This window comes from Gymnoscopelus braueri (genome assembly GCF_963280865.1).
Source record: "Gymnoscopelus braueri genome assembly, chromosome: 20".
In the NCBI taxonomy this organism is placed as follows: domain Eukaryota; kingdom Metazoa; phylum Chordata; class Actinopteri; order Myctophiformes; family Myctophidae; genus Gymnoscopelus; species Gymnoscopelus braueri.
In genome coordinates, this window is record NC_137622.1 from 43522067 (window position 1) to 43666245 (window position 144179).

The following is a 144179-nucleotide window of genomic DNA, read 5'->3' on the forward strand; positions in this document are numbered from 1 at the left end:
CAGCTTTCAATACAATACAGTCTGATATTCTGGTGTCAAAGATGGTACAGTTGGAACTGAATCCATACTTAATTCACTGGTATGCTTCCTTCCTTACTAACAGAGTACAGAGGGTGAAAGTGAACAGAACCCTCTCCGCAGCATTAACTACTAATGTTGGTGCTCCCCAGGGTTGTGTAAGCTCAGCTGTACTTTTCACCCTTTATACTGACAGCTGTCGTACTGAGGAATGTCTGTCTGAATGTCGCACTGACAAACCAGACCAATACATTCTAAAGTACTCTGATGATACAGTTTTGATTTCTCTTTTGGATAGTTGCAGTGATCCCGGACTGCACCAACACAGAGTAAATAAGGTGGTGGAGTGGAGTGATAACAACGCTCTTATCATTAACACAAAAAAGACAGAGGAGATTGTTTTTGGTGCCCCACTAGAGATACACAGATCCCCCATTACTATTCATAGTGAACAGATCAACCAGGTATGTTCGTATACATACCTAGGAGTAGTAATTGACCACCTTCTGTCGTGGAAAGACCAGATTGAATCAGTGGGTAAGAAGACAAAGCAAAGAGTCTATTTCCTTCGCCGCCTGAGATCTTTTGGTGCTAGTAGACAGATTCTTCTTTTGTTTTTCACTTCTGTTATTATGAGTGTTCTTCAGTACTGTAGTACCACCTGGTATGGATGTCTGTCTGTAGCCTTAAAGTCACAACTGCTGCAGCAACTGAACATTTGTTCAAAGATTGTTGGACAACCACTTCAGAGGCTCTATACATCTACGTATAATGACAGTATGATAAGGTTGGCAAGGAATATCACTTCAAACACAAGCCATGCTTTGTATGGAGAATATAGGTTGCTGCCTTCAGGAAGGAGATACAGTGTTCCTACATACAATAAGGTCAAACTGAAGAGGTCCTTTGTCCATCAGACGACATTGAGGCTTAATCAGGAGTTGTAGGCTTGGGGTAGGCTGAGAGGTGGACATTGCTCTTGTCTTTGTATGTCTTTATGTATGTATTTTGTTTTGTTTTCTTATGTCATGTCAAATGTGTGTACTGTTTATTGTTGCATACATGGCTGCTGGGTCGCAAGACAAATTTCAGTGTGAACTGACAATAAAGTATTATCGTATCGTATCGTATCGTTTTTCCAGTTATTCCTTTTATTATAGGATTTTAGGCGATTTAGTGTGCTCTCTTCTAACCATTGATCAACCGTAAGTCCACCAAATAAGTCAAAATTAACATCATAGTCCATTTTGCGTAGCTGTTTGTTCTCCGGTGGCGGCGGTGGGTACTGTCTGGTTAAATAAAGGTTTATACCCGTTGGGTACCAGCCTACTGGTTAAATAAAGGTTTATGCCCGTGGGGTATCAGCATACTGGTTAAATAAAGGTTTATACCCGTGGGGTACCAGCCTACTGGTTAAATAAAGGTTTATACCCGTTGGGTACCAGCCTACTGGTTAAATAAAGGTTTATGCCCGTTGGGTACCAGTCTACTGGTTAAATAAAGGTTTATACCCGTTGGGTACCAGCCTACTGGTTAAATAAAGGTTTAACCCAGTGATCCCTTTTGGAAACAATTATATTTTATAAAGAAAGATGTTTAAATATTTTTTTTTCTGTTATTTTTTCACCTCTAAATCCTCATTGGGTCCTATTGTTTAGTCTTACAATGCCATTGGTCAGGATATTTGCATATAAATACCCCCCACAGAGCGGGGAATCATCACAACTTGAAAAATCTCTGTTGGAACAGCATCTCTTTTTTCTCTGGAAGATATTCCTCACAAAAACATAAGTAATATGCCTGTAATATTTGTTTTGGTGAACATTACAATGTCTAGAACATGTACATATGTTATTATTGTGAAATATATGTCCCAAATTTAAATTAGAGCATGATTCATACTTGTTTGTAGAGAGAGAGAGAGAGAGAGAGAGAGAGAGAGAGAGAGAGAGAGAGAGAGAGAGAGAGAGAGAGAGAGAGAGAGAGAGAGAGAGAGAAACAGTGAGAGAGAGTAGGCTAAATGTGCATTTTTACTTTAATTTCCAATGATATTTGTAACCATTGTTTTAACAGTCAGAACCATACAAGCTGGTTCCTTTGTTCACAAAAACTGAATTGTTTGCTTTGAGCAGTAAGCCTCAGAATATGTCCACCCAAACTTTCTCTCTCCCCCTAAACAATACATATTCAACCATAGTTTAACCAATATATTCCCTTGTTATTTCTCAGTATGTTTAATTTGCTTTCAATACTACAAGGACAGTGGGACCACTGTGGTACTTGTTGGGGGTTGTGGGGGTTGTTCATTATTATTCATTATTCATTCAAGGTGTGGTGGGTACTTAGGGGCAATGGAATGATGCCGGGGCAATCATCATCACACAATAGGTTTGCCAGACAGTATTGTATGACTTGTGAAATGTTGTTTCAACATCACTGCAGTAAGCAGTGATGTGTAAGCACTACTAAATGTACTAATGGTGTGGTATGTCTATCTCAGACTTGTATCCTGATGAATCTTTGATGTGTATATTAATTTATTCTGTTCTAATCAGGTGGACACTGTCAGAACGCCAAAGAGGGGACGGCCATCTTCAGCTCAGAAGAGACAACTGGAAGAGAGTCCGAGCCACACTCCATACAAGGTGGCACGACCGCATCAGCCATCAGATGTTTGCAAAGACCAAGTTGGACACTTCCCAATGAAGACACAGAAAGGGCGCTGCAGGAATACTGGTTGTTCAAGTTACACCAGTATGAGCTGCAACAAGTGTGATGTCCGCCTGTGCATTGCAGGAGAGAAAAACTGTTTCTGGGACTATCACAACTGAAAAGAAAGTGATTGGGGGTGCCATGTGTCATTTTGCAGAGCAGGTGTGAATTGTCAGGAATGTGCAGGGTCATATTGGGTGGAGATCAGTTTGCATCCTTTTATCAATGCAAATCAGTGAGTTGGCCAGACAGTATTGTGTGACCACTGACAATGGTTTAGGTTATTAGGTTTCTTTACTACATATATTGTACAGATTTTTATTTTGTTGTTCTTTTAATAAAATTGATTTTAAAATATGGCTTATTGGTGTTATTATTCATAATGTATACTGTTCTGAGGCCAAATATTATTCATAATTGATCTGAGGCCAAATAATAAACCATATAAATGAATCCTTAAGTTGTTTTAGTGAAGTAATTACACATTTGCCATGTTATCCTTAAAAATGGAAATTTTGCTACCTGATGGACCCAACGTTTCCATATGGAAACATTTGCATAAAAACTTACCAAAACATAAAAAATAAAAAAACATTATATTTTCCTCTCCTAAGTACTCCTACAAGACCATCTGAAAGGTTAAAAAAAAATTGTTTGCGTTTTTCAGAGTACCCTTTATAACCGTCTGTCTGTCTGTGTGCCTGTGGCCCTTTAACATATACATTTCTAATAATAAACATAAAATGTTTATTAAGAGAATGCTGACATGGTTGTATGTGTAAACTGTTTGTATGGTGAACTTCATGATTCAAATGTAACACTGTATAACCCTGGTTCTGTTGTCTGCAATGATCTGTCCACGCCCCACCGTAACCTTGGTAATGACCCTGAGTAGTGGTCCTCAGCACCTGAGCTTAGACAAATACACTGCTTTTATATGCTAGATCAGCTGTGTGCCACCCTATAGCACTGACAAAGGTCCTAGGACTGAAACGTTTGCTTTTTTAAATCACTTTGAGCACCATGCACACCATGAGCATTTAAAATAAAGAAAATATATATTTCTTAAGGTCTGTCTAAGGAGTTTTCCTTTAAGTTTTTATGCAGTGAGCACATCTTTTTCTACTAGTTTAGATTATTATTTAAACAAATACATTAACCATTTCAGCCTTATATACCGCATACTTTAGTTAGAAAATAGCTGATGTACAAACTCAGCTTGTAGTTCAGCTTATTTCGTTTTTTATACATTTAGGAAAATGGTGATATGGGACATTTTCGGCTGAATAATAATTTCTAGTATTGTTCTCTAAATTTCGGCCTCTTGGCTGGTTCACACTTGAATAAGTGACTAAAGTTGTCTCAATGTGATTTTACTGATTAAATAAAGGTTTATACCCGTTGGGTACCAGCCTACTGAGCTTGTATATCTACTATTTTTGAGATCCACTGTTCTAAACCACTGATCAAAATCTTAACGATGCAAATAGGAAATTACATGCCGTTTTCAGAGTACCCTTTGTAACCGTCCGTCCGTCCGTCCGTCCGTCCGTCCGTCCGTCCGTCCGTCTAACAGTGCCCCGATGGGTCGTAACAGTGACCCTTTTGTGCCAACATATGGAGATATAGATGTATCTGTCTGTCCTTGTCTCTTTTATGCCCATATATGGACATCTCTGATGTCATAGGTTATATGTCATGGGTCATGCCATATAACCTTGGAACTGGCTGAAGCATCTAACTTTGACATCAGGGATCCATATTGGGCATGGCTAACCTGTTGGGAGGCCATATATGGATATACTGTAGCTCAACGGGATGTCATAAGCAAACTAGCCAGCAGGATAAAATGCACTGCATTCTCAGAGAGAGTCCAGATTAAATCGACGTTTCCCAAGCATCTCCAACAGATCCCGTTCTCCAAGACTCAACTCCTTACCACATAATCTCTTCAAGACTGTTATCTTCAAGACTCTTTTGACCAAGATTCTAAAACAGCTCTAGAATCTAGCAGTACTTATTTGGCTCTTTTATGTGGCTCTTGAGCTCTTCATTCTTCTACAGAGCAGGAAACCAACAGGTTTCTACTTCAATTCACCGTTAACTGTCGTGTTCAAAATGTTTTCTTGGACGTTGCATCAGAAAGGATCGCCAAAGAAAGATGATCATGTTGCTGTAGCGGTGAGACACAAGCTGTACTACTTTGGAAGGAACAGGGACGAGAGCAACAAAGATCAGATTGATGTTCAGGTCTTCAACACAGTGTCTTTACGCTGGATTAAGTTGTCCCCAGTGACACCAGGAAGAGGAGAACGACCCCCTGAGGTTCCCTCTATTCGTGGGGATACAGCTGTGCTGATAGAAGATATCATCTACATCTGGGGAGGGTTTAACTACGATAAAAGTGAGCACTGCAACCTGCTTCATGCTTTTGATGTCGACACTCATAGATGGTTCAAACCACAGGTTTCTGGGACTGTTCCAGAGGCGAGTTGCGGCCACTCAGCTTGTGTCTTGGGGAAGGTCATGTATGTCTATGGAGGATTTAAAGCTCTTACTGGACGGACTAATAAACCGACTAATGACATCTACAAGTTGGACACCACCACAATGATCTGGTCTTTAATTAACACCAGAGGCACTCAGCCACCTGCTTCATACTGGAACTCTGCCACTGTCATCGGGACAAAGATGTTTGTATTTGGGGGCTGGGGGCGGGGGGGGACGGACGACTACGACAGCATCACAGTGTTTGACACAGAGACCAACAGCTGGCTGAACACACCTTCTGCACAGCTTCTTCCAGAAAAACGCTGGGGTCATTCTCTGCCTTTGCCTACAATGGAGAACTGTATATATTTGGTGGTTTTGGCATTGACCTAGACCTCAATTGTCTGTGGAAATTCAGTCCAGAGAGCTTCTTCTGGAATGAGTTTAAGCCCAAGGGAAAGGACCGTCTCCGACGTTGAGGTTTAGGATGTGCTGTTGCATGGTGGGAGATCGTATCTTCCTCTTTGGAGGAATAAAAGTCATTCAGTACGGTGTGGAGCAGTCTGAACTCCCACACAACATCAGGTGGGAACTGGCAGCCATGACTACCAACAACTGAATAGACAAAGAGAAACACAAAAAACTGCAAGCCCAAAATAAAACAAAAAACAAAACAAAAACTAAGCGTGTGATCTGGCAGTGATGACTACCATCCATCCACAATAGAATGAACAATAAGTAAATACATAAATAAATAGACTAAGGATATTGCACTGTAGTTAAATACAATTGTTATAACGCGATGCATTTATGTAACTTTGTTATAATGCACAGATACAGTATGACAAGAGATGCAGTAAAAATAGCCGCTTTGGACAAACAAAATAAGTCTGGACACCCCTGACGTAAACCCTTACAGTATTAGGGTTGGGATCTGGAAACGGAGGAGCCGGGAGGAACCGGATCCAAGATTGAGGAACCGGAATTGGTTTCATGACATTTGGAACCGTTTCAGGAACCGGTTTTTTCTACACTGTCAGAGCTGGTCTTCTGTCACGTCTGCTTTACAATTAAAATAGCGGTGGTTCTCAAACTTTTACATTCCATGGACCACAATAACTCTGAGAGCGTACAAATGGAACCAAATGGACCAAGTACTGAGGGTTTAAGTGGTTAATGTGAGCATTGGGGGCATTGAGAGCATTGTGGACATTGAGGGCAATGAGGGCAATGAGGGCAGAGCTGGGCATTGTGGGCATTGAAGGCATTGAGGGCATTGAGAGCATTGAGGGCATTGAGGGCATTGAGAGCATTGAGGGTATTGAAGGCATAGAGGGCATTGAAGGCATTGAGGGCATTGAGGGCATTGAGGGCATAGAGGGTATTGAAGGCATTGAGGGCATTGAGGGCATAGAGGGTATTGAAGGCATTGAGGGCAGGGCATTGAAGGCATTGAGGGCATTGAGGGCAGAGCCCCTTTGACTATCTTGAAAACCAATCCCATTTATAATTGCTTAACCCTGTCTTCTACCCGGAGCCATCCCAGCCAGACTGGAGAAGTATCTGTCACTGATGAGTGGCAGATACCACGTCCCGGAGTCCTTTGCATGTTGACTCAGTTAATAATAATAATAATAATAATCCTCATATAATTCTACAATGCTCTGTCTGTCTGTCCCCAAATCTCTTCTCTTCTTATTGGCTTCCCTAGACAAACTTGCGGGGTGAGGCTCCACTCCACTACATTTCAAAGACAAATATTGTACTTTTGACTCCACTACATTTCTAGGAAGGGGGAAAAAAGTGCATTATGAATTAACCACTTATGCCGCATTTCAAATATAGTGAAAATAGCAGATCTACAAGCTCACAACGCTCTACAATGCATTCTGGGCTTACATTTGGATGTTGTTGGATGTTTTTTTAAAAGCAAGTACTCCACTACTTTTCTCCAGTACTTTAACTCAAGTACAAATTTGACAGAGCAACTTTCACTTGTAATTGAGTAATATTTGACCAGGAGTATCTATACTTTGACTCAAGTACTGCGCTTGAGTATTTTGTCCACCACTGAATGTAGTCCTGCCCACAAAGGCTCACGACGAGTGAATAAATAAGAAGCAAATAGCGATGTAAGGGTCTGGAACAGCCTGCACATTGGAAGAAATAGATTACAATATGTATTCATGTGGAAATATATTTGTTTTCCTTTTTTTTTTACGCTTGGGGAGGTGGAAAGGTTTGTGTATTGATAAAAGATAAATGTGACAACAAACAAAAAAGTGCAATGGAATCAGATTCTGCTGATCAATAAATGATGATGTACAGGTGGTTAAACGTGTGTGTGTGTGTGTGTGTGTGTGTGTGTGTGTGTGTGTGTGTGTGTGTGTGTGCGAGTGCGTGTGCGCGTGTGCGTGCGTGCGTGCGTGTGTGTGTGTGTGTGCGTGTGTGTGTGTGTGTCAATTGCTTAGAGCGCTTATTGTCGCTGTCGGGCAGAAACCTTGTATCTCCACACAATTCATCTCTGGAAAGGTATTTCACCTCTCTGTACTTCATTCTTTCTCTAGATAATATGTATGGCCTCTACAGAAACATGTCACATTGAATTGGTCATTATTTAATTTTCCCTATGAGAGCAGAGAAAATATGTGACACACACACACACACACACGCACACACACACACACACACACACACACACACACACACACACACACACACACGTGTGGGTGTCCTTATTTCAATAATTCAGAGGTTTCCATTTCTGCAGCTGTGTGTGTGTGTGTGTGTGTAGTATAATAAGTGATGTGACATAGACAATCATTGAAAGATAAATACAGAGAGAGAGAGAGAGAGAGAGAGAGAGAGAGAGAGAGAGAGAGATCCCTGCTGTAACTCTCTCTATGACAGAGTGGACTCCAGGGACGTGTTTACAGGCTACAACAGTAAAACACCATCACTGAGAGCTGATGTGAATACTGCATGATAAAAGCTAGTGTATGAGCTTGTAGATCTGTTACTTTGGGTGAATGTCCCCCCCCCCACACAGAAAAGGCATGCTACACATGGGGTTCAAGTGGTTAAAGCATTCAGACTATAGAGTTATATATAAACATAATAGAGAGGGCACAGGAAATCCCCGTCCATCCACTTGTATGGAGTTGTTCACGCATGCAGCGCATTCTCCCTTTTCACCCCTTCTTCCAGGCTGGGAAATGTGATGGGCGGGGCCTATTTGGGGACTCTGTGACGTGTTTTGCGCAACCCCCGTGCGCATGCTTGTGCGCAAGCTTGTGAGTCCAGCCCATTGGTCGAAACCGTTTTCGCTCATTCATGTGTCTGGCCCCAGCCGTAATAAGCTGCAGTACCTATGAACGGCCACCATGTCCAATGCGCTTCACTGCAGAGTCCTGCACGGGTCAAATTTTGAGAACCCGCGCCCGCCCCCCCGTCAATAATCAGATCCGTAGACCGACCCGTCACCCGTGATTATTTCAAAATACGAACCAGAACCGCCCCGCCCGTCAAATAATGGACCCGTTGTCCGCCCGTTTACCCGTGAATACATGCAGAATAAAATGTAAATAGCTAACAGACAGTCACTCAATTTAAAAGTGTGTTGAAATGTGTTGAAAAAGATAGCAGCCTTCAACAGTAGCGCTACATTCAGTGGTCAGGTTCGTTCAGAAATCAAGTGAAGACGGAGGAGAGAGCTTTAGCCACACTACTCATGTGTCATTGTTTACATTGTCAGATGGTTTTAATTTGAAGGTTTAACAGGATGTTCAATGTGTTTTTGTGAGTTAAGACAACCGACCGGCGTGCTCCATGTGTTAAGTTACACAAGTGACGTTGTTTGGGCGGAAACAGTGCTCTCTGATTTTCACGACAAAATGTTACCCACCCGCATTTAGTTCAGTGCCGCCCGCCCGTGAACTTATAAAAGTATATTTTTCACCCGTTGCAGGACTCTGCTTCACTCCCTCTGGGTTCTGGAGGCCTTGGTACAGACACAATAAGCCACTCAGTGAAAAGAGTGACAATGACCTCCAGGCAACAGTATAGAGGTGGAAGCAGAGCGTTGTGTCACTATACCTGGCTCTGACACTCAATTCATCCTGGGGGACATGAGCTCTGTGAGGGAACAGCTGGCTGGACAGGCTGGCTCTGGATGGAGAGAGAGAGAGGGAGGGAGGGAGGGAAAGGGAGGGGGGGGATAGGTAATCTGGACTTGAACCAGATGGTCTTTGATCCCCTTGTTCCTCTTTAAACACAAGGACAAGCCTCTATTTAAAAGTGATCTCTGATAGTCTGCTATTTTAACCCATTAAGACCAGCTGAGGCCCATTCTACAAATGTCTTCTAACTCCTAACAGTTTTCTGAAACACTTCTGTTGCTCTGATATCAGTGGTTCTACAAAAGTCTTCATGTCAGAGACCACCTATAATGATATGTTTTTGTCCGCGGACCCACATCTAAACATATTTAGTTCCAGCAGGGACCCCCCCAGAAGCAAAGATTTGAGTTACAAATGTTTGCTTAATATATTCAAAGATTTGCACCCGTTTTCTTTCTTTCTCCCTCTCTCTCTCTCTCTCTCTCTCTCTCTCTCTCTCTCTCTCTCTCTCTCTCTCTCTCTCTCTCTCTCTCTCTCTCTCCTTTATCTCTCTACCTCTCCCCCTCTCTCTCTCTCTCTCTCTCTCTCTCTCTCTCTCTCTCTCTATGCCAGACTCAACACAAATATATTTAAAAAAAAAAAGCTAAACAATACACAAACTTACTACCCTACAAGTACAACCCACACTCAATGCAAATACAATACATACTTTTTTATTTATTGTGATATTTATATTCACAATACACACATGTACTACTACCCTACAATCCGCAACCTACATACAATCATTTATACATATACAATACATATACATATACAGTAGTGATGTGAGGGTCAGGTTTTATCATAACATCTCTCTCGTGTGTGTGTGTGTGTGTGTGTGTGTGTGTGTGTGTGTGTGTGTGTGTGTGTGTGTGTGTGTGTGTGTGTGTGTGTGTGTGTGTGTGCGTGCTCTCGGGCTGGCTCTGGGTAGCTGCAGTTGCTGTGACAAGAAATCCATCACGTTTTGCCTCCATGGGGTTGTTTCAGACTGATGCTGTTCAAACTGTGTGTGGGTCAAACTGTGGGTCATGGCCCATAAGTGGGTCACAGCAGGGATGCACGTGAGATGGCCAAAATAAACTTTTTCTTCTTAAACAAATGTTGAGAAAACTGTCATTTTGGACAGTTGTGTGGGGTGCTAGTGTAACAATAGTGTGTGTAACAGTTGTGTGTGTAACAGTTATGTGTGGTGCTAGTGTAACATTTGTGTGTGTAACAGTTGTGTGTGGTGCTAGTGTAACAGTTGTGTGTGTAACAGTTGTGTGTGGTGCTAGTGTAACAGTTGTGTGTGTAACAGTGGTGTGTGTAACAGTTGTGTGTGTAACAGTTGTGTGTGGTGCTAGTGTAACAGTTGTGTGTGTAACAGTTGTGTGTGGTGCTAGTGTAACAGTTGTGTGTGTAACAGTTGTGTGTGGTGCTAGTGTAACAGTTGTGTGTGTAACAGTTGTGTGTGGTGCTAGTGTAACAGTTGTGTGTGTAACAGTTGTGTGTGGTGCTAGTGTAACAGTTGTGTGTGTAACAGTTGTGTGTGGTGCTAGTGTAACAGTTGTGTGTGTAACAGTTGTGTGTGGTGCTAGTGTAACAGTTGTGTGTGTAACAGTTGTGTGTGGTGCTAGTGTAACAGTTGTGTGTGTAACAGTTGTGTGTGGTGCTAGTGTAACAGTAGTGGCTCAGGGGTGACACACTAAAGCCTATACCGCTTGTGCTATAACCACGGCCCGCTTCTGTGACCAACGAGGGAAGTACCTCTCGTCTGCAACAACTCCGGGCAATTCTTTGGGCCGAAAAAAGTGTAGTTTTTGACCGCGACATCTCAAGCCAACTTGAGTCACGAGAGGCACCACTGAGCGAGCCGAACGTGCGAAGTTCGCTTTAGCCAACTCAGCGCCGTTCGAGTTATGCACCGATAAGCACAGAATCGTAAATCATGTTTTGGCGAAAGCGTTTGCCCCACCTGCCACTATAAAAGTGACTATACTGGCCGATCACAGCGCATCCTTGCACAAGCGGTATAGGTTTTGGGAGCACGTGGCTCAGAGCCATTGCCTGATGTCCAAAAGCCTGTTATCTCCCCTGGTCAACGGCAACGGGGAATCCCCTCTTTAGGGCTAGTGGTTAAGATGTTGGCTTTGCACGCGGTAGACCTGCCTGATGGCACCGTTATTCACATACATGAGCTGTAGACGTGTTGAAAAGAGGATTGTCAAAAGAAAAGATGGAGAATGAACTAATGCTGGTGGAAGATGGGAAAGCGGTGCGGGGATGAATGGATGGGGTGACACATTTGGATGAGTTGAAATTTGGTGGAAAACATGTTAAGTGTGTACGCATGGGTGCGTGCGTGCGTGGGTGCGTGCGTGAAAATGAAACAAAAGTAAATGATTTCTGAACGCAGAGAGAGAAAGATGGAACTAGTCATTTTAATGTGATTGAGATCACCTAAAAAATAATCTACATTTTGCATAAAGAGAGAGTAGGAAGGGAGACGGCCAGAGGCGGGCGGGCGGACGGACGGACGGACGGACGGACGGACGGACGGACAGACAGACAGAGGTCACTATCATTATGTTCTGTATGTCGGTGTCAAATATCAATGGTTCTGACATGTTGGTTCTGATGGTGGACATGTAAGGCCCTTTCTTGCCTCTCTACAAGCTGACAACATGTTGATGTAGATCGGATACTTACACTAGTTTAAAGTACTTTTTTCAAAATAGTAAAAGAAAAATGCCTAAAACATTTAGGCATAATAAGGGCTGCACCAAAGATTAGGTCCCTACAACTAAACTGTTCTATCCATAAAACAGCCTTGACTTGCATTTGCTTTAGTCTCTCTCTCTCTCTCTCTCTCTCTCTCTCTCTCTCTCTCTCTCTCTCTCTCTCTCTCTCTCTCTCTCTCTCTCTCTCTCTCTGTGGTGCTGTCCAGGGTGCTGAAACCTCCTCTCCTGACTTGCCACTCCACAGCATATAATTAAAGTGGATCTCTCTCACACACACAGAGTGGTAATTAGTTTGGCACCAGAACAATGGTCTCCTGCGTATTCTTGCAGAGTTGTTTAATTTCTGCAGAGTGTATTTTATCAGCCTCAGCCTGCTGCAGCGACAGAGGAAGGGATGCATGAGTTAACTAGAAAAAGTGCTCCTCGGAGCACAGGTCTCCGCCAGGTCAGGTAGGATAGTGTGGGGCAGCAATGTTGGGAATTCGCCAATCAGGATGGAATATGAAAAATCAGGCGGATCGGACGGATCCGTCTTGATCAGTTGACTATAGAGATCATGTGTACCGATTTGCGTGATGTTTGGATATAAAAAAGTAATATAAAAAATATATACGTTTTATGTAAGTTGGCCTCCTTGTGGTGCTATAATAGGGCAATGTTGAAAGGGTGGCATTTGTTCGTCAACGTAGTGCAAATGTGCACGCTAAGTTTCACCGCAATCGGACGCTGCATTCATGATTTGCTACATTTTGTTCAAAACGGGCCACTCCTGCAAACTTTAGATGTCAATCTTAGCCAATCAGGATGGAATATGAAAAATCTAACAGATCCGTCTTGATCACATGACTATAGAGATCATGTCTACCGATTTGCGTGACATTTGGATAAAATGTGAAGGAGTAATATTTTTTAAAAAAAAATAGCCTCCTGGTGGCGCTATAAAAGGCAGTTGTGAAAAATGCAGGGCAAAGGTTTTTCCCTGACCTCTAGGGAGTGCACATACAAAGTTTTACACATATCGGTGCAGTTATAGGTAAAAACAGTAATCGGCATGTTATAGCGCCACCATGAGGCTGATTTGAAAATGTTCAAGTGGCATTTCTTCCTCTGCATAGTGGGAATGTGCGTGCAAAATTTCACGGAAATTGCATGCTGTGTTCATGATTTGAGGCATTTTGGTCAAAACGGAGCACTCCTGCAAACTTTGGAAGCCGTTTTTAGCCAATCAGGATGAAATATGAAAAATCTGATAGACCAGTTTTGAGTAATGACTATAGAGATACTGTGTACCGATTTGCGTGACATTTGGGCAAAATCTGTAGGAGTACTGTCCAAAAATGTGTTTTGCAAAAATCGGCCTCCTGGTGGCGCTATAACAGGCCCATGTGATACATTTGGGGCAAAGGTTCTGAATTGGCATCCAGGGAGTGTGTGTGCACAGTTTCACTGTGATCAAGCCAAGGGTGCCGGAGATTACCTGTTCACAGACGGACACACGGACGGACGGACGGCATGCCTTTCGGCCTGGCGGAGACAATGAATGAATCAATGAAGGGATGCATGAGTTAATGAATGAATCAATGAAGGGATGAAGGCCATGAAAGGTAGAAGAGACAAGTAACAGACAGATGTGATTGTAGAAATATTGTTTGGAAATGCGTTCTACTATGTGTCCACCATAATGTAGAATGTCCTACCAAAATAACTTAAAGAGCTACAATCCCTGGTATTATGAATGCCCTACCAACAGACATTAAGGATATACACTCCCTACTGCCTGGTATTATGAATGACCAACAGACATTAAAGATCTACACTCCCTACTCCCTGGTATTACGCATTTACAGGTTATTCGGCTTTTTAGACCAGGTGGATAACTAAGTGTCCTCACATGTTTGGCTTAGGAATACGACAAAAATAAACAAATAATCTCCATTAATTCAAGGGTGTGTGTAATTGATAGAAAATAACAAATGTGTTGGTTGAAGTACTCCTTGCATGGATCCAACATATTAACTAATTTCCTGCCATACACGCATAAAGTCGTTCTATTAAATAGCGCACTTGGCCGCCAACTCGCATAAATGCGTTCTATTAAAAAAATTAGCCACGCTGTTTTAGGCACCGTAACACAGCTCTGGGATGATCCATCGTCAATCACAGAAGAAGTATGTGGATGTGAGATCATTCCAAAAAACGTCACTTCCGCCCGCCCTGGCGACGGGATTTTCAGAAAAACAGCTGTAACACAGTTGCTGTTTTTTGCATTGAAAACCACTGTTTTCAGCGAGGCCCAGCCCCAAAATGGATCGTGGTTGGAATGTTGTGGTTCCTATGGATACACAGATCCCTCCGCTTACCCCTTCCCTCCGCCTTTTTTTTTTTTTTTTGGAATACAATTTCGCCTCCACAGCGTTTCAAATATCATCGGATGAAGGTAATTACGCTGGTAAGGGGATAACAAACGATGTTTAATACCGTGGCGTAATACCATGTGTAAACAAACAAAAAAACATGAATTTACACAACACTGATGCTATCTATGAAATCTATGAAAGAAGCTTAATGTGCAACACAATTTTATTTTACACAAATGTAGTGCTTTTCATCTCTCTCTCAGCTAGAGGGTCCTTGGGCTCCAAAACAAGACCCCAGTCAGAGCATCTGTACAATGTCAATGTCTGAGTCACTGTAGACACTGTACTGTAAGTCATTGGTTCTCAAAGTGGGGTCCGGGGACCCCCAGGGGTCCTTGACGGACTTCCAGGGGGTCCCCAGCTGAATTACGGATAGTTAGGAATCAAATGGACCTTTATGGGTCTGTAACTCTGAGAGTGTACAAATGGAACCAAATGAACCCTAATGGGTCCATTTGGTTCCATTTGTACACTCTCAGAGTTAAACTAACATTGATTTTACAATATAAATTGGGGTCCCAGAGATAGAGATTCCATTAAATGGGGGTCCGTGGCCTTATGCATGTGTTTGAAATTAAAATGGTTGAGAATCACTGCTGGAGCCATAACAATCTGGCATATCTTTTCAAATGGGGGTCCGTGGGCTAATAAGTGTCAATTTGGGGGTCCTTGACATGAAAAAGTTTGAGAACTGCTGTAAGTGAACAAAGGAGTATATGTGAAGGACGTGAGTCCTCCTCCTCTCAGTCTCAGTGTGTGAATCCAGAGAGATGTATGACAGGAACACTTGAAGCTCTTTGTGAAGATGACTGGGACTCGTATTACAACAAAAAAACATAAATCCACCGATCGCTTTAACCCATTAAGACCTGAAGCCGATTCTACAAATGTCTCCTAAATCCCAACAGTATTCTGAAAACGTTCTATATCAGTGGTGCTCAAACTTTTTCATGTCAAGGACCCCCAAAATTATATGTATTTGGCCGCCGACCCCCATCTCAAAATATATTGTTCCAGGGGGTCCCAGAGTCAAAGATTTGAGTTAAAAATGTTCGCTTTTAAAATATATCTATTCAAAGTTTTACACACATTTTCACGATTTTTCAAAACATAGCAGATCTACAAGCTCATAGCGCGGCACTCGGTGCTTTTTAGCTCAAATCAAAAAGTGACACAAATGCGTTCCAGGTCTTAATGGGTTAAAAGACGTAGCTGAGTCTCGTAGAATCGGGGGGGGGGGGGGGGGGGGGGTTTCTTTGGCTATTCAAAAATAGCAGATCTACACCGAGTGCCTGTAGGAGAGCACTCCTGTCCAATAGTTCAGTGAAGTAAACTAATATTTAGTGTGTTTCCCACCTGAAGTGTGAGCTGTACACACGTGCTTACAGTTGTTTGTACATTAAAGGACGACTTCACCCGTCTACCAGTGACATCATCGTTAGGCAGGGTTTAGTTTTTTTCTTTTCTTTCAAACAATATTTCATTGTTTTCTTCTACAAGCTCACAACACAGCTTTGTGACCTTATATGCTAGTTTTGAAAACTAAATAAAAATCATACCCAGTGTGAAGTGAGCGGTGTGGTCATCACAGTGGTCATCACAGTGGTCATCACAGTGATATTAATTTCATCATGTGTCTCGCTAGCCAATCACAGTGCTGAATAGAGTCAGCCAATAGACTCAGCCAATCACAGTACAGCTAGGGGTGTACTAATGTAGAGGGGTGTACTATTATGAGCCAATCAGAGTACAGCGAAGGGTGTACTAATGAGGTGTACCAACCCCACTTATAGGGGCGGCTACACCGCCCAAAAATCAGCCCATAAACGACATGATACACAAAGCGGGGACTTCAGGGTTAACGTGTTTAACGACATGCTGACATTCTGTTGACATCGTCCAGACGACAGTCAGTTGGAGTAACGTCATTGGGTAATTCTATGTGATGACATCAGCACTGAACAACATCACAATGTCGTCATCACAACCATGTTCCTTAAACAGAATCGTCAAATAAACAAGATGTAATTTAGCAACGTTTACCACCGAATCCATCTGCCAGGAGGAACTTACCCTGTAAATGATGTGTCATTTACAGGGTACACAGAGCTGAGCCTTTGTCCAATAGCTGCCTGGGCGGGCATTGTACCAGTGATCAGTTTTCTTAACCTGGAATCCAGACTGATTCACTCCGTTTTTTTTCTATCACTTGCCTTCTTTGATTTTATTAGACGTTATACAGGAAAACAAGACATGACTCAGTCATATATACCAGCTTGCTATCTGTTTTCTCTGATTTGTCTCGCAGAATCTGGCAACCCTACTAGTGGCTCCCCATTGGCTTAGACTGGTTGCTTATTTCTCTCGCAGAATCTGGCAACACTGCCATAGAGGCGAGAGGCGTGTCTAGTACCATAGCTTGGGAGTGCAGAGCATGGGAAAGTATCCCCATTGGCTTAAAGGACAGCCAATGATGAAAAAGTGTCTAGAAAGTTTTGACTAGACTCAGTCTCTTCTTAGACCAGCGTGCTTTGCAAGCTGGTAAAAACTAGGCCTGTCCCCGACTAAGGATTTGTTTAGTCGAATCTAATTGGCGACTAATTGCCGACTAATATATATATTTTTTTCTTTTCTTTTTATGGCCAAAATACATTTTATTTCAAAGGGCCAAGTCTACACAGTTTGTTTTGTCTCCAGCAGAGTTTCTAGTGTCTCTATCTCTCTCTGGAAGAGGTTGCACATGAACTCTGCAGCCGCACTGAGGCGCTCCAACACAAACAATGCCAATACAAAGACGAGGAATAAGAAGAATAAAGTTGAAGTTACGTGTGGTTGCAGGTGTAGACTTGGCCAAAAAACAATTAAAAACATTTTTGGCCCTTAAAAAGAATTTTTTTTTTTTTTTTTTTTGACTAGATTCGACTAAGGGACACGCAGTCGACTCGGACCCCCCGCGACTAACCAGTCGACTAGTCGACTTAGTCGAGGTCAGGCCTAGTAAAAATCATGTTCATGTTACATCATGTTCATCGTAGAAACGTCAAGGATAGACACATACAAGTATTGCGACTTATTTTCATTCTCAGCCTGGTTGTCTCCAGAACAACTCTCCGGTTTCCTTTAACGGTGTGATTCCTTTAAGCGTTCTCTTTCAGAATCAGAAGACCTTATTGCCATGACATGTAGACACGTTAGGAATTTGGTTTGATGCAGTGGAGCGCAGTTTACAACAGGACAGTGCAAACCACATCATAGTATAAAAACACACAAAACAACACTCCACAACACCACAGCAGCCATGGGCGGCGCCATCTTGGATCAGACCAGAGTAGCCGATCCTTTGACGATTCCTAGAGGGTTCCAAATGGACCCTAACAGGTCTGTAACTCAGAGAGTGTACACAATGGAACCAAATGGACCCGTTATGGTGGTCCAGGGAATTTGTGAGAACCACCGGTATTGTAATTGCATAGCAGACGTGAAGACCAGCTCTGACAGTGTAGATAAAACCGGTTCCTCAATCTTGGATCCAGTTCCTCCCGATTCCTCCGGTTCCAGATATCCTAATACTGTAAGGGTTTTGACTGCATCTCCTGTCATACTGTATCTTTGCATTATAACAAAGTCACACAAATGCATTGCAATATAACCATTTTTGTTTAACTACAGTACAATATCCGTTGTGGTTTTTTTTTTATGTTTTTTTTTTTTCATTAGTTTTTTTGTTTCTCTTTGTTTATTCAGTTGTTGGTAGTCATGGCTGCCAGTTCCCACCTGATGTTGTGTGGGAGTTCAGACTGCTCCACACCGTACTGAATGACCGCTAGCTTGCATAACGTCTTAAGACTAGGACTAAAGTCTAGGACATACAGGTCATTGGCTGTTTGTATTCCTCCAAAGAGGAAGTTACGATCTCCCACCATGCAACAGCACATCCTATACATATTAGACGGTCCTTTCCCCTTGGGCTCAACCTTCTTCCAGGAGAAGCTCTCTGGACTGAATTTCCACAAATCATTGAGGCGTCTACTATCATCTACACCACACAATATGTACACCTCTCCATTGTAGGCAAAGGCAGAATGAACGTAGCGTGTTTCTGAAAGAAGCTGTGCAGAAGGTGTGTTCAGCCAGCTGTTGGTCTCTGTGTCAAACACTCTGATGGTGTTATAGTAGTTGTCCTCCCCCAACCCCCAGCCCCCAAATACAAACATCTTTGTCCCGACAATGGTGGCAGAGTGACATGATGAAGCAGGTGGCTGAGTACCTGTGGTGTTAATTAAAGACCAGACCAGTGTAGTGGCGTCCAACTTGTACATGTCATTAGTCCGTCCAATCAGCTGGGTGTACCCTCCATGGATAAACATGACCTTCCCCAAGACACAGGCTGAGTGGTCATACCTCCCCTCTGGAACAGCCCCAGAAACCTGTGGTTTGAACCATCTATGGGTGTCGACATCAAAAGCATGAAGCAGGTTGCAGTAATCACTTCTACCGTATTTAACCCCTCCCCAGATGTAGATGATATATTCTATCAGGACAGCTGTACCCTGACGAATAGAGGGAACCTCAGGGGGTCGTTCTCCTCTTCCTGGTGTCACTGGGGACAACTTCATCCAGCATAAAGACACTGTGTTGAAAACCTGAACATCAATCTGATCTTTGTTGCTCTCGTCACTGTTCCTTCCAAAGTAGTACAGCTTGTGTCTCACCGCTACAGAAACATGATCATCTTCTTTTGGTGATCCTTTCTGATGCAACCTCCAAGAAAACATTTTGAATTGAATTGAAGTCGAAACCTGTTGGTTTCCTGCTCTGTAGAAGAATGAAGAGCCAAATAAGTACTTCTAGATTCTAGAGCCGTTTTAGAATCTTGGTGGAAAGAGTCGTGAAGATAAGAGTCTTGAAGAGATTATGTGGTAAAGAGTTGAGTCCTGGAGAACGGGATCTGTCGGAGATGCTTGGGATGCGTCAATTTGATATGAACTCTCTCTGAGGTTGCAGTGCTTTTTATCCTGCTGTCTAGTTTGCTTATGTCATCCCGTTGAGCTACGGTATATCCATATATGAGACAAGGACAGACATATATATTTCCATATGTGGGCATAAAAACTCAGATACTGTAGACAGACAGATACATAGATCTCCATATATGGGCACAAAAGGGTCACAGACAGACAGACAGACAGACAGACAGACAGACAGGCGGTTACAAAGGGTACTCTGACAATGGCATGTAATTCCCTATTTGCATCGTTAGATGTACAAGCTCAGTAGACTGGTACCCAACGGGTATAAACCTTTAATTAACCAGTAGGCTGGTACCCAACGGGTATACACCTTTATTTAACCAGTACAATCACATTGAGACAACTTTAGTCTCTTATTCAAGTGTGAACCGGCCAAGAGGCAAAAATTACAGAAAAATTATTATTCAGCCACAATTGTCCCATATCACAATGTTTAAAAATGTATACAAACAAATCATTTGACAATAGCTGAACTACAAGCTCACAACCCAATGCGTTGTGAGCTTGTACATCAGCTTATTTCTACTAGCTTTAAGTACACGTATATAGGGCTGAAGTGGTTAACGTATATTTTGACATTATAATCCAACATCTACAAAGTAACTTGTAACTAAAAGTTTTCAAATAATTGTAGTCGAGTAAAAAGTACAATATTTGCCTCTGAAGATGTAGTGGAGTAGAAGTAAAAATGGAAACATTTGAAATAATCCAGGAAAAGTAAAAAATACCTCTAAATTCTACTTGAGTAAAGTACTTGGGTACTTTACTCAAGTACATGAGCGACATACCATGGGCGATGGACTGTGGGCGACCGGGCCTTCTGCTCGGCCGCCCCCGAACTGTGGTACCGCCCCCTGTCCACCTGAGAGCACCACAGTTGGTTGACTCCTTTAAGAGAGGACTAAAGACCTACCTTTTGAACAAAGCATTTATTTTAGCTACACTGGTTTTACCTCTAGGCTTTATGCCCTCATGTTTTAATTGTTTTGTTTCAGTTCCTCAGATGTTTTTATTGGTGTGATGTTTCTTTTTACGCAACTGCCTATTGTAGCATTTTGAGATTTTTACAAATATAAAGTGCATTTTAAATAAAATCCATTATTATTATTTATTATTGAGTACATGTACTTAGTTATTTTCCACCACTGGTTAGGATGATGACAGCCAATGTTGTCAGCAGAGAACAAAACTCCTAAGATACTGTCTGTTTTGTGAACTTTGTGAAATTGAAAATGAGGTTTGTTTTTTGTTTTCTTTTATTATTTTATTGGAGAAGAGTCTAGGTCGTGTGGAGCGTTGTCCAGGGTGTTTTAGGGAAGGGAAAAGAGTCTAGGACGTGTGTAGCGTTGTCCAGGGTGTTTCAGGGAAGGGAAAAGAGTCTGGGACGTGTGTAGAGTTGTCCAGGGTGTTTTAGAGAAGCGAGAAGAGTCTATGATGTGTGGAGCGTTGTGTCCAGGGTGTTTTAGGGAAGGGAAAAGAGTCTGGGACGTGTGGAGCGTTGTCCAGGGTGTTTTAGGGAAGGGAAAAGAGTCTAGGACGTGTGTAGCGTTGTCCAGGGTGTTTTAGAAAAGGGAGAAGAGTCTAGGACGTGTGGAGCGTTGTCTGGAGTGTTTTAGAGAAGGGAGAAGAGTCTATGATGTGCGGAGCGTTGTCCAGGGTGTTTTAGAAAAGGGAGAAGAGTCTAGGACGTGTGGAGCGTTGTCTGGAATGTTTTAGAGAAGGGAGAAGAGTCTATGACGTGCGGAGCGTTGTCCAGGGTGTTTTAGAAAAGGGAGAAGAGTCTAGGACGTGTGGAGCGTTGTCATTTTTGGAACGAAATGCCTCAAATCATGAATGCAGTGTCCGATTGCCGAATCAGAAGAAATGCCACCCTTTTTTTACACTGGCCTATTATAGCGCCACCAGGAGGCCACAATAACCCACCTTATTTTTTTCAGTTACTGAAAATCTCCCTCTGGTGGGAGCAGGAGGAAACATCTTTTTGAAATCATATCAAAGTGTTTTTAATTCATGTATCAAAGTCTGGCAATAACGTTCATTTTCTCTTAATTAGAGTCAAAACTACCCCGCCAGCGGCTACTTGTTGAAGCTCTTCCTTTATTTAAACTTCAGCCTGACGTCTGTTTGTTCTTGAAATAAACCAGAGAATGCAGAACAATGAACTAAGCTGTGTGTGGTGCTGCTGGCAAAGACAGGTCTCTCTCGCTCTCGCTCTCGCTCTCTCACACACACACACACACACACACACACACACACACACACACACACACTCACACACAGGTGTTTATTACTATACTTGTGAGGACGTCATCATTTTTAGGCGATTTTCTGAATGCCATTACTTTATAAACCTAACCTTCTAAGTGCGTAACCTTAACCTTAACCCCCAACCTGAATATTTAACGTATCTCTAATAATAAAGAAAAAAGAAAATATTTTGCTTTAATCATGACCATAAAACATTTAATTCTGTGAAAAATAAATAAATATGATGACTATATTTACTTCTTTATTTTCTTTATTTTCCTCACAAAATCAAAGGTTTTATGGTCATGGTTATCAAGCCCACAATCAAGCCTGGATGGCTTGATTCTTAGGCTTGACCCATTCAAACCGGGAACGCATCTGTGTAACCACATTTTATACTTTGGCTATTCAAAAATAGCAGATCTACAAGCTCATAGCGCGGCACCGAGTGCCGCGCTATGAGCTTGTAGATCTGCTATTTTTGAAATATCGTGAAATTTTGTGCAAATCTTTGAATATATATATTTTCAAAGCGAAAATGTTTGACTAAAACCTTTGCTTCTGGGGGATCCCCTGGAACAACATATTTTGAGATGGGGGGTCCGTGGCCAAATTCATGTATTTGTGTGCGTCCTTGACATGAAGCTCACACGGGGCTGTGTTGAGTTTCGCGGCCCCGTGTGAGTCTTGGGCGTGACGTTAAACTGCCTCCGACGGTGGGGGTCTGGACCTAGGGGACAGAATGAGGGTACCCCTAACCACTGTTATACCTCCGGGGCGGCCTTTGGCAAAGGCTCAGTACCTGACAGCCCCCCAAACCAGGGTTACGGTGAAGTTTTAAGTAAAACATTTGAGTACTTTTTCCACCACTGCATACAGCGTCCTTGAATGTTTCAGTGTTTGTGTCTTTGCTAGGTCTAACAGTAGCATTATACTGTTGGCCATTGCTTACAAAGAACGATAGAATGCTAAAAAATACAGGTTACCACCATGTCATGTGGTTAATAAACTATTTTGTTTGTTTGTTTTCTAGTCTAGGCCATATGCTCAAAAGAATAACATTGAATGGACTTAATTAAAGGTATAACTCTGCGAGGCTCTGGCTGCGTTCAAAGGAGACGTCAAGGAGTGTATACCGGTGCAAGGGAACCAGACATACGGCAGCCGACTTTAAGTTCAAACAGGAGAAATGTCATGCATGTGGTAAAGTGGGGCACATATCCAGGGCGTGCCTGAGCAAAAATGAAAATGACCAAGGGGGCAAAAGACCAACAGGGGGAGAAAAGAGACAGAGTGCCAGTTAACGCTCACACAAAGTGCATGAAAATCAGGAGGAGGGCGAGAGTAACAGCTCGGAAGACGACACATTCTTACTAAGCTGCATGACATTCAGACTCGGGCGCATGAGTGAAGTGCACCTGAGAAAAGTAGACCCTTACATGGTGGGGATGAAGCTGAACGGGAAAGACGTTATCTTGGAAATAGATACAGGCTGCAGTCTTACCGCGATGAACGAAAATCAGTTGGATTGGAGTGAAAACAAAAGGCAGAGTGTAAAGCCTGTCAGAGTCAAGTTGGAAACTTACACAGGGGACCCCGTTGGAGTGATAGGGGTCGCCCATGTCAAGGTTGCATACAAGCAGCAAATAGAGAAACTGCCCCTCGTTGTGGTGGAGAGGGGGAGGGCCCCAGCTTGTTGGGACGTGGCTGGCTGGAGGAGATACACCTAAGCCGGAAGGAAATAAAGGCCAGACCCGGAGCACGAACAGCAGTGCAAAACAGTGTGTTGAGCCAACATGAGGAAGTGTTCAAGGAGGAGTTGGGCACCCTTACAGGTACTAAAGCCACCATCCATGTGAAAACGGAGGCTAGTCCAAGATTCTTCCGTCCGAGGCCTGTTCCCCATGCTGTGCGCGCAAAAGTAGATGAGGAAATAGACAGACTGTTGAAAGGAAATATTATCACATGATTATTATACCCCGAGTAGAAGACCTGTTGGCAGCCCTGTCCGGAGGACAGCGGTTCTCCAAATTGGATATGAGTCATGCTTATCAGCAGATCCTCATGGATGAAGAGTCAAAGAAGTATCTGACAGACAACACACATAGAGGGCTGTTCACATACAACAGGCTGCCGTTCGGGGTGGCGTCAGCACCAGCCATATTTCAGCGGACTATGGAAAGTCTGTTGAGAGGAGTCCCATTTGTGGCTGTATACTTGGACGACATCTTGGTCAGCGGCAAACAATGAGGCTGACCGCCTTGCAAACCTTGACACTGTGTTGACCAGGTTGAAAGAGGCCGGGTGTGGTTATTCACAGTCACGATATAACATATAGATTGCTGTTTTACTGTTAAGTGAGAAAACAATGTTACGCATTAAGATGATCAGTAAAATCTACCGACTGACCTGCAGTCATTAATGGATCCCCGTCGTTGGTTCGGAGCTGTCTCCATGGGCAACCATTGATTGTTCAGTCAAATTAAGAAATCAGAAAGAGGGTTATCTATGCTGGAAGTACACATAACGTGTTCCAACTGCCCTCTAGTGGATGAATAGGTATATAACCTCTTGGCTCGGAATCAACGTACGTGTTGCAGGAGACGCTTATAACAACCTGCCAAATTAGGGTTAGATCTGTGCTTCTCAAACGTTTTCATGTCAAGGACCCCCAAATCAATATGCATTTAGCCGCGGACCCCCATCTAGCCGCTTGCCCCCGCCCCCTTAGAAGATTTGTGTTGTTAAAATGTTTGAAAAAATATTTATATATATAACATTTTTTTTTCAAATACCAATTGTGTATCTGGGTTTAAATAGATTTTGATGCTATATTAACTAATTTTGCTGGGGACCGCCTGGAACCCCCTAAAGCCGCCCTGGGGGTCCCCGGACCCCACTTTGAGAACCACTGGGTTAAATTACTAATCGATTATCTTAGAAAACAAGACCAGGAGACCTGGTTCTGCCAGACCCAGAATAAGTACTTTATAAGATCAGAGCACTACGTCACGGCTAAGCCGGACTTCACATGACGTGTCAGCCTGTGTCTATGCCCATGTATGGACGAAAGGGGGACAAAAGATGGACAGACATTTATCCCCATATATGGACGAAATAGGGACAAAGCCTCATGTAGGCCGACCCTCTGGGTCTGGCAATTACAGTTCGATTAAGTTGATTTGTTAGATCATCTGTTGCACCCATGATCCAATGGAATACTGATGACATCACTGTCATAATGTCACACACTGATGACATCATTAAACAACGCAGGATCCATCTACAAGTTAACAGCAGTTAGTAGTCTATAGATCAGTTCTTTTAGACAGGCGACGTGACGCCCACACCTGCGGGCAACTTGCAGATCTGTCGGACAGCGCTCATTAACTTCAAAAAACACTTTGAGGCTTCAAATAACCTCCACAATGGGCTTCCTGAGACAACTGGAAGTGGAGAACTTCAAGTCGTGGCGAGGGAAGCAGGTCATCGGACCGTTCATGAAGTTCAACTGCATCATCGGCACCAACGGCTCCGGTAAGTCCAACGTGATGGACGCGCTGAGCTTTGTCATGGGCGAGCGGGCCTCCTCCCTGCGGGTCAAACACGTCCGGGACCTGATCCATGGCGCCCACGTGGGACGGCCCGTCTCCAACACGGCCCGGGTCACCATGCGGTACCGCCACGGCGACGACGGACACGGGCAGGAGCTGGACTTCTGCCGGAGCATCTCCGGCGACGGCACCGCGTACCACGTCAATGGAGCGTCCGTGACGCCGGCCCGGTACAAGGAGGACCTGGAGAAGATCGGCATCGTCACCAAGACCAGAAACTGCCTGGTGTTCCAGGGAGCCGTGGAGTCCGTGGCCATGATGAACCCCAAGGAGAGGACCAAGGTGTTCGAGAGGATCAGCCAGTCCGGCGAGCTGCAGGACCGGTACGACAGGACAAAGGAGACCATGCTGGAAGCAAAGGAACAAACCCAGTTCCATTTGAGCCGGAAGAAGTCCGCCATCGCCACCAAGAAACAGCTGTCCCACGACAAGGAGAAGGCCCAGAAGTACCAGATTCTATTGGATGATCTGAACCGTAGCAGCCTGCAGCTGGTCCTCTTCGAGCTCTACTGCAACGACCGGGAGGTTGAGACCCTCAATGTGACGCTGGCGGAGAGGCGGCAGGCCGTCAGCGACCAGAGACTCAACCTGGACAACTGGGAGCAGCGCTTCAACACTGTCAGGAAGGAGCACGAGCGACACGGCGGGGAGCTGCAGCTCGTCGACAAGGCGATCCGCTCCGAGGATCAGGCGCTGTTGCTGCACACCTCCCACTACACCAAGACCCAGGTCAACGCCTCCCATCACCTGAAGAAGGCTGGGGAGGCGCGCCAGGCCCTGCAGGAGGTGCGCAAGCAGAAGAGCAAGAAGCAGCACGAGCTGAAGCGAGGAAGGAAGGATGCGGCGGAGTTGGAACGAGCGTGGAGGAGCCACGAGGAGCAGCTCCAGAGGGAGAGAGCCCAGGAACGAGACATTGAGCTGGAGGAGGAGCAGCTGGAGAGATACAAACGGCTGAGGGAGGCGTCCAGGAGGAAGGGGGCGGCACTCGCTCAGCAGGCCGACAAGCTGCAGTGGGACCTGAAGTCCGACCAGGAGAAGATCTCCTTCAACCGGCGCAGGAAGGAGGAACTGGTGGTCAGCATCCAGGCCGGGCAGGGCCGGCTGGAGGTCCTGACCGGGGATGCAGAGAAGCTGGAGGAATATACCCAGACCTGCCACGCCTCCCTGGAGGAGTTCCGTGGCCAGGAGGAGAGCTTCGGGCAGGAGCTGCAGCGCGGCCACCAGAGGAGAGAGGAGCTGAACGAGGAGCTGGGACGGGTACTGGCGGAGCTTAGGGACGCCGGCGTGGAAAGCCAGGAGAGCCGAAGACAGCAGCGGCGCAAAGAGGTTCTGGAGAGCCTCCGTCGGCTGTACCCTGACGCCGTGCTGGGCCGTCTGCTGGAGCTCTGCAGTCCCGTTCAGAAGAAGTACCAGCTGGCCGTCACCAGGGTGTTCGGGTGCTACATGAACGCCATCGTGGTGAAAACAGAGAGAACAGCCCGGGACTGCATTCACTTCATCAAGACAGAGAGGGGAGAGCCCGAAACCTTCCTGCCCATCGACTACCTGGAAGTTTCTCCCATTAACCAGCGTCTGAGGGACATCCAGGGAGCCAAGATGGTGTTGGACGTGGTGCAGTGTCTCCCCGGTCCCACGGCCTCCCAGCTGAAGAGGGCGCTGCAGTTTGTCTGTGGCAACGCGGTGGTGTGCGAGACCATCGGAGACGCCCGGAGCGTGGCGTTCGATGGCCCGCAGCGCGTTAAGACGGTGTCGCTGGACGGAACCATGTTCTCCCCGTCGGGGCTGATCAGCGGAGGCTCCAGCGACCTGCGGAGCAAAGCTAAGCGCTGGGAGGAGAAGGAGCTGGACCAGCTGAAGGAACGCAAGGAGCAGCTGACGGCCGAGCTGCGTGGACTGATGAAGATGAGGAGGAAGGAGGCTGAGCTCAAACAGCTCCAGCTTCAGGCCCAGGGGGCTCAGACCCGACTGGAATGCTCCAACGCTGAACTGGAAAACCTCCGCAAAACCAAGATCCCTGAATGCCAACAGGAGACGACCCGCCTGGAGGGTCTACTGGCCACCCTGAAGGCAGACGTCCAGAGGCAGCGGGAGAACCTGGAGGTGAAGGAAGCTGCGTTGAATATCGCCAGAGACAGAATGAACCAGCTGGAAGACACTGTGTTCGCCGACTTCTGTGCCGAGATTGGCGTAGACAACATCAGGCAGTACGACCAGGAGCACTGCAAAGAGCAAGAAGAGCTGGAGCAGAAACGGTCGGAGTTTGACAGGCAGATTTTACAACTGAACGCGCAGGTGGAGTACGTCCAACAGCAGGTGGAGCAGCAGGAGAAGAGGCAGAGGATCCTGGAGGAGACAATCGCCAAGGAGGACAGAGCGACGGAGCAGCAGAGGGTGGAGGAGGAGAAGCTGCTGGAGGCGGTGGAGGAAAGTCAGAACAAACTGCAGGATCTCCACAACCGCCAGCAAGCCAAGAAAACCCAGGTGGCTGATGCCAAGAACCAGTTGGACAAAATCACCAAGAACCTCCGCGAAATGGGAAGAGAGCTGGTGAAGCTGCAGAAGCTGCAGACGTCCACGGAGACGTCCGTGGACCAGAAGCGTGCGGTCAGACACAACTTGCTGATGGACTGTAAGATCCATGGGGTGGAGCTTCCTCTGACCTCTGGGAGCCTGGACGACATCTCCGACGTTCAGCTCGACGAGGAATCATCGGGGAGTGACGCCCGAGGCGGCGGCGAGATGTACGTGCAGGAGGCGCGACTTGTCGTCGATTTCTCCGACCTGCCGGCCGCGCTCGCTGCGGCCGAGGGAGAGGAGGAGGTGGAGGCTCAGTTGGAGAACCTGAGAGAGGCCAAGTCCTCCGTAGAGTCCGTTCTCAGGAGAACCACGACCCCCGACCTCAGAGCGCTGGTTGACACGAGCCAAGTCAAAGGCAAGTTCAGGGAGGCTCAGGAGGCGTTGGACGAAAGCACCGCGGAGGCCCGGGCGAGCGCCGCAGAGTTCGACCGCGTCAAGTCGCAGCGCTGTGAGCTGTTCAACAAATGTTTCGAACACGTGGCCGTGGTCATCGACAAGATTTACAAAAGACTGTGCAAGAACGACGGCGCGCAGGCCATCCTGAGCGCGGACAACGCGGCGGAGCCGTATTTGGACGGCATCAGCTACAGCTGCGTGGCTCCGGGGAAGCGTTTCATGCCCATGGACAGCCTGTCGGGAGGAGAGAAGACCATGGCCTCGCTGGCGCTGCTCTTCGCTCTGCACAGCTTCCGTCCCGCTCCCTTCTTCGTCCTGGACGAGGTGGACGCCTCGCTGGACAACACCAACATCCGCAAGGTGACGGACTTCGTCCGGGAGGAGTCCAGGCGGGACGTGCAGATCATCGTCATCTCCCTCAAAGAGGAGTTCTACAGCAGATCCGACGCGCTGCTGGGAATCTACTCCGACTATGACGAGTGCATCGTCAGCCGGATGCTGACCGTGGACCTGACGCCGTACCCTCTGGATGATCAGGATGACCACGATGGTGAGGAGGATGTCACAGAGACGGAGCAGGGCCAGGTAGCACTGGATGTGTTGGAGGCTGTGTCTGAGGTCTCGTAAATATACCACTGTTTCTTTCTCAGTAGTCTTGCGTAGCCTGAGAACTATTCCACAATCTCTGAATGCTACATAGAGTCTGGAACTACACCTCCCGAAATATTTTTATTTCCATTTCTGCCAAGCAGCATGTTATAAATACATGCTTAGAATTTGTTCAATTGTGAAGACAAAACGGAAATGGGGAAGAGGCGTCACATCCACTTTATCGCATGATCATTTTCAGAGCCTCCGTAGCTCCAGACTGTATGACGGAGGCATTTGAAAATTGTTTGAGGCAACAGTCTGGCCACGCAAGACGACTTTCTTAGTAAAACTGAAAGGGCAGTGGGTCTCAAAGTGTGGTCCAAGGCCCCCCAGGGGTTCCTTGACTGGGTTCTAGGGGGGTCCCCAGCTAAATCAGTTTAACTACTTTAACCCCAATATGCATCGGCTATTTGAAAAAACAAGATAAAAAAACAAAACAAAATATGATGAGGATGAGGACGATGTCACACAGAGAGAACAGGACGGATGTGTTCACCAGTTCACCTGTTATCACCACGATGATGTCCAACCTGGCCTCATCGGGTCTAACCTGGGCTCAAGAGGAATTTCCACACAGAGAATAGCCTGGTTTTCCTTCCAAACGGACTGGTATGATCTGGTATATAAGCCACGCCTACGCTAGATGCCTTGTGATGTATCCTTTTCAAACATAAGTTCCATAATAAGTAATCATATTCCATTCTGTGGCAGTTAGCAGTGTCGGGGGTGGAAAAGTATCCAGGACTGATCGAAAGTAATATTGTTATTTAACATAGGTTAATAACAAGATGAGATTGTCAGGGGGGGCTGTGACCTTTGGATTTAACAGGGTGAGAAGGCAGTTACTAATACCCAGGTAACCCCCTTCAATTTGAATTTGCTATTGATGTGTTGATCAGTCAACCCTTTAAGATCCTGGTCTTTGTCCTGGAAAAGGAGCTCCCAGCTTTAAGTGAGAACCAAAACAAGTCTCTGAGCCAAGCCTTTTGTTACCAAGCGGCTGATTACAATACTATTGTCTTTATGCAAGGGAGATGGCTAAGGTGAATGCATCTGTTCTATCTCTCTCTCTCCAGGAAATCTCTGTCCCTAGGAAGTCATGCAGACTCAAATTGAATTATTGTAATTATTCTTATTTCACAGTAAAAGCTTATTTTGTAGTAAGTACACAAGAATGAACATTGGTGAAATGTGGTTGGAGAAGAAACCAGCTAATTGTGTGTAACTTTTCTTCTTGAATCTAAGGAATAATGTCAGGCTATTTAAATCATCTCTTTTTGTCTAAATCACTCATACAAGGTGGAATACATATATGTGTGGTCTTATATTGAAGCTAATAAGATGTTAAACAATGATTTCATAATATGAGTTTGTGCAAAAGTAAAGTTTGATAATTGGACATAATACAAGTTGGTACATTGTGAAGACATGCAAATGTATTTCGATAGTGTTGCGGGGGCTCGGCCACGACCCCTAGTATCATGTATTGTGTGTTAGGATTGGCTGACAAAGGGAGTAAGGGCGGGACTTAACTCTTTGGCCCTCCCATGTGAACCTGATTTGAAACTGGTATAAAGTAATGTGCTTGACTTGAATGCGGAGTGCTGCTAATCAGACCCACCTGGCAGTGGCCAGTCGGGCGTTAATAAAACTATGCCTGACTTCAAATCCTTGGACTGGATCTTCCCTTCTTAAACCTTTCTCCAGGAAACTGATACAGCCACTCTTGGGATCATGAACATCACTTGAAAGTGGTTTCCGGTTGCATGGCGCCACTTAGTTTTTGTTCCCCCACGTGGATGCCAAATCCAGTAGCTAGTCTATAGTCAGGCCAGTGGCACTAAGAGTTGAAATAAAAGATGAAATAGTCAGGGAAGTACATAAAAAAAGTCATCATTCAATTCAATTCTATTCAATTTTATTAAAGTCAAAACACAACAAGTTGTTTCAAGACACTTTACATTACAAATCATTAAAGTAAATGTGTAGAGTCCATCCAGGGCCCTTTCCTGTTGTGCTTTGAGGGTCCATGTCTCAGCCCCATACAGCAGTACTGACTCCACTGTGAGGGTCCATGTCTCAGCCCCATACAGCAGTACTGACTCCACTGTGAGGGTCCATGTCTCAGTCCCATACAGCAGTACTGACTCCACTGTGAGGGTCCATGTCTCAGCCCCATACAGCAGTACTGACTCCACACACACACACACACACACACACACACATTTTAACCATTTATTTATGTCCACATAAAGGATAATACATACAGGGACACAAATATTATAGGTGCAGTAGGGTTACATTCACAAAATCATGGCATATGTTTTCATGATACAATAGGCATGTCACTCAGTACTCTACGGGTATAAGTAACAGCGTCTCCGCCATATATGGCGACTGCCAATTATAGCAGAGATAGCACAATACTTTGCCAGCCTTTTTGCCTCCTTTTTGGGCATCCTAAGTTGTTGAAGCCCTCTAACAACTAGTCTGTGGGTATGTCCCAGGCTGCCGAATATAAAAACAAATAGTCTGCACCTATAACCTAGCTCTGAGATGGTATGTAGGAGTGGTTGGTATTTAATGACCTTGGTCATAAAGGCCTCCTCTAGGCTAAGGTCAAAGGTGCATGCTATCTCTAACACAGACACTTCCCTGGACTCTTCATTCACCACAACAACATCTGGTGTATTAGCTGTCAAAGATGTAAAGATGTCTGGGTTATCACAGAGATGGAACATAGATGAAATGACACGGGAATGTTTGTACATTCTCACACACACACACACACACACACACACACCACCCAACGACTTTGAATGGTTGTTATAACAAGATAAAGATATTAAATATTTGTGCACTAACTGGCAGCACCACCAGACACCAACTTACTTTGATGTTATCATTATTACCTTGAAAATTCTTCAACCAAGAAGTATGAGAAAAATAATGAAGAATCAATCTAGATGGGTTTATTTGTCACTCACTTAGTACAATACATGAAATATTGACGGGACATTGTTCAGCAAAAACAGTGATAACACAACAATACAATATAACAACTAGGTGTACTGAAATTAAACCATAATACCATTATATAAAACGAAACAATAGCCAATAAGTTCCAATAAGGTATGCTAAACCTACAGGTATGGTTTCTATAGCAGCAATCAGGAATATAAAAGTCAGAAGGCATACATGTATAAAGCAATGTGTACTAACTGGCACCAGAAACCACCTTACCTGTGCAGTGTTATCACACTAATGTCCAAACATCCATAACTGCTATGCTAATATACATGTAATAGGTTATAACAGCTCAACAGACTTAATAAACAACTGCTTAAAAGAAAAACAATGGGTCATCATGATGCATGTTTCTGATCCATTGACCAAATTAGGATTTCTCTCCAGTGTGAATTCTCTGGTGTCTCTCCAGGTTGGCCGTTCGAGAGAAGTGTTGTCCACACTGACCACATCCATAGGGTTTCTCTCCAGTGTGAATCATTCGGTGTGTTTTAAGGTTGGACATTTGAGAGAAGTGTTGTCCACACTGATCACAGCTATAGGGTTTCTCTCCAGTGTGAATTCTCTGGTGAGTTTTAAGGTGGGCCATTAGAGAGAAGTGTTGTCCACATTGTTCACATCCATAGGGTTTCTCTCCAGTGTGAAATTGCTGGTGTCTTTTAAGGTGGGCCATTCTAGAGAAGTGTTGTCCACACTGTTCACACCCATAGGGTTTCTCCCCAGTGTGACTTCTCTGGTGAGTTTTAAGGTTGGACATATCAGAGAAGTGTTGTCCACACAGGTCACATCCATAGGGTTTCTCTCCAGTGTGAATTCTCTGGTGAGTTTTAAGGTGGGCCATTCTAGGGAAGTGTTGTCCACACTGGTCACAGCCATAGGGTTTCTCTCCAGTGTGAATTCTCTGGTGTGTTTTAAGGTTGGACATCAAAGAGAAGTGTTGTCCACACTGATCACATGCATAGGGTTTCTTTCCTGTGTGAATTCTCTGGTGTGTTTTAAGGTTGGACATCACAGAGAAGTGGTGTCCACACTGTTCACAGCTATAGGGTTTATCTCCAGTGTGAATTCTCTGGTGTCTTATAAGTTTGGACATGCAACTGAAGCGTTGTCCACACTGATCACAGCTGTGTTGTTTAGGTTTAGCCAAGCTTCTTTGTTCATTCGCTGACGGTAGCACAGGGAAGCCAGACTGATGATGCAACACTGGATTGCAGAAAGACAACGGAAATATGGTTGAGAGGTGGGAATAGAGTACAAATGTACAACTTAATTATATGAAGCTGTTCCATATAATGAATATATAGATATAGATATAGCAAACAAGCAACAAGCTGAGACAACAAAGGAGACACAGCAAAAATAAAGAGAAATACTCTACTCTTAAAATGAAACACACTACTGTGTGTTTAATTTTAACCTCTCATTGAGACAGAAAGTGTGACACAAAGATTGAGACAAGTATTGAGACTGCCCAATTTAAAACTTGAAAATTAAAGTAATAAAACATTTCAACGACAGAGCAGGAAAAATAAAAGTAGAAAGGAGGTAGAGAAAGTAACATACCATTTTCGTTGGGTCCCTCCTGTTCAGCAGAACTGTCCCTGGTTGGGTTGAGAGAGTTCATCTTCCACTGAATGCTGGAGTCCACAGTCAGGTCTGATCAGAAATGATTGATATCCTGGAGGAGTTGTGGATAAATTACAACGACACACTCTTCTTATACTAGAGAGCCTGGGGTGGAGCCAGTAACTGCTTTGAAGGATTGGACAAAGAGAACAATACAACCATCTCTCCACCAATCACAACCTAACATACTTCTACATGCCCCTCCCTCCTCCCCAGACATGCTCCATCCATGCAACCTTCTAGAAACTGTTGACTTTCTGTTACAAGAGAACCAAGAGCATCCATTTGTGGATGAATTGATTTGTAATCTTCATGCAATTCAAATATGTCTTAATTCCTATAAGATTCATTATGAAATATCTGAATATGACACCCTGTATATATAAATCCATAACATGTGCGTGTACAGTAAACAGACAATCAGTATCTTCAGACAATGTTGTATTTGTCATGTTCTAAACCCTGGTGGTGGTGGGCTGCTTTGTGAATGTAATGTGATGAATTAAGTTACCATAAACACATAAATAGTTAAACTCAAACTATCTCTGATATGAAAAGTAATATATACATCTGATTTCACCTTGTACAATCTGAGAGCTCCATGCTCAAAGTTAAATGTATATAGGCCAGTAGTTCTCAAATAAACCAAATGGATCACTAAGAGGTGTGTAACTCCAAGAGTGTATAAGCTGTGGACAACATTTTTATTGTGTTTCATCAAGTTTCTATAGACTTGACAGCTGACTGATAGGTGTCAATGGGGGGGGGGGGTGATTAGAGGAGTTGCTAGGAATTGAATAAATTACCCATTGTTCACCCCCATTACTAGGAGCTGAGGGGTGCTAATTCTTTAGAAGGGATTTTCTCAGTTTGGACTATTATAGTTGGACAAGATTTAAATGAGCATATCTTCTTCAAATATTTTCCATGGTTACTTGTGTCTCAAACCACTGTGCTTGGTCACAGATGTATCCAGAATGTATTATTTAAAAGTAATGAACTAGACTAACTTTACTTCTAAATTGTGTATCAACATCAGTTTTTGGACTCTTTAGGAGCAACAAGGTACCACTGCAACTTGGTTTACTCACAACCAACACACATAAACACACTGTTGTTAGGGTTAAGTTCAGAACAGAACATGTATTTGACAGTAACACAAACACTAAATCATAATGTAGAAGTTTTTGTCATAACACAGTTTTTGTCATAACACAAGGTTGTATTTATTAGGCTACTATGCAAGTAAATGAACCAGTGATTCTCTGATGGAATTCAATAACTCCAACTCCTCTATAATGCAATGTTATTCACTTTCACTTAATTTATATTTTACTTAGTTGTTATTCAGGTTATCTGGGAAATTAAAGCCTCAGAGTGGCAAGAGTTTCCTTTATTTAGTGTTTACATGTCAAAAGAAAAAAAACGGTGTTCTTTTGACATGTAAAATTAAAAGAGTATAATTAAAAGTACTAAAAGTGGAAATACTCCAGTAGAGTAAAAAAAAACAAACTCACACACAGTACTTGAGTAAATGTGCTTAGTTAGTCTGTTCACCAGTTGCATTGTGGGTGAACACAAGTGGACATCTCTTAATACAGATGTAAATGCACTCAACAATCACCTCCCCTCTCAGAGGGGGAAAGAAGGTCTTAATACAGATGTAAATGCACTCAAAGAGGACAACATTATGTGTAAGACTGTACAACTCTGTCTCTCACGTAACAAACATTGCAGGTCTAAACCCTAGTGGCGGTGGGCTACTAGAGAATGACACATGATTGCTGAAGTTACCATACATAGGTCACCTCAAACTCTCTCGGATTTGAAAAGTAACATGTAAACCAAATTGAGAACCATTGAAATATATTGCTTGTGATATTGTGTGTGTCCTTGTACATAGCATCTTAGTTTATTTGGCAATACATATTGTGTTCTGTATAAGTACAAGGTGTGTTATTGCCTCCCTAACAAAAAAAAGACATGGGTTTCCGAGGCTATTGCCTCCCTAACACCAAGTGTCTTTCATGTGTTTACATTAAATTGCCAGAAACACAGTAAACCAACACAATGAGACCTGCACCTTGACTTTAAATGTTTATTACAACCAAGTCAAAAGACACATCCTACATAAATAGTCCATTTTGAGTGTATATAGGGTCCACTGTTATAGTTTACTCTATAGAGTAAACACCCAGAGTCTTGCTCAGGGTCACTCTGACCCACCCCCCAACTGAGCACTCACCAAAAAGACATCTGAGCAAGACATCTGCTGGGTGAACAATACAATACCCCCCCCTGCTCCCACACTGAACCTGTCTGTCTGTCTGTAAATGGTAAAAATGGTAAATGGTGCATTTATATAGCGCTTTTATCCAAAGTGCTTTACATAGATTGTGCATTACATTGAAATATCTGAATATGACACCCTGTATATATAAATCCATAACATGTGCATGTACAGTAAACAGACAATCAGTATCTTCAGACAATGTTGTATTTGTCATGTTCTAAACCCTGGTGGTGGTGGGCTGCTTTGTGAATGTAATATGATTAATTAAGTTACCATAAAAACATAAGTAGTTCAACTCAAACTATCTCTGATATGAAAAGTAATATATACATCTGATTTCACCTTGTACAATCTGAGAGATCCATGCTCAAAGTTAAATGTATATAGGCCAGTAGTTCTCAAATAAACCAAATGGATCACTAAGAGGTGTGTAACTCCAAGAGTGTATAAGCTGTGGACAACATTTTTATTGTGTTTCATCAAGTTTCTATAGACTTGACAGCTGACTGATAGGTGTCAATGGGGGGGGGTGATTAGAGGAGTTGCTAGGAATTGAATAAATTACCCATTGTTCACCCCCATTACTAGGAGCTGAGGGGTGCTAATTCTTTAGAAGGGATTTTCTCAGTTTGGACTATTATAGTTGGACAAGATTTAAAGCATATCTTTTTCAAATATTTTCCATGGCTATACTTGTTTCTCAAACCACTGTGCTTGGTCACAGATGTATCCAGAAAGTATTATTTAAAAGTAATGAACTAGACTAACTTTACTTCTAAATTGTGTATCAACATCAGTTTTTGGACTCTTTTGGAGCAACAAGGTACCACTGCAACTTGGTTTACTCACAACCAACACACATAAACACACTGTTGTTAGGGTTAAGTTCAGAACACGTATTTGACAGTAACACAAACACTAAATCATAATGTAGAAGTAGTTGTAGTGTATTATCAAGAGTTTTTGTCATAACACAAGGTTGTATTTATTAGGCTACTATGCAAGTAAATGAACCAGTGATTCTCTGATGGAATTCAATAACTCCAACTCCTCTATAATGCAATGTTATTCACTTTCACTTAATTTATATTTTACTTAGTTGTTATTCAGGTTATCTGGGAAATTAAAGCCTCAGAGTGGCAAGAGTTTCCTTTTTTTAGTGTTTACATGTCAAATAAAAATAATAATTATATTATAATAAATAATAAAAACAGTGTTCTTTTGACATGTAAAATTAAAAGAGTATAATTAAAAGTACTAAAAGTGGAAATACTCCAGTAGAGTAAAAAAACAACAACTCACACACAGTACTTGAGTAAATGTGCTTAGTTAGTCTGTTCACCAGTTGCATTGTGGGTGATCACAAGTGGACATCTCTTAATACAGATGTAAATGCACTCAAAGAGGACAACAATCACCTCCCCTCTCAGAGGGGGAAAGAAGGTATTAATACAGATGTAAATGCACTCAAAGAGGACAACATTATGTGTAAGACTGTACAACTCTGTCTCTCACATAACAAATAACAGGTCTAAACCCTAGTGGCGGTGGGCTACTAAAGAATGACACATGATTGCTGAAGTTACCATACATAGTTCACCTCAAACTCTCTCGGATTTGAAAAGTAACATGTAAACCAAATTGAGAACCATTGAAATATATTGCTTGTGATATTGTGTGTGTCCTTGTACATAGCATCTTAGTTTATTTGGCAATACATATTGTGTTCTGTTGCCTCCCTAACACCAAGTGTCTTTCATGTGATTACATTAAATTGCCAGAAACACAGTAAACCAACACAATGAGACCTGCACCTTTACTTTAAATGTGCATTACAAACAAGTCAAAAGACACATCCTACATAAATAGTCAATTTTGAGTGTATATAGGGTCCACTGTTATAGTTTACTCTATAGAGTAAACTATAACACCCAGAGTCTTGCTCAGGGTCACTCTGACCCACCCCCAACTGAGCACATACCAAAAAGACATCTGAGCAAGACATCTGCTGGGTGAACAATACAATACAATACCCCCCCCCCCCCCCCCTGCTCCCACACTGAACCTGTCTGTCTGTCTGTAAATGGTAAACATGGTAAATGGTGCATTTATATAGCGCTTTTATCCAAAGCGCTTTACATAGATTGTGCATTACATTCACACATCGATGGAGGAGGAAACCATGCAAGGCACCAACCTGTTCATCAGGAGCAATTAGGGGTTCAGTGTCTTCCTCTATAGAGGAAACAGTTCATGGTCAGGTTCTTGGCCACAGCAATTAAGGCACACTGTGTATTTGACAAATTATCCAGAATGTGTTATTTAAAAGTAATAAACTAGACTAACATTACTTCTAAAATTGAACAAAATGCCTCAAATCATGAATGCAGTGTCCGATTGCCGTGCAAGGTCTAAGAAGAAATGGCAACCTTTTCACATTGGCCTATTATAGCGCCAACAGGGGGCCACAATAACCTACCTGACCTGGCGGAGACCTGTGCTCCGAGGAGCACTTTTTCTTGTTATTATTATTACCTTGAAGATTATTCTTACAAGAATAAAGGAGGACGATCAAAAGTAAAACAAAAAAAAGGGTTTATTTGTCACTCACATAGTACAATAAGTGAAATATTTATGTTCAGCAAAGATAGTGATAACACGACAATGCAATATACCTAGGTGTGTAAATTTAAACATACCATTATATATGTAAGGAAACAATAGTCAATACGTAGAGTTACAAAGCAGGTATGTTAAACCTATTTAAGACAGGTATGGTATCTATAGCAGCAATCAGGAATATACAAGAAGTCAGAAGGCATACATATATAAAGCAATTTGTACTAACTGGCTTCAACACCAGACACCACCTTACCCGTGCTTTTCTAATCATTACTTTGGAAACTACATGCACTACAATGTGTGTTAATACATTATTAAATAGTGGTCTTCAAGAGACAGAGTACAAAAACATGTGTTCTTTGCATCTTATAATATAATATTTGCACTTTGGCAACCACTGTGTGTGGCCACCTTGTTGTCCCTTGAAGACCATTATTTAGTTTATTCTGCACTGGGCCACCACTACAAGGACCTCGGTGTGAGTAGCATTCTCCTACACAGTGTTAACACACTAGTGTCCAAACATCTAGGCATCTACGACAATGCTAATATGCATGTAATAGGTTCATAACAGCTTAGCAGACTAAATAAACAACTGCTTAAAAGAACAACAATGGGTCATGTTGCATGCATCTGATCCTTTCTAATGAAGTGATTGTCACACTGTTCGCAAAAAATGACATTGATTTGTGTGTGCATGACATTTTAGGCTGCTTAACTGAGTAAAATAAATTCCACATTGAGCAAATTAGAGCAAAATAATAAATATTTTAAAACTAGATAAAGTGCTCCTCGGAGCACAGGTCTCCGCCAGGTCAGGTAGGATATTGTGGCCTCCTGGTGGCGCTATAATAGGTCTTGACAATGACTGCATTCATGATTTGAGGCATTTTGTTAAAAACATTTGTTTTGCTAAATTAGACCTGCTGGGGGCGCTATAACAGGCCAATGTTAAATTGTTTTGCGGAATTGTGTTCAAAACAAGCCAATAATGAAAACTTTTGATGTCAATCTTAGCCAATCAGGATGGAATATGAAAAATCAAACACATCCGTCTTGATCACATGACTACCGATTTGCGTGAAATTTGGATAAAATGTGAAGTAGTTGCATAAAATAATGTGTTTTACATAAGTCGGCCTCCTGGTGGCGCTATAAAAGGTAGATGTGAAAAATGCAGGGCAAAGGTTTTTCCTTGACCTCTAGGGAGTGTGCATAAAAAGTTTTACACAGATCGGTGCAGTTATAGGAAAAAACACAAATCGGCATGTTATAGCACCACCATGAGGCTGATTTTCAAATGGCATTTCTTCCTCGGCATAGTGGGAATGTGCGTGCAAAATTTCACATGGCATTTTGTTCAAAACGGAGCTGTAGGGGTACTGTCAAAAAATATGTTTTGCACAAATCGGCCTCCTGGTGGCGCTATAAAAGGCCCATGAGAAAATTGGGGCAGAGGTTCTGAATTGGCATCCAGGGAGTGTGTGTGCACAGTTTCACTGCGATCAAGCCAACGGTGCCGGAGATAAGCTGGTGACAGACGGACGGACACACGGACAGGGGGAAAAAGATACTCTCTCGCCATGCCTTTCGGCCTGGCAGAGACAGAAACATTTTTGAAAGAGTATAATATTTAGTGCACTAACTGGTGGCACCAGCACACACCAACCTATTGTTATGTTATCATTATTAACTTCAAAATTCTTCATACAAGAAGAAAGGAGGGAAACAATAAAAAAGGATCAATCAAGAAGGGTTTATTTGTCACTCACTTAGTAAAATACGTGAAATATTGATGGGACATGTTCAGCAAAGACAGTGATAACACAACAATGCAATATAACAACTAGGTGTAATGAAGTTAAACATACCATGTTGACATGTATGGTATATATAGCAGCAATCAGGAATATACAAGAAATCAGAAGGAATACATATATAAAGCAATTTGTACTAACTGGCTTCAACACCAGACACTGTTTCTGATCCTTTCTAATGAATCGCTTGTCACACGGTTCACAATAGTTTGTCATTGATGTGTGCATGCATGACATTTTAGACTGCTTAATTAGAATTTCTCTCCAGTGTGAATTCTCTGGTGTGTTTTAAGATTTGACATTTTAGAGAAGTGTAGACCACACTGGTCACATCCATAGGGTTTCTCTCCAGTGTGAATTCTCTGGTGTGCTTTAAGGTCGCCCATTCGAGAGAAGTGTTTTCCACACAGGTCACAGCCGTAGGGTTTATCTCCAGTGTGAATTATCTGGTGTGTTTTAAGGTCGCACATTCGAGAGAAGTGTTTTCCACACAGGTCACATCCATAGGGTTTCTCTCCAGTGTGAATCATTTGGTGTTTTTTAAGGCTGCCCATTTCAGAGAAGTGTTGTCCACACTGATCACATCCATAGGGTTTCTCTCCTGTGTGAATTTGCTGGTGTGTTTTAAGGGTGGACATCACAGAGAAGTGTTGGCCACACTGTTCACACCCATAGGGTTTCTCTCAAGTATGAATTATCTGGTGTATTTTAAGGTTGGACATCACAGAGAAGTGTTGGCCACAATGTTCACACCCATACGGTTTCTCTCCAGTGTGAATTCTCTGATGTATTTTAAGTTTGGACATTTCAGAGAAGTGTTTTCCACACTGATCACACCCATAGGGTTTCTCTCCAGTGTGAATTATCTGGTGTGTTTTAAGGTGGGACATTCGAGAGAAGCGGTGTCCACACTGATCACATCCATAGGGTTTCTCTCCAGTATGAATTCTCTGGTGTCTTTTAAGGTCGGACATTAGAGAGAAGTGGTGTCCACACTGGTCACATCCATAGGGTTTCTCTCGAGTGTGAATTCTCTGATGTATTTTAAGTTCGGACATGTGACTGAAGTGTTTTCCACACTGATCACAGCCGTGTTTTTTTCGTTTAGCCAAGCTACTTTGTTCATTCGCTGCCGGTAGCACAGGGAAGCCATACTGATGATTCAACACTGGATTGCAGAAAGACAAAGGAAATATGGTTGAGAGATTCGAAGTACAAATGTACTTATCTACATTAAGCTGTTCCCTAGAAAATTGGAAGTTAACCACCAGCCAACCATGGTAATGTATGTGTGTATATATATATATATATATATATATATATTTTTTTTTTTATATATATATATATATATATACATGTATATATGTATATATATATACAACAGCAAAGCCAAAGGTTAAAAATTAAACACACAGTAGATTGAGACAGAAAGTGTGACAAAAAGATTCAGACAAGTAGTGAGACTGCCCAATTTAAAACTTGAAAAGTTAAGTAATAAAACAGTTGTATGACAGAGCAGGTAAATTAAAAGTAGAAAGGAGGTAGAGAAAGTAACATACCATTTTCGTTGAGTCCCTCCTGTTCAGCAGAACTGTCCCTGGTTGGGTTGAGAGAGTTCATCTTCCACTGAATGCTGGAGTCCACAGTCAGATCTGATCAGAAATGATTGATATCCTGGAGGAGTTGTGGATAAATTACAACGACACACTCTTCTTATACTAGAGAGCCTGGGGTGGAGCCAGTAACTGCTTTGAATGATTGGACAAAGAGAACAATGCAACCATATCTCCACCAATCACAACCTAACATACTTCTACATGCCCCTCCCTCCTCCCCCAGACATGCTCCATCCATGCAACCTTCTAGAAACTGTTGACTTTCTGTTACAAGAGCATCCATTTGTGGATTCATTCATTTGTAATCTTCATGCAATTCAAATGTGTCTTGATTTCTACAAGAGTAATATAAGATATCTGAATATAACACCCTGTATTATAACCGGTTTGAACTGGAACACTATACAAATTAAGCTTAAAAATTGGTACTTTCTCCTGATTGGCTGAGATTTTGACACCTACCGAAAAATGTATTTTCTGTTTATTAAAGAGCTGGAGAGACAGGGAGACATCTGTTACTGAAAAAACACTCTATAGCAATGATTACTATCAGAATATAGTATTTGAACCTTTTAACAAAATACTTTTTGTTTTAACCAAAAAATATCACTTACCCTACCTTTAAGTAACATTTTGAACACAGTCCTTGTCCACTTGTAACAGAGTATTTCTACACTGCAATGTAGAAATACTCTGTTACGTAAAAGCCCGGAATTCAAAATTTACTTAAGTAATAGTACAAAAGTATTGGCATCAAAATGTACTTTAAGTACCAAAAGTAGAAAGTATTCATTATGCAGAATGTCCTGTTTCACAAGTTTTCAAATGCATAAATATCTTTTGAAAATAGCAGATCTACAAGCTCACGACGCGCCGCATCGCGACACGTCGTGAGCCTGTCAGCAGGGAGTGTTGGTCGGGAGGAGTATAGGCCCGAGGCTCTACGTTTCGGTGGAGGCTCCTCACTGAAAGGTGAGTCAGTAGGATACAACAGCAGTGACGACCAAGGGGCCAGCCTGACATATTTACAATGAGTCAATGAGGAAAACATACACAAGGATCAACTGAGAAAGGTTTGGTAAACCCTTTTATCAAATCTTTATAGGGTTTTCCATGTTATTTTCGCCAATGTGGCAAATATGCTAATTGTCTCATTAATTATGCACAATACAAAAATGTATATTGCAGAAATGGATTCTACAGGAAAAAACACATAAGAATCAACTGAGAAAAGTTTGGTCACCCTTTTATGTTAAAGTTAAACACGTGTATACATGGACTATTTAGGGGAAATCAAGGAAGGGGAGCCATCTGAGAGCTTCATGCTCAAAGTTAAACAAATTCTGTCAATTCTGTCATTTTGACTTAAATGTATTTATCTTGATTAGCTACCTTCTCTTTTAGTATTTAGGATGGTGTGATTCTCTACAGAACTGTTGTTATTGTTAAGACTGTACAACTGTGTCTCTCACATAACAGACAGTGCAGGTCTAAACCCTAGTGGTGGTGAAGCTACTAGAGAATGACACATGATTGCTGAAGTTACCATACATAGTTCAGCTCAAACTATCTCTGATTTGAAAAGTAAAAATGTAAACCACATAGAGAACCATTGAAATATATAGACCATTAAAGTTCCTATAGAAACCTCAATTATACATGTTATGATTGTTCTGAATTCCTTCAGAACAATTGCTTGCTATATTGTGTCTATTGTGTGTGTGTGTCATTGTACATAACAGCATCTTGATGTATTTGGCAAAACATATTATGTTTTATATAAGTACAAGTTATGTTATTGCTTCCCTAACTCCCAGTGTCTTCCACGTTATTACATTCAATTGCCAGAAACACAGTAAACCAACACAGTGCAAGCTGTATCTTGACTTTAAATGTTTATTACAAACACAGCCTACATAAATAGTCCATTGTGAGTGTATATAGGGTCCACTGTTATAGTTTAGAAATAGTCACAGACAGTATAGTAGTAGTAATCATCATTACAACAATATAAAGATGAAAAATATGTCAAAACTAAGTGATTATAAACTCAATGCCTTCGTAGATAATACATCAGCACCTTTAATGTGTATACTATCCCCTCTACATATTTTGAATTAAGTTGAAAGTTGCAAAGTCAATCTTCTTCACAAGTGGTGGAAAAGGTTGCAAGGTCACATGTTTTGTTTTTTGTGAGCTTGTAAATTGGCTATTTTCAAATGGCTGAGATGTATTTAGGGCTGAATTGGTGAATGTATGTTTTGTAATAATAATACAAATCTACAAATTAACTAGTAACAATTCAAATAATTGTAGTGGAGTAAAGGTATAATATGTGTGTTTCAAAAGGCCAACATTTATATAGGGCTGAATTGGTTAATGTATGTGTAACTAGTATCTAAAGTTTTCAAATAAGTGGAGTATAAGTAAAAGTACTGAAAACTGGAAACACTCCAGTAAAGTAAACCAATATATACCACAACATTTTACTGTAGTACAGTACTTGAGTAAATGTACTTAGTTACTTTACACCACTGCATATCAATGCATCCCGGGTGTTTATGGGCCTGTTCACCGGGTGCATTGTGGGTGATCACAAGTGGACATCTCTAAATACAGATGCAAATGCACTCAAAGAGGACAACAATCACCTCCCCTCTTAGAGGGGGAAAGAAGGTCTTAATACAGTATTGCAGTATTGCAATATCTTGCACTGAAAGAGGACAACAATCACCTCCCCTCAGAGGGGGAAAGAAGGGTGAACATGTTTGACACCTCTTTGTTTGAACTGATCAAAGCTATGATCATGATGAGTCAGGCTATAAACATACAGCAAAGAGAAGCTGTCACTGTATGTCTCACTTATCCACTTTGGTAGATTTAACACATGATGTATGAGGTCTTAATACATGTTAAAGATATTTCATATCAATTATATTCTGTTCTTCTGAAGGAACATGGAGCAATCATGTGCAAACGAGGTTTCTATAGATAAATGAATAACAAGAGTGAGACTCACACATGAGGACATGGATAGAATTGTACATGTAAATGGAAGCAGGATATGTAGAATGGATAGCAGTGTCCTTTACAGAAACATACATGTGTAGTTTGGGGTTGTGTTCATAGTAACTACAGTCATCATATTGCACACACAACACCCAATGACTTTAAATGGTATTATAGCAAGATAAAGACATATTTGAAAACTAAATTGTTCTCATACAAGAACATTTTGAAAAAAAACTATCAAGAATCAATCAAGAAGGCTTTATTTGTCACTCATATAATACAATAAGTGAAATATTGATGGGTCATTTTCAGCAAAGACAGTGATAACACAACACTGCAATATAACAACTAAGTGTAATGGAGTTAAACATACCATGATGACAGGTATGGTATCTAAAGCAGCAATCAGGAATATACAATAAGTCAGAAGGCATACATATATAAAGCAGTTTTTACTAACTGGCTTCAACACCAGACACCACCTTACCTGCTTTGGTGTGAGTAGGATTCTCAGCAGACATAAACATCTGCTTTGGTCTGCTTTGGTCATCATGTTGCATGTTTCTGATCCTTTATAATGAAGCATTTGTCAAACTGTTCTGAATCATTTTTCATTTATGTGTGCGTGCACAACATTTTAGGCTGCTTAACGCTCTCACTGTCAAGGACTACTTTTGACGAGTCATCGTCATAACGCCCTGACTGCCAAGGACGACTTACCATGTTATTTTCAAAGGCGTATAAAAGCGAACGGATGTCGTGATGACATGGCGTGATATATTTTGTGGAACCCTCTGTGATTAGCAACCATCAGGGGATCGATCATACTGGAGATAAATATTCTGTGACTACTTCAAAAGGTACCAAAATCGCTGGCAGTGGATGCACACAGCCAGAGCCAGAAAGAGTTAACTGAGTAAAATTAATTCCACATTGACCAAATTAGGATTTTTCTCCAGTGTGAATTCTCTGGTGTGTTTTAAGATTTGACATTTTAGAGAAGTTTAGACGACACTGGTCACATCCATAGGTTTTCTCTCCAGTGTGAATTCTTATTTTGTGTTTTTTAAGGCTGCCCATTTCAGAGAAGTGTTGTCCACACTGATCACATCCATAGGGTTTCTCTCCAGTGTGAATCCTCTGGTGTGTTTTAAGGTGTGCCATTTGAGAGAAGTGTTGTCCACACTGGTCACATCCATAGGGTTTCTCTCCAGTGTGAATTCTCTGGTGTGTTTTAAGGCTGACCATTTGAGAGAAGTGTTGTCCACACTGATCACATCCATAGGGTTTCTCTCCAGTATGAATTCTCTGGTGTTTTTTAAGGTCGGCCATTTGAGAGAAGTGTTGTCCACACTGATCACACCCATAAGGTTTCTCTCCAGTGTGAATTTGCTTGTGTCTTTTAAGGTTAGACATTTGAGAGAAGTGTTGTCCACACTGGTCACATCCATAGGGTTTCTCTCCAGTGTGAATTCTCTGGTGTGTTTTAAGGCTGACCATTTGAGAGAAGTGTTGTCCACACTGATCACATCCATAGGGTTTCTCTCCAGTATGAATTCTCTGGTGTTTTTTAAGTTCGGACATGCGACTGAAGTCTGTTCCACACTGATCACAGCAGTGTCGTTTTGGTTTAGCCAATCTTCTTTGTTCATTCACTGCTGGTAGCACAGGGAAGCCAAACTGATGATTCAACACTTGATTGCAGAAAGACAAAGGAAATATGGTTGAGAGGTGGGAATAGAGTACAGAATCAGGTTTATTGTCACATCACAGGTTTACAAGGTAAAAAAAGTGGATGAAATTCCCATGGTTCCCATCGCTTCCCATCGCAACGTTATTTCTATAGAAAGAAGAGGGGGGAGGAATAATAAGGGGGGTGGGGGGGGCAAATGGTACAAATGAACAACTTAATTACATTAAGCTGTTCATGTATGTATGTATGTATGTATGTATGTATGTATGTATGTATGTATGTATGTATGTATGTATGTATGTATGTATGTATGTATGTATGTATGTATGTATGTACAGCTTGATGTAAACAATAAAACAAGCTGAGACAACAAAGGAGACAAAGCAGAAATAGCTAAATTAATCTACAGCAAAGCTACAGGTCAAATTAAAATGAAATACAAAGTATAAGTTTGAGACACAAAGTACGAGATTGAAGTAGTCAGACTGCTTAATTTAAAACTTTAAAAGTAAAGTAATTTGAAACATTTGTACGACAGAGCAGGGAAATTTAGGTAGAAAGGAGGTAGAGAAAGTAATATACCATTTTCTTTGGGTCCCTCCTGTTCAGCAGAACTGTCCCTGGTTGGGTTGAGAGAGTTCATCTTCCAATGAATTCTGGAGTCAGATCTGATCAGAAATGATTGATATCCTGGAGGAATTGTGGATAAATTACAACTACACACTCTTCTTATACTAGAGAGCCTGGGGTGGAGCCAGTAACTGCTTTGAATGATTGGACAAAGAGAACAATACAACCATCTCTCCACCAATCACAACCCAACATACTTCTACAAGCCCCTCCCTCCTCCCCAGACATGCTCCATCAATGCAACCTTCTAGAAACTGTTGACTTTCTGTTACAAGAGAACCAAGAGCTTCAATTATGTGGATGAATTGATTTGTAATATTCATGCAATTCAAATATGTCTTCATTCCTATACGATTAATATAAAATATATGAATATAACACCCTGTATTTATAAATGCATGTATTATGAAATGCATGTACAGTAAACAGACACTCAGTATGTTCAGACGTCAACAATGTTGCATTCACTCATTAATGAATATATGAGTGAATATGAAATCATTCTCTCATCAGAGTCAGGTCTTAAGATGGGATGTACAATTTTCGGCTTATTAACCCTTGTGTCATGGTGAGAGGTCAAGGTGCAACAGCTGACCAAATTATATGTTTTATTGTCAAGGTTCACATTTGCATTTTTCTGTCAAAGTTGTTTTAATTGAAGTATATTTAAGTTGTTTCTAGTGCTAAACCCTGGTAGTGGTGGTGGGCACATCACATTACTTTGTGAATGTAATGTGATGAATTAAGTTACCATAAACACGTAACATAAATAGTTCACCCCAAACTATCTCTGATATGAAAAGTATATAAGCATCTATATTCACTCTATAAGAGTCATCACTATGACTCTAATAACAATTTCTCAACTCTAGTCAATAAACAACTCTAGTCATGTCCTTGTTTGGATGAGTCTCTCTCATCTCAATCTTGCTATTCAAGCAGAGCCATTAAGATAGAAAGGCCATTCAAGTTCCTATTTTACACGATTACTCCAAATTCCTTCAGAACAATACAACCTGGTGTGGTCAAGGAATAACTGCTTTCTATTCTGTTCATAGTCTTAATTGTACATCACAGCATCTTCATGTATTTGGCAAACATCTTGTGTTCTCTAGAATTACAAGGTCTTTAGAAATATCTCCCTCACCCACTTCACACCTGCACTGCAACATTCCTTTAGTCTTGTGAATGATGCTTAGCTGTCTTTAGAAAATGACCTTTATCCATGCAAATGTGTTCATTGATTACGAAGTATTTATGTAATGTGTTTTTGGTAACTTAATTCATCACATTACATTCACAAAGCAGCCCACCACCATCACCAGGGTTTAGAACATAGAAAAAACTTAAATATACTTCAATGAAAACAAACTTGACACTGAATAATACACATAGCTACATGTTTGCTGTATCCCCTTATGTCTGCCAGCCCCCTTGTGGCTGGACCCTCCTTGTACCCGTCATACTTTACTTTACTCTATAGATTAAACAGTCCAGGTTCTTGGCCACAGCAATTAAAGGAGACATCTGGACATTTTAAGTGTTATCTTTGATGTGTCGCTAATCACTCACCATCATTGAAATGGACGTTGACTTATTCCAGAGAGTCCCGTCATCTGCAGTCTGTCGACCCCCTCCGTTGGCATAATGGGAGCCTGTGTAAGAGTGAAATTCGTCTATTATAACCGATGCAAATAACCGTCTGTTTTTTCTCTACTACTGCTTGAGTCTCATGATACTCAAACATGCACTTAAAGTCCCCGACGAGCTAACGCTAATGCAGAACTAGCTAACGCTGGTTGCTTGTTTCTCTCCCAGAACCTGGCAACTCGGTGTTGCCAGGGAGAGACAAAGAGACAAAGAGGACAACAATCACCTCCCCTCTCAGAGGGGGGAAAGAAGGTCTTAATACAGATGTAAATGCACTGAAAGAGGACAACAATCACCTCCCCTCTCAGAGGGGGAAAGAAGGGTGAACATGTTTGACACCTCTTTGTTTGAACTGATCAAAGCTATGATCATGATGAGTCAGGCTATAAACATACAGCAAAGAGAAGATGTCACTGTATGTCTCACTTAACCACTTTGGTAGATTTAACACATCAGATATGAAGTCTTAACACATGTTAAAGAGATTTACTATAAACCTAAAAAATAACTAAAATCATTTACAAATGATTTACTACGCATTAAATTACATTATTTAATGATGAATACAATTGAGTAGAAATAATGTTTTAATGTGATATTATCAACAAGTTATTTCATAAGTGCTACCAGACCATTTTATGTGGGTGTATCAGTTTAATAATGAAACAGAACTCCAGAGAGCGACCCCCCCCCCCAACATAATCATATTTGAAAATACTGTTGTGAACGTGTAGATCAGCTATTTTCTAAATGTTTGCCTCTTTCTTAGGTAGAATTTGACCATTTGGCCAATGTTGACCAATTGTTATAGTATAGTTTGTTGATTACGTTTGACGGAATGACACATTTATTTCAGAGGTGAAGTGATATGGATGAATTCAAAATATTATCAAAGTATTCTGCTGCACCCTTGGACTTGTGCCTCAGACTCGGAGTGCCATTTTTTACCAACGACTGCTGCTAAATGGTTGAACTAACAACTCTATTAGTTAAATATGAGAAGATGAAGGCCAATTAGCTTCTCCCTGAGGCCTGTCTGGTCTCATTTCATCTTTTATCGTATAGTTCTACTGCTACTAACCTAGTCTAATAACACTACTGTCTGCTGCCATTCAAACGAGACATTCTGCAGGAACACGTGTGATAATAATGTCTGCAATGGAAATGTTACTGACACTATTTACTGAGTGGAAATTCTGGAGATTAAACAATAAACGATTAAACAATTAAACAATTCTACACTGCAATGTAGAAATACTCTGTGAGTACTTTTTCCACCACTGGTTTTGACCCATTCCTCCCAAACACAAGATGGTCAGACTCTTAGCTATAGCTGCAGACACACATAAAATACATTTACAGTGACGTGGAATAATAGATGTATGTATGGAGGACTCTGACCTCAAATGACACTTTGAGGGTCGATCGCACATTATCACGGTTTATACAAATGACAGTTTAACTGAGCAACGACAGACAGATGGAGAGAGAGGTTAGTATTCATGTCAGAGGCTGTGTCCAAGCAAATGTAGAGAGAGAGAGAGAGAGAGAGAGAGAGAGAGAGAGAGAGAGAGAGAGAGAGAGAGAGAGAGAGAGAGAGAGAGAGAGAGAGAGAGAGAGAAGCTCTGCCATTTTCAGCAGAGCACAGTTGTCATTGCGGCCGCAGGTCTGTGCTACAGTATGAATTATTAATGAAAACCTGTACAGTTCAGACTGCTCTTTCTGGAGGCATAAACAGCAAACCTGACGCAGTGGGAGGTTCATTCCACCGGTCAGCAGCAGTGGTGAAATAAAGTACTACATGTCTTTACTTAAAGTAATACTAGGTAACTTTTTCAAGAAAACTAAAGTTAAATTGTATATCTTTTGTGAGTGGCAAAAGTTTCACAACACCCACTCCATGAATTTCACCCCCGAAAGCCTTTTATTTATATATTTTCTATTGAACGGTGGCTCGGTGAGCCTTTCCCGCGAAAATGACGTCATCTGGCCGGAAAACGGAGGCGGAAATGCACCGGTTTCCTGTTTGGCCAGGAACTACCGCACCGGTTTCCTGTTTGGCCAGGAACTACCGCGCTAATAACAAAAAGGAAACTCACGCTGATTTTAAGAGATTGTATGATTTGAAGGTCGAAAAACAACAGCAAGAGAAAACACAGCTCACGGTAACTAAAGCTCCACTGGCTAAGAGAAACGATCCACAGATCGTATAAAACAATTAAAAGAATGCTTTTTGAAACGTTTCCGTCTTCCGGTGAAAACAAATGGAATTCCAACAGAGGAATAAACAAACGGCCTGCAGTGACGGTAATGACCAGCAGAGGCTGCTAAAAATCGTTATTTGTGGACCTGCACTGTATAACTTTAAGTAAAAGTGTCAATATACCGCAATGTAGAAATACTCTGTTACTGTAAGTAAAAGTCCGGAATTAAAAGTATTGGCATCAAAATGTACTTTAAGTACCAAAAGTAGAAAGTACTCATTATGCAGAATGTCCCGTTTTACAAGTTTTCAAATGCATAAACATCTTTTGAAAATAGCAGACCTACAAGCTCACGACACGCCGCATCGCGACACGTCGTGAGCCTGTCAGCAGGGAGTGTTGGTCGGGAGGAGTATAGGCCCGAGGCTGGAGGGTGGAGGCTCCTCACTGTAGTCAGTAGGATACAACAGCAGTGACCAACCAAGAGGCCAGCCTGACATATTTACAATGAGGCCAATACGGAAGTGAGACAGTTCATATGAATGGCCTGTTTGGCGCTGTTTTACGTGTTTTACCCCTGCGGTTGTCAGAAAGCATTTATTTTAACGCAAGCGGATGGGTTTTTGACAAACTTTAGACTAGATTTTCTTACCTTAATAAAAATTGTCATACATTCTATATGCTTCCAGTCGCTAGTTTAAAGTCTCCTTTCAATCATCATGATATGCGTTTTGCTAAATTATGGTCCCATTTATTTTAAAATTAATTGACGATAAAGTAGGCTATGCTCTAGGAGGGGCGGGATGATTTGATTGACAAGCTACACAACCAATAGCATTCATTCCCCGCCCCCGCTCTTGATTGACAAGCTACCCAACCAATAGCATTCTTTGGGGATTGTTTTCCGGTTCCTGTTACCGACGTGCTTTTGGGCTTATATTAGAGATGGCGGATTTCAAATTCCTGGACAATCGGCTTCATTTTCGGTCAGTAGAAACCAGCGGTCTGGCTTTTGTCCATCTCTTTTATACAGTCTATGGTGACAACACACACACACGTGTGGGGAGGAACTAATTGGCATAACGACTAAAGTGGGGAGAAAAAAGACAAAATCAAAAAGATAGGTGTTGTTGTTTCTGTCTCTCTGTTGCATCACCAGGGATGAAAGTGTGTCTTAGAGCAGTGGTTCTCAACCAGTGGTCCGGGGACCACCGGTGGTCCTTGAGGGAGTACCAGGGGGTCCCCAGTAAAATTAGTTAATAGCGTCACAATCATTTTTAACCACTTAGCTTTGGCTATTTTTGAAAAGCCTTGAAAAAGTGTGCATATCTTTGAATGTTTATATTTTTTAAATAGAAAATTAACTGATATCTTTGCTTCTGGGGGTCCCTGGCACAAAACATTTTCAAATGGGGGTCCGCGGCCAAATGTATATCAATTTAGGGGTCCTTGGCATGAAAAAGGTTGAAAACCACTGTCTGTCTTAGAGGGGAAAAATAAACCTGAAAGTGAGAATGAAGCGCTCAGCGCTCAGCGCTCAGCACCAACTGCAGGCTGACAAAATGCTTTGGCTGTGAGAAGGCAACGCCGCAGGGTTATTAGGCCGCTTAGTACAGTGTGTGTGTGTGTGTGTGTGTGTGTGTGTGTGTGTGTGTGTGTGTGTGTGCGTGTGCGTGTGTGTGCGTTTGTGCTATCCTTCATTGTGTGTATGAGGCTGGAGCAACGTTACACTGAAAGCTGTTGTAAGGCTTTGGTAATCTTTGCTGCTGAGTGCTGTGGAAAGCTCAGTAAACACAGGAGACAGTCACAGCAAATGACAGAGAATGCTCAGCCAGACTCAATCATCCCACACTGGCATAACATTATTTAATATAAGCCTAGATTTACCATGTACTGTGTGCTGTACCCAGTGATGGAAAAAGTACTCCAGTTTTTTTTTACTCAAGTAAAAGTATCAATACTGCAATCAATGTAGAAATACTCTGTTAGGGCGCGGTCACACCAACATATGGTTGCCCGTTGTTAAACTCAGGTTGTGCGCGGCCGAGTTGCACAAACTCTTGTTTTACTGTTTTATTCGATACACTTATTTGTTTTAGCTCTTGCTCATTAGATTTTCCTTTTTTTTGTCTCATCTGTTTATGAAAGTAGGAAGCTGATATATTGCACTTTTAATGTAGCGCGAGGTATGCTCTTAGTTGCTTGTTTTAGAAGAGAATGCACTTAAGACTTCTGGTGATAAGTAGTTTTCTTGCCTACCTATGTTGAATGCACTTACTGTAAGTCGCTTTGGATAAAAGCGTCTGCTAAATGACTGTAATGTAATGTAATGTAATGTAATGTAATGTAATGTAATGTGAGCGGCCGACAGTTTTTTTGCAGCCAACGCATTCTAAAAAAACGGAGTAGCTTGCAACGCATTCTGTCCCAATGACCAGTGACGCACCTGTCACTCACTTTCAGGACCCTCCCTTCGACTCACCCGATTGGACAGAGGGGGAAAAGCAGAGCGCATAAAAGATGCGGAAAGATGCGCAAGACCGTCAAACCACGTGATTCTCATTGAAAAAGCATTGGCAGATTCCACCCCATAGGTAGAACAAAAGTGCGGCGTGACCGTGCCCTTACACGTAAAAATCCGGAATTAAAAATGTACTCGAGTAAAAATACAAAAGTATTGGTATCAAAATGTACTTAAAGTACCAATAGTAGAAAGCACTCATTATTCAGAATGTCTCATTTGACAAGTTTTCAAATGTATAAAATGCATAAACATCGTTTGAAAATAGCAGATCTACAAGCTCACCATTGCGACACATTGTGAGCTTGTAGATTGGCTATTTTCAAATGGCCGAAATGTATATGTTACAGGGTGAATGGAGAACCAGGTAGATTGAAGAAGGCTCGCTCGACCCTGCTATTCTGTAGAAGCAACACAAGAGGGAGCCACGAGCCAGGCTTGTGCACAACATATATGGCCGCGATACACACACCCACACACACACACACACGCGCACGCGCTCATGCTTTCAATTTGGTTTATTGAAAGCAGGACTGTTAAGATACTTTTATTGTGTTCTGGCTTTTGTTTTAGTTTCTCCCTGACACACACACACACACACACACACACACACACACACACACACACACACACACACACACGCCTGGAGGCGCGAGGGCGCACTTCCTCGGCCTCAAGCTCTACTAAGTCGGCGCGCCTCCGTCACGGACAAGCGTGTGCGTGTGAACGCGTGTTCAGCGTTCCCCTAATAAACCCCCGCCTCGCAGCGCCGCGTCCTCCTTCTCGCGAGCCTCGCTAATAAACCCTGTCTCGAAAAGCCCCGCCTCGCACCGAAGCCCCGTGCCTAAAAATGAGTGCTCTGTCTTCAATCTACCTGGTTCTCCATTCACCCTGTGACATATATACTGTAGGGCTGAAGTGGTTAATGTATGTTTTGTAATAATAATCAAAATCTACAAAGTAACTTGTAACTAAAGCTGTCAAATAATTGTAGTGGAGTAAAAGTACAATATTTGCATCTAAGATGTAGTGGAGTAGAAGTAAAAGTACTGAAAATTGGAAATACTCCAGTAAAGTAAAAATCCCTCAACATTGTACATAAGTACAGTACAGTTTTAATTTCTTTCTTTCTTTCTTTCACACACACCTATAAACCCTTCCTTCAGTAACAACCGATATATCTTCTTAACTCTTTTACTATTTGAACCATCCCCTAATATAAATATGAATTTAACGAATGGTCTCACTGTACCGTGAACAATCCTGGAATATACACATGAAGTTAAATAATATAAATATGAAGTTAAATAATATAAATATGAAGTGCATCATGGAGCAGTGTGAGCTATAGATAAATATGAAGTGGATATAATAAATGAAGATAAATATGAAGTGGATCAGGAGCAGACAGTGTGAGCTATAGAGAAGCTACAGTGTTGTCCGTCCTCTACGCCGTTTGAACATCCAATTTCCTTCACTCTTAATAAAACGTAAGTCGAGCAAAGCCGTGTATTCCAGGAGCGGGAGCCGTGCTGCGCTCAGATGTTTGACCAACAGCACATATTTGAGGGTTGGATGACGTCGCTCCCAGTGGTGGAAAAAGTACTCACATATTTTACTTAAGTAAAAGTATCAATATTGTCGCGCTGCATGGTGATGAGGAGTGGGTAAGGACAGGCATGCGATGTTTATCCAGGTTTATAGACTTTACTGGGAATACAGTTCTTTACAGTGTGCTGGTCAGGTCAGGATGAAGATAAACGTAACAGTAAACAACTTGTGTATTATGAGTATTCACTTGGGCCCTAGCTCGTTCTAGCACAGAACAATTTACTTACAAAAGTACTGGTATCAAAATGTTCTTAAAGCACCAAAAGTGGAAAGTACTCATTATGCAGAATGTCCCATTTCACAAGTTTTCAAATATAATACAAAATCATTTAAAAATAGCAGGTCTACTGTAGATCGACTATTTTCAAATGGCTGAAGTGGTTTATGTATGTTTTGTAATAATAATCAATAATACGTTTGTCTGTTTTTGTTGCTCAACGTTTGACAGCCTTCCTGTTGTCTTACACACTGCAGTTTCCTTCAGACTATGCTGCCACCTCCTGGCCTCATGGAGTCATTTCGTCTCACACTGGCAGACCATCTGTGCAGTTTGTGCAGAGCATGATGGACACTGAATGAAATGAAATTTGTCCCTGAGCAAGACTCTTAACCCCTAATTGCTCACAGGTTCTCATTGGAAACAAGACCGCAAGGACTTTCATGAACGACCTGTTAAAAGGAATTATCCTTATTATAATTTACTCAAGTAGCCTACTGTGCAATTTTGAGGTATTTTTACTTAAAGGGATATTTCACTTTCAAAAAAACATTTTGTCATTTTATCGTCTACTCAGGCTTTTGTGAGCCTCCCAGACCGTTTTTAAGTTGCTTGATTTAGTATTTAGATATTTGATATTCATTTTATCAGACACGCCCCCTTCCTATACAAACCCATTATAACTTCAAACTCCATTCTTAACCCGTTAGATTCATCAAAAACACCCGTCCTTGGTTCTGGTGACTCACCCTGCCCTCCTAATACGCGAGGGGCCCGTGTTTTTTCGATTACTTTTTTCATATTTTTTTTTTTTTTTTTTTAATGTATTTTTTTTTTTTCATTTTCCAAAACAAATATTAAAAATAAATGAAAAAAGTTATCGAAAATACACGGCCCCCTCGCGTATTAGGAGGGCAGGGTGAGTCACCAGAACCAAGGACGGGTGTATTTGACGAATCTAACATGTTAAAAATTGAGTTTTAAGTTATAATGGGTTTGTATAGGAAGGGGGCGTGTCTGATAAAATGAATATCAAATATCTAAATACTGAATCAAGCAACTTAAAAACGGTCTGGGGGGCTCACAAAAGCCTGAGTAGACGATAGAATGACCAAAAAAAAATGTGAAAGTGAAATATCCCTTTAACTGGAATATTAGCTCGGATCAGCTCGGATCCAAATATTATACTTTTACTCCACTACAATTATTTGAAAACTTAGTTAGTAGTTACTTTGTAGATTTTGATTATTATTACAAAACAAACATACATTAACCACTTCAGCCCTATATTATTATATTTAAAAATAGCAGATCTACAAGCTCACAACGCATCGCGATGTGACGCATTGTGAGCTTGTAGATCCGCTATTGTCAAAAGATTTCTTTGGAAACGTGTGACAACCTGTGAAATGAGACATTCTGCATAATGACTGAGTACTTTTACTTTTGGTACTTTTAAGTACATTTTGATGCCAATACTTTTGTGCTCTTATTTAAGTAAATTCTGAATACCAGACTTTTACTTGTAGCAGACTATTTCTACATTGCAGTATTCATACTTAAAAAAAGTTGAGTACATTTTTCCACCACTGACGCACGCACGCACACACAGACGCACACACACACACAATCTCCATGCTGTCAGGCCTCGTGGTTCATTGTCCTCGTGCCCATCATGCTCCTGTTGTGTCCAGGTGGTTCCCGTGGCTCTCAGACACTCACACAGCGCTAAAGCCTAATTCATAATAAGGCGTGAGACAAAGCCCTGTGATCCATGGACGTCATCTGGAACGTCTCACAGACTGTGAACCACTTGGCTCACACACAGTGTACAGTGCCTCCCAGAATTTTGTTTTACTGTATACTGTATAACAGGGGTCTTCAACGTTTTCAGGCCAAGGACCCCCTAGCTGAGAGAGAGATGAAGCAGGGACCCCCTACTCTATATTGTATAAAATTGTGTTTCAGATTAAAGTTTTTTTTAAACTTATTCTGCTCTTTTTTCCCTCTACACCTATATAGCCTCTTTGCCAAAAATAGCCGATCTACAAGCTCTCTTTTTCCCTCTACACCTATATAGCCTCTTTGCCAAAAATAGACGATCTACAAGCTCTTAAGAGCTTGTAGATCTGCTATTTTCGGCTAATGTTCCCCTCAGAAAAGGAATTCTAGGGTTCAAGTGGTTAATGTAAAAAAAACGAAATCCTATCACACAAAGATTTGGCGGACCCCCTATAGTAGCTCTGAGGACCCCCTAGGGGTCCCGGTCCGGGTTAGGGGGGTCTAACCCTAACCCCGGGGCGACCGCCTGCCCTGCCTCTACAGTGGGTACGTCACTGGACCTACCCCTACCCCCCCCCCCAATCCAACCCTTGATGCTGATTGCCAAGCAGGGAGGAATAATAATATGGTCCCATTTGTATAGTCTTTGGTATGATGACCCGGTTGGGGAATCGAACCTGGACCTCCCCGTCTCAGGGCGGACACTGTGACCACCAGACCACTGAGCTGGTAAATTGGTTCATAAAAGGCAAGCTGTGGCTCATTCATTGCTCTGGGTATTTCTACTCAATAGACGGGCTCACTGTCTGAGCGCTGAGACATTAACTGTAATGATGCTCTGTTTGCTCAGGGCTCTGGTTCCAGGGCCTCAGGACCTCCTCCCGGGGCCGATGATGATGATGATGATGATGAGGGGACGATGTGAAGACATTCTGTCACACATCTGGGATAAGAGCTGGAACAGCAGGCTCTCCTCTCCCTGAGACCATGTCCAGAGAGAGAGAGAGAGAGTGAGAGAGTGTGTGTGTGTTTAGGCTGACAGTGTGAGCTGCTAAGAATTTCAAGAGCTATGAGCCAATTAAGTGTCTCACAGCCTGTGAGAAGTTCCAAATTACATCCAATCCACGTGCCAAAATAAAATGATAGTATGAATTAGGCTGCAATGTCCAGCGTCTCATTAATTCTCAGAGCTTTGATTGGTTGACTGGCCCTGAGAAATAGTCGATCTACAAGCTTGTAGATCGGCTTGTAGATCGACTAAATAGCAGATCTACAAGCTCATAGCACGGCACCGAGTGCCGCGCTATGAGCTTGCAGATCTGCTATTTTTGAAAAATCGTGATTTATTTTTCAAATCTACTTCTATTCTACAAATGTTTTTGAAAAAAACGTATGTTGCCATATCAGTGGTGCTCCAACTCGTCCATGTCAAGAACCCCCAAAATGATATGTATTTGGCCGTGGACCCCCATATCAAAATATGTTGTTCCAGGGACCCCCCAGAAGCACAGATCAGAGTTACAAATGTTCGCTTTAAAACATAATATATATTCTCCACTAGTCCCTACCTAACCCTATCTAGATTTTATTTGTTGACGCAATTGTCAATGTATTTAGTCACATAGTTCTTGTCATCACAGCTTAATCTTTTATTTAGTTTATTTACTTTTCGTCAGTGAAAACAGGTAGTTGACTATAATTTAATTAATTTATTGTCATAGTTTTAGTGGACAAAATGAACACTGATCCCATGTGAAAGATGAGTTAGGTTAGAGATGAGGCCTGACATCTATACTCCACCCTGGAGTCATTCAGTCAGGCTGGTACTGAGTTAGAGCTTAGAGTTATGGAAATGAGCTTATGATGTGTAGGAGTTCATGTTCTGCCTCATTCTGCCCAGTAGGTGTTCTGTTGGACCTGGACCATCTCTCTCTCTCTCTCTCTCTCTCTCGCTCTCGCTCTCTCTCTCTCTCTCTCTCTCTCTCTCAAATTTCAAATTCAAATTCAATTCGCTTTATTGGCATGAATGTAACAATTACAATATTGCCAAAGCATCAAGTGAAGTAAATACTGAAAAAAGAATACAGCAGAAAACAATATATACATACAATATCAAATATACAAATAAAACATGAACTTATATACGGTAATACAATATGCAAATACTGTCATAATGGTCCAAATGTACAGCATCGAACTGTGTGTGTGTTTGTCAAGATATAGTCAGTGTCAAGATAATAGTCACATTGAGTGTTGTTTGCTTATGTGTCCCTCAGTTTGTGACATGCAGTCACATATTGTGCAGCTAAGTGTGCTGCAGGTCCCTCTCCTAATAGAATGTGTTGTTTGTCATTGTCATCTAGCTCTAAAAATGTGGAATTAACAACCCACATTTCTTAAAGTATGCTGCTCTTATGTTGTTATATTTGTCACATTTTAATAGAAATTGCATCTCAGTCTCTACCTCAGCTGTGGTACAGTGACCACACACTCTTTGTTCTGGAGGCAGATAGGACAGACTGTGTCGTCCTTTCTCTATGGTCAGACTGTGGTCACTCAGTCTGTATTTAGTCAGGATCTGTCTCTGCTTTTTATCTTTGACCGTAAAGAGATACTCTGACAGTTTATATTCATGTTTTAGGGCCAGATAGCAATTAAGTTTGTGTTGAGTTTTGGTTTGATTGGTCCAATGTTTCAGATAGGTGGGCACTATAGGACATCTGGCACCTTGATGTAAAATTGGCAATTTTGTCCAAAATGTAAAACAAAATCTATATTTAAAAAATGGTCTTAAGTAATGTAGAGTGTACATGATGTGAACATATACGGTACACTATTATCAGACTTAATTTCATCCTTCAGCTTTTGCTTATGTCCAAGAATGACTGGAAATACAGGTTTTGTAGCAATTTGTAGTAATTGTAGAAATATTAAACTGCCTTCTTCAGGGTATGATATATACCCTGAGGATATAAATATATATGATATATACACTTATATATATTGACAATATTGATGGTTGCGGGTTGCGTTTTTTTGGGCCTTTTTTCTAACTGTACTGCTTTAATAATTCAGAGTTGAATTTGTATCTTTGTTGGTTGCTGATATTACGTTTCGTTTGCATGATTAAACTTTAAGTAAACAGCACTTTTACACTGCATTGTCCATTGTCAATTTCATACTCAATCGTGGCAGATTTTCAGTATGTTATTTAATTTTGTGATACAAGGTATTGTATAGTCATTGGGGGGGGGGGGGGGACTTGAGCTTTACTTGGAACTCCAGAATTGCTAAATTAAGGGGTTTAATACAAAAATGCAACTTCCCCATTTGATATGGTGGTTATTTTTAAGTTCCTGCAAACTTCCACTATGGTTGGCTGTCATGCATATGACTCATATATACGGTGCTATAAGTTGCTCTGAGCTCCTCAGTGTTCACTGACCACAGTTAGAACAAGACACTTCTCTGACTGACGTCCCTTCAACACTTTGAAACAGGTATCTTTTATTTTACTTTCTTTATTATATAGACATGAATGCTATCTAGAATATAGAGCTTTTTAAAACTTATTTTAACATAAATAAATGTATCACTTACAAGATGTTGATGTTACGGTAGGCCTATCTATGTATATATTTTATTTATTTATTTGTTTGATCCAGTAATGGAGGAAGCTATGAGCGTCTTGACGGGGATAATGTGAGCAGGGTATTCATTGATCTTTAGAACATCTCTCCTGTAAGAAACCTTAGCAGATGATTTTGGCCTATATATATATATATATACATATACATATATATATATATATATATATATATATATATATATATATATATATATATATATATGAAACATTTTGACAATACAAATCTCGTATGGGGATCCCTGGCACCAAATAATTTCAGTATAATAATACATGGCCTGTTAAAACAAAGCATTAACCTTTGTTTTGTTATTTTAGGTTTTAGGACGATGGAGATTATGACCACAACTGCTGTTTATCACAATAAAGAGATGGATCTGACTGGTGGAAACGGCTCTTTCAAGATCGTGGCCCTCGTCATTTTCAGCCTGGTCTTTGTGCTCGGCGTGTTGGGGAACGGTGTGGTCATCTGGGCGACGGGCTTCAAAATGAAGAAAACCGTCAACACCGTTTGGTACCTCAACCTGGCTGTGGCCGACTTCCTGGTTACAGCGTTCCTGCCCCTGAGAATCACACACACGGCTCTGGACGACAACTGGCCTTTTGGCAAATTCATGTGCAAAATTGACCATATCGTTTTCTTCATGAGCATGTATGCCAGCATCTTCATCCTGGTGGTGATCAGTGTTGACAGATGTGTATGTGTGGTGTGTCCAGTGTGGGCCCAGAACCACCGCAGCGTCAGAAAGGCGTCTTGGGTGAGTCTGGGTGTCTGGGTGCTGGGCTTCGCTCTCAGCGCCCCTTACTTCATCTTCATCTACTTCAGCGGAACAAAGCCCTCCTACCGTGGTAAGGACATCATCTGGTGCTACCACAACGTTGCACCCACCGGTGACCTCAGTACACCTGAAGTGAATCAGTTGTCGGACTTTCGATTTGGGGTCATGATCATGACTCACTTCCTCATGGGATTCGTGGTCCCTTTCACTGTCATCGTCTCCTGCTATTCTGTCATCATCTACCGGCTCAGGAACAACCGCTCGCTGGCCGGCCAATCACGCCGCCCTTTCAAAATCATAGCCACTGTTATCATCACATTTTTCCTGTGCTGGGCTCCCTATCAAATCATGTATCAGATTGCTTTTGTGAATTTCCTGGTGACAGTGCGCAGTGTAACACTGGATCAAGTGGTCACCATCGGGATCCCCATAACCACCGGCCTGGCACTTCTCAACAGCTGCCTGAACCCGCTGCTGTACGTGTTCATGGGTCAGGATTTCAAGGCTGTATTCCGCAGCTCTATCCTAAAGGTGCTGGAGAAAGCCTTCACTGAAGAGCTGCCTCAGACCAACACTTCCACTAACCCAGGGAGCACCAGTCAAGAGACTTACTTGTCTGAGACTCAGGTTTAGGGTTGTCTTTTAATTAGCCCCATTTGGAACCTCTCCCTCCGTCCGCTATATAGCTCAGAGATGAGGTCCCACATTACTCTGTGCCTGTGGGGGGGCGACACCGGTGACTATTTTCCACTATGCATGATTCTTACCCTTTTCTGCACATCGTCCATCTGCTCTCAGATGTTTTAAATTCTAGCACTCAAGAAAATCTAACCAATGGGTTGAAACAAGTGTTTAAATCGCCTTTTTTGTCAGCCTGTGGATATTGTTTTCACAATGCAACGCTTGTTTCAACCCGTCGGTTAGATTTTCTTTTCCGCTAAAAGTTAAAGCATCTGAGAGCAGGGGGGACGACCTTTACGTTTTGGATACGATGTGCGGAAGAGGGTAAGAATCATGCATAGTGGAAAATATCCACCGGTGAACCACACAGGAACCCGAGAATGTGGGACCTCATCTCGGAGCTATACATTGGAGGGAGAGGTTTCCGATCGGAGCTATTTTTGAATGTACTTTAATATGTAAATGGATGGACAGTTTATTCTTGATTCAGGTTTCAGAGTTTGTAATTGTACACACAGTCATCAAACACATTTTAAATGTGTGTTTGTTTGTGTGTTTTGGCCATTGGATTAGCATTTAGCAGGACTATGCCCCTAGGGGCAGAAGTTAAAGAGGTTTTGGAGGTGCACCCTATAGACCGATTATTTGTTTACAAATATTGAGACTGCACACACATGCCAGGTTCATGTAATCAATTCCCTACAGATCCCCAAACCTGTTGTTAGAGAGCAGTCCATATATGGGCATATCAGTCAGGTTCAAATGAAAGTTGTGCTCTGAGTTATATTTTTTTATTTTGCAATAAAAGAAAAAGGCTTGTTTTAAAATACTTTAAAAAGCATTATGGGTGTTTTAAATACTGTGATGAATATGTATGAACACAGACGCAGTGATTGATGCTGTTGAATTCAGGTGTGGAAGATGAGCAGGGACTCTGTGATTGACTGCATTGGTTTCAGGTGAGGAGAGAACACTGACACTACAAAACAATCAGTTGGACATGGGCATTGGGATCGGAGCACCACGTCTTGCGGTACGGCACTCTGGGGACGGGAGGGGCCGTTCGCTGGATTTAGTCCTGCCGACGGAGAAGACAGATAGTCAGGGGGAGCTAGTGTTTTTACGTAGCAGGAGGGGAGGCTACACTTACGGTCTCCTGTAGTTAGACAGGGCTCTGGAATTAGCGGAATGTACCGTCCGCCTCGCTCCGCCGACAGCTGACCTACCACTGACTTTAGACAAGAGTGTCAGCACAGCACGCCGTCCAGCTAAGCTATTCCCTGGGCAGTTGGACGACGTCACAGCTCAGACCCCAGGGGGTCGCGCCACAATGGGCGAGTTAAGTAAATGTTGAATAACCACTGTTGTATATATTGTGTGCACATATAGGCCTGTATTTTATAGTTAATGGTTTTATTATGGGGAACGATTTATCTGTGTCTAAGTGCCTTGTGAAATGACCTGTTGTAGAGTAACACTGTTTTGTCTCATCCTTTTATTATTATTCTGTAGCTCACTGAGTATTCACTTTAATAAAGAGCGCTCCATTATATATTTACATTCATGGTCTGTGGTGCCTTCGGGTTCTGACATTATACTTACAGTTTGTAGTAAACATAGAAAACCCACATTTATTACAATACATTGAAACAACATTCTGAGTGTCAACAGACTAGTAAACAGTCGATAGGCTGCTATAGTCTATATGTAGTCTATAGTCTATAGTTAGTCTACAGTCTATAGTTAGTCTATAGTCTATAGTTAGTCTATACTCTATAGGCTGCTATTAGGGAAGGGTCTGAGTCATTTTCTATTATGGGTTGGGGGGGTTCCCCAGCAAAAGTAGTTAATATAGCACCACAACAATTTTAGCCACTTTAACCATTATTTGGTTAGTTATTTGGCTATTCAAAAAAACTATTTGAAAATTTGAACAAGCTTTTATATCTGCTATTTCTTTTTAATTGTGAACATTGTGGATTAGTTTTTAAATATTTGTTTTAACTCAAATCCTTGCTTCTTGACATGAAAATGTTTGAGCACCACTGATATAGAAACATAAGTGTTTCAGAAAACTGTTAGGATTTAGAAGACATGTGTAGAATCTGCCTCAGGTCTTAAAGGGTTAAAGTGGTTTCTGTGCACAAAGGAAACAGGCTGTGATGGAGGATGTACACATACGTACATCCTCCATGGATGATGTTGTCTTATTCTAAATTAGTGTGTGTGTGTGTGTGTGTGTGTGTGTGTGTGTGTGTGTGTGTGTGTGTGTGTGTGTGTGTGTGTGTGTGTGTGTGTGTGTGTGTGTGTGTGTGTGTGTGTGAGATTACCTCCAACGCATCCGAGGAGGTAATCTCTGACCCCAACATATCTATAAAAGCCACTATCAACATCTGTGGATCAGGGTATGAACTGTCACTCACCAATGCCCGTGGTCACCTCATGTCAGCGCAACAACAACGTCAACGGAAGCACTGGACTGATCTTAGACTGCAGGGAAAGCTTGCCTGTCTCCCGGCCGCTGACCACTCTGTGTCTCATACAGTGTTTAAAGGTGTAGCTCTTGATGAGGCCATCATCACCTTCACCTTAAAAGCTAGGCTCCAGGTTTTACCATCTAAGCTTAATCTTTCCATCTGGCTCCCTGACAGCCATAGCCCACACTGTATACATCACGACCACGCACAGATTACTGAAACCATGGCCCACATCCTCAATGGTTGTCATGCATACAGAGGGCTTTACATTTGTAGACATGATAGAATTGTGGATCTGATTGCAGACAGTATCATTTCCACATTCAGGTCACCTGCACCAATGCTGTATAAGCACTCCACTGTGAAGCCGAGTATGTTCAATCTGTGTAGTGATGTCTCAATGTTCTCTGATATAGCAGCAAACACCCCCGATATTGTTGTTGTTTATGAGAATAGTAGAGAGGTTCTCATTCTAGAGGTTGGTTGTACGTTTGACCACAGCCTAGAAGAAGCCTTTATAACTAAGGTGTTGAAGTATCAACTGCTAGAGCAGACCATGTCGCAACTGGGCTACAACTGTAAACTTTTAGTTTTCATATTTGGCAGCCTGGGCCATGTTCATAAGCTCGTTGTTAGAGGCCTTCAGATGGCTGGCCTCTCAAAGAGAAGAGCCAAACAGCTAGCAAAATATTGCTCAGTGTCAGCTATCATTGGCAGTCGCGCTATTTGGAGACGGCGCTGCTATCTGTACCCTTAAGCTGTATACTGAATGTTTGGCCCTACGTGTGTGTATAACTGTAACTGTGATTGCCTTTGTCGGCACGTATGCCATAGTAACCCACAGTGTCAAACTGCACTACCAGTATTTGTGTCCTTTAGACCTTGTATTTATGTGGACATAAATAAATAATTCAAATGTGTTTGTGTGTGTGTTTGTGTGTGTGTGTGTGTGTGTGTGTGTGTGTGTGTGTGTGTGTGTGTGTGTGTGTGTGTGTGTGTGTGTGTGTGTGTGTGTGTGTGTTGTGTCGAGGAGACTGGGTATTCATGGGTGTGGATCTGACCCACATCTTGTCTCCCCCATGAGATGAGTGGGCCCAAGGTCCGCCAGACATTGCATCAGACATGATTGCATCAGAATGGCCTACCCCATAACTTCCTCTTATCAATGACTTGGTGTTTCTGTCAATGTACTGTATGTTATGACCCCTTGCTATGGTGTTAGCTGCAATAGGGGACTTTTGGGGAAGCAAGGCCTATGAGGGCTTGTCGGATGTAATGACATTGTATAAATGCTGCTGTATAATTCTGTTCGGGGGGTTGGTTGGTAGAGGAGCCTGGTATGCGTATGAGGTGTCACAATGTTCCCCCGACTTAAGATCGGGCGAGGGACATTGCCTTGTACGGAGCTTCTCCCATACCCCCCCCCCCCCCCCATATTCTATTGTGCTCTCTCCTTTTAGATCGTCTTGGTGACCAGACTGCAATGAGGTTGATTGGAGCGATATTGAATTTTGCTGTATTTAACTAGACTCTTACATGCCCATAATCTAGTTAAATAAACAGATAATTCTGTCAGCTCCTTAGCATTACCGATTGCTTGGCCACATTATCTTAGGTAGCCCATGGCATGGTAAGGATGGATATTTTCCAGATTTAACGGCAAGCCTGTATCTTGGTTGAATAATTATCTGGTGATATGTTTTTCTATGTCTATGCTGGGCACCTTGAGGACTTGGAGATAGAGCTTGGGGGTCTGTTGTCTGTTTTACCAGAAACGTTACCTTTTCCTTTTTTAATATTGTATACTATTGCCATACCCTGTATTACTTTGAGTTTTAAAATAAAACTGTTTTTCCCCTTGTTTTTCTACGAGAGAAGTCGTGAGAGGGTGAGTGTGTGTACGCAGTGTCTATTAATAATATAAGTGCATGTAGAGTTTGCCTATACAGGAATACTCATAGTTTCACAGCTACACTCGACCTGGGGTATTTCTGTTCAGGCATAGTCCCATTATGCTTTGGGAAGGGTTAAGCTATCAAATACAGCCAGAATACTGTGACATATCTGGTTTGCATGTGCATGTGCATGTGCATGTGCATGTGCATGTGCATGTGCATGTGCATGTGCATGTGCATACATGCATGCAATAGTCTGGACGTGTATGTGTGTGCATACATGCTCTGTCCAATACTATCCATAGACAGATTATCGGTCACTAATTTAAAGGAGGAGTTCACCCAAGAAATTACTTATTTTCTATCAATTACACACCCCATGAAGCATTGATTTCATGGATTTATTTTTGTTTTTGTGGCATTCCTAAGACAATAATTTGATGACCGTGTGTATTTCCGGTAGGAGACACAAATAATCTACTTTGTGTCTCCTACCGGATACATTAGCCGGTAGGAGACAGGAATCAAATTATTAGCTTAGGAATGCGACAAAAACAAAAAAGAATCCATGGATTCAAGGCTTCATAGGGTGTGCAATTGATAGAGAATAAGTAATTTTTTGGGTGAACTCCTCCTTTAACACAAGTTACCACACACACACACACACACACACACACACTGACTTGCAGCCAACGGCACAATACGTGAGTTCAGCTGCACCTCAACAGGAAGTTCCCCATTTTACACGGTTGTTATTTTTACCTTTCTGCAAAGATGCACATCAGGGTTGACTGTCATGCATTCTAAAAGTAACTATACAGTACAAACAAGGTTGAAATGAAACCATTCTAATAGCAACTTTACAATAAATAGGTTCAAAAGGTTCAAATGAAAGTTGTGCTCTGAGTTCTATATTTTAATTTTGCAATGAAATAAAGAGGCTTGTTTTAGAATATTTATATATATAGCATTATTCATTTCATTTCATACACAATCTATTTACAATGCCTAATGCCACTTGTATGCACCTGACAAATCCATATGAGAACTCAACACATAGCTAGATGAATCAATTCATCAATTGGGAAAATAATAATAATACTACTTGTAATCATGATTTTATTTTATCAATCAATAGATCAGAACTGGGGGAGCAAGTGCCCCCCCTAATAAAATCGCCACTTGGAAGAGAGAGAGAGAGAGAGAGAGAGAGAGAGAGAGAGAGAGAGAGAGAGAGAGAGAGAGAGAGAGAGAGAGAGAGAGAGAGAGAGGGGGGGGGGGGGACTACACATCATGGTGTGTATTCCTGCACTGTTCTCACTGTTTGAGTGAGCTCAGTACATAGAAATGCTGCTGCTAACACACAAACAGAGCAACTACCTTTAGATACATTTGATAACTTTGCTGCTGCTTGTCCCAAAGGTTTTATACTAAGTGAACGAAAACATTGAAATACTGGCTGTCATTTGTTTCAAAAGTTTATCCCAAGATAACCTTTCCCATATGAGAGAGAGAGGGGGGGGTGGGGGGGTTGTCTATGGAAGAGGTCCAGGTCCAACAGAACACCTACAGGGCAGGATCAGGCAGAACATGAACTCCTACGCATCATAAGCTCATTTCCATAACTCTAAGCTCTAACTACCAGCCTGACTGAATGACTCCAGGGTGGAGTATAGATGTCATGCCCCATCTCTAACCAGTACGTTTCTGGAGTATTTCTAATTTGCAATACTTTTACTTCTACTCCACTACATCTCAGAGGCAAATATTGTGCTTTTACTCACCTACAATTATTTATTATTGCAAAACATACATGAACCACTTAAGCCCTATATATACTCAACCCTCGACCCGCAACCTCCGCTCTTCAAACACCAACCTCCTCAACACCCGCAAGGCCAATCTACGCACCATGGGCGACCGGGCTTTCTGCTCGGTCGCCCCCGAACTGTGGAACGCCCTCCCTGTCCACCTGAGAGCACCACAGTCGGTCGACTGCTTTAAAAGAGGATTAACACGAGGACTTTAAAACATCAACAATGAATTTGGAAACATTGGAGATGAGTCACAACAGTGAATTAAGGTAAGGCAATTAGATAGGCCTGCAACAACAATAAGAAGAAATAATTGAGTCTTTCTTATTTGTGTGTGTGCGTGTGCGTGCGTGCGCGCGTGCGTGCGCGCGTGCGAGCGAGAGAATACGTGTGAAACGCATGAACGTGACAGATTCACGGGGATGCACCCGCTTGTCTGAACACTTGGCTTGCCTCTCATTGGAAGTTAATTATTCGTATTATTAGCCATATTCATTGATTCTGTGTAGTTAATGTGTTTTTGAAGCTTTATTAATGGACTGTGACATCAAAGTCCACGAGCCAATCACAGCACTTTTCTGAGCCTAATTATTCAGAAAACCCCAGACCACAGAATACACTGAATGTTCAAAGTTCAGTTTGTGGGGTGTAATTCAGGTCAGACAAAAACCCAGAAAAATTAAATAAAAATAGAAATTTGTCATGAAACCTTTAAATAGTTTTTGGGGAAATGCAACATGAAGGATTGCTGCCATTTGTTTCAAAAACCTTCAGACCCTTTGCCAACGTGTATAATGTAACCTTCTAATAGAAAATGAACATTAGTGGTTTTGTTAGCCAGTTGTTCCAAGTTGCAAATGGGACATAATTATAGCTCTGTTTGCACAATGCTGTAGCCCCTCCAACTGTACATACTTTACTCATTTTGTTCTTACATTGTTTTATTATGTTGCTGACACATGACATGTAAAAAGGTTTGTAAACGTTTTTTTGCCATGCCAATCACAATCATTGGTGGAAATTAACTACATTAACTACATTACAGTACAATTTTGAGTTACTTTTTTTTACTTTAATGGAGTATTTCCAATTTTCAATACTTTTACTTCTACTCCAGTACATCTCAGAGGCAAATATTGTACTTTTACTCCACTACAATTATTTGAAAACTTTAGTAACTAGTTACTTTGCAGATATACCTTATTATATTATAAAACATACATTAACCACTTTAGTTCTATTTTATGCATATCATAGGCTATTTGAAAATAGCCGATCTACAAGTTCACAACGCATCGCAAAGCTTTGTGAGCTTGTAGATCTGCTATTTTCAAACATTAGTACTTTTGGTACTTTAAGTATATTTTGATTCCAATACTTTAGTACTTTTACTCAGGTAACTTTTACTTACTTGTAACCAAGTATTTTTATATTGTGGTATTGCTACTTTTAATTTTAGTAAAATATCTGAGTACTTCTTCCACCACTGATACCAATAAAGCTCCTTTGAATGTAATTGAACATTGAGCTGCCTGGGCTGGAACTTTCTTATGGTTGCATCCATAAATAGTGAAACACCGCCATCTAGTGGATTGTAGAGGTCCTTGCTATAACCAACGTATGTCAGGCTAGAGCCCAGGGTTGCCATGTCCGCTTATTATAAGCGGCTCGCTTGTAAATATTGGCAGTTGAGGTTTTTTTTTCTGGCTTGTTTCTAAAGTGTAGTTGATTATTTGGGGCTTGTTTCCTAATGTTTTTTAAACCAGTGGTTCTCAAATATTTTCATGTCAAGGACCCCCAAATTAATCTGTATATGTCCACGCCCCCCCCCCCATCTGAACATATTTTATGCCAGGGACAAGATTAATGTTGTTGAAATGTTTTCAAAAGTATTCCAAATTATTATCATTATTAATTATTATTATTATTATTATTATATTATTATATATATATTTTTTAAATAGCAGATCTACAAGCTCACAACCCATCACAAGCTTGTAGATCTGCTATTTTAAAACATTAATCTAGTTTTTTCTTTTAGATCTGCTGTTTTCAAAAGAAACATGTTTATAAAATAAATATCATAAACATGGCAACAAAAAAATACAAAAAAATCATTCAAAAATATTTTTGAAAATAGCAGATCTACAAGCTCTGTGAGCTTGTAGATCTGCTATTTTCAAAGTGGGGGGAAACTGGTTTCTTCCTTTTTGGGAGGCTTGTTTTCATAGACACGGTTTGCTTGTTTTTCTCTCACAAAAAAATCTGGCAACGCTGCCAGTCAGTCGGTCAGTCAGTCACGTGGTCGGTCACATGATCACCACTACGGAAGCCGAGGAGGGTGAAAGCCAAAATGGCGGACGACACTGTAAACAGCAGCGGCGCTGCCCTCAGCTCTCATCATGAAGATGGTTCTGTTGACGGTTCCTCGGCACCGGAACCGGGACCGGCCGAGGCCCCCCGGCTGTCAGACCTTCTTACGGACGGCTGGAGGCTGTATGAGGAGGTGGACTCCACCAGGGAGCCCAGCGGGTCCAGTCCCGTTCAGATGAAGGTCCGAAAGGGACTGACGGCGCTGGAGGAGGCGACCAGGTACCAACACCAAGCTTACTTCATATTACATCATATCATATCAGTCTATGACAGGGCAGAAAATACTTTATACAAGTGATAAATATAAGGTGTTTACCCGCTTGTCCCAAATGTTAACTAGGTGTCCGGAGTATTTATGTAATATATTAGTCCATATTATTCAATAAACAAGTGTTTTAATCCCGTCTGTGGCCGATTCTATCGTATGTTCCCAATGGGCGGTAGTGACGGGGCGCATCCGGTGAAAGCCGGAATTACACTCAATGTAAACAGGAAGTAAACGAGGGGGAAAAACGTGGCGTCTGGCGACAGACGGGATTAAAACACTTCTTTATTGAATGATATGGACTAATACATTAAACAAATAGTCCGGACACCTAGTTAACATTTAGAGAAAGCGGGTAAGCACCTTTATATTTAGCATTTGTACATGTCTGGAGAAATACGGGCTTTACTGGTGACATTCCAGGGCAAACTGGGGGGGTGGAGCTAAGACTCTCGTAGAGGTAACACTTGTCAAAATCGATAAAATACACCTACCAGAGTATTGATATAAGGCTATACCAGTCTATATATGACAGGGCAGAACATACTTTATCATTAGAATATTTCATATTACATCATATTACATCATATTATACCAGTCTGTGACGGGCAGAAAATAATTATAATAAGAATACTTCATTACATCAAGCAGTGCTTCTCAACCTTTTAAGGCAGCGACCCCCCCATAATAATGATATTTGAACTGGGGACCCCCCCAAAATCATCATATTTGAACTGGGGACCCCCCAAAATAATCATATTTGAACTGGGGACCCCCCCCCCCATCTCAAAAATAGAAGACACAGCAAAAATCTGTAATATTTATTCAAAGATTTGCACCAATTTTCCAAAAATAGCAGATCTACAAGCTCATAGTGTGGCACGAATGTGCTATGAGCTTGTAGATCTGCTATTACTGAATAGTCTGAATAGTATAATATATGGATACAATGGTTAAAATGATTGTGATGCTATATCAACTCCTTTTTGCTGGGGACCCCCTGGTAGGTACCCCCCCCAAAGACCCCTGGGGGTCCCCGGACCCCAGTTTAAAAACCAATGATATAAAGAGCCTGATAATAATAGCATTTATCATTTTTTTGATAATTGTAATTATGGTTTTGGCGTTATTGTCATCATCTTTAATGTGATTATATCATAACACACACACACACACACACACACACACACACACACACACACACACACACACACACACACACACACACACACCATACCGTAAGAACTCCTGTAACTTTCACTAGACCCCCCCCTCCCCCCCCACCAACCGAACAAAAAAAAGATTTGCGGGACAACGTTCGTGTGGGATAGAGCAGGGGTCTTCAACAGGGGGTCCGGGACCCCTAGGGGGTCCTCAGAGCTACTACAGGGGGTCCGCCAAATCTTTGTGTGATATGATTTTCATTTTTAACTTAACCACTCGAACCCTAGCATCCCCTTTTCTGAGGAGAACTTTAGCCAAAAATAGCCGATCTACAAGTGAGAGCTTGTAGATCGGCTATTTTTGGCAAAGAGGCTATAGGTGCAGAGGGAAAAAAGAGCAGACCAAGTAAAAAAAAAAAACATTCATCTGAAACACAATTTTATACAATATAGAGTAAGGGGTCCCTGCTTCATCTCTCTCTCAGCTAGGGGGTCCTTGGGATAGACGATCACTATCATCACAGCATAATATAAAAACAACACAATAATACATCAACACACAACAATACACAAACACTATAATGTAAAAAGGAGATGAGAACGTTACAGATTTACCTGCCCTTGTGATCTTCCACATTATGGTGGCAGAGCACATGTTATAATCACAATTATATAATGTATGACAACGAACGCTCAACTAAACTAAACTAACGTCCTGATTGGTCCAGGATGGTGTCCCAGCTGGACCTGTTCAGCCGTAACGAGGAGCTGGAGGAGGTGGCCACGGCCGACGTCAAGTACCTGCTGCTGCCCGCCCTGCAGGGGGCGCTCACCATGAAGCTGTCCAACCGCGACAAGCGCCTGGAGGCGGTGCGCAGCGCCCGGGCGCACTTCTACGACTTCCTGCGGAGGTGTAAAGAATACAACGTGGCCAAGTTCACCATGCCAAAGACCTCCACCATAGAGGAGGAAGAGGAGGAGGAGGAGGAGGAGGAGGAGAAGGAGGAAGGGTCAGGAGAGAGTGTTATAGCAAAGGTACGTGGGTTTTATAAACACACACGCACACACACACGCGCGCACACACACACACACACACGCACACGCACACCTGTTCTCCTTGTTTATAATGCCAAGTGCAATATCTAGTGGATTGTTTTCTCGTGGTCTAACTTCTTATTTTAATCCATTAAGTCCGCGTAAAGATCCGCACTTTAAAGCATGGCGCTCACACGCTCACACACACACACACACACACACACACACACACACACACACACACACACACGTTTTTCAAAAGGTTTGAGCCTAAATCAAGCCTCAGGCTTATAAAGCAGTTTATTTTATTTTTTTTAACTGAAAAACGGTAGGGATTGCTCCCTGACGTGACGTGACGTCACGTCAGGGTGCAAATCAGTTTGGCCTGTTTTTGAGACCAATTTACAGAAAACCCCAGATTTGCTGTGAAAGCCTGAGTGTTCAAACTGGGGTATTTTTGGGGATAGAAGAGAGGTAGGGGAGACCAAAAACACACAAAAAAAGAAGAAAAAGTTCAAATTCATGGTGTAGTCTCTTTAAAAATATGAGGCAATTATGCTATGAGGCTAACGATATGTTAATAAAGATGTCAAAGTTTCAAAAATCTTCCACATTTTGATGTACTGAGCTTGTTGCGTTCTCCTCCCTCCTCCTCCTCCTCCTCGTAGCCCGTAGCCCCGGCCAGAGGCCCAGACCTGGTGCTCATGGCCCAGCAGAGACAGGCTAAGATCGAGCGCTACCGCCAGAGGAAGGAGACGGAGAGCAGGATAGCGGAGATGAAGGGAGCGGTGGAGGGGGGGCAGGCCGACGACGAGGCGGTGAGGGACTTCTACCTCCTCCACGTGAGGAGGTGGGTCACCGTGGCCCTGGAGGAGATAGAGAGCATCGACGAGGAGATGGAGATCCTGAAGAGGATGGGCTCCCTGTCACACGGAGGAGGAGGACCACCCAAACACCCTCCCAGACCCTCCATGAAGCCCTTCATCCTCACCAAAGACGCTGTGCAGGTAATGGAGACGTAGGATGAGTCGGTCATTCAACCCATTAAGACCTGGAACGCATCTGTGTCATATTTTTAATTTGAGCTAAAAAGGCATTATTTTACACTTTGGCTATTCAAAAATAGCAGATCGAGTGCCGCGCTACGAGCTTGTAGATCTGCTATTTTTGAAAAATGTTTTTGTGCAAATCTTTGAATATATATTATTTTTAAAGCGAACATTTGTAACTCAAATCTTTGCTTCTGGGGGGTCCCTGGAACAACATATTTTGAGATGGGGGTCGGCGGCTAAATACATATTATTTTGGGGGTCCTTGACATGAACATTTTAATTGACATGAAAAGGTTTGAGCACCACTGATATAGAAACATACGTTTTTCAGAATACTGTTGGTATTTAGAAGGCATTTTTGTAGAATCGGCTTCAGGTCTTAATGGGTTAACACTCAATTAGGCCTGGACACATTTAAACATTAGTATTTGAGTCCACATTTATAAAATACATTACAAGAGCACACATATCTTTCAGTTGTTTCTGATGTCCCGCACACTGGAAACAACATGTGTCTCAGTGCTTGAATCCAAACATGTACAGAATGTACAGAATGGAAACAAATGCTCATAAACGTATTCACAGTCAACACTTCAGTCTGCCAGGTTACCAACACCGGAGAAACATTATGGGTACAGGAAGCACCTTCTCCTCCAAATAGATCCACTGGCTATAATGGAGGAGATTGAGCAATATTTTGCAAGTTGCTTTTCCTTACACTTGGACAACCTCATAATCCTCAAGCCCCCCCTGACCATAATGGCCCAAGCTGCCAAATATAAAAACAATGAGCTGACACTTATAGCCTAGATGTATAATGGCTTGTACTAATGGCTGGTATTTTACTTGTTAATAAGGAAAGCTTCCTCTAAACTTGAATCAAAAGCACAGCCAACATCCAATAGGAAAACCTCTCTGCTGTACTCGTCAATCACAATGACGTCCGGTGTATTTGCTGTCATACTGCATTTGCAAATACATGGGGGTCATTGCATTGAAACATTTCTGGTTTCACACAGGAGCTTTTGTAAAACACAACAGAGGAATCAAACGTGGGTGACACATCTTTGGTAATAATGTCAACAGTTCTGTCATGCCTGGCTATGTACAGTCCTTTGTAAATATTACAACCGTTTAATATATGGGACATGGACTCTATGCAAGGGATAATGTATGATGAGGTGGTCATTATTGAAATTTAAAGCCCGACAGGGTACAGAGGCAGAGCGGAGGTGCAAAATCACCCTGAAGGGCTTTAAATTTCAATAATGACCACCTCCTCATACATTATCCCGCTTATTACACGGCTACTTAATAAATAAATTGATCCAAAAGTAACAACAAAACATAGTATTTCCTCGCTTACGGCAATGAAAGTATTCCATAAGTATTGGGCTGGGCGGACTAGTTCGCCTCAGAAAACAAATGACAGTAGTCCATAAGGTAACGGGAAGACTCGCCCCAATACACACTCGCCCCCATTATATATGCCGCCGATTTGACTGTAATACCGCCGGATTTGTCCCGGGGCGACTGTGTTTTGGGGCGAGCGTTTTGGTATTCCCCCGTTGTTGCGCCAAGATAAGCAAGGAAGTATAGTGGATCAAATAGAATCACTTGAGAGCAACGTTTAGTCGTAAATGATATGGTGTGTTTGTTCACATGGCTGTCATGTTGGATAAAGCATAAAACCAAGCAGCGCAGGTTGATATGAGCAGGTGTTCTGAGTCTCTGATTACACAGCGGTCCGTTATAGAGCTCATCGGTCATTATCAAGAAATAATGACCGATGATTGACCAATCAGAATCAAGCAACCAAGCCGTGTAATAAGATCTGATACTGTCCATGGTGTAGGCAGTTAAGAGTCATGTTTATTGGGATAAAGCACCTGGAGGCGTGCCTTTACCGTGGAGATGAGAACATCCTCATCAATCGCACACACACACACACACACACACACACACACACACACACACACACACAGACCCTCTCCTAGAAGGCTCTGCCTGTACAGTGCCACGCCTCATAGCCTATTTATAGCCACATGAAAGGCATCATGCACACATAATCAGAACATCCCAGAAGACATGCTGGCTCCTTACAGCTGAACATGAAGACAGGCTGACCGGCAGGAGCTGCGTCCCTAATCTGGGCCATAGGGTCATAATAGGCCAAGATTTGGCAAAATAGACGATCTACAAGCTCACATTCTATTCTATTTTGAGGGGGGGGGCAATTACAGACCAGTGGGGGTCTGGGCCGGCGACCCCTTTGAAAAAAATACATAGGGTTTGTGTGGATAAATGTCTCATCATTGTATGGCAGATTGCTCATTGTGCTGGTTGTATTAGGTCAGATTGCTCATTGTGCTGGTTGTATTAGGTCATGGGTCATCTCTGCAGGTCACAGAGGTCAGTGAATTCATGTCATTATGACCAAGCCGGTACATTTATCGTCTGGCTTCCAGAACAGGATAAAGACCAGAGTGACCAATGTTAACTTGTTTAGTATAAAGGGGTTTATATAATATATACCAAGAAAGGCTGTGTATTAACCCATTAAGACCTGTAACGCACGCATCTGTGTCACTTTTTGATTTGAGCTAAAAAAGCATTATTGTACACTTTGGCTATTCAAAAATAGCAGATCTACAAGCTCATAGCGCGGCACCGAGTGCCGCACTACGAGCTTGTAGATCAGCTTTTTTTGAAAAATCGAGAAAATTTGTGCAAAATTATATATTTATATTCTTTTAAAGCGAACATTTGTGACTCAAATCTTCTGGGGGTCCCTGGAACAAAATATTTTGAGATGGGGGTCGGCGGCCAAATACATATAATTTTGGGGGTCCTTGACATGGAAAGGTTTGAGAACCACTGATACAGAAACATACGTTTTTTGTAGAATCGGCTTCAGGTCCTAATGGGTTATCGTTCTCTCTCTCTCCCTCTCTGTGCCACAGGCCCGTGTGTTCGGGGCCGGGTACCCCAGCCTGCCCACCATGACGGTGGACGACTGGTACGACCAGCACCTGAAGAAGGGCCTGCTGCCCGACCAGGGCGTGCCCAGGAGGGCGGCGCCGGCGGCGGACGAAGACTTTGACGCCGAGGCCCACGAGGAGGAGGAGAAGGAGAAGCGGGTGGAGAACGACGACAGGGAGGCCCTGCAGAAAGCCAGAGACTGGGACAACTGGAAGGACAGCCATCAGAGAGGATACGGGAACCGCAAGAACATGGGCTGAAAAAAAACTACAAAAAAACTCTACTGACCGGAGAGAGCAGTGGTTCTCAAACCTGGACCCCCCATAGAGCAGTGGTTCTCAAACCTGGACCCCTCATAGAGCAGTGGTTCTCAAACCTGGACCCCCCATAGAGCAGTGGTTCTCAAACCTGGACCCCCCATAGAGCAGTGGTTCTCAAACCTGGACCCCCCCATAGAGCAGTGGTTCTCAAACTTCAAGGACTCCCAAAATGATATGTATTTGGCCGCGGACCTCCATCTCAAATATTTTGTGCCAGGGACCCCCCTCCCCTCCCCCCCAGAAGCAAACATTTGTTAAAAATGTTCACAAATGTTCAAGATTAAAAAAAAAAAATAGCAGATCTACAAGCTCATATGAGCTTTTATATCTGCTATTTTTGAATAGCTGACGTATAAAAGGTTAAAGTGGTTAAAATGATTGTGATGCTATGTTAACCCCTGGGGGTCCCCGGATCAACCCCACTTTTGAGAGCCACTACTGTAGAGAAACTGCTGGAGTCGGAATTCAAATTTCTTCGTTTTTTTTCCCCTCGTTTTTTAAATCAAGTTCAGGAGGTGGAGTTTTCTTCAAAATTCTAAATAGGCTTTATGCATAGCAAATGCACATTGGGCCTCTTCCTTACTTACTTACCAATGTTATGGTACTAATGAAGGCTCTCTTTCATTATGATATTGCGCATGTCGGCTCACTGGAAACACTCTGCCAAACCAGTGGGTCTCAAAGTGTGGTCCAAGGACCCTCATGGGTCCTTGAGGGGGGTTCCAAAATTACGGGTGTGTTACTCTGAGAGGGTATATGGGGTGTTTTTGAAATTAACCCATACTTTGGCTATTCAAACATAGCAGATCTACAAGTTCATAGCGCGGCACCAAGTGCCGCGTAGATCTGTTGTTTTTGACAAATATCAAACATTTTGTGCAAATATTTGAATATACACATATTTTTTAAAGGGAACATTTTTGGCTAAAATCTTTGCTTCTGGGGAACAAAAATATTTTACAAATGTTCGCTTTATGAAACACATATTCAAAGATTTGCAAACATTGTCACGCTTTAAAAGAAATGTAATGGTAAAAAATGGTAACACCTGTTAAGGAAGTAAGGAAGAGGCCCAATTTCTTTTCCAATATGGCCGCTGTGCATGGAGCCTATTGTGAGAGACATGTTGGTGTGTGAAGGTTGTAAGAGGTTGAACGAGGGGCTGTTAGTTACATTTCACTAAACAGGGCAACATCAACCCAAGCAAAAGCTGTTATTTTTCCATGTTTATTTAGTTGTTTTTTTTGTAGGTCTGATAAAAACACAACCTCTAAACGCCAAACGTTTTTTTTTTCAATGAACTTTGAAGTTAAAACGGTTACTGAATGTATTGGATTGAAACCCCCTGTCTGTGGTCTTTACGTGTTTGTTCATTTTACTGTCCTTGTGAAATAATAATAAAGTCCTTGTGAAATAATAATAAAGTAACGGATTAAAAACCCACGTGGACAGTGTTCATGATCAATTGAAATTAGAAACCTTTTTCCAGGCCTGGAAAAAGGTTTGGAATTAATCAAATGTTTTGGAAAATGTTTAGATATACATAGTGTTTGGCTTTTTCATAAATTAAATAATATATTTACCAGCTAACAACACGTTGCACCGTGATACCGTGTTAGCTTGTAGATCTGTTCTTTTGGTCACGTGACGCCTTCACTGGAGTCTGTCTCAGGGCATTGATTAGCCTCTACGGAACCTCTCCCTCCGCTATGTAGCTCCGAGATGAGGTTCCTTGTTGTTTCCTGCCGTTTGCGGTCGACATTGTCGCACATTTTCCACTTTACATGTTTCTTACCTCTTTCTGCACATCGTATCCAAAAAGCAAAGCATTTGCGCCACTCTCTCAGATGTTTTAAGTTCTAGCGGAACATAACAGCTTCCAACGAGTTGAAGAAAGTATTTAATTTGCCTCGGTTTTCATCCGGTTACATGTTTTTAAGACATTGCGCAAGAGTTGCACCCGTAGAGATAACATTACTGATTACCCTACTGGTCAAATGTTGAATTGCATCTTCTAATGCAAAATATTATGGAAGGTTTCTGAGCTAGCAAATATAAGGTTTCCGGTTGCCTTCAAAGTAAGAGCATCGCATTTAATGTTTTATGAAAGACATACATGCATTTCGAAAAAGACATTTATACAGTGGTGGAAAGTAACTAAGTACATGTAATCAATTACTGTACTATGCATTTTGAAAAATACACGTATACAGTGGTGGAAAGTAACTAAGTACTACTCCACTACATTTCAGAGGCAGATATTATACTAGTTACTTGTTACTTTGTATATTTTTGATTATAATTACAAGACCACTTCAGCCCTATTTAAACTTTGGAAATTTGAAAATAGCCGATCTACAAGCAAAAGATTTTTATATTTATACAAGACCACTTCAGCCCTATTTAAACTTTGGCAATTTGAAAATAGCCGATCTACAAGCAAATATTTGTATATTTAATTACATTTTGATACCAGTACTTTTACTTAATTACATTTAGAATTCAGGACTTTTACTTTTGCAGAGTATTTCTACATTGCAGTATTGATACTTTTACTTGTCATGTCAACGCCATCTGGTGACGCTGATGATATCAGAAGAGAGATTTGCTATGCAGGCAATTTCTGCTCACCTGACGTGGTCTGCATTTTGGCGCCAAGCAACAACCTGACGTCCAGTGCCTCAATCGAAAATGCAGCCAAAGCCTTTGAAAGACTTCTGTGCACAGCTTTGTACAGATGGCCCAAGGTATATTTAGTTACTAGTTACATTGTAGATATAAAATGTTACAGTATAAAACATACATTAACCACTTTAGCCCTATTTTATCCATAGGCTATTTTCAAAAATTTTAGTACTTTTATTGTGTTTGTACTTTTTTTTTGTTTCGTTTTTAAGTATATTTTGATGCCAATACTTTTGTACTGTAAGTAGCATTTTGAACACGGGACTTTTACTTGTAAAAGAGTATTTCTACATTGCAGTATTGATACTTTTACTTAAGTAAAAAAAAAAATACTTTTTCCACCACTGCTGCTATTATATTTCTTTCTTCTTTTGCATACTGTAGGTGTTTGTCCTGGATTTCCCCCTGCGTCGGTTTGATGTTGAGGATGAGGACATCTGCTTGACTTATCAACAACACCTGAAAGACGAGTACCACAGAGCCGCTGCGCGAATTGGGGTTCGCTACCTATCTACAGAAAAAAACTTCCCTCACTCAGAGAGGTAAGGGGATAACTAGTACTCTGAGAATGTGAGAATGGTAGTGGCTATATGCATGTAAAAGTTGTGTTTTATGTCATACATTTCCTAACTGATTACTGGCTTTAATCCAACAGCCGCCTGTGGTGCCACGACCGGGTCCATCTTAGCGATGACTTTGGCATGCCTGTCCTGAGAGATCTCATCTGGCAGGCGTCGCACAGAGTTCTTCATGTGAAAGAGCCAGTTACCCAGTACACAGCACTGCGCAGTGTACCGCGTCGTCGCCAGCATAAATGGTGGCTACTTCCTGTTCCACTTCCTCCACGCCAGCCCAGCAGCCCAGCAAGGAAACCGGGTTCGACAGGTCATACTAGTCCTGGGCAGTCCCCTGTACACAGGCGGTCACGGCAACTGTCAGTGGATAAACAGAAACTGAAGGCCTTTGAGGTACAGTATGTTTGATCAATGTGATTCACTATAAGCGGATAATCATTATTATTATTTCTCATGCGGATTACCATCTAATTTAAATTTGTACTTGTATTACTATATATTTATATAGTGTCAGTTTCATCACTATATACAATATGTTTATGTACAGTATTCATGTAATATATAGTATAATTGGCTCATTTCTGAATGAATCGCTATAAGCAGATTTCACTCTACATACAGTATGTTAAGGCCTTTTATTTATTTTTTCTTTTAATTTTATGTTTATTTAAGGATGCTGTACACAAGGGCAGCATTGTGTATGTCCGTTCTGTTGCTGTCGTCTGTTCTCCTTCCTGCTACCGGGCCTCGACTGCACCAGTTCATGATGCTCCCACCATCCCTTCAATGCGCCAGAGGGTCAGATGGAGGAAGAAGAAGAAGACATCTCCGCTCACTGAAAAGCTAAGTGCCAGGGATTTGGATCAGGGCTGCCTTGGCTTAGTCTCAGTAGAAGTGCTGAACGAGGGAAATGTGGTTGAAGTTGTGCAGATGGGAGAGAGTAGGGGGGAAGTAGAAATAGGCAGAGCGAGGCAGGGGGAGAGAGGCAAAGCTTTAGAAGTGCTGAACGAGGGAAAGGTGGTTGAAGTGGTGCAGATGGGGGAGAGTAGGGGGAGAGAGGCAGAGAGAGGCAGAGAGAGGCAGGGGGAGAGAGGCAAAGCTTTTGGAGCTGGGGTTAGTGATATTAGTGATATTGCCAGTGATAAGAAGGACAAAGTCACAAATCGTACAGATAACAAGTTGAAATTATGTGGTGGCAGCAAAAACTTTGCTTTGAAACAGACAAATAGACAGAAAGACTTAACGAATTATCTTCCCATTGAGACAATGTCAGCTTCTGGAGAGATGTTGCAATAGAACTTGGTTGGCCAATTAGTACACAAAAAAGAGAGATGCTTTCTGTTAAACATCTCCGTAGAATTTGGCAAGTAAATAGAGGTGATGTGAAAGGCCTTATTAATCTGTTTGATGAGGGAGACCCAACTACTCTTGCTTGTTCAGTTGATATTGGGAACATACAGGATATGGATGACAATAGTGGATGTCCAGATATTGGTGATACCTTGACCACAGAGAAGAAACATATTAGTGCATATTCAGATAAAGCTGACAAGATAGCTGCAGAGGGTCTACAAGCTAATACATCTGCTACACCCATGAAAATGCGTGTGGGCAAAAGACGTGCCAGAGATCCACTAGGAGGTGATGAGTGGGTGAAGCCAAATAAAAAAACAAAAAAAAATGTCTATTGCATTTGTGAAACACCAAATGACCCAGAAAGACCAATGCTTCAATGTGATCTCTGTGGAGGCTGGTATCATATGGACTGTGTGGGAGTTTCACCGAGTCGAGACGTTGACACCCTTACGTATGCGTGTTTATCCACCACTTGCAATCATGAGACATTGATACAGGGGATTTTATATACAGACAAAAATAGCCGTGTTCAGGTGCAGCCAAAGCCAGTTGTTGTGCACCAGGAGGAAAAGTTTGTTGTGCAAGACAGCCCTGTAGTTGAACAGCCTTTTGTGGAACGTGAAATAGAAATCACAAATCACAATCACATCACAGAAATAGATCACCATTCCCCTGCACTTCTTGACGAAGACGAAGAGCCTTTTGTGGAAATAAATAACTCTCCTGCACTTCATGAGAGCCCTGTAGATGAAGTTCTTGTTGTGGAAATACCGGTAGATCACGCCTATGCACTTAGTGAGAGCCCTTTAGATGAACAGGATGACATACAAATGCAGACTCTAGATATTAGTACTGTTCAGAGTGTCATGGGACCTGGTGCAACATTAGGACCCTTCAAACACGATGCCCTTGAACCTGCTAGCTTTACTTTGCAGGCTTCTGATTGGAAAATGTTTCACTCCTACAGACCCAAAGGAAGTAAACATTTTACGAGGTTTGAATGGCAAGAGTTATTTGCCAGAAAGCTGAAGGAATCAAATCCTTACTGTATAATACGTTTTGCTAATCACAACTTTTCTATTGCTACCACCAGAAAAACATACAAGCCATGTCTCACGATCAATGGCTCCTGCCGGCATACTTCATGTGAGATGACTTTCAAAATACTTCTCCATTCAGTCGAAGAGGGCATATTTCATATAGTTTACACTGGCAACCTATATCACACAAAGGACAGATTGAGAAGTAGATATATTAGGGGCCAAGAACGTAAGGAGTTAGGGATATCAATGAAGGACAAATCGCCATATTGTGCTTACGTCGATGCAGTAGGAAAGGCAGATCCTAGGTCTTTAATAGCTGGTAATCGAAGTGGAGTGGGTAGAGACTCCGCTCCGTTTAGAAAGGTCAAACATGAACATCGCAAACTAAGCTGGATGAATGATGATGAGATTACAGCTCTGCGCCTACTGAAAGCTGACTGGGAAGATGAAGACACAGAAAGTGTAGTTGTAAAAGGATTCATTCAACTTATTAAAGTTAGTCCCCTTAAGGTTATATGTTTTAGTGAAGCAGGAGTGAGACTGTGGCACGATGTGATTAAGGACAGCGCTGCATCATGGGATGCCACTGGGGGAATCATTAAGAGTAAACTAACAAAGAAAAGGATTTTGTATTATGAGATTGTAGTAAGTTCATCCACTTCGTCCGCTTCAACTCCTGTAGCATTTATGATCAGTGAACAACACACCCAGACTGCTGTAGAGGAGCTCCTCACGGAATTGAGGTGCAAAGAGAAGGAGATATTTGGTGCCAACACAACACCCATGCAGATTAATAATGATAGGTCCATAGTGCTTTTGAAAGCCAGTATGCATATCTTCAATGGAGATAGAAACACAGAATTGACGAATGTATACAGCGCATACGCTCACTATACAAGCAGTCAGCCATAGATTTCATTGCCAAAGTAGGCTACAGGATATCACAGGCATCACAGCGTCCACACCCACCACCTGTAGAAGAGTGGAACAAAAAGAGAACTCTGCCGCCACAGCTGAGACGCTCTTATCAAAATAAGCCACAAGCAAATTCAAAGATTTTCTTACAAAATGACAGCTCAGCAAGTGTGCCAGACAAAACAAAGGCACAAAACAGAGGCACAAATGAGGAAATATGCAATAGTATATGCAGGTTTGCAAATAATGAGAGTAATTGTTGGCTAAATGCAACCCTACAATCGATACTGCATCTGCAAGTAGTACAAGATAAATTGAAACAGTTGACACCTACTTATATGGTTGCGATGTCATCAATGCCAGGGAATTTAGCAGCTCTCATCCAAGCGTTTTTTCAAAATCCAGGGCACACATTTGATGCTAAAACAATCCATGGTGTCACTCAAGAATTAGTCAAGAGCATCCCAGCGTTGTCCTTGTCAATGCACAATGACCCACTAGATTTGATACACAAATTATTAATCTGGTTGCATGATTGTAGTGTCCAAACAACTGCTATGGCAAAACATACAGACATCTGTAAAAAATGTGCATCGAAAGTTGAAAGCATTTCATGCGCGCCTACTGTTTTTGCATTACCGCTGACACAGAAATGTGAGTCCCTCAATTCTCTTTTCGAACACACAATCATGGAAGGTGAAGGTCAACAGAGATGTACAGCATGTGGTTCAGAAATGAAGAGACAAATATGTTGGATTGATGCTCCTGATGTCATTACTCTTTCTGTGTCCCGTGTTGATAATGGTGGGACGGTGCTCCACACGCCTGTAGTCCCATCTGATATAATCGAAATTCCCATTCGTGACAGCAGTAAAATTAAGTATAAGTTGGGCTCAATCATTTGTCATGTAGGCTCAGTGGCCAAAGCCGGACACTTCTGGGCACATTTGCTTTATGACAATGTTGTAATTAGAGCAGATGATACAAATATAAACATCCTTCAACCAGCAAATGCATTGCAATTGGCAAAACCACATGGGTACATTTATTTCTATGTGAAATGTAATGATGCATCACTTAATGCTGTTATCACAATAGAGGACAATTTGGAAGATATTGGCCATGGTGTGGATGTGTTTTTTTGCAATGAAAGACCAAATCACAATATGTGTGAAGCCATACCATTACCAATACTAACATTTCTAAAACAGACATCTGCTTTCCAAAAATGTCACACACGGCTTGCAGCAGCAGCAGCAGCAGCGCAGTCCCCAGCATTGTTTAAAAGAGCGCTTGAGAAACTTGCCAACACTCAGGTGGTGTCATTAGTGTCTCGGCAATTTTCTATGACAGACGTGTACCACATATTAAACAGCTTTGTGAATGACACACTTGGGGCTCCTTTCCTTGGAAATGACCTGCTTTGCCTTAAAAGTCTTGGTCGCTATATTTGTACTCAATGTGGTGACCAGGCCGTACCATCTAGAAAGAACATATCAGAACTCATAGTGCAGCCACTTGAAGTGTCACAAAAAGGCATCTTGGACACAGTTGCCAAAATATGTTCTGCTCAACTTGACCAATGTGAAACATGTAAGCAGGACTTAAGCTTATCAACCTATCAAGTAATTCACAGCCCACAGACTTTACTTCTCCTGCTAAGATCTGGTGCAGAAATTCCCAAAACGTTCACTCTCTCCTGTCTGTACCACCAAAATGATTATGCTGTGTCCAGCATTTGTGCATTTTTTGACAAGTCACCATATGTGTCATTGTACACGTGTAAAGACCAGCAATGGCATATCATGACAAAAGCATCCAATGACACAGCAGGCTATACCTTTGAGCTGATGCTAAAAATACTGACCACAGCTAGTTGCTTTGTCGTGTCATACGAGAAAACTAATAGTGTGAAACTAATCAACTTTCAGCAGGTCGAACAAAAACATAAATGCACAGACAGATGCAAACAACACAAGCAGACAAGGGCTAGAAAAGGGAGATCCATTCCAACGGCAGCTGTGGAGAATAACGAGTGGCTGAGTGATAAGATGATCGATGAGTACCATAAGCTCTTGCTTTCGAGTGTTGAAAGAAAAAAAAATGCATTTATTTGTCCCAGCACTTTTGTAAGCCAACAGTTACAGAGTTTTTGGTGTGATGACATCAGTGTCCTCCCAGATGTACCACGAGCATCACGCAATTGGTGGAACTACGAGTTGGTGATATTGCCCGTCAACGCAAATAAGTCCCATTGGGGAGCCATCGCGGTAGATTTCACCAAAAAGACAGTGAATGGTGATGTTATAGTATTAGATGTTGTGATAATGGATTCACTACGTGTGCATGAGCAAGACCTGGTTAAGGCATTTTTTCCACTGCAAAGGTACTTAGCATTACAGTACTTTGCATTGTATGGTAGAGGTATGGGTATTACATTTAGATATGAGTGTTATCACAGTTGTCCCAATTTCATAGAACAAACTGACGGCAGCAGCTGTGGTATTTTCACTTGTTTGTTTTCCAAAGCTGTTCTGTTTGATGTGAGCCTCAACACTTTCAAAAGCCACCGTGAAAAGCGAGATTGTGTTATGCATGAGTTGTCAGGCAAAAAGATATTTATCTGAGTACAAAGTTAAAGCATGTACTGTGATTTACTGTATCTTGGACAAACTACCTAAAAGGCTCTGTTGTGTCTGTTGTAGGAGAACGTCACAAATGGAGGATGCGAGGGACCAGAACTGACATGTTCCCAAGACACCAGGAGGGAACGTCATTTTGGTCTTCCTTTTTTTCCTTTAGGTTTTGATTTAATCAAATGTTTTCTTCTTTTTTTCTTTTGTCTTTGTGCTTACTGTGATCATCTAAAAACAAACATTAGAGCACAGGACTATGCAATGTTTGGACTGAGCTGGTTCTGCTTTATATACGTACATCTATCTATTGATCAATTTGTGTGTGTGTGTGTGTGTACAATGTTTGCACTTTAAGTTTGCTGTGTTGCACTTTTGAGTGATGTTTGCACTTCAGTATATTGCATGTTATACTTTTTTATACATTTGAGTGATGTTTGCACGTTGGTACATTGCATGTTGTACCCGTTTATTATACATTTGAGTGATCTTTGCACTTAGGTACGTTGCACGCAGTACCATTTTATACTTTTGAGTGTGGTTTGCACTTCCTAGAACTTCCACATTTTTACAGTTTTGCATGATGATTGTGTTTGAATAATGTTTGCTGTTATTAACACACACACATATAGTAAATTGATCAAATCTGTGACTACTAAACTACTAAAGTAGCCTCTCAGTCCACCTTAAGACAATTGGCAATGTTTAAAAACAAATATTGGAAAATGTATTTATATATATTCTGTTTTTGATAAATTGTACACTGTTTTATTAGTAAAGAGTAATTAAAAGGTCTTTTTTTAAACTTTCAAAGCCTGTCTGTATTCTTTTATGGTGTGGGGTTGTGTGGCCACTTGTATACACTATTGGGTTAGGGTATGGCCACTTGTATACACTATTGTCAGAAAAGGGCCCTTTTCTGACCCCTGACCTCACTGGACGGCCCGCCACTTTTTTCTACACCTTAGTGCCGCTTAGCGGAGAGTGTGGCTGTGTAGAGGGGGTCTCCCCGAACGCGTGCGTACCTCAGAAGTTCCGGCACTAAGCACCGTCTCCTGTCCAGTGTCCAATTTGTATAGGCTATGCACTGAAAAGGGCCCTTTTCTGACCCTTGACCTCACTGGACGGCCCGCCACTTTTTTTTACACCTTAGTGCCGCTTAGCGGAGAGTGTGGCTGTGTAGAGGGGGTCTCCCCGAACGCGTGCGTACCTCAGAAGTTCCGGCACTAAGCACCGTCTCCTGTCCAGTGTCCAATTTGTATAGGCTATGCACTGAAAAGGGCCCTTTTCTGACCCTTGACCTCACTGGACGGCCCGCCACTTTTTTTTACACCTTAGTGCCGCTTAGCGGAGAGTGTGGCTGTGTAGAGGGGGTCTCCCTGAACGCGTGCGTACCTCAGAAGTTCCGGCACTAAGCACCGTCTCCTGTCCAGTGTCCAATTTGTATAGGCTATGCACTGAAAAGGGCCCTTTTCTGACCCTTGACCTCACTGGACGGCCCGCCACTTTTTTTTACACCTTAGTGCCGCTTAGCGGAGAGTGTGGCTGTGTAGAGGGGGTCTCCCCGAACGCGTGCGTACCTCAGAAGTTCCGGCACTAAGCACCGTCTCCTGTCCAGTGTCCAATTTGTATAGGCTATGCACTGAAAAGGGCCCTTTTCTGACCCTTGACCTCACTGGACGGCCCGCCACTTTTTTTTACACCTTAGTGCCGCTTAGCGGAGAGTGTGGCTGTGTAGAGGGGGTCTCCCCGAACGCGTGCGTACCTCAGAAGTTCCGGCACTAAGCACCGTCTCCTGTCCAGTGTCCAATTTGTATAGGCTATGCACTGAAAAGGGCCCTTTTCTGACCCTTGACCTCACTGGACGGCCCGCCACTTTTTTTTACACCTTAGTGCCGCTTAGCGGAGAGTGTGGCTGTGTAGAGGGGGTCTCCCCGAACGCGTGCGTACCTCAGAAGTTCCGGCACTAAGCACCGTCTCCTGTCCAGTGTCCAATTTGTATAGGCTATGCACTGAAAAGGGCCCTTTTCTGACCCTTGACCTCACTGGACGGCCCGCCACTTTTTTTTACACCTTAGTGCCGCTTAGCGGAGAGTGTGGCTGTGTAGAGGGGGTCTCCCCGAACGCGTGCGTACCTCAGAAGTTCCGGCACTAAGCACCGTCTCCTGTCCAGTGTCCAATTTGTATAGGCTATGCACTGAAAAGGGCCCTTTTCTGACCCTTGACCTCACTGGACGGCCCGCCACTTTTTTTTACACCTTAGTGCCGCTTAGCGGAGAGTGTGGCTGTGTAGAGGGGGTCTCCCCGAACGCGTGCGTACCTCAGAAGTTCCGGCACTAAGCACCGTCTCCTGTCCAGTGTCCAATTTGTATAGGCTATGCACTGAAAAGGGCCCTTTTCTGACCCTTGACCTCACTGGACGGCCCGCCACTTTTTTTTACACCTTAGTGCCGCTTAGCGGAGAGTGTGGCTGTGTAGAGGGGGTCTCCCCGAACGCGTGCGTACCTCAGAAGTTCCGGCACTAAGCACCGTCTCCTGTCCAGTGTCCAATTTGTATAGGCTATGCACTGAAAAGGGCCCTTTTCTGACCCTTGACCTCACTGGACGGCCCGCCACTTTTTTTTACACCTTAGTGCCGCTTAGCGGAGAGTGTGGCTGTGTAGAGGGGGTCTCCCCGAACGCGTGCGTACCTCAGAAGTTCCGGCACTAAGCACCGTCTCCTGTCCAGTGTCCAATTTGTATAGGCTATGCACTGAAAAGGGCCCTTTTCTGACCCTTGATCTCACTGGACGGCCCGCCACTTTTTTTTACACCTTAGTGCCGCTTAGCGGAGAGTGTGGCTGTGTAGAGGGGGTCTCCCCGAACGCGTGCGTACCTCAGAAGTTCCGGCACTAAGCACCGTCTCCTGTCCAGTGTCCAATTTGTATAGGCTATGCACTGAAAAGGGCCCTTTTCTGACCCTTGACCTCACTGGACGGCCCGCCACTTTTTTTTACACCTTAGTGCCGCTTAGCGGAGAGTGTGGCTGTGTAGAGGGGGTCTCCCCGAACGCGTGCGTACCTCAGAAGTTCCGGCACTAAGCACCGTCTCCTGTCCAGTGTCCAATTTGTATAGGCTATGCACTGAAAAGGGCCCTTTTCTGACCCTTGACCTCACTGGACGGCCCGCCACTTTTTTTTACACCTTAGTGCCGCTTAGCGGAGAGTGTGGCTGTGTAGAGGGGGTCTCCCCGAACGCGTGCGTACCTCAGAAGTTCCGGCACTAAGCACCGTCTCCTGTCCAGTGTCCAATTTGTATAGGCTATGCACTGAAAAGGGCCCTTTTCTGACCCTTGATCTCACTGGACGGCCCGCCACTTTTTTTTACACCTTAGTGCCGCTTAGCGGAGAGTGTGGCTGTGTAGAGGGGGTCTCCCCGAACGCGTGCGTACCTCAGAAGTTCCGGCACTAAGCACCGTCTCCTGTCCAGTGTCCAATTTGTATAGGCTATGCACTGAAAAGGGCCCTTTTCTGACCCTTGACCTCACTGGACGGCCCGCCACTTTTTTTTACACCTTAGTGCCGCTTAGCGGAGAGTGTGGCTGTGTAGAGGGGGTCTCCCCGAACGCGTGCGTACCTCAGAAGTTCCGGCACTAAGCACCGTCTCCTGTCCAGTGTCCAATTTGTATAGGCTATGCACTGAAAAGGGCCCTTTTCTGACCCTTGACCTCACTGGACGGCCCGCCACTTTTTTTTACACCTTAGTGCCGCTTAGCGGAGAGTGTGGCTGTGTAGAGGGGGTCTCCCCGAACGCGTGCGTACCTCAGAAGTTCCGGCACTAAGCACCGTCTCCTGTCCAGTGTCCAATTTGTATAGGCTATGCACTGAAAAGGGCCCTTTTCTGACCCTTGACCTCACTGGACGGCCCGCCACTTTTTTTTACACCTTAGTGCCGCTTAGCGGAGAGTGTGGCTGTGTAGAGGGGGTCTCCCCGAACGCGTGCGTACCTCAGAAGTTCCGGCACTAAGCACCGTCTCCTGTCCAGTGTCCAATTTGTATAGGCTATGCACTCCTTTGAACAGCATCTATCAATTTAGATAAATAATTAATGTTTTAAATCCGTTTTTGTTACACAGAAACATAATATGTGATATATAGCTTCGTTTAAATGCTTAATTTATAGTTTTAATGTGCAAATGAACCGTTTTTCAATGGTTTTCAATGGTTTCTTTTTACTCTAGAGGGTACTCTTATTCTGAAGAGATCGTCCACCGGAAGTCTTATATTTGCTCCGTTATATTTGCTGACTGAACACTGCTCTATAAGCCTCCTTGAACACAGAGAGCAGTTAGCATGATGCTAGGCTAACGTGTTCAGAGGAAGGACAGAGAGCAGAGCAGACACACTGTATGAATACTGTCAGGTTGGTTTATGGCTTTATTATCATCTTTATCCCAGTGTTTTAGGCTTTATTATGGCTTCATATGTTTGTTATAGAGTACAGTGTTATGGAGAGACAAACAAACAAACAAACAAACAAACAATGAATGGAAGAGTTTTAACATCATTCATTATTCAACTACAAACTTAGTTTCTGTGCTGTTATTGGTTGATACTAAACCGTTACATTGTAACGGTTTAGTTTATGGACACATTAGTATCTCTGCTGTTTGGTTACATTATTACATCATCACATCATGTGTCTGTTACAACATGAGGAATGTCACATGTTTCCTTCAATGTTTGTGTTTGACATTGATGTCAACGTGTGTGCGTGTGTGTGTGTGTGTGTGTGTGTGTGTGTGTGTGTGTGTGTGTGTGGACAGTGGACACATAGTATCACTGCTGCTTGGTTACATGTTGTTGTATCAGTGAGATCATGTGTCTGTTACACCATGGATGTCACATGATTAATGTCATGTTTGTGTTTGACATTGATGTCAACATGAAATTTAGCTGTGTGTGGGGGGGGGGGGGGTTGTGTGTGTGTGTGTGTGTGTGTGTGTGTGTGTGTGTGTGGGGGGGCGGGTTGTGTGTGTGGGGGGGGGGGGGGGTTGTGTGTGTGTGTGTGTGTGTGTGTGTGTGTGTGGGGGGGGGGTTGTGTGTGTTTGGGGGGGGGGGTTGTGTGGGTGTGTGTGTAGTAGTTAACATGCAGTTTCATGTGTCTGTTACACCATTAATGTCACATGTTTCCTCCAATGTTTGTTTGATGTCAACGTGTGTGTGTGTGTGTGTGTGTGTGTGTGTGTGTGTGTGTGTGTGTGTGTGTGTGTGTGTGTGTGTGTGTGTGTGTGTGTGTGTGTGTGTGTGTGTGTGTGTGTGTGTGTGTGTGTGTGTGTGGTTTACATGCAGTTTATCAGTGAGATCATGTGGCTGTTACACCATGGATGTCACATGTTTAATGTCATGTTTGTGTTTGACATTGATGTCAACATGAAATGTGTGTGTGTGTGTGTGTGTGTGTGTGTGTGTGTGTGTGTGTGTGTGTGTGTGGACACATTAATATCTCTGCTGTTTGGCTCAGTTTATCACTGAGATCTAGTGTCTGTTACACCATGGTTGTTTGCTTTAATGTTTGTGTGTGTGTGTGTGTGTGTGTGTGTGTGTGTGTTTGTTTAGTTTATATGCAGTTTCAGTGTGATATCATAGATGTCACATGCTTAATGTCATGTTTGTGTTTGACATTGATTGATGTCAACATGAGTCTTTAATGTATGACTGGTTGTGGAAATGCATGGTTATCAGTGGTGGAAAAAGTACTCAAATGTTTTGCTTAAGTAACAGTATCAATACCTCAAAGTAGAAATACTCTGTTACAAGTAAGAGTGAGACATTCAGAATTTACTTGAGTAAAAGTACAAAAGCATTGGTATCAAAATGTACTTAAAGTACCAAAGTAAGAAGTACTGATTGTGCAGAATGAAGTTTTCAAATGTTTAAAATGTATAAAAAATCTTTTGAAAATAGCAGATCTACAAGCTCACAATGCGTCGCATTGTGAGCTTCAAAATATTTTCCTCAAAATATTTTTGAGATTTAGTGGAGTACATTATACAATAGATAAGATTATAAGAAAGATAGATAAGATTGTTAAAAGGATAAAACACAGAAAGCCCTGCGTCAGGGATTGTTTCCATTGTGGTCCTCCTATGTATGTATGTATGTATGTATGTATGTATGTATGTATGTATGTATGTATGTATGTATGTATGTATGTATGTATTCAATTCATCAAGACATTTAAAGACATGATACGATAAAATACAAGACATCAATCAACACTAGTAGCAAAAAACCTTTATGTGCAGTAAACATGTCTATTGTTAAGTTTAGAAGACTGTTCTAGGATCAGTTCCTCAGTACAGACAGGGATCCTCTCATGGAGGTTTAGAAGAAGACTGTTCTAGGATCAGTTCCTCAGTACAGACAGGGATCCTCTCATGGAGGTTTAGAAGAAGACTGTTCTAGGATCAGTTTTACAGTACAGACAGGGATCCTCTCATGGAGGTTTAGAAGTAGGAGAGAGGGAGTCAGACTGTTTGATGTCTGTAATGTGGGTTATATACATAATAGTGTGTGTGTGGATGCATGTTGTGTGAATTAGTATGGGTTCATATGCTGTGTGTATGGTTGCATAGTGTGTTTGTATTGGTTACATATTGTGTGTGTGTGTGTGTGTGTGTGTGTGTGTGTGTGTGTGTGTGTGTGTGTGTGGTTACATATTGTGTACATGGTTATATTCTGAACAATGTTACACAGTTACTTTAGTTACATAAAAGAAAAACAAAACAGACAAGAAATTGTCCAAGCAGAATGAGTCAGATTTAACGAGACATGCATGGTTACCATATGGTGTGTGTACACTTTGTGTGTACAGTACAGTATATGGCTGTATGTAAGGTTAATACATTGTGTATTACATTTGTGTATATGGTATATTGTGTTTATGGTTTTATATATATTGTGTTATATTTACTTTTGTATGGTTACATACGTGTGTGTGTGTGTGTGTGTGTGTGTGTGTGTGTGTGTGTGTGTGTGTGTGTGTGTGTGTGTGTGTGTGTGGTACATTGTGTGTGTGTGGGGTACATTGTGTGCACTGGGTTAGTATGTTAAACATGTCAGGGTTGTTCTCTAAAAGTAGGTCATCATGACATTCTGCCAGGGTCACTGATTACACACTACATGCACAGACAGACAGACAGCATGGAAAATGTTGCTTTTATATAAGCATGGGGCAGGTGACGGTCATGTGTTCTGAGGCATTCTGGGTATTGAAGTACATCTGGTGTAGCCTACAAAGCCAAAGTGCAGTAACTACGAAAAAAAACAAAATCACTGAAAAATGGCTTTTAAAGTGTTTCAACTGGTCAGTCAAATGAGATATCTAATTATAAGTGATATTACACTAATTGTACATCTGTTCTGGAGGTAATTGTTTATCCCCCAGTTAGTAGTTACTGCACGTTGGCTTTGTAGGGCAACTGTGTTGTGACTTCATGGAGAAAATAGAATGTTCTTGATGCATGTTGTCTTTCTATGAGTGAGAGCTGTTTGTTTTGCAAGAACTATAGGCTGGTTTGATAGAATCCAGTGAACAGTCAGCCAGTTGAAACTATTAATGTACTATAGCTGTCTGGGCCGCTATGTTCTTTAGTTCATGGTTTTCAACCTTTTTCATATCAAGGTCCATTATTTAATTCGCCATTTGAGCCACGAAACCACCGTTTGATGAGGTTTAGACTCTGAGACCCAAAACGTAGAATATTTTGTTGTCGTTGGAAACGATTGTCCACAGTTCCACCCATGTTGTATAGATGTTGGTACCAATAGGAGAAATAACAGGCAAACGTTGATCAAAATAACAATTCTTCTACATTCTCTAATTGTGTTAGACTTCTTGGAAATTAAATAATGCAGTCAGATGTTTAACAATAATTTCACTCTTGAGAGTGTAAAATGAACCATTTGGTTTCATTTTACACTCAAGAGTTAAATATGTATAAGGGTCCATTTGGTTACCAACTCTCCATCATTTAGCTGGGGACCACCTGGAACCCCCTCAAGGACCACTGGTGGTCCCCGGACCACTGGTTGAGAACCACTGGTTTAGCTGTGTCTGACATCAGTTCATGTTGTTGAATGGTTGCTGTTGTGTCTGACTTCAGTTCATATTGAATTCAATTCAATTACATTTTATTAAAGTGTCAAATCACAACAAGTTGTCTCAAGACACTTTACATGTAGAGAAGAGACCCGACAATGAATGGTTGCTGTTGTGTCTGACTAAAGGACATACAGAACCATTACATAATAAATGGTAACAGCAGAGATCAATGCTGTCTGCTGTTACCCTGTATTATGTAATGGTTCTGTATGTAGAACACAAGGACATTCAGTAACATTACATGACAAATTGTTGCTGTCGGGGAGAAACCTCTAATCTTCTTCATATTTTAACTTATGTTTTTTCCCCCCTAAATTAATCCTACTTCCTCACTACAGTGTCACATAAAAGTAGCAAAAATAGCCGATCTACAAGCTCAACATGTGACACAGTTTGAGCTTGTAGATCGGCTTTTTTTTTTGTTGCCATTTTTAAATCAGAATCCTGAAAAGTTTTGACAGTAAAAGACATGTGAGGTAGAGAGAGGAAATGTAACCACAGAGAGCAGAGCAAGAGGACATACTTTACATTACATTACATTACAGAACAATGTTATGAAAGCAGACATGTCTTTCTCACTGACACTGTACTTATGTGTGTTGTTAACAATCACACTGTCTGTCTGTCTGTGTTCCACACAACCTTTATGACATACAAGCCTACCGATGGCACAGAATCCTAAATCATGTTTTGGGGGGCGAGAGTTTGCCCCGACTGCCACTCAAAGTGGCTACTGGCCAATCACAGCGCGTCTTTTCCGGGACTTCTAGTCAGAATGTAGTTGTGTAAAACTATCAGGTGACCTGTCAGGTTCAGATGTGTGTCAGTCATTCTGCATGTCAGCCTTAGATTAAAGGTGATCATAAAGTTACGGAGCAGCCTTCCTTCCCCCTGCATGTCTGAACATCTGATGCTTATTTCATAACATTTATGCTTTTATTTCCTCGTCTTTTCCTCTCTGTGAAGGTCATGTGGTTTTGAATTGTATTACCTTTATCATTGTATTTATTCTCTGTGTGTGAAGACCTTGGTTCAAAAAGGTTCTCTATAAATAATTATTTTCAGGCAGGGGTCTTTTTTTCAGCCCAAGGACCCCTTAGCTGAGAGAGAGATGAAGAAGGGACCCCCACTACATATTATTGTATAAAACGGTGTTGTAGATTAAACTCCATACATTTCATAGATAGTTTCATAGACTTGTTTGACAGCACTGTCATCAGTTTTGTGTTGGATTCATGTGTATTTTCAGACAGTTAACCACCTACACCCTCAATAGGCAACGTAGAACACCGCATTGCCGAAAATAGCCGATCTACAAGCTCACCACGGCGTTGTAGCTTGTAGATCGGCTGTTTTCGGTTCATGTTCCCCTCAGAATAGGGATGCCAGGGTTCAAGTGGTTCATGTAAATAAAAAGTTCCTAAAGATTTGGCGGCCCCCCTAGTAGTAGTAACTCTGAGGACCCCCTAGGGGTCCCGGACCCCCTGTTGAATTAATGATTTAATGAGGTGTGTGTGTGTGTGTGTGTGTGTGTGTGTGTGTGTGTGTGTGTGTGTGTTTTTAGATGCCAGCTGCTGGTCCATGGGTGTGAGTCGGCTGGATTTGATCTACAGACGGCTGCTCCTCACTAAGCTCTTCATCCAGGGATGGGGGAAGCCGGAGGACCTCAAGAGGTCAGAGGAACACAACAACACAAACTAACATGACATACTGTACCAAATGTACTGTAATACATGGTGCATTTATATAAACTAACATGACATACTGTACCAAATGTACTGTAATACATGGTGCATTTATATAAACTAACATGACATACTGTACCAAATGTACTGTAATACATGGTGCATTTATATAAACTAACATGACATACTGTACCAAATGTACTGTAATACATGGTGCATTTATATAAACTAACATGACATGCTGTACCAAATGTACTGTAATACATGGTGCATTTATATAAACTAACATGACATACTGTACCAAATGTACTGTAATACATGGTGCATTTATATAAACTAACATGACATGCTGTACCAAATGTACTGTAATACATGGTGCATTTATATAAACTAACATGACATGCTGTACCAAATGTACTGTAATACATGGTGCAGTTATATAAACTAACATGACATACTGTACCACATGTACTGTAATACATGGTGCATTTATATAAACTAACATGACATGCTGTACCAAATGTACTGTAATACATGGTGCATTTATATAAACTAACATGACATGCTGTACCAAATGTACTGTAATACATGGTGCATTTATATAAACTAACATGACATACTGTACCACATGTACTGTAATACATGGTGCAGTTATATAAACTAACATGACATGCTGTACCACATGTACTGTAATACATGGTGCATTTATATAAACTAACATGACATACTGTACCAAATTTACTGTAATACATGGTGCATTTATATAAACTAACATGACATGCTGTACCAAATGTACTGTAATACATGGTGCATTTATATAAACTAACATGACATGCTGTATACGTGGTGCATGTTATATAGCACCTTTATCCTAAGAACTTTACAGTGTGCATTACACTCTCACATTCACACACACACATACATTGTGTTTTTCCATCAAGCCGTTTCGAAAATATGAAGCGAACTTTTGCCCGTTTCCATCCACTGATAAAATGTGATTCTTGGGAGGTAGTTCATGCCACAAAATCCAGCCCCTTCAAGAGCAAAAGTGTTTTTTTGTGAAATATGAAGGTTTTTTGTTTGGATTTTCAAGTGTTCCATTCAGTGGTTTATGCGCAAAATCTTGTTGACGGAAACGCAGTTATTGTCTCACCGACGGCAGAGGAAACCATACAAGGCACCAACCTGCTCATTGGCAGCAATTAGGGGTTCAGTGTCTTATCTACCAACCTGTGGTCCGAGGCCCGATGGCGGGCCGTGAGGATATAACATGTGGGCTCCCAGATAATTGGCAAAACCCTTAACTCATTGACTGCCAACAGGAAATACATGAATGAGTTAAGAAATCAGCCCTTGCCAGTGTTTTGGAGCATTTTTTACTAACCTTTTAAGAGCCACAGAATATTTCGCTCCATGACGATCGACACACAGAGTGTCGCAAAAGACGGAGGAGTGTCTCTGCTTCCATCGCGGGGAAAAAAACGTGTCACCGCGACCCTCCGTTCTTTAGTTATTGGCTGGTGAATATAGCTTGTTCTCGCCACAAACGCAGAAAAAAACAACCAAGCAGAGAAAGATGTATCTCGCCTCCTGTGTTTTAATATGTATTTTTGACGAGACGTGCTATTTTCAACGGCCTAGAACAAGCAAACGGGTGGTCGTAATGAAATGTTCTTTCTTTTCGCGGAAGCACAGTGAACCCCCCGTGATTAGCAACCATCAGGGGATTGTTAATAGTGGAGATAAATATTCTGTGACTACTTCATTAATGAGCTGCTTACTGTTTGTTTGTTTGTTTGTTTGTTTGAGTAATTCTGCAGAATCTTTGAGTTCCGTAAGATCATTGGTGACAGAGAGAGGTGTAAGGACCTGGTCCCCAAAGACTATCCTGTCTACATAAACAAGGTATGTGTCTGTCTGTCTGTCTGTCTGTCTGTCTGTCTGTCTCCGCATAATTGTCCCCGTCAGGTGGAAACATGTCCAAAACCGTTACTTTTCTGGAAATGGAAAAAAGAAAAAATAACCTGAACTCCAATGGATCCAATGTAAAGTGGTTATTATTTAGTCATAAGATCTAGTTAATACTTGTCATTGGTTCCATATTCATAAAACCCACAGACACACTTAAAATTAACCACTTTTACTTTCACTTGTAAGGAAGAAAGAAAGATGGCAGATCTGCAATTTTTTGGCAACTTTTTGTGACACTGTATTATGACGAAGTACGACATACATTTACAAAAACAAAACGACAACAAAAAGTTGAAATATGGAGAAACTTAAGATTTCTGCCCGACAGCAGCGATATAATCCTCTGTGTTAATTTAGCTGTGAGAGTTAGAGTTCTCAACAGGCCTGAACAATTACCATTCTTTTAGGCCCTAAAACACGAAAAGCTTAATGTCCTCAAAGTCACGCATCCAATAAGCTTCGAACTGAGCAGATTGGACCTTCCGTTTCAGAGATAATGGCCAAAACATCTTGAAAAAGGCCACTTTCACAAATTTTCGATTGAGTTTTGGCCATTGTCGTCCGTTTATCTTAAATAACACGGTCTGGGAAGGTCAGACGGCGACAAACTAGATACCTGAGTAAGTTCACATTGAGCTGCATCCAACACATCCACTGCCATTTCCGTCTGCCTTACCGTTAGGTCGCTATAGTCCATGAGCCAGAGCCCCAAAATTGAGCAATGATTATCGAAAGAGTGGGCAAAACCAAACCTATATTAAATTGTTCATAGGGTCAATACGAGTAAATAAATATATGATAACCTTTCCACAGGAGCAGCTTTTTCATGGTTATCACACATTTTGTTATTTTCCCCATACGTACAAGACAGGTCAAAAAATAAAATAAAATGAAAAAGAGTTATCATATTGAAACTTCCTGAGTTGATTACTTACATGAAGACAATGATTTATCGTATTACAAGTTTTCTGAAATTGTATATTTAAATATGCAAATTAGGCATTAGGAAAATATGCCCACATTTGCATAACTTTCCAGAATCAACATTGGAACATTGGACAAAGCCAGAGTCAACATACTTATTTCATTTTGTTAAGATTTTGGAGTCAAAGTTTTTTAACGAGGGAATATTCAATATCTGGCTCAATTTTGGGGCTCTGGCTCATGGACTAAATGCCTAATTTGCATATTTAAATATACAATTTCAGAAAACTTGTAATACGATAAATCATTGTCTTCATGTAAGTAATCAACTCAGGAAGTTTCATTATGATAACTCCTTTTTACATTTTGTCATTTTTTCACCTGTCTTGTACGTATGGGGAAAATAACAAAATGTGTGATAACCATGAAAAAGCTGCTCCTGTGGAAAGGTTATCATATATTTATTTACTCGTATTGACCCTATGAACAATTTAATATAGGTTTGGTTTTGCCCACTCTTTCGATAATGAAATCTTGTCTGGCTCATGGACTACTAGGGGCAGTTGAACATTTATTTTTTGGGGGTAATAGATTTCTTTTTTTCTTTTTTCTTTTTCTCCATGGAAACCGAGGCTCGGCCCGGCTCGACTAATTAGCATATATTTTGGGCCCTGCCTGGCCCGAAAATGTCGGGTAGGGTCGGGTTCAAATCTCATGTTTGTATGGGCTTTAGTTACAGTATGTTCTTATTATTATGAATATCGTTGCTGTCGGGTGGAAACCTTGCATGTCCAAAATCGTTCCCTTTTTTTTTTACATTTGAAAATAGCTGATCTACAAGCTCACAATGCCTCACATCGTTTGAGCAGCGTTTGTAGATCTGCTATTTTCACTACTTTTGTGGGGCACTCTTGTATGATGAAGTAGGGCTTTAATTGATGAAAAAAACATAACTTTGAGACAAAAAAGGTTTATGGGAAAGATTATCACATCAAATGCTGCTAATCTTTCATCTGATTGTCTGTCATGTCCTCATGTATGTATTGCCACTGAGGATTTTAAAGTCTTTCTGGTAGAGCCACTGGATCAAAGCTACCGTAACATAAACCGACTAACTAACATAATGACTGTTCTTGTAGTTGCTACTGTTCAAGGTTCCCCAACAGACCATTGTCACAGCAGACATTAAAGACAGGTGAACACAGCTGAAGGTAACAACGTTAACATTGTAATAATAATCATTGTTGATGTTCCCAGACAGAGGAGCAGTCAGACTGTCTCATCCATGAGGGCTACTTCATCTCTCCTCTGGAAGACCTGGTCCCTGGGATCCTTCCACCAGAGTCTGTTAAAGCCAGGTATCAACCCCACCACACCCCAGTGACCACACTACCACTGAGTACCATATCAACCACACCACACCACACTACCACTGAGTACCATATCAACCACACCACACCACACTACCACTGAGTACCATATCAACCCCACCACACCACACTACCACTGAGTACCATATCAACCACACCACACAACACTACCACTGAGTACCATATCAACCCCACCACACCACACTACCACTGAGTACCATATCAACCCCACCACACCACACTACCACTGAGTACCATATCAACCACACCACACCACACTACTACTGAGTACCATATCAACCCCACCACACCACACTACCACTGAGTACCATATCAACCACACCACACCACACTACCACTGAGTACCATATCAACCACACCACACCACACTACCACTGAGTACCATATCAACCCCACCACACCACACTACCACTGAGTACCATATCAACCCCACCACACCACACTACCACTGAGTACCATATCAACCACACCACACCACACTACCACTGAGTACCATATCAACCCCACCACACCACACTACACTACCACTGAGTACCATATCAACCCCACCACACCACACCACACTACCACTGAGTACCATATCAACCCCACCACACCACACCACACTACCACTGAGTACCATATCAACCACACCACACCACACTACCACTGAGTACCATATCAACCACACCACACCACACTACCACTGAGTACCATATCAACCCCACCACACTACACTACCACTGAGTACCATATCAACCACACCACACCACACTACCACTGAGTACCATATCAACCACACCACACCACACTACCACTGAGTACCATATCAACCACACCACACTACCACTGAGTACCATATCAACCACACCACACCACACTACCACTGAGTACCATATCAACCCCACCACACCACACCACACTACCACTGAGTACCATATCAACCCCACCACACCACACTACCACTGAGTACCATATCAACCCCACCACACCACACTACCACTGAGTACCATATCAACCCCACCACACCACACCACACTACCACTGAGTACCATATCAACCACACCACACCACACTACCACTGAGTACCATATCAACCCCACCACACCACACTACCACTGAGTACCATATCAACCCCACCACACCACACCACACTACCACTGAGTACCATATCAACCCCACCACACCACACTACCACTGAGTACCATATCAACCCCACCACACCACACTACCACTGAGTACCATATCAACCCCACCACACCACACTACCACTGAGTACCATATCAACCCCACCACACCACCCCACACTACCACTGAGTACCATATCAACCCCACCACACCACACTACACTACCACTGAGTACCATATCAACCACACCACACCACACCACACTACCACTGAGTACCATATCAACCACACCACACTACCACTGAGTACCATATCAACCACACCACACCACACTACCACTGAGTACCATATCAACCCCACCACACCACACCACACTACCACTGAGTACCATATCAACCCCACCACACCACACTACCATATCGTTGCTCTATCATCTCCATATTTTAAGTTTTGGTGTTTCTTTCCGTAAATTGAAGCGTTATCATGCTTACAGCGTCACACAAAAGCATCATAAGTAGCAGATCTACAAGCTCGTTTTGAGCTTGTAGATCTGCTACTTATGATGCTTTTGAATTTGAATGAGCGTCTCTCATGGTCTCTCATGGTTTGAACAGAAAACAAAGTGAGCTGACCTTCTGAGGAATTAGTTTGGTCAAAGTTCAGAGAAATGTTTTTGCAGTTGTTTCAAGTTCAGCCTTTCATTCAACCCTGTCATCACAGATAAAAACCTAAGACTGTTAAACTTTGGAGTGTGTGTGTGTGTGTGTGTGTGTGTGTGTGCCATGACCACAGACAGTTTCACAGGACCAGTGTTCGCCCTGCTTTTTATTGACCCTTTTCACCATAAAATGGGAGAATGAGTCACTACCTCTGGTTCCTCAATCATAGAATCAATGAATAATAGTTGGACTTAATATATCATGGCCAGGTATTTATATACAACCCAAGGTTCAACATGGCGTATAGTATATATAGTATATAGTATAGTATACCCTTTCTTCTTATCAGCCTGACTGTTATGGTGTTAGAAGGTACACAATGGAGCCTTTTCACGGTGGCAGGCATTTTGACAGGTAAACACAGCTGCTGATAACATGGAATGTTTGTCATTCAGGTGTTTCTGTGTCAGCATGAGTTTAACTTTACAACAGCTGTCCATGCTGGCACCTTAACCCAGTAAGACCGGGAACACATCTGTGTCTTTTTAAGATGTCTTTGCCCATTCAAAAATAGCAGATCTAGAAGTTTGTAGATCTGCTAATTTCTGAAAAATCGTGAAAGAAATTGCAATTTGGCCGATTCCACACAAGTCTGAAACAGATTTAAAAAAAAACTTCTGTTGCTATATTATCAGTAGAAACATTGTCATGTCAAGGACCCCCAAAAATTATATGTATTTGGCCACGGACCCCAATCTCAAAATATTCCAGAGACCCTTAGAAGCAAAGATTTTACAAATGTTCGCTTTAAAAATATATATACATTCAAAGATTTGCACAAATATTTACGATTTTTCAAAAATAGCAGATCTATGAGCTACTATGAGCTTGTAGATCTGCTATTTTTGAATAGCCAATGTATAAAATAATGGTTTAAGTTGTTACACAGATGCGTTCCCGGTTTTAATGAAACATGCAACGATGTATGTTATTACCTTCAGATAGACACAGAATCACAAGCAGGATCAGAATCAATGTTATTGTCACATCAGAGCTTTACAGGTGTGAAGAAGTGGGTGAAATGAGTTTGTGTGAAAAGCTCCATTATTTGTTATTTGTTGTTGTGTGGAGCAAAGAGAAAAAACAGAAAAGGAACATTTAAAAGAAAAAAAAGATGGGCCTCTGGTTCTCAGTGTGGTGTACTCCAAGGGATCCCCAGCTATTACATGAGTGATAGTTAGGAATCAAACGTGTGATGACTGTGTTGCAGGTTCCAGTTCATAGTTCCTAAGAAGTGGAAGAAGAACAGACCGGTATGCATCCACCTGGCCGGGACTGGAGACCATGTAAGATCTGTACCCTTCATCGTAATACAAACACACCGTGAACATATCTCACACCCATGTTAGCTGATCTCCACTGCTTGGCCTGTGAGATCAAGGATCTATCTTTTCATGCTGGTCCCTTTATAAGCAGTGTTGATTTCGTCGACTAAAACTATGACGAAAAATGTTGGTCGACTACCTTTTTCCACTGACGAAAACTACATAAAAACTACATAAAAACTAAGCTATGATGACTAAAACTAAGACTAAATATATTGACAATTTTGTCAACAAATAAAAACTAGACTAAAATGTTAGGGAGGGATCTAGTGGAGAAGAGACCCAGTAGAACTAAAAGACGTGTCATTGTATTATTTTTGTGGGGGTTTTTATGCCTTTATTTGACATGACAGTAGGCTGACAGGAAATGGGGAGAGAGAAGGGGACAGACTGGAGACATGCAGCAAAGTCCGTCGGGATCGGGAGTCGAACTCGCAACGCGCTGTCAGGCTACATTGAGCCAGGCCAAAGACAAGTCATTTTATGTTTGGTTGCGCTCGGGTGTTGTGCTCTGAAAATAGCAGATCTACAATCTCACAATGTATCGCACTGTGACGCGTTGTGAGCTTGTAGATCGGCTATGTTGTTATATGTGTGTACAGTATTTATATGAGTGTAATATTATGCTATATATGTGTACAGTATTTATATGAGTGTAATAATATTATGCTATATAATGTGTGCAGTATTTCTGGCGCAGACGGACCCTGATGGCCAGACCCATGATCAAAGAGACGGCCATGGCTTCACTGCTGCTGGAGAACCCTTATTATATCCTTTATACTGTAACAACCTTATTATATCCTTTATACTGTAACACCCTTATTATATCCTTTATACTGTAACACCCTTATTATATCCTTTATACTGTAACACCCTTATTATATCCTTTATACTGTAACAACCTTATTATATCCTTTATACTGTAACAACCTTATTATATCCTTTATACTGTAACACCCTTATTATATCCTTTATACTGTAACACCCTTATTATATCCTGTATACTGTAACACCCTTATTATATCCGTTATACTGTCTAACACTTATTATATCCTTTATACTGTAACACCCTTATTATATCCTTTATACTGTAACACCCTTATTATATCCTTTATACTGTAACACCCTTATTATATCCTTTATACTGTAACACCCTTATATCCTTATACTGTAACACCCTTATTATATCATTTATACTGTAACACCCTTATTATATCCTTTATACTGTAACACCCTTATTATATCCTTTATACTGTAACACCCTTATTATATCCTTTACTGTCAAATCCTGAGTGTTAATTCAATCACTTTCGGCTATTTCCTCACGATGCAACGCTGTCGTACGCTGAAGTATAAATTGGGCTTAAGTGGTGAACTGAAGCTAGATTTATACTGAAAATAGCAGATCTACAAGCTCACAAATGTGACACGTTATGAGGTTATAGACTGGTTATGAGGTTACCTCCAAACAGCGCAGTTGTTATTTATGTTGTATTCACACACAGATTGTTTTGATTGAAAGCTTTTAGTCACTAAGCATTATAGCATTATAAATAAGTTGTACACTAGTTTATATCCATTGTCACAGTCTTGTGTTTTAGTCACTAAGCATCATAGCATTATAAATAAGTTGTCCACTAGTTTATATCCATTGTCACTGTCGTGTGTCCATTCCTTGACTTAACCTTCACATGGCTATCGGAAACCCAGAGACCAAATGTAAGTCAACTTATATTTCTATTATTATTAAAATGACACATAGTTCTGTGTGTGTCGGAGCATTTTGGGGTTTCATGTTTGATGTATGTTTTTTTTTTACAAATGCATATGCATGAACATACATGTGTACAAATCTGGGAAAAGGAAAAGCTGGAAAGCTTATTTTCATTGTGGACCTTTTGTAATTGCAGTTAATGATATCACAGAGATGGTATATTATAGATATTATCATTGGTCGCAACCTTTTTCGCCTGTTCATGTGTCTGGTCCCAGCTGTAGTAAGCTGCAGTACCAGAATTGGCCACCATGACTTAAGTTTTCTCTCGGTTCTTGGGGCTTGAGTACTGCAGTTAATTGTAGGCTGTCATGTTGTTGGGAATTGTGGGTATTGTAGTACTGCAGTTAATTGTAGGCTGTTATATTGTTGGGAATTGTGGGTATTGTAGTACTGCAGTTAATTGTAGGCTGTCATGTTGAACTTGGGAATGCTGGGTATTGTAGGCGCTCCAGTTTGAAGAACGTGTCGGACCTCTTTGTGATGGGCGGGGCTTTGATCCTGGAGTCGGCGGCACTTCTCCATTGGCTAGAGAGAGAGGGCTACGGGCCACTAGGAATAACCGGGATCTCCATGGGAGGATACGTAAGTAGATGTTCTAGTGAAATAAAACTTTCATAAAATCTGTGTTCGAAAGAAAATTGAAAGTGTGTGTGTGTGTGTGTGTGTGTGTAGATGGCGTCCCTGGCAGTGACCAACTGGCCTAAGCCCATCCCCCTGATCCCCTGCCTCTCCTGGTCTACTGCATCCAGTGTGTTCACCACAGTAAGATAACACTATATAACCTTTATTCACTGCATTCAGTGTGTTCACCACCGTTTTGTGTGTGTGTGTGTGTGTGTGTGTGTGTGTGTGTGTGTGTGTGTGTGTGTGTGTGTGTGTGTATACACACATGTGTGCTGAGAGGTTGAACACACAGTATAAATAAAACAAGAATTGAACATCACTGTACATGACATACCACATGTTCACTTGCTGGAGCTGTAGCCCTGAACAGTGTTTATTCACACCGTGTGTGTGTGTGTGTGTGTGTGTGTGTGTGTGTGTGTGTGTGTGTGTGTGTGTGTGTGTGTGTGTGTGTGTGTGTGTGTTTTTACGTGTGTGTTTACATGTATGTGTGTGTGTGTGTGTGTGTGTGTGTGTAGGGGGTGCTGAGTAAAGCGGTGAGCTGGAGACAGCTGGAGAAGCAGTATGCCATCAATTCAGTCTATGAGGAGGAGATCGTCCACCTGTTGGAGTACTGTGGGGTAGGTCTCCTTTTTATTGTTTTATTTCTTTATTTATCCAGGATACTAGCTGAGCACAAGAGCTCATTTCCAGCAACGCCCTGCACATAGACACAGACAGACATGTCTATTAGGACCATGGGAGCTGACCAGTACAACCACAGTGTGATACTGTTGTACTGGGAGCTGACCAGTACAACCACAGTCTGATACTGTTGTACTGGGAGCTGACCGGTACAACCACAGTCTGATACTGTTGTAGTGGGAGCTGACCGGTACAACCACAGTCTGATACTGTTGTACTGGGAGCTGACCAGTACAACCACAGTCTGATACTGTTGTACTGGGAGCTGACCAGTACAACCACAGTCTGATACTGTTGTACTGGGAGCTGACCAGTACAACCACAGTCTGATACTGTTGTAGTGGGAGCTGACCGGTACAACCACAGTCTGATACTGTTGTAGTGGGAGCTGACCGGTACAACCACAGTCTGATACTGTTGTACTGGGAGCTGACCAGTACAACCACAGTCTGATACTGTTGTACTGGGAGCTGACCAGTACAACCACAGTCTGATACTGTTGTACTGGGAGCTGACCGGTACAACCACAATCTGATACTGTTGTACTGGGAGCTGACCAGTACAACCTCAGTCTGATACTGTTGTACTGGGAGCTGACCACAGTCTGATACTGTTGTACTGGGAGCTGACCAGTACAACCACAGTCTGATACTGTTGGCCCTTAGGAGCTCCACTGGAGCAGTTGGGGGTTCAGTGCCTTGCACAAGGGCACTTCAGCGGTGTTGGGGGAGGGGTCCATTTGGTTCCATTTGTACACTCTCTGAGTTAGATTAACATTGATGATTCAGTGTAGATTTCGGGTTCCAGAGATTAAAAAAATTAAATGGTGGTCAATGGCCTAATAATGCATATCAAATTGAGTTCCTTGAAATTAAAATGGTTGAGAATCACTGCTATATAACCTTAAAAAAGTCTCTTTTGGGGGGCCCTGGCATACCTTTTCAAATGGGGGTCTTATATGTATCAATTTGTGGCTCCTTGACGTGAAAAAGTGTGTGTGTGTCAGAGGGTGCTGTGTTGTTGTTGTTGTTGTTGTGAGCTTGTAGATCTGCTCTCATGATGATTGTGTCTCAGAGGGTTCTGTGTTGTTGTTGTGAGCTTGTAGATCTGCTCTCTGTAGTGCCATGATGACTGTGTCTCAGAGGGTGCTAATTGTACATTAGGATACAAACGTTTTCAGTCGTGAGATTTTATTTTGCTTTAACCCATTAAGACCCTGAACGCATCTGTGTCATTTTTAGATTTCTTCGCCTATTAAAAAATAGCAGATCTACAAGCTCATAGTGCCGCGCTATGAGCCTGTAGATCTGCTATTTTTTTTAAATGGTGAAAATGTTTGCAAATCTTTGAATTTATACTTTTTAAACATGAACATTTGTTCAACCGCCCCAAGTTCTCCCACACAACCATCCTTCTCCGCTCTCTACACTGGCTCCCCGTAGCGGCTCGCATCCAGTTCAAAACCCTGGTGCTAGCCTATAGGGCAGTGAAAGGAACAGCTCCTTCCTACCTCCGGGCTATGGTCGATGCCTACACCCCTGCCCGACCACTTCGGTCTGCCACCTCGGGGCGACTGATTGCCTCGTCACTCAAGGGTCCTTCTGGCCGATCCACACGGTCACGACTCTTTTCTGTTCTGGCCCCACAGTGGTGGAATGAACTTCCCACTGATGTTAGGACAGCAGAGTCACTGCCCATATTTCGCCGCAGACTGAAAACCCACCTCTTCAGGAAACACTACCCTTCCTCTCTGCCTGACCTACTTGTTGTTACTAGTTGTACGAACGCTTGTTTTCTATTGCTGTATTGTTTATTGGATTATTGGATTGTCTATTGGATCTTGTTTAGTCGATACACTTATTTGTTTTAGCTCATGCTCATTTGATTTAGCTATTTTGTCTCATCTGTTTAAGGAAATAGGTAGCTGATATATTGCACTTTTACCTTAGCGCTAGGTATACTCTTGGTTGCTTGTTTTTGCAGAAAATGCACTAAAGACTTCTGGTGATTAGTAGTTTTCGTTCCCTACCTATGTTGAATACACTTATTGTAAGTCGCTTTGGATAAAAGCGTCCGCTAAATGACTGTAATGTAATGTAATGTAATGTAATGTAACATTTGTAACTTAAATCTTTGCTTCTGGGGGGGAGGGGAGGGGGAGGGGGGCTGGAACAACATAATGAGTGTTCAAATGATTTGAGTTACAAATGTTCGCTTTAAAAATATATATTCAAAGATTTGCACAAATGTTCAAGATTTTTCAAAAATAGCAGATCTACAAGCTCATAGCGCGGCACCAGAGCTTGTAGATCTGCTATTTTTGAATAGCCCAAATAAATGTTAACATGACACAGATGCGTTCGGTCTTATAATGGATGAATCCATGAGATCAGCCAGGTATAAATCAGGTGTTATGTCTCTGTCTCTCTGTTCAGGCTGATTCCTTTAAGATGGGTCTGGACCTGCTGAAGAACTCCCCGGACGGTCTGGGCTCGCTGGCTCACCTCCTGGGCCTGACCCGAGACAAGGAGCCCAGGGGCCCAGGGGCCCAGTCTGCTCACAGGTCAGGGGTCGTGGGTGGACCGTCTGACGGGGGCCGCGGTGCTGCTGGAGTGGACACGCTGCTGTCATCTGGAACAACACCACGGTAATGAGAGGTTCAGTGTTGTTTGTCTTTGGCTGTAGGAGGTAGAGTTCTCAGATACTGCCCGAACCCGACCCTACACGACCAGACGTTTTGGGGCCGGCCTCAACATCTATGCTAATTAGTCGGGCCGGGCCGAGCCTCGGGTTCAGTGAAGAAAAAAATATATTAACCCCAAAAAGTACATTTCAACTGCCCCTAGCGGCCTAACGGTACAACTGCCCCTAGCGGCCTAACGGTACAACTGCCCCTAGTGGCCTAACGGTACAACTGCCCCTAGCGGCCTAACGGTACAACTGCCCCTAGCGGCCTAACGGTACAACTGCCCCTAGTGGCCTAACGGTAAAGGTCCTTACACACCGGCGAATGTGGCGAATATACGCAAAATTCGGACTCGTTCCGAATAATTAAAAGACGCTTTTTCGCTTCGCTTTTCCGCTTTTTCGCGCCATGTACGCTTGCATTGACTTTATAAGGTTTTTAAAAAAAGCGTATTATTCGCACGGAAAAATCGCCCCGGTGTGTAAGGACCTTAAGGGTGACAGAAATGGCAGTGGATGTGTTGGATGCAGCTGAAAGTGAACTTTACTCAGGTATATAGTTTGTCGTCATCCGAACGTCTTAGCCGGTGTTATTTAAGAAAAACGGGTGACAATGGCCAAAACTAAAACAAACACAAATCGGCGAACCTCGGGCCGGCCCAGATAGGGCCCGGGCCTTACTTTTCAGGCCTGTTGAGAACTCTAGTAGTAGAGCAGTGTTCATTTCGTCGGCTACCATTTTTTTTCACTGATAAAAACTTGACACTGTAGGACTGTCAAATAAATAATCGAACCTCAAATGATCGTCAACTTTGGTAGTCTAGGTCAGATTTCATAATTCTTTTTACCCTGTTGCCAAATCGTGCTAATTTATGTTTTCTGTGTGCCCAGCTCAAACATGTCTATTAATGCCTCAGAATGGACCATTTAAAGGGTAAGACCACTTTAGTAGAGGTTTGGGTTGTGTAGTTACCTTGCCATGATGTAACTCCAAAGGTGGGCAAGAAATCAAAAATAATTGCTCGAATTGATTAGAAATTGATAATTCAAAAGATGCTCCTCATTGACTTACATTGTACGGTAAAACAACTCTTAAAGTCACTCTTTTAGCACATAAATGAACCCAAACATAGCTGATTCAGACAATCTAGAGCATCACCAAACCCAGTACTGTTTGTTTTTTTAATAAAAATGTCAACTTACTTTTTTTTTTACTTAAATTTTTATCCCACGATTTTGTAAACCTATTTTTTTACACCCAGTGCCAATTGTCTATGTAATCCTGGGCACTACCTTCCCTCTGCCAACGGGGTCATACCTATGTTCCCCGGACCTATGTTCCCCTAAGGTTATGGTTAGGGTTGGGTGGTACGGTCCCCTGCCAACCTAGGGAGGCCAAGGGCCGAGCTCATGCCTCCTTCAATGCATGAGAGCCAACTGACCTTCTTGTCACCTGACAGGGGGGAGTTTCCCTGGTTGGACGTAGCGCGTGGAAGGAACACGTTATTCCAACCAGTTCCCTTCCCCTCCATCAAAAAAAATATATGTCAACTTCCTGTTGATTTTACTATTTGAAGATCTGGATCCGGATCCGCCGATCCAGTCCGGGTTTTCTACTTATTAAAAATGGCAAAATCAACAGGAAGTTGACATTTTTATTTAAAAAAAAAAGTTTTGGTGATGTTCTATATTGTCTGAATCAACTTTGTTTGCGTTCGTTTTTGTGCTAAAAGAGTGACTTTGAGAGCAGTTTTACCGTACAATGTAAGTCAATGAGGAGCATTTTTAGAATTATCAATTTCTAATCAATGGAGCAATTATTTTTTTATTTCTTGCCCACCTTTGGAGTTACATCATGGCAAGGTAACTACACAACCGAAACCTCTACCAAAGTGGTCTTGCCCTTTAAAGATAGTGGCCACCACCATACTGAAATGTATAAAAACATATCCTTTTGACTAAACAAGGTAGAAACTTGATTGCATTTTTTTTAGGTTGAATTTTTTTTTGGTTGTCATATATGAGGAATCCAATGCCTTATTCTGTTTAGAGAAAACCGACGAAAACCGCTTACAAATCATATATATGTGAAAACGAGAGAGAGAGAGAGAATATTGGCCCCTGCAGTAGAGGACTTTCCGGGACTTGTTCTGCCAAGTCCCGGAAAAGACGCGCTGTGATTGGCCAGTAGTCAGGAAGCTTACCTTCTCCAAAATGGCGGCCACGATCAGGTCGCTCCAATGAACTGCAGAGGCCAATGAGGTATCAAGGTTTGTTTGTTTGTATATTTATTATATATAGTGTGTCCTCTTAGCATCCTCCATGCTGACACCAGGCATCAGAAGAGCTCCGGCCCGGCCCAGAGCCCTCCTTACAGGCAGTCCTTACAGAGAGAGTCCCTGTGCTTCATGAAGGGAGTGATGGATGAATGCACTCACATGGCCAACTTCTCTGGTTAGTAGCACCACACGCATGCACATCTGTCTGTCTGTCTGTCTGTCTGTCTGTCTGTCTGTCTGTCTGTCTGTCTGTCTGGGCTGCTCGGAGACAGACCTGATAGATAGATGGACCTTTCGTATTATGTTATTAGAATGCCTTATTCTTCATGCAAACTCAATTACAATATTGCCAAACCTCAAATAAAATATTGCTGCGCCCAACATCTGTCATCACACATAAAAGACAAGAAAGACATGTGTATTTTAAACAATCTATTGTTTGGATGTATATTATATAGACGTGATACAAATTCCAACCGATCTTTATTGTCTCCGCCGAAGGTGGAGAATATGTTTTCGCTTTATGTGAGCAAACATTGTTAGCCAAGCTAACATTGGGCAAGCTCCACGTGACACGTGTCAATTTGTTGACACCAATGCCTCTGATTGGCTAGAGGGACGCGTGACGAAATAAAATTCTATAAATAGGTGTGTCACTTCAAAAAGCCCCTACTTTTTGAAGTGAGGTAAAACAGGATCAATCAGACTTGATTGGAACAGTACCTTCAGTAAGTCCAAGTCACCCGTCTGTGCGTGTGTGTTTCCCTCTGAGAACACCTAACATTGGTCAAGCAAAGGCGCAGAAGGCCAAAGCTAAGAAAGCATACTCATCTACAATTGTAACGTAGAAGAGGACTAGAGTTGAAATGATCCCACAACAAAGCCGAACTCTTAATACGTGTCAATATGTTGACATCAATGTCTCTGATTGGCTAGAGGGACGCATGACGAAATACAATCCTATAATAAAAAGGTGTGTCACTTCAAAAAGCCGTTTACGTTTTTGAAGCGAGGTAAGACAGGATCAATCAGTCTTGATTGGAACAGTATCTTCTAGTCCAAATCACCCGTCCGTGCGTGTGTGTGTCCCTTTGAGAACACCTGACATTGGTCAAGCAAAGGCGCAGAAGGCCAAAGCTAAGAAAGCATACTCATCTACAACAGTAACACAGAAGAGGACTAGAGTTGAATTTTTAAACATTAGAAGACAAAATATGATTTTGTAAATCATTTTTTTTTAAATAAATATTTCTTTAACATACACCTTTTTATTTAAGTACAGTATATATCTTTTACTCTACTGTATCTCATTAGTTATTGCTATGATAATATAATTGCTATAGTCTGCTGGCGGAGACTTGTGCTCCGAGGAGCACATTTTCTAGTTTACATATCAGTTGTATTTAGAGCTAAATTATTAGCCTCAGCGTGTCTGCCAGTGTCGGCCACAGTTTCACGTAATGATGAAAATAGACAATCATGCCTTAATGTCGTAGGAGGCAACAGACCGAGCCTCCAATGTCGCTGTATTCATTCATAATATATTGATCACATGAACGCCACACAATAGCCTAAATAAGTCTTACCATCACCTTGATAAGGATACAGTATGGATGAAATCTAGCTGTGACAAGTCCAGCTGCCTAGCATCTTCCTCTGAATCTTTCTGTGACGCCTTTAACGGGCTCTGTGTCGACGACATGGCTCGGATGGACGTGCACGTCTTCAACTCAGTGTCTTTGCGCTGGAGGAAGTTGCCCCCGGTGACACCTGCAAGAGGAGAACGTCACCTTGAGCTTACATCCGAGAGCCATCTCCACAGGACTGTGCTGATAGGAGATATCATCTACCTCTTTACAGGGTCCAGTTCCTTCATTGTGCTTTATGCATTTGATGTGGACACCCACAGATGGTCCAAACCCGAGGTTTTTCCCTTGGCCCACTCTGGGAGTGGGCGTGCAAAGTTTCACAGAGACACGGACACACAGACGAACAGACGGGAGCATTAAACATAGTCTACGGCCCACCGCTGACCCGCATTCATCCAGACAATAAAATAAAATAAAATGACTCACTGGCACAGATTAATAAAGCACAGATCACAGTAGAGTTCTTCACGGGTCCAATAAAACGGACCGAACCGAAATGGACCCCTGAATTGTGGTCCCATTCTGAACCGTTCCAAGATTTTCTTTTCTTCAAATAACGGCACCGAGCCAAGTGGACCCGTGACAATTTGGTCCGATTCCGATTGGTTCCGAGATTTTACAGACCCGACACAGACACCCCTTCAAAAAAGCGCACATGAAACGAATACAAAAATAAATAAATAAATAATGCGCAGATCGGTAGGCTATTAATTTAATACGTTTTCTTTGTCTATAAATGTGGACTTTATGAAATAATAGCAGACCTATTGACCAATGACAATATTTTGATTACAAATTTGCTTTCACCTGGTTGAGGACAACAGTGTCGGAGGAATCCATGATTGCACATCTGAGTTTTCAAATCAGCCTGGCAGCTGCAGCTGACTTGCCTTGCAGTATGGTGCGCAAACTGCACATTCATTGCGTAGCTCAACTTTTTTAGTTTTTTTCGCTGCTGTAATCGGATCGCAGACCAGCATAATCATCACAAAAGTTAAAGTTTCTCTCCTGATCAGGGTCTTTTGCGGATCCACTCGGGTATTACACATAATGATAGACAGACCCGAGTTCCGAGGTAATAGAACCGATACCGACCCGACCCAGAGTGATTTTGATAAAATATGGATCCGACCCGTACTCACCTGCCCGTGAGGAGCCTCCACCGGGAGGACGCAGTAGAGCCTTTGTCCTATACTCCTCCCACCCAACACTAAGGGACCTGAATATCGGGTGGGGGTGGGGGGGGGCGATAAGGGACCTGGATATTGGCAGGGGGGTGGGGCTACAATCTAATCTAAAATCTAAAATGTCCCTTGTTCCTTGCAGTTCCCGTGGACCCCAGCCTCATCATCGTGGTCCAGGCTAAGGAGGACGCCTACATCCCTCGTACGGGAGTCCTCAGCCTGCAGGACATCTGGCCTGGATGTGAGGTCCGGTACCTGAACGGAGGACACATCAGTGCCTACCTGTTCAAACAGAACCTGTTCAGGTAACCTCAACATTCTACCTGTTCAAACAGAACCTGTTCAGGTAACCTCAACGTTCTACCTGTTCAAACAGAACCTGTTCAGGTAACCTTAACATTCTACCTGTTCAAACAGGACCTGTTCAGGTAACCTCAACGTTCTACCTGTTCAAACAGAACCTGTTCAGGTAACCTCAACGCTCTACCTGTTCAAACAGAACCTGTTCAGGTAACCTCAACATTCTACCTGTTCAAACAGAACCTGTTCAGGTAACCTCAACATTCTACCTGTTCAAACAGAACCTGTTCAGGTAACCTCAACGTTCTACCTGTTCAAACAGAACCTGTTCAGGTAACCTCAACGTTCTACCTGTTCAAACAGAACCTGTTCAGGTAACCTCAACGTTCTACCTGTTCAAACAGAACCTGTTCAGGTAACCGTAACATTTAAACTGTTTAAACAGAACCTGTTCAGGTAACCTGTAGATGGATAGATGTAGTGATCGACCGATTGTGTTTTTTTTTTCGGCAGCCGATATTGAGAGTATAGGGAAGTCCGATGGACGATCAAGAACCGATTACCTTTTTTTGTTTGTTTTTTTCGGCATCAGTAATAATGTGAAAATAAAAACAAGCAGAACTGCCCTGGCTGCTAGTTTTCTCCCACAAACTAACAAATCTACAAGTTATGAACCTGTGCTTTGATACCAGTGCACTTGCTCATGGACATAGAAAGCTGTGATTGGTGTCCTATCTACAGATAGGCCAAAACAAATACTAATAATAATCGGCTGAAATTGGACTGATATCCATAAATCATTAGATTCAGAGACAAATCGGGCAAAAAAAAATTTAATAACATATATATATATAACAATAATATATAACAATATATATATAATATATATATAACAATAATATATATTTTAACTCTTTAACTGCCATGGACGCGTTTTCGAGTCAATGGTACTTGGTCCACATGGCCATTGACAATTGAAAATATTAGGGAAATATTCTGTATCTCGGCTCCTGTGTTTTACTATGTATTTTTGGCAAAACATGCTATTTTCAACTTGCCGCAACTATGGAACGGATTACCACGTTCAGCAATTTTTTTCCCCCAAATGTGCGTGTAATGAGGGGATCACCGTGTAGACAGCGTTCACAGAAAATAAAGGTAGGTCAAAACATTAGCTTTCGCTGGCACTGGGGTGACAATTACAATTTTACTCTGGCAGTTAAAGAGTTAAAGACAAATATTGGCGCTGATTAATCGTCCGGTAACTTAATTAATCGGCCGGCCCCCCTTCAGCAACTCTGAGGACCCCCTAGGGGTCCCGGACCCCCTGTTGAAGACCCCTGGTCTAAACCCAGTGTGATTGTGTCATCTCCAGGCAGGCCATCTACGACGCTTTTGACAGATATCTTCACAAGTATTCCAACACACCGCCGTAGCCACGGCGACCTCCGAGAAGACCCCTCCCTCACAGGAAGTGACCCCAGGGCTACGGTCCAATCGGCAGAGACCATGTGACTTGTCATCCCTGTCCCGGATTGGCTTGGAGAAAAAGAACATCTCACTTGAAGGATTTAGCATTAGAAATGCTGGGTGCTAATTTTACCTATTTTGTATTAGCATCAGTTCCAGCCAGTAAATGTACATGTTTAAAATGCTGGCCTCTTCTAATGAGATTATGGGTATTTTTATAAGGAAAACATATTAATAGATTATATGACCTCTAGTTATGAATAGATTATGATATTTATGGCATGTTTAAACTCATGCACAGAAAAACAAACTGCCTTTCATTTGACCTATATGGAGATTTGGGTTTTGTTAACGGCCTTAAACTAATTGCAGTATTTAGGCGTTTTCCATTGAGTTTGAGCCCTTGTGGAGTGTGTGTGTGTGTGTGTGTGCGTGTTCCAGTCTGCATACAATGCCAAATATAATAAATGAATTAATGCCATGCATTTCTACATGTCCCCATCCTAGAAAGTAAACACAAAAAACGTACCATTAACATAATGGAACTCTGAGTTAAAGGCACAGTATGTAACTTTCCCCTGTGTTTACGTAACACAACAATACTTTTTTCTATACAATACATTTCCTGCTATATCAGCAGTTATCAGCCACTACAGTAGCATGTTTACCTGCAGAAACACACTGTCCTCTCGCTGTAGTTTGGTGTTTTCACTGTAAGTTTTAGTAGACGGACCAAAAACATCCCTGTCTACCAAAACAAACCCAACCAAAATACAGTGAGAGGACCGTGTTTCTTTAGGTAAACACCACCACACTACTGTAGTGACTGATAACTGCTGCTATAGAGGGGAAGTATGGGTCAAAAAAATATGCATTGTTTTATGAAAAAACACAGGGAAAAGCTACATACTATGCCTTTTAATATTAATATGTAAACTTTAACGATTGCTAAAGTGAACACCTAGCAAGCCCGTGTCACTGTACTGACGTAGCTACTAGACTTGAAGTGACTGAAGCAGCATAATAGGCTTTTTGCGAAGCAGCCATATTGGAAATTGGGCCTCTTCCTTAATTCCTTCACAGGCAATGATAAGAATGAAGGCTCTGTTCCATTTAGTGTAGCACAGCGGTCCTCAAACTGTTTAATTTCAAGGACCCTCATAACTCGGAGAGTGTAGAAATGAAACCAAATGGACCCTCTCAGAGTTACACACCCGTCAGGGGCCATTTGGAACCCCCTCAAGGACCCATGAGGGTCCCTGGACCACACTTTGAGACCCACTGGTGTAGCAGAGTGTTTCCAGTGAGTCAACACCCTGACTCTGTTTGACCAGAATGGAACAGAGCCTTCATTAGTATCATTGGTAACAACCTGTGAAGGAAAGTAAGGAAGAGGCCCAGTTTCTTAGCAATATGTCTGCTGTGCATAGAGCCTATTTGTGGATGCATGCACATGACTGTACCATACCTCAACTGTTTACCTAGCATGCTGGACCCGGTCAAATGGTTTGTGATTGGCTGGATGGCCTTTCAATCAATCCGTCTAGACCAATAGGTTTTCATGCGTGGGGGGAAACTCGGTTTCATTAAATCAATGACTACCTCAGGAACAGGGGGAGGGGCGGAGTGGAATCATGTTTGACTGAAAGTGAACACCCTTAACACCCTTAACACCCACAGCTGTGATGCCCGGTGCTGGTAAGATTTGTTCCATTCTGTTTATATACTTCCTTTTGATCACTGTCTCAGTAACCTGCTCAAAGAAGGGATACACAACCATATATATGGTATGAGACGAAATGGGCTTTAATCAATCACAGTGGGCATCGGTCCTCTTGTATTTTGGGATGTTATAATAAACCTATTAGCTTAAATATTACAAACCTATTTGTCTGATATCACAGTTTGCTTTTTACCTGTATGTGAAATATGCCACTCTGCTGCCACAAACACCCCGCCCCCTTTCATGTGAGCACGCTCAGAGCTAGATTGGGAAATCCTGGGTTGACTTAACGAGTTGGCTAACCACCAACCGTCATGTGACCGCAGCGTGTGACTGTGATTCTTAGAGAAGACGGATAAAGAGACGATATCCTGGGTGTGTAGGATTTGCTTTGTAGCACGAGCCTCCGGAGGCGCCTCTTGTTTTACTCCTGAGGTGTTCCTGAGACTCCTCTAAAAACTAAATGTTCCTACTTGAATATCTCAAGACGGGCATGAGTGAAAAGCTAACTAATGTTATATACAGATGCATAAATGTCTGTAAACTAAATGTCTGTCCATCTATCTGTCTCTCATTCATACCCATGTACGTCATTAACGCGACGTCAGCAGTTTTTGACGGCATCAGGGATGCCCATATCTCCATTTTTGGTCGATTGTTCTTATGATAGTGGGTAAGTGTTCCGCTCTGGGTACCCTGGGTACAACGGACATTGCACAAACTGGTGGTGGGATTCCCAACTTGCATCATTCCCGAGTAGGCGGTGCTCTTTTATAACTGATAACGCATTGATTGTAATAACTATTAGTACTGTGATAACCGCTAACAACACTGGGTACTCTTAACACATTGAATGCCAAAAACGGTCCGGACCGTTTTTGAGGGTCCAAACGAGATGTGCCGAAAACGGTCCGGACCGTTTTTGACCCAATTCTATTTTTATACATGTGGGCCACGTGGGGCGCTAAAACGAAACTTTGACATCACCCAAGCAGTTTCTGAGAAGAAGAGGCTGGATGAGGCTCCATGTCAAAAATCCTTCCGGTCGGCGTTTTCAATGTTATCTCCTTGATTAAAAGCTTAATATCTCCATTTCTTTTTAATGTGGTGGAAACGAGCCGTTTTCGATCGGCGATCACGCTGCAATGGAGGATCGCGTTAGAAATATTATTGTTCCAGGCGTTAGTCGGGACCCTCCGCCGTCTCGCACGCACGCTTTGTTTACATGCATTTCCGCGTCGGGGCTTCTCACAGCACGAAATGTATAACGCAAGTGGATGGAAGAAATGCTGGCACTCAACGTATAATATTTTAATAAACCTCTGGCACCCAATGTGTTAACAACAGGTACAGCGAGTAGGTACAACAGGTATTGCATAACCAGGCGGGGCATGCGTTCCCGACTAGCATGCGTTCCCAACGAGCATGCGTTCCCGACTTGCGTACATCGTTCCCGACTTGCGTACATCGTTCCCGACTTGCGTACATCTTTCCCGACTTGCGTACATCGTTCCCGACTTGCGTACATCGTTCCCGACTTGCTTACATCGTTGGCGACTTGCGTACATCGTTCCCGACTTGCTTACATCGTTGGCGACTTGCGTGGTCCCCGAGTGGTCCGGTATCCCAGTAATCTTTAATCTTCTGCTTTACGGCACCTGTTCTCTGAATGTGGGGACCTTGAGGAGTTAGGCATCTGTAGCTCAGATAGGGTACAAATGGAACCAAATGGACCCTTAACGGGTGAACAGCACTATGGCCGAATAGTACTGTTCACAGGTGAAGCGGTTCCATTTTCAGACCTTAACACTTTAAGGCCGATCCAGCTGGAATCAGAAGGGTTCCGTCAAGTCTGAACAGCAAAAAACTACAACAGATTTTGAAAAATTGCTAATAAGATTTTAGGTGGTTTGAATTGCTCATTTCTAATGAAGCTCACAATTGACTATGGGCTGTCAACAATCAGTCCTAAACAATGTATTTGCAAAACAAATCAGACTTGGCTGCAGTACTGTGAGCAAAGCCTAAAAAGAAATGCTATCTGCTGCAGTATTGTCAGTGTTGGTTTTATCAGGGTTTTGCTGTGGTCTTTAGTTTCTGGATATGAGTTTATGATTTCCTCCATGTCGGTGCTCAAAATCATCATGGTGCTCACTGAGGGACAGTCAAAGCCCTCTGTCTAAATCAGTGGTTCTCAGACTTTAAAATTGCAAGGACCCCCAGTTATAGCATCATTAGGCCACGGACCCCCAGTTATAGCATCATTAGGCCACGGACCCCCAGTTATAGCATCATTAGGCCTAATGGACCCCCAGTTATAGCATCATTAGGCCACGGACCCCCAGTTATAGCATCATTAGGCCTAATGGACCCCCAGTTATAGCATCATTAGGCCTAATGGATAAACCCCCATTTTGATTCAAACAAAATGATCTCTGGGACACCAATCTACACTACAAAAGCCTAACTGTGGGAGTGGACAAATGGAACCAAATGGACCCTTAAGGGTCCATTTGGTTCCATCCGTCCATTCCCACAGTTACAGACCCCCGTAAATCCTCCAGGACCCCTGGGGGGGTCCCCGGACCCCACTCTGAGAACCCCTGATCTAAATGACTCGTGCCATTAAAAAACACAAATGGCCCGAATAACTTCAACAACTTAAAGCTCCACTACGTAACGTAACTGAATATATATATATATATATATATATATATATATATATATATATATATATATATATATTTGACCCATCTATATAGTAGAGTATGTTAATATGATATAACACTGTTGCAGTGTTTTTATTTGGTCTCCCTTCTACTGAGAGACATTTAGATCCTGTGGGTAGGGTGACCTCCACTGGTTGACAAGTGGTACTACGGCCTGAAGGTCAAAATGCAGTTTCTCCATTGAGTTAAAGGAGCTGTGCTCTCTTAGCTCAATGATGTGTGTGTGTGTGTGTGTAGGGGGGGGGGGGGTCAAATCTTGGCTAACAACATGAATGTTATAGAGTGCAGCTGTAAAATATCTTCACTGAAAGTGAACTGAGCTACAGGCTCGCAACATGACACGTTGTGGGCTTATAGATCTACTATTTTCACTGATTGTTCACCCCCCCACCCCCTAAATAAGGCTGCTAACGTGTTTAATTCCTGGAAACGGTCAGTTGCAGTAAGTCATGGTCAACAATGAGGCTTTTATCTAACCTTGCTGGTAAACTTGGATTCCAAGGTCAATACTGTCCATGAGATAAGAAATGATGTTGACCAGTCACAGAGTTATGGAAATGAACTGCCATGAGCTTGGGCAGAAAACATTTTTAGATGTGTATTTGGCCGCGGACTCCCATCTCAATTTGTTTTGTTCCAGGGACCCCCAGAAGCAAAGATTTGAGTTACATATATATATATATATATATATATATATATATATATATATATATATATATATATATATATATATATATATATATATATATATATATATATATATATATATTCAAAGCTTTTCAAAAAGATTTGCAATTTTTCAAAAATAGCAGATCTACAAGCTCATAGAGCGGCACTCGGTGCTGCGCTATGAGCTTGTATATCTGCTATTTTTTTAATAGCCAAGTAAATCTTAAAATGACACGGATGGATGCGTTACTGGATTGAATGACTGACAAACTGCAGCATTATTTCCAAGAAGTATATTTTTGATATATTCTAGACCCAGAGCCGTGGAAACTTTAAGATGGAATGTTTGACATATAATATGATCTCCACAACAAACAGGGTTAATGGAAAAAAAGCCTTAATTACTCATTGATGCCATTTCAAAAGAATGATGGATTACTAGAGGATAGACTTGTTTTTAAAAGGTGCCAAAACTGCCAAGCCATACAGGACCTTGTCAACACTGAAATAAATGATAGTAGTATATGATTATCTGTATGTAATGTATGAACAGTATGTCTGTCTGTCCTTCACTCATCTGGAGAAGCGTTCATGTCACATGACGACACACGAAGTGCGGTGGTGTTGAGCGGGAACTAGTGTTGATTTAGTCGACTAAAACTGACGAAAAATGGTCGTCGACTACCTTTTTTCACTGACGAAAAACTAAGCTATGATGACTAAAGGTCCTTACACACCGGGGCGAATTCTTCATGCGAATAAATACGTTTTTTTTTAAAACCTTATAAAGTCAATGCAAGCTTCCACACCAGTTTCGCGGAGCGAAAAAAGCGTCTTTTAATTATTCGGAACGAGTCCGAATTTTGCGTATATTCGCATATTCGCCGGTGTGTAACCGCCTTTAGACTAAATATGTTCACAATTTCGTCAACAAATAAAAATTAGACTGAAATGTTAGTGAGGGATCTAGTGGAGAAATGTTAGTGAGTGATCTAGTGGAGAAGAGATCCAGTAGAACTAAAAGACAAGTAATTTTATGTTTGGGTGCCACTCGGGTGTTGCGCTCTGAAAATAGCAGATCTACAAGTAGATCGGCTATTTTCAGCATGCAACCAAGTGTAAAATCAGCCATTACGACGCCATCAAGGCACCGCCAACATACATTGTATTCGGCAAAATCAACTGTAGATTTAGTAGACTATAATCTTATGATATTTAGGCGACTAAAACTAGACAAAAACTAAAACCTTTCAGATGACTAAAATATGACTAAAAACTAAAAGGAGTTTATTTCAAAAGACTATGACTAAAACTAAATCAACATTTGCTGTCAAAATCAAGACTGGCGGGAAGTAGTCTCGCGTGGCCAGACTGTTGCCTCCCACAATTTTCAAATGTTTCCGGTCATACAGTCTGGGACTCTGAAGTTCTGATCATGATTAAAATATAAACCGGATATGAAGCCTCCTCCCCACTTCCGTTTCGTCTTTACAGTCGCGCAAATTTATCCTAATATAAATACAAATCATCTAAGTATATTTAGCTTGCTGCTTAGCAGAAATGGAAAAATAATAATAAAATCTAAAGATATTTTAAAATATGTTTTCGTGAACGGAAGTGCCAGTTTCCTCTCTCGGATTTGGGGAGTTGTAGTTCCAGACTCTATATAGCATTCAGAGATTGTGGAATAGTTGTCTGGCTACGCGAGACTAGGCTGGAAGTCAATCAAACCAGTGTTTCTCCACAAAGCTGTATAGGCCAGTGGTTCTCAAATCTTTTTCATGTCAAGGACCCCCAAAATGTCATGTGTTTGGCCTCGGACCCCGATGTATCGGATGAAAATTGTTACTGATTATTACTGATGCTGTTAAAAACTAGTTTTCCTGGGGACCCCCTGGAACCCCCCTCAAGGACCCCTTGGGGTCCCCGGACCCCCGCTTTGAGAACCACTGCAGTAAGCAGCACTTGCAGGGGCCCCACTTTGACCCCCCTCTCCCCGAATTGGCCCCACCGCTCCTATTGTAGAGAATGTAAAATATCAAGTGATTTCACGTGACGAGGTGGCATTTATGTTTTAATCCCCCCTTTTCATAGATACATATTTTGGCAGCGTTATTAGCCCATAAATGTTATCATTATGTCACAGGAATGTTTGCTCCTGGGTTTCGTCTACACCGTGTGGCTCCCATTCAGATAGAATTACTTTTCCACCACAATTGGCGTGTATGTACAGCATGTATATGGTCTCTGTCAGGGCGAAACCTTCTATGTCCAAAACCGTTCCTTTTTATTCTGGAGAAAAGAAAAGCTGACCTACAGAACACAAGCACAATCACAACGCCTTGTTGTGAGCTTGTAGATCGGTTATTATCACAACTTTTGTGCGTCGCTCTTGATATCATAAAGTAGGGCGAATTTAACCCATTAAGACCTGAAGCCGATTCAGGTGGACTGGTTTCCCACACTGCCAGTATAGTATATATATATACATACACAGTACATGAGTATTGCCTTTTTGAAGACATATTTTAATAAGATACGTATATGTGTGAACATCTTTGAAGTGGTCCATGAATTAATAAATAAAGGAGATATTTCTACTTGAACCGACTTTGTTCCTCTATTCCTGAATGAATGGAACTATAGAACCTGCTGCATGTCAGTAGATCTACATTTGTATTTGATCTTCTTCTATTTTTGTCAAGTTGTAAGCCATGTTTGCCAATTTTTGTTGGTGAAAAAAAGGTGGTCGATTGTAGACCACCTTTTTTCACCAACAAAAACACAAAATTAAAAACGGAATAACGACTAAGCTATGGAGACAAAAACTATGATTAAATACACTGGCAATTTTGTCAACCAATAAAAACTAGCCTAATGTCAGGGGAGGGACTAGAGGAGAAAAGATCCAGAGTAAAACAAACACTAGCCATTTTATGCTCGGTTGTCGCGCTCCGAAAATAGCTGATCTACAAGCTCACAACGAGCTTGTAGATCTGCTATTTTCAGCACACAGCTAAAGTATAAATCAGGCATTACGACGCCATCACGGCCAAAATACATTATAGTCGACTAAATCAACAGTAGATTTAGTCGACTAAAATCTCATGATATTTAGTCGACTAAAACTAAACTAAAACATTCCAGATGACTAAAATATGACTGAAAGGAAATGGAATTTTATTCAAAAGACTGATTAAAACAAATACAATATTTGTGAACTGAGACAGTACTTAAATGTGAACTTGTGCGTCAGTGCTTCACAAACGTTTTAATTTCAAGGACCCCCAGTGTTGTAATGCATTCAGTGTACAGATCCTAACTATCAATCATGTAGCTTCATGGAAGGACCCCCTGGAAGGACCCCCCCCTCCCATCACATCCATGGAGGTACTGCATGTGGTCCCTGACCATTGTTTTATTTTAGTATTCTATTATAGACTACTTTATTTTGGAGAGACTTTGACCACAACTACAGTTGGTATTTTGTGCCATTATTATTATTATTATTATTGATTGATTGAATACTTTATTAGTCAGAAATGTAAACAGCACGTGGTACAGTCTGCGGTGGTGTAAAGTAACTAAGTACATTTACTCAAGTACTGTACTTACGTACAATTTTGAGGCATTTTTACTTTACTGGAGCATTTCCAATTTTACGTCCTGTGGACTTGTTTCCATTGTAATATCATTAAACACAGTGGAATTGAAGACTATCATCATTATTATTACCAGTGGTCATTTGACAAAGCTTAGTTGTGCTTAAATTCCAAAAGTAGGCTACTTTACAAAAATATATGAGTTAAAAATCCAACTACTAAGGCGGCTGTAGTGGTAGTGCTGTGTATTATGTATTTCTTGACATCTGGCTCCCTCTAGTGTCCGTTATGTGTCATTGTCCAGTTCAGAATGCATAGTCAATCTACAATGGCTTTTACTATTTGACCTACAGTACAATCTATAGGGTTTATTTTTTGTTAAAATAAGTGTTAAATAGCTCTATATTGTGATAGTAGTCATTGCTAGAGTGTTTGTTCGTTTGTAAACATGTATACTTATCTTTATTTACTGTTAATTTCTCCTACACATTTTCTCCGATTGGTTCTGGACAACCGTGTGTGTGTGTGTGTGTGTTTACTATTAACCATAATGTTGCTGCTTCGTGTCCTCGCTCTGGTCGATAGCGCTCAATTTCCTCTTCCCACGGTGCCGTTCTGTTCAGCTTGGTTCTGAACAACTGTTCTGATGCAGCTGTGGTCCATATAATTCATATATGGGCAACTGGCGGCCCGGGGGCCACATGCAGCCCCCACCTTCACTTAATGCGGCCCACAGGTTAATATCAGAATACTGATATATTATTGTTACAATTCCAAACCTGCAAAAATGACCTGCTTTTATTACTTCAGTCTATATTGGTAGCTTAATGACTAGTATTAAAAAATGATGGTCTTTTTATGCCCAATGTATTTGTATTTAAGTTCATAAAGTTAACATAAGTATAACTAAATGAATTTGAAATTAAATACAAAATTTTCTTTTCAGGATTCCAATAAAAAAATGACAAAAACAAAATTCTGGATTCCAATTCAAAAATAGCAAAAATAGCAGATCTACAAGCTCAAAACGCGTCGCACTGTTTTGAGCTTGTAGATGGGCTTTTTTTGCTACTTTTGTGTAACTTAGCATGGCGAAAAGTGTGGAAATCCCCACCCATTCACTTCTATGGAGTTGCTCGCCCAGTGCATACTCCATTTTTACCCGTTCTTCTGTGTCTGTTGACGGTAAAGTCCCAACCACATCCACGTCGCAATTATACTAATTATGGGGTCCATTTGGTTTCATTTGTACACTCTCAGAGTTACACACCGTAAGGAGCCATTTGAAACCCCCTCAAAGTTTTTTGTCTTGTCGTTTTCTAAACATAACGTTGGTAAAGGCCTGGGGCACTTCATTGGATTTGTCAGGGAAAAGGGGTACCACTGACTTACGCTGTGTGTGTGTGTGTGTGTGTGTGGGCCTAGCCTACAGGGTGTTGTGATGCGTCTAGTGCAGTAGCTAGAGGGAAGGTTGCATGCATACTTCCTGCTTGCTAACCTCTCGCTTTCAGACACTGCCACTGGCTAGCCCCCTTGTGGTGAACGGAGAAGCAGCCTCTGGTGTATGTCTTCTCCTGCCAGTACACAGCCTCTCCTTCACCAAGACTCCTGCCAGGCCTCCACGTGGCCACGCACGGTAACTGGGGCCCCGCGGCCCCAGGCCAACGTGGCAGGGGATCTCGGAGCTGCAGTGGTCCCCAGAGGTGTGATGTGCAGGCCCACGGTGTGGACACCGCCCTGGCATCAGCCAACCACTGCCCCCGCTGCCTTGTGGGTTAGTCTGGGAGGACAAAAGGCTAGAGGAGCACAATCTGAGAGAAGAGCAAAAGACTAGGGGAGCACACCCTGAGAGAAGAGCAAAAGGCTAGGGGAGCACACCCTGAGAGAAGAGCAAAAGACTAGGGGAGCACACCCTGAGAGAAGAGCAAAAGACTAGGGGAGCACACCCTGAGAGAAGAGCAAAAGGCTAGGGGAGCACACCCTGAGAGAAGAGCAAAAGGCTAGGGGAGCACACCCTGAGAGAAGAGCAAAAGACTAGGGGAGCACACCCTGAGAGAAGAGCAAAAGGCTGGGGGAGCACACCCTGAGAGAAGAGCAACGTGCTGGCAGGATCACCATAGGCAGTCCTCCGACAGTTGAGTATGTCTTGTATAAATAGTTCTGTATGTCTTGTATAAATGGAAGTGTATGTCTTGTATTAATAGTTGTGTATGTCTTGTATTAATAGTTGTGTATGTCTTGTATAAATGGCAGTGTATGTCTTGTAAAAATTGTTGTATATGTCTTGTATAAATGACAGCATATGTTTTGTATAAATAGCTGTGTATGTCTTCTAAAAATAGTTGTATATGACTTGTATAAATGGCAATGTATGTCTTGTAAAAAATAGTTGTATATGTCTTGTTAAAATAGCTGTATATGTCTTGTATAAATAGCTGTATATGTCTTGTTAAAATAGCTATATATGTCTTGTTAAAATAGTTGTGTATGTCTTGTTAAAATAGTTTTGTATGTCTTGTTAAAATAGTTGTGTATGTCTTGTTAAAATAGTTGTGTATGTCTTGTTAAAATAGTTGTATATGTCTTGTATAAATAGTTGTATATGACTTGTTAAAATAGTTGTGTATGTTTTGTTAAAATAGCTGTGTGTGTCTTGTTAAAATAGTTGTGTATGTCTTGTTAAAATAGCTGTATATGTCTTGCTAAAATAGCTGTGTATGTCTTGTTAAAATATCTGTGTATGTCTTGTTAAAATAGTTGTATATGTCTTGTTAAAATAGTTGTATATGTCTTGTTAAAATAGTTGTATATGTCTTGTTAAAATAGTTGTATATGTCTTGTTAAAATAGTTGTATATGTCTTGTTAAAATAGTTGTATATGTCTTGTTAAAATAGTTGTATATGTCTTGTTAAAATAGTTGTATATGTCTTGTTAAAATGGTTTTATATGTCTTGTTAAAATAGTTGTATATGACTTATTAAAATAGTTGTATATGACTTATTAAAATAGTTGTATATGGCTTGTTAAAATAGTTGTATATGTCTTGTATAAATAGTTGTGTATGTCTTGTTAAAATAGTTGTATATGACTTGTTAAAATAGTTGTGTATGTCTTGTATAAATAGTTGTGTATGTCTTGTATAAATAGTTGTATATGTCTTGTATAAATAGTTGTGTATGTCTTGTATAAATAGTTGTATATGTCTTGTTAAAATAGTTGTATATGACTTGTTAAAATAGTTGTGTATGTCTTGTTAAAATAGTTGTGTATGTCTTGTATAAATAGTTGTATATGTCTTGTTAAAATAGTTGTATATGTCTTGTTAATATAGCTGTATATGTCTTGTTAAAGTAGCTGTGTATGTCTTGTTAAAGTAGCTGTGTATGTCGTGTTAAAATAGCTGTATATGTCGTGTTAAAATAGTTGTATATGTCGTGTTAAAATAGTTATATATGTCTTGTTAAAATAGTTGTATATGTCTTGTTAAAATAGTTGTATATGTTTTGTTAAAATAGTTGTATACGTCTTCTTAAAATAGTTGTATATGTCTTGTTAAAATAGTTGTATATGTCTTGTTAAAATAGTTGTATATGTTTTGTTAAAATAGTTGTATATGTCTTGTTAAAATAGTTGTATATGTCTTGTTAAAATAGTTGTATATGTTTTGTTAAAATAGTTGTATATGTTTTGTTAAAATAGTTATATATGTCTTGTTAAAATAGTTGTATATGTCTTGTTAAAATAGTTATATATGTCTTGTTAAAATAGTTGTATATGTCTTGTTAAAATAGTTGTATATGTTTTGTTAAAATAGTTGTATATGTCTTCTTAAAATAGTTGTATATGTCTTGTTAAAATAGTTGTATATGTCTTGTTAAAATAGTTGTATATGTCTTGTTAAAATAGTTGTATATGTTTTGTTAAAATAGTTGTATATGTCTTCTTAAAATAGTTGTATATGTCTTGTTAAAATAGTTGTATATGTTTTGTTAAAATAGTTGTATATGTCTTGTTAAAATAGTTGTATATGTCTTCTTAAAATAGTTGTATATGTCTTGTTAAAATAGTTGTATATGTCTTGTTAAAATCCGACCGCCCTGTCGACTTCCTGGAGCTGCTGATGTTCTGCTCCAGGAGATCTGTCATCAGACCAACATCTATGCTGAGTGGAGCATTTCAGAGCTGCCACATGCCAGAGAGAATGCGTGGACATTGCTGGCTGTTGGAGGGCTGAAGTGTTTCCTGGGGCTGTTGTTTCTGACCGGCCTTGTTGTCAGGCCTGACCTGGAACAGTATTGGTCGACAGATGAGCCCCTGGAAACCCCCTACTTCAGTAGGACCATGTGTAGGAACCGTTCCAGTTGATTTGGAGTAACCTCCACTTCAGTGACACTCCTGATCCTGCTGACCCGATGTGGAGAGTACGCCCAGTCCTGGACTCCCTCCTGGCAAATTTCCAGGAGATGTATCTGCCAGGCCAGAACATAAGTATTGATGAGGGTACGCTGTGTTTCCGTGGGGGCCTACAGTTCAAAGTATACAACCCTGCAAAGCCCATAAAATATGGCATCAAGTCAGACATGCTGTGTGACCCTGCAACCAGCTACCACCTGTGATGGTAGTGGCATGGCGGGCCAAGGAAGCCAAGATCGTCACTATGATTTCCACATTCCACAAGGACGAAATGATCACTATGGACACAAAGAAGAAAGGCCACAGAGAGAAGGTGTCAACAGTGAAGCTAGTGTGCGTTGCGTTGTAAAAGCAATACATGAATGGTGTTGATAAGTGTTGTGATTTCGGTTGACCATACATATGGTTCCTAAGAGTCTCCATCTATAAGGGTGGTGGTGAGTGAAGGTTTCTGTTGAGACGCACGCGCGGAGAACCACTTGACACCAGGCAGTATCACATGAAAAGCTCTCAAGTTTAATACACACATAGAGAATATATACAGTATTGTACAGTGGACACATGACGTGACCAATCATGAGGAGGGGGTGAGGAGGGGGTTGAGGAGGGGGATGGCCTACTCCAATCCTCTTTCAAACAAACAGTAGGAGTACTAATAATAGAGCCATTTCATACTTATGCAATATACATCTATAATTTTGAATGGAAGTGTATATGAGCTTTATAATATTGAGATTTGGTTTGACTGAAGTAGACATTTTTCTCATGTCGTCATGTGGACGCGCATGCCGGAAGGGAAAAATCCTACCAAGCCTAGTTGCAAGTTCAAAATAAACAATATCGTTTTAGTTAAAGGGAGGTCTGAAAGACTTAAGTGGAAATTCTGTGACTGAAACATATCAGTGTCTAGCTGACTATTTATTTGAGTGGTTGGTCATGACTTTAACATAATGTCTCAAAAAGCCTAGACCAACTAGGAAATGCAGAGTCTGTGCCCGTAACGGAAAATGGAAGGAGACGAGGTTTTACTGCAAAGACTGTAAGGTCCCCTTGCATGTGGGTCAATGTAACACAGTTTATCACTCTAAGAAGAAATATTTTTAATATGATTTATTTTTGCTGAACTGTCAAAAATAGTTGTGTGTGTCTCGTATAAATATACTGGCAAGTGCCTGTGTTGGTTCTATGTTTCCCCTTTCCCGCTGCAGGTAATGAGAGGGTTGGTGAAAGAGGCGGAGGTGATACCTGACGCCCCGTTATTGGATGGCAGCGGTATAAAGGAGGCATTATTCGGCAGCGCGAGTCAGAGGGACACGCCGCTGACTGCACCAGACGCCCGACACCACGCTGCACGCCACCACGACCACGCTGCTCGCCCGACAACACTGAGCCCCTGCTGATATGCCAGTTAACCCTGCTTAAAAAGGGACGTTACCCACGAGATCCAGCTTTGTGTGAGTGTGGTGTTATAATGCAAATCTGACCGTTACTTACGAGCCTTATATCCTCCTTCCCAGTTTCTGCTCCTGGACGCCGCAGAACAGCGTTGATCGCACCCGACGTCCCGCTGAGGATCGCCGCGACCACGCAGATTGATTACCGCTACATGCCAGCCAACCCGGCCTAAAAGCGACGGTCCTTCCGAGCTCTATCATAATTGTGTGAGTGTGACGCTACGTTGATTTCTGCCACCATCGCTTACAGAGCTTCCGTTTCCTTCTCAGTTTCTAGCTACGGCCGTGGCCCACGTTCGTCATCACGCTTGGTGCCTTGGTCCTGGATCGCAACGGCCCAGCAGACTTCAACGCGGCTCTGAATAGCCGTGGGACACACACTGCTTAAGGCCCGTTCATAGTCCCTAGATGGGTCTAAAACGTGCGTCAGGGGGTGAGGGATTCCGTCCGTTCTTTACGGACGCATGCATAGTCGCTCACGTTATTTAGGGGTAATTTTATTTATTTAAAAGTGTACAGGTGTAATACACCTATTCATCCAGTAGATGGCCACTAGTATGTACCGCCGTATCCATAATGTTGCCATGTCTACTTATTATAAGCGACTTTGGGCTTATTTTTCTGTAAAGTTGCTTGTAAACAAACAAGCAATTTTGTATTGGTGGTTGCGGTTTTATTTGGGCTTGTTTCTAAAGTGTAGTTGCTTATTTGGGCCAATTATTATTTAAACCAGTGATTCTCAAACATATATTGTAGATCTGCTATATCCTAGTCGATTCTTTTGGGCTTGTTTTCATAGACCTGGTTGCTTATTTCTCTCACAAAACCTGGCAACACAGCCAGCTGCGCTAACAACATGAAGCTACCATTAATTGTAGCATCTAGCCAAAACAACGCAATAAAAGACACAAACTAGTCCACAAACTAGACAAAAACAATGGTTGTCTACAAAACGTGAGTTTCGACCCCTACTGCACTGTGCTATATATTGTCACAGACTGTGGATCGACGGGTCTAAGTCATGGTCTAAGTACTTAAGTACATTTACTCAAGTACTTCCACCAACCAACGTGGGTCTTTTTTGGAGAAAGAGGGCCCGAGGAAAACTTTTTTTCCTTATACTGCCAACGGGCTCCACTGGTACTACAGACGAACGTACGTCGGCCTGACGGTGAATGTCGACTGCACGGACGGAAATCCTGGAGCCGTAAGTGACGGAGGGGGAGACAAAAACGACAACGCAAGGAGCGCTGGCGCTCGTTACGTCTCCTTACGTCCGACTATGAATGATACTTTACCGGGACTTGTTGCCAGGCAACCGACACCACATACGGGGCTTCTCCTCGTCCGGAGCCCCGATTGGACAAGGGACAGTGACGTCACTCTGCCTGGCTGGGCCTCGATTGGAAGAGGAATGAGATTGAGCACCTGGGCTCTGGAGCCGTGAGTTTGTGATTTAGGTTTAGTTGTATATGAACACATTCACCGCCAAAGTCTTTTCAAATCCAACCGTTATCCGCCAAAGACGGACAAGTCTGTCTTTTGGTCTTTTTATTGATTTACCGTAAATTGCACTGTTGCGCAGCTTGTCCGTTAATACGGTAGCTCTAGGTGAACAAAAAACAAAAAAATCACGTGATCAGTCATGTGATCACCCAAAGGTATTAAAAAGCTGACGGTGGAAGGAGGAGTTCTGTGTGCCCATTGCCCAAACAATTACAGAGAGAGACAGTAAGACAAATAGAGATCGGAGTAAGAAGTGACAGATTGAGAAAGGTAAGAGAGCATTTTGAGTGTGAGTGAGTGAGACAGGTGAGTCAGACAGGTTGAGACAGGTTGAGTGTGTGAGATAGTGTTTGAAAGTGCATGAAAGTGTGTGAGAGGAGCGTAGCAGAGCATAGCGGAGGGGAAGGGGAGAGGAGAGGCGATTGCTTGGTGAGAGGAGAGGAGATAGAGGAGATCGCGTGTTGTGATCGAGGAGAGAGGAGAGGAGAAGAGAGGCAAACGGATTCAGATTTATTGTCACTTAGATGCACTGTTTAGGTACATCCATGTGAAACACTTACGCTCGAAAACTCCAATACAATAAAAGCATGATAAAACAACTTAAAAACACTCAATAAAAGTAAACACAGGGAAAGAATATCAGTCAAGAAAGTGCATAGTGCAGAGTACACTGTTAGCTGCCCTATCCCCCCGTCAAAAAAAAAAGAATAAAAATAGCAGATCTACAAGCTTGTAGATCTGCTTTTTTTATGGCATCACACAAATGAGTTGCAAATCAGGTCAACCCACACATGTACCTGCCTTCTAATGTAGCTACAGTATAAAGAAGCTGACTGAAATATAAACTTGCTGTGTGCCATTCCAAAGCTGTGAGGCTGTTGGTAGGAGCATATTCCTGTACATAATATTTACCAAGTATTTGAGATTTTATTTCTGTATTTTGACTGCGATTTCAGACACACAGTCGAGTGAGGCAGAGCCCACGTGTTCTACTCCTGTACCACCTGTCGGCACTAAAAGAGGTAAGCACTTTTTCTGTTTGTCACACTTTTACCACATGAATAAAAAAATATGTATTTCATGGTAATTATGTATTTCTATAATTTACAGCTTGTAAGAGCGGTCCAGCTGCAGATCCTGTGGATGAGTGGTCTGACACAGACTGGCATCAGACCGTCATCCCCTTCACTGCCGGGAATCCGGGCCCTCAGGGTGCTGCTGCTGAGCTCCAGTCCGACCGCCCGGAGCTGCTACTCTCTGATGTTCTGCTCCAGGAGATCTGTCATCAGACCAACATCTATGCTGAGTGGAGCATTTCAAAGCAGCCACATGCCAGAGAGAATGCGTGGACATCGTTGACCGTTGGAGAGCTGAAGTGTTTCCTGTGGCTGTTGTTTCTGACCGGCCTTGTTGTCAAGCCTGACCTGGAACAGTATTGGTCGACAGATGAGCCCCTGGAAACCCCCTACTTCAGTAGGACCATGTCTAGGAACCGTTCCAGTTGATTTGTAGTAACCTCCACTTCAGTGACACCCCTGATCCTGCTGACCCGATGTGGAGAGTACGCCCAGTCCTGGACTCCCTCCTGTCAAATTTCCAGGACATGTATCTGCCAGGCCAGAACATAAGTATTGATGAGGGTACGCTGTGTTTCCGTAGGCGTCTACAGTTCAATGTATACAACCCGGCAAAGCCATAAATTATGGCATCAAGTCATACATGCTGTGTGACTCTACAACCTGTACAATATGAAGCCATACTGTGACCTCCGGTTTACCAACCAGCAGACCGTTACCTTCCTGCTAGGATCCCTTACAGGTCAAGGGTACAGGTTGTATATGGACAACCTGTACAACTCAGTCAAGAACTGTAAAGCCCTCCTCCAGCAGGGTACCCATGTGTGCGGTACTCTCCATAAAAATAGAGGGCAGCCACCAGCCATAAGCCAGGTGACCAAGTCCAAGCTGGCACTTGGGTCCACATTGATGCGTCACCAGGGGATGTGATGGTAGTGGCATGGCGGGCCAAGGAAGCCAAGATCGTCACTATGATTTCCACATTCCACAAGGACGAAATGATCACTGTGGACACAAAGAAGAAAGGCCACAGAGAGATGGTGTCAACAGTGAAGCTAGTGTGCGTTGCGTTGTAAAAGCAATACATGAATGGTGTTGATAAGTGTTGTGATTTCGGTTGACCATACATATGGTTCCTAAGAGTCTCCATCTATAAGGGTGGTGGTGAGTGAAGGTTTCTGTTGAGACGCACGCGCGGAGAACCACTTGACACCAGGCAGTATCACATGAAAAGCTCTCAAGTTTAATACACACATAGAGAATATATACAGTATTGTACAGTGGACACATGACGTGACCAATCATGAGGAGGGGGTTGAGGAGGGGGATGGCCTACTCCAATCCTCTTTCAAACAAACAGGAGTACTAATAATAGAGCCATTTCATACTTATGCAATATACATCTATAAATTTGAATGGAAGTGTATATGAGCTTTATAATATTGAGATTTGGTTTGACTGAAGTAGACATGTTTCTCATGTCGTCATGTGGACGCACATGCCGGAAGGGAAAAATCCTACCAAGCCTAGTTGCAAGTTCAAAATAAACAATATCGTTTTAGTTAAAGGGAGGTCTGAAAGACTTAAGTGGAAATTCTGTGACTGAAACATATCAGTGTCTAAGCTAACTATTTATTTGAGTGGTTGGTCATGACTTTAACATAATGTCATGTCTTTGAAAATGTCACAATGGTGTGTTAACAAATATTTCGTCCCCACAGTGTGAATGTTTTTGGATTGTATGACTAACAACTAACAACAAACTAACTTGTTAACAATAAATACGCCTGTACACTGTATGGACTCGTATGGACTCATGAAAGGCTGTGAACAGGCCCTTTCAGCCCTTATCTTAGTAATAATAACAAAGCCGTTTTCTTTACAAAATAACTTTGCTCCCTGTACAGTTCCAAGAGGCCCAAATGTGGAAATGGTGAGTATTAAGTAATAGACACGCCGTAGGAACACTTTCTATGCACCATAGATTTAGAACTTAATATTGTTCAAGATTTTCATAAAAAATAGTTTGATAATAACATTTAATATATAGATGGAGACTCTTAGGGACCATATGTATGGTCAACCGAAATCACAACAATAAGTGTGACCAGAACCTGGCATACTACCTCTTCACCAGGAAGACGAAGAAGTGGCCCAAGAAGTGTTGCTTACCTTATCCAGATCACTTATTTCAACGTCTTTGTGCTTTTCAAAGCAAAGCACTCAAAGGGCATAAAAAACATGTTCGACTTCACCAGGGCTGTAGTGAAGTCATGGACAACCTTGAGCCACCTTGGGGGTGAGGAGGGGGCGGGGGGTGTTGGGGGTGAGGAGGCGGGTGAGGAAGAAGACCACGATGATGACCCAGCTGGACCCAGTCCGAGGGCCCCACAAAGCACAGACCCTGACAGCAGACCGGATGGCAACACTGCTGCCCATGAACTGGTGCGGTTCCAAGCCTCTCTCAAAAAGCAGCCTAGACCAACTAGGAAATGCAGAGTCTGTGCCCGTAACGGAAAATGGAAGGAGACGAGGTTTTACTGCAAAGACTGTAAGGTCCCCTTGCATGTGGGTCAATGTAACACAGTTTATCACTCTAAGAAGAAATATTTTTAATATGATTTATTTTTGCTGAACTGTCAAAAATAGTTGTGTGTGTCTCGTATAAATATACTGGCAAGTGCCTGTGTTGGTTCTATGTTTCCCCTTTCCCGCTGCAGGTAATGAGAGGGTTGGTGAAAGAGGCGGAGGTGATACCTGACGCCCCGTTATTGGATGGCAGCGGTATAAAGGAGGCATTATTCGGCAGCGCGAGTCAGAGGGACACGCCACTGACTGCACCAGACGCCCGACACCACGCTGCACGCCACCACGACCACGCTGCTCGCCCGACAACACTGAGCCCCTGCTGATATGCCAGTTAACCCTGCTTAAAAAGGTACGTTACCCACGAGATCCAGCTTTGTGTGAGTGTGGTGCTGTATTGCAAATCTGACTGTTACTCACGAGCCTTATATCCTCCTTCCCAGTTTCTGCTCCTGGACGCCGCAGAGCAGCGTTGATCGCACCCGACGTCTCGCTGAGGATCGCCGCGACCACGCAGATTGATTACCGCTACATGCCAGCCAACCCGGCCTAAAAGGGACGGTCCTTCCGATCTCCATCAGCATTGTGTGAGTGTGACGTTACGTTGATTTCTGCCACCATCGCTTACAGAGCCTCCGTTTCCTCCTCAGTTTCTACCTACGGCCGATTGGACAAGGGACAGTGACGTCACTCTGCCCGGCTGGGCCTCGATTGGAAGAGGACTGAGATTGAGCACCTGGGCTCTGGAGCCGTGAGTTTGGGATTTAGTTGTATATTAACACATTCACCGCCAAAGACGGACATGTCCGTCTTTTGGTCTTTTCTATTTATCGTAAATTGCACTGTTGCGCAGCCTGTCCGTTAATATGGTAGCTCTAGGAGAACATAAAACATCACGTGATCAGTCATGTGATCACCCAAAGGTGTTAAAAAGCCGACGTTGGAAGGAGGAGTTCTGTGTGCCCATTGCCCAAACAATTACAGAGAGAGACAGTAAGACAAATAGAGATCGGAGTAAGAAGAGACAGTTTGAGAAAGGTAAGAGAGTATAAGGATAATGATAATTCCTTTAACAGGTCCGTTCGTGAAAGTCCTTGCGGTCTTGTTTCCAATGAGGGCCTGTGAGCAATTAGGGGTTAAGAGTCTTGCTCAGGGACATATTTCATTTCATCGACACATTTGCTGGCCTGGCCTGGAATCGTACCTGGGGCAACCAGGGTCTCTGGCTCCCTAGGCGGGCTCACTAACCACTCAGCTATGGCCGCCCCCAGTATTTTGAGTGTGAGTGAGTGAGACAGGTGAGTCAGACAGGTTGAGACAGATTGAGTGTGTGATATAGTGTTTGAAAGTGTGTGAGAGGAGCATGGCAGAGCATAGCGGAGGGGGAGAGGAGAGGAGATGCGATTGTATGGTGAGAGAGGAGAGGAGATAGAGGAGCTCGCGTGTTGTGATCGAGGAGAGAGGAGAGGAGAAGAGAGGCAAACAGATTCAGATTTATTGTCACTTAGATGCACTGTTTAGGTACATACATGTGAAACACTTATGCTCGAAAACTCCAATACAATAACAGCATGATAAAACAACTTAAAAACACACAATAAAAGTAAACACAGGGCAAAAATATCAGTCAAGAAAGTGCAGAGTACACTGTTAGCTGCCCTATCACCCTACCAAAAAAATAAAATAAATAGCAGATCTACAAGCTTGTAGATCTGCTATTTTTATGGCATCACACAAATGAGTTGCAAATCAGGTCAACCCACACATGTACCCGCCGGCCTTCTAATGTAGCTACAGTATAAAGAAACTGACTGAAATGTAAACTTGCTGTGTGCCATTCCAATGCCGTGAGGCTGTTGGTAGGAGCATATTCCACATGTAGCCTACATAATATTGACCAAGTATTTGTATTTTTACTGTGATTTCAGACACACAGTCGAGTGAGGCAGAGCCCACGTGTTCTACTCCTGTACCACCTGTCGGCACTAAAAGAGGTAAGCACTTTTTATGTTTGTCACATGTTTACCACATGAATAAAAAAATATGTATTTTATGGTAATTATGTATTTCTATAATGTACAGCTCGTAAGAGCGGTCCAGCTGCAGATCCTGTGGATGAGTGGGCTGACACAGACTGGCATCCGACCATCATCCCCTTTACTGCCGGGAATCCGGGCCCTCAGGGTGCTGCTGCTGAGCTCCAGTCCGACCGCCCGGAGCTGCTACTCTCTGATGTTCTGCTACAGGAGATCTGTCATCAGACCAACATCTATGCTGAGTGGAGCATTTCAGAGCAGCCACATGCCAGAGAGAATGCGTGGACATCGTTGACCGTTGGAGAGCTGAAGTGTTTCCTGGGGCTGTTGTTTCTGACCGGCCTTGTTGTCAGGCCTGACCTGGAACAGTATTGGTCGACAGATGAGCCCCTGGAAACCCCCTACTTCCGTAGGACCATGTGTAGGAACCGGTTCCAGTTGATTTGGAGTAACCTCCACTTCAGTGACACTCCTGATCCTGCTGACCCGATGTGGAGAGTACGCCCAGTCCTGGACTCCCTCCTGGCAAATTTCCAGGAGATGTATCTGCCAGGCCAGAACATAAGTATTGATGAGGGTACGCTTTGTTTCCGTGGGCGCCTACAGTTCAAAGTATACAACCCGGCAAAGCCCATAAAATATAGCATCAAGTCATGCATGCTGTGTGACTCTGCAACCGGCTACCTGTACAATATGAAGCCATACTGTGACCTCCGGTTTACCAACCAGCAGACCGTTACCTTCCTGCTAGGATCCCTTACAGGTCAAGGGTACAGGTTGTATATGGACAACCTGTACAACTCAGTCAAGAACTGTAAAGCCCTCCTCCAGAGCGGTACTCTCCGTAAAAATAGAGGGCAGCCACCCATAAGCCAGGTGACCAAGTCCAAGCTGGCACTTGGGTCCACATTGATGCGTCACCAGGGGATGTGATGGTAGTGGCATGGCGGGCCAAGGAAGCCAAGATCGTCACTATGATTTCCACATTCCACAAGGACGAAATGATCACTGTGGACACAAAGAAGAAAGGCCACAGAGAGAAGGTGTCAACAGTGAAGCTAGTGTGCGTTGCGTTGTAAAATCAATACATGAATGGTGTTGATAAGTGTTGTGATTTCGGTTGACCATACATATGGTTCCTAAGAGTCTCCATCTATAAGGGTGGTGGTGAGTGAAGGTTTCTGTTGAGACGCACGCGCAGAGAACCACTTGACACCAGGCAGTATCACATGAAAAGCTCTCAAGTTTAATACACACATAGAGAATATATACAGTATTGTACAGTGGACACATGACGTGACCAATCATGAGGAGGGGGTGAGGAGGGGGTTGAGGAGGGGGTGGCCCACTGCGTTCCTCTTTCAAACAAACAGTAGGAGTACTAATAATGGAGCCATTTAATACTTATGCAATATACATCTATAATTTTGAATGGAAGCGTACATGAATATTGCTTTAGAATATTGAGATTTGGTTTGACCGAAGTAGACATTTTTCTCATGTCGTCATGTGGACGCGCATGCCGGAAGAGAAAAATCCTACCAAGCCTAGTTGCAAGTTCAAAAATAAACAATCGTTTTAGTTAAAGGGAGGTCTGAAAGACTTAAGTGGAAATTCTGTGACTGAAACATGTCAGTGTCTAGCTGACTATTTATTTGAGTGGTTGGTCATGACTTTAACACAATGTCACAATGGTGTGTTAACAAATATTTCTTCTCCACTGTGTGAATGTTTCTGGATTGTATGACTAACAACTAACAACAAACTAACTTTTACACTGTATGGACTCGTATGGACTCATGAAAGGCTGTGAACAGGCCCTTTCAGCCCATAACTTAGTAATAATAACAAAGCCGTTTTCTGTACAAAATAACCTTGCTTCCTGTACAGTTCCAAGAGGCCCAAATGTGGAAATGGTGAGTATTAAGTAATAGACACACCGTAGGAACACTTTCTATGCACCATAGATGCAGAGCTTAATATGGTTAAAGATTTTTATAAAACATAGTTTGATAATAACATTTAATATATAGACGGAGACTCTTAGGGACCATATGTATGGTCAACCGAAATCACAACAATAAGTGTGACCAGAACCTGGCATACTACCTCTTCACCAGGAAGACGAAGAAGTGGCCCAAGAAATGTGTTGTTTATCTTATCCAGATCGCTTTGTTCAACGTCTTTGTGCTTTACAGAGCAAAGCACCCAAAGGACATAAAAACTATGTTCGACTTCACCAGGGCTGTAGTGAAGTCATGGACAACCTTGAGCCACCTTGGGGGTGAGGAGGCGGGTGTTGGGGGTGAGGAGGCGGGTGAGGAAGAAGAACACGATGATGACCCAGCTGGACCCAGTCCGAGGGCCCCACAAAGCACAGACCCTGACAGCAGACCGGATGGCAACACTGCTGCCCATGAACTGGTGCGGTTCCAAGCCTCTCTCAAAAAGCAGCCTAGACCAACTAGGAAACGCAGAGTCTGTGCCCGTAACGGAAAACGACGAGGTTTTACTGCAAAGGCTGTAAGGTCCCCTTGCATGTGGGCCAATGTAACACAGTTTATCACTCGAAGAAGAAATGTTTTAATATGATTTCTTTTTGCTGAACTGTCATCTGCAATGACAATATGCCGTGCTATACCTGAATGCACACGGTGATACTGTACTGACAATAATAATGTAATATCATTATATGCAATGTACGGTTTACAGTGGTGTAAAGTAACTATACAAAATGTATAAAAATCTTTGTAAATAGCAAATCTACAAGCTCACAATGCGACGTATTATGAGCTTGTAGATCGGCTATTTTCAAATGGTCGAAAATGTATATAGAGCTGAAGTGATATGTTTTGTGATAATAATCCAAATCTAAAAAGAAACTAGTAACTAAAGTTTTCAAATAAATGTTGTGGAGTAAAAGTACAATATTTGGATCCGAGATGTAGTGGAGTGGAAGTAAGAGTATTGGAAATACTCGAGTAAAGTACAAATACCTAAAAATTGTAACACACACACTTCATGTAATTTTGTACTTTTGCACACAATGATTATGTATGCACTTGAATGACATTGGCGTGAAACAGTGTTCTCAAAAGCGTATTTTTTTAATAAAACTACTGTTGAGATTTCTGATTACACTGAAGAAATGTAAGAAATTACACTTTTCTGCCTGTCACGTGTCTCTTTCACAAAAAAATTCCCATATCTATGTATCTGGTAGCCTCGATCTCCAGGCTTTTATTGTTTAGTTTTGCTAAAAAATGTAAATGTATCTGGAGACAGACCGCTGTTTCTTTGTGAAAACAAGCTGTATTCAACTACCAATAGATAAAAAACGGAACATGCTATCAACTCACTTTTTTCCTGATGAAAGTAGAGATTTCTTTTGAGATATTTGGTCTTTACAAATTCATAGCATAAAGTATTCTGTGGTTCTTGAAAGATTAGTCAAAATGCTTAAAAATGCTGGCAGTAGCACAGCCTTTATTTAAAAAGCCCTCGCAGGGAATTCATTTTGATTCATTAACTGTTATTGTGGTTGTGCTCTGTATGATATTCTATTATAGTAATGTGATGGTATTATAGCTGTAGCTTAGCTAAGAGGGGCTGCTCGCATGGGTGGGATTATTCTCAGTGGGGTTTCATAGCCTGTCTCATACTGTCCCCTTCTGGTGAACACATGGTTTGGATTTTACTGTTGTAATTTCAATAGAAGTGTTATCCAATTTTGGTAGGCTTATTGCAGTGATCTTTTGGTGTGCATTTGATATGCCGTGGCATCTTTTATTATTGAAGTGTATTGGTATTACTTGGGCTGTTTATAGTGGTTGGGAACAACGCTGGGGTAGCCTAATTCCTTTGGGCATATTATGTGGGGTTTGTACTTATTGCTCGTCATATTTACATTGCTAAATGTTTTATATATCTGAACTTGTAATAAAGTTTGTACTTATTTTCAAAACGATACATTTTGTATAATTGGTTGTGTATGTCTTGTATACATAGTTGTGTATGTCTTGTATAAATAGTTGTACTGTATATGTCTTGTATAAATAGTTGTATATGTCTTGTATAAATAGTTGTATATGTCTTGTATAAATAGTTGTGTATGTCTTGTATAAATAGTTGTGTATGTCTTGTGTAAATAGTTGTGTATGTCTTGTGTAAATAGTTGTGTATGTCTTGTGTAAATAGTTGTGTATGTCTTGTGTAAATAGTTGTGTATGTCTTGTGTAAATAGTTGTGTATGTCTTGTGTAAATAGTTGTGTATGTCTTGTGTAAATAGTTGTGTATGTCTTGTGTAAATAGTTGTGTATGTCTTGTGTAAATAGTTGTGTATGTCTTGTGTAAATAGTTGTGTATGTCTTGTGTAAATAGTTGTGTATGTCTTGTGTAAATAGTTGTGTATGTCTTGTGTAAATAGTTGTGTATGTCTTGTATAAATAGTTGTGTATGTCTTGTATAAATAGTTGTGTATGTCTTGTATAAATAGTTGTGTATGTCTTGTATAAATAGTTGTGTATGTCTTGTATAAATAGTTGTGTATGTCTTGTGTAAATAGTTGTGTATGTCTTGTGTAAATAGTTGTGTATGTCTTGTGTAAATAGTTGTGTATGTCTTGTGTAAATAGTTGTGTATGTCTTGTGTAAATAGTTGTGTATGTCTTGTGTAAATAGTTGTGTATGTCTTGTGTAAATAGTTGTGTATGTCTTGTATAAATAGTTGTGTATGTCTTGTATAAATAGTTGTGTATGTCTTGTATAAATAGTTGTGTATGTCTTGTATAAATAGTTGTGTATGTCTTGTGTGAAGACAGCAGGGGAGGAAAGTTACTGGCGACCTGGCCAGATGTATGGAGGATGGAGATGACTGCAGGGTCACCGCTGGAGGGTTCGTCCGAGGACCACCTGTCCTACTGAGAGGGAGGACCACCTGTCCTACAGAGAGGGAGGACCACCTGTCTTACAGAGAGGACCACCTGTCTTACAGAGAGGGACGCTCTATCTCTCTGTCCATGGGTTCCACAGTTTGACCCTGACGTCACTGACACAACTGAAGTCAAGTAGAAGACCACTCAAGGTAGGAAACTTGTTTTGTTGTGTCTTAAAGGTAGGGTAAGTGATTTACTTTTGTTAAAGTCAGTGTTAAATAGCTCTATATTCTGATAGTACTCATTGCTATAGAGTGTTTGTTCTCCCATGTCTCTCCAGCTCTTTAATAAACAGAAAATGCCTTTTCAATGCTCTCTCCTGATTGGCCTAAATGTTGTCACCTACCTGAAAATGTATTTATATTATGTTTACTAAAGAGCTGGAGAAACCCCTGTGACCAAACAAACGCTTCAGCAATGATTACTATCAGAATATTATACTTTAACCTTTTTAACAAAAAACAAAAAAATACCAAAAATATATCA

At 42.0% G+C, this 144179-nt stretch overlaps 5 protein-coding genes and 1 long non-coding RNA gene across 6 annotated transcripts in view; 5 read left to right on the forward strand and 1 right to left on the reverse strand.

The window, feature by feature from the left end:
* Window positions 1-25222: 25222 nt before the first annotated feature.
* LOC308075730 (structural maintenance of chromosomes protein 1B-like) lies at window positions 25223-29008 on the forward strand (the record flags this gene model as incomplete). The annotated part of the gene is made up of 1 exon (XM_080415676.1): window positions 25223-29008. One exon carries the CDS (start codon window positions 25223-25225, stop codon window positions 29006-29008), a length of 3786 nt encoding a protein of 1261 aa, XP_080271802.1.
* A 32320-nt stretch (window positions 29009-61328) lies between these two features.
* LOC308075731 (chemerin-like receptor 1) lies at window positions 61329-62411 on the forward strand (the record flags this gene model as incomplete). The annotated part of the gene is made up of 1 exon (XM_080415677.1): window positions 61329-62411. One exon carries the CDS (start codon window positions 61329-61331, stop codon window positions 62409-62411), a length of 1083 nt encoding a protein of 360 aa, XP_080271803.1.
* An 8571-nt stretch (window positions 62412-70982) lies between these two features.
* On the forward strand, window positions 70983-79239 carry igbp1 (immunoglobulin (CD79A) binding protein 1). The gene is made up of 4 exons (XM_080415889.1): window positions 70983-71237; window positions 73175-73481; window positions 74150-74488; window positions 77497-79239. Exons 1-4 carry the CDS (start codon window positions 70999-71001, stop codon window positions 77773-77775), a joined length of 1164 nt encoding a protein of 387 aa, XP_080272015.1. The 5' UTR covers window positions 70983-70998; the 3' UTR covers window positions 77776-79239.
* Window positions 79240-80501: 1262 nt separating this feature from the next.
* Window positions 80502-81412, forward strand: LOC308075936. The gene is made up of 3 exons (XR_013932235.1): window positions 80502-80582; window positions 80905-81062; window positions 81176-81412. It is a non-coding gene; the product is annotated as an uncharacterized lncRNA (long non-coding RNA).
* Window positions 81413-91368: 9956 nt separating this feature from the next.
* Window positions 91369-117570, forward strand: LOC308076515 (protein ABHD18-like). The gene is made up of 14 exons (XM_080416846.1): window positions 91369-91443; window positions 96752-96860; window positions 98693-98777; window positions 101025-101125; window positions 104195-104270; window positions 104996-105082; window positions 106006-106031; window positions 106533-106671; window positions 106762-106851; window positions 107232-107333; window positions 109833-110044; window positions 112397-112536; window positions 115337-115499; window positions 116870-117570. The coding sequence occupies exons 2-14, from the start codon at window positions 96769-96771 to the stop codon at window positions 116928-116930; spliced, it is 1374 nt and encodes a 457-aa protein (XP_080272972.1). The 5' UTR covers window positions 91369-91443; window positions 96752-96768; the 3' UTR covers window positions 116931-117570.
* A 26130-nt stretch (window positions 117571-143700) lies between these two features.
* LOC308075733 (NACHT, LRR and PYD domains-containing protein 3-like) overlaps window positions 143701-144179 on the reverse strand; it is a gene marked incomplete at its 3' end in the record, with an annotated part of 187927 nt that continues 187448 nt past the window's right edge. The window contains exon 17 of the mRNA XM_080415679.1: window positions 143701-143720. Coding sequence (XP_080271805.1) covers window positions 143701-143720 — 20 coding nt within the window. The remainder of the gene's footprint in view (window positions 143721-144179) is intronic.

What these genes read in the sequence shown, in the direction of transcription:
- igbp1 (XM_080415889.1), top strand. Translation starts at nt 70,999, where the DNA reads ATGGCGGACGACACTGTAAACAGCAGCGGCGCTGCCCTCAGCTCTCAT. An exon ending in GCGCTGGAGGAGGCGACCAG is followed by an intron (nt 71,238 to 73,174) that starts GTACCAACACCA and finishes TGATTGGTCCAG; the next exon opens with GATGGTGTCCCAGCTGGACC. An exon ending in GAGAGAGTGTTATAGCAAAG is followed by an intron (nt 73,482 to 74,149) that starts GTACGTGGGTTT and finishes TCCTCCTCGTAG; the next exon opens with CCCGTAGCCCCGGCCAGAGG.
- LOC308076515 (XM_080416846.1), top strand. Translation starts at nt 96,769, where the DNA reads ATGGGTGTGAGTCGGCTGGATTTGATCTACAGACGGCTGCTCCTCACT. An exon ending in TGGCCGGGACTGGAGACCAT is followed by an intron (nt 104,271 to 104,995) that starts GTAAGATCTGTA and finishes TAATGTGTGCAG; the next exon opens with TATTTCTGGCGCAGACGGAC. An exon ending in TCATCTGGAACAACACCACG is followed by an intron (nt 110,045 to 112,396) that starts GTAATGAGAGGT and finishes GTGTCCTCTTAG; the next exon opens with CATCCTCCATGCTGACACCA.